The sequence below is a fragment of the Pipra filicauda genome, unplaced genomic scaffold (assembly GCF_003945595.2).
Source record: "Pipra filicauda isolate LSUMZ 115617 unplaced genomic scaffold, ASM394559v2 scaffold101_size5749837_pilon, whole genome shotgun sequence".
NCBI classification, from domain to species: domain Eukaryota; kingdom Metazoa; phylum Chordata; class Aves; order Passeriformes; family Pipridae; genus Pipra; species Pipra filicauda.
In genome coordinates, this window is record NW_024103452.1 from 189,084 (window position 1) to 320,552 (window position 131,469).

The 131,469-nt window shown below is 41.9% G+C and overlaps 2 protein-coding genes across 2 annotated transcripts; one reads left to right on the plus strand and one right to left on the minus strand.

Moving 5' to 3' along the window:
* The first annotated feature begins 6,450 nt into the window (after window positions 1-6,450).
* Window positions 6,451-94,182, plus strand: BMP6 (bone morphogenetic protein 6). Its single transcript, XM_027745051.2, has 7 exons — window positions 6,451-7,378; window positions 68,501-68,693; window positions 81,656-81,804; window positions 82,685-82,882; window positions 90,254-90,330; window positions 92,537-92,647; window positions 92,739-94,182. Exons 1-7 carry the CDS (start codon window positions 6,949-6,951, stop codon window positions 92,886-92,888), a joined length of 1,308 nt encoding a protein of 435 aa, XP_027600852.1. The 5' UTR covers window positions 6,451-6,948; the 3' UTR covers window positions 92,889-94,182.
* A 1,344-nt stretch (window positions 94,183-95,526) lies between these two features.
* TXNDC5 (thioredoxin domain containing 5) lies at window positions 95,527-118,322 on the minus strand. Its single transcript, XM_027745052.2, has 10 exons — window positions 118,072-118,322; window positions 113,640-113,789; window positions 110,829-110,934; window positions 109,436-109,532; window positions 107,430-107,545; window positions 105,152-105,238; window positions 102,083-102,223; window positions 99,225-99,307; window positions 96,264-96,393; window positions 95,527-95,686 (listed from the first exon to the last, which is right to left on the minus strand). The coding sequence occupies exons 1-10, from the start codon at window positions 118,281-118,283 to the stop codon at window positions 95,564-95,566; spliced, it is 1,245 nt and encodes a 414-aa protein (XP_027600853.1). The 5' UTR covers window positions 118,284-118,322; the 3' UTR covers window positions 95,527-95,563.
* Between the last annotated feature and the right edge of the window lie 13,147 nt (window positions 118,323-131,469).

Below are 131,469 nucleotides of genomic sequence, written 5' to 3' on the forward strand. Positions count from 1 at the left end.
GCTGCTGAGAACAGCATTTATATTTTCAAACTTTAATAATCTGGCAGTCCCCACTGTGGCCTTGTGCTATTTGGGTCTATCCCAATTTTACTGAAAAGTGTTGTTCAAAAGACATATTTTGCATGCTAGTAAGAGCGGACCTCATCAGAGTTACTCTAAATAAGATTTCAGAACCTTATTTTTCCTCTCTAGGATATTTTACAGTCCCATTATGCAATATTTTGAACAATCTTAACAGCTATTCTTTCCTTAATCGTTATCATTGGTCTTGTTTCTTTTTTCTTTTTTTCTTTTCTTTTCTATTCTTTTCTCCCTTGATTTTTTTTTTTTTTTAAATATTCCAAAGCACAAGGTGATGCCCAGACCTTTGTATTTCAAATGTACAGTTTCTTTTGTCTGTATAGAAACCTGCACCTCTGCAGGTGAGTGAGCTTGGGTGTTCAGCCCTGGGAAGTGGTTCTGTGTGGTGCTCTTTAGCACACCAGCCACAAAGGGGTGTACGTACTCACAGCAGGATGAGGCTGAAGAGGAAGAGAATTGTTTCAGCAAAGTATGCTGCCCAATCCTCCTCTTCTGTTGACAGGGAGCTGGATAGTCAGCAGGCTGAACAATGAATACCCTAGGCAGCATGGCACAAGAAAGACACCTGAATCCCCTCCTTACCACCTTGGGATAGACATCATGCACTAATTCGGTGTAAGTGGCTAATACAGAGTGCTGCAGAGTGCTACCTGCTAAAACCAGAGTCTTCCAGTTAATCCTCACATCGTGAGCTACCACAAGCAGTGTTCATTTTTTCTACTCAGTACACCAGACAATGCACGTGGAGGGACACTGGCTGATGGCTCACCAGCTAACATCAGCAGAGGATGGAATGAGGACTTCTCCTCCTTCTGTCATCTCTTTTTGCAGCATTCACATACTCACAGTCAGGTACCTCTCCACTTCTCATCGTTCAGAAGAAATTCAGTTCTTTCTCTGACACCCCACTGAAGGACACAAACTCCAGCATGGATCCATGTCCACAGTGAAGCCACCTACACAGGCTGGACATGGTGCTGTGTCTTTTGTATGGGTGTAATTGTTACATAACAGATGAGGCCATATCTGCAGAGTGGCAGAAGGTCCGATGACAACACAGGTACACCTGCAACCCATCTAATATGGATTACAAGTCACAACTTGGCTACTGTTGTTACCTATGACAGCAATAATAACAGACACCTATTCTTACTCAAATAATATCTTCACTGTATGCAGGTGAAAGGTAGACTCTTACCTTGTACTGGCTAATGTATTCCTACATTTACTGACTTCCACTTACATCTCAATTCTGCATATAAAAAGTAACCACCTTTCTAGTTTACTAAATCTAATTTTCAGCCTGCCCAGAGCAGATTTTGCTCTTTCTCTTTTATAGTCGATGGTTTACTTTCCTAATTTTAAACAGAAAAAGATTTACTAACAAAAAATAAAATGAAAAGCAAATATCATGAAAATACTCAGAGAAATTATATCAGCAATACAATATATTAATATTTATTTAATTGCTGCCATTTCAGGTCAGTTTCCCTTAATATTGGATATTGTTGACTTCAAATAAACTTTAAGCTATAATTGTTCACACATAAGTACATCCTTGATAGGGTGGAGATGGTGGCCATGGTTGGAACAGAGTTGGAATTGTTTGTGAACTGCACACTGAGACTTACTTCACTTTTAACTGTTTGCTTTTGCAAGGATAGCAGTCCAGTTGTGTTACTGAATTAATATTTATAACCATTTTTTAAAGTGTTCTGATCTGGGAAATCATCATTGCATATTTTTAGATCAGATTTCTGAGTAAAGAAAGTAGTGGTTTGCTATGTGCAAATAAGATGATGTTACTATTTTTCAACTGCCCCTACTTGCAGTGGAGAAAGTTCGTTCAGCAAGCAAAAGGAAAAATTTGAGCTTTCATAGCAAATGCTGTTTTTAGCCTGCTTCGATCTTTAAACTAAGATTATACTCAACCACTCTTTCTCATTGCACAAGCAGACCTTGGAAACCCGTACACTAAAATTAGGAGGCATGTTTGCATTTTCAACCTCTCCAAGCGCAGCACTGCAAATAGTTCCTTCCAGCTATGTCATTATTGTACAACATAGGGTTTGGGTTTTTTTAGAAAGCAAATGTCGTTACTTACATCTCTTCCACATTGCTTTAAAAAAGTACCTGCTTTGTTTGGCAAAATGAGCGTGAGGACCGAAGCTGCCCTTACTGCAGTGTCCTTGCTGACCCCGCAAGCATAGGAGTCTGGGTTTGTTGCAGGCACTTCGGCAGCCGATGTTTCATCTCAAGGGTAGGTGTGAATGCAAAGTTGTGACTTTTCTGTTTTCAGGAGATGGAGAAGGGGTCACTAGAACAAGTTCTGTGCTCTGTTCAACAGTATATTATTAGTCTAGAAAAAAATGAAATTCGAGGTGTATCGTTCTCTAGAGTCATGTAATCCTGGTACCTGGGAAGCTGTACACCTAAGAGGAATGACAAAGATTTTGCGTAGACCTCCTCATGAGCAAAGATGAGATGGTGTATTTTAAGGCATAGTGATAGAAATTCTGGATTTTTTTTTTTAAATTATTTTGTTGTTTGGTTCTTTTCATTCTGAAGGCTTCTAACTAAAGTTAATTACCTATCTACCATTTCAGTGCTTCATATGCCTGGAATTGCTCCTCACAACTTTTGCACAGAACAACCAAGAAATCTAACTTGCTTAAATAAGAGCAAGGAATGATTTGAGAAATGCAAACAACTGAAAACCCAGCTGCTGCAGTCCGAAATTGGGATACCAACAGAAAAGGAACTGCTAGGATTAAACAGGAAACCTTGGGCCACAGGGGCTGGGGAAAAACCCACCATCTAAAGGACCAGACAAGATCCATTGACATTCATTTCGTGTGGATTGTCCGGATCTCCCCCAGCGGGATGTGGAGAGACTTTGCATGATGCTATCGGTCCCTGCAGATATCCCTTTGTTTTCTCCCCTCCCTGTGTAATCCTTATTTCAGGAAAAGCTGACCACCCTTCCCCAGTGTAATCTTGCTCACTGGAAATATCAAATCCCTTTTCCCCCACGTGTAAATAATGGATCCGAGAAATGTAAATCCCTTTTTTCCCTTATATCATCCCTCCTACTGGAAATGCTAATAGATTGTGGAATCCCCTATTTGGCATAACCCTGCCTCCTTATTAGCATGTTAAGCCCCCAAGACTCTTAAATAAGCGCTTCGAGTGTTCAATAAAGATTCCGATTTTTACCCCCATATCTGGGATCATGTTAGCTTTATTGTACCCTTACACCCAGCGAATCCTTCTTGACTGGAATTAGGCAGTCCAGCCTTTAATTGCATACAACCTAAACTCTGTCACTGCTGAAAAACTTAACTGCTGCAGTTAATCCTTGCAAGCACTACACCACACTTGGAATGGGTGTACTGTGGGGTACAGGCTCTGTTCAGGGTCACGTGTACAAGACATTCTTCACAAAGCACTTAGCAGGTGCGGTGTTTTGAATACAGACTAAAGGTTGGCTTGGGGCAGAAAATGAAACAAGGATTGTTCTGGGTGGGGTAGGAGACCTGTTTGCATTATATAGGGGTTTGTTTATGTTTGGTTTTGGGGTGAGGTTTTTGTTTGTTTTCGTTTGGTTTTTTTTTTAAATTGTTTGTTTGTTTGTTTTGAGAGAGAGAGAGAAAGAAAAAAATGTCTTATTGCTAACTTGCCAATGAGGGAAACTTCTAGGAACAGACCCCAGTTTCTCCACTTTGCCACCAGATGTCCGTCATGAGCAGGGAAAACTGATGACCTGAGCGATATCGAGAAGCCTGTATTCGCAGCATTTTTGAAGATATGACAGTGAAAGAAAGTTCGAGGGAAATTACATGTTACCACTGAGTTTTGGATGGCAGATACGCTACGAAGGCTTCTTGGCAAGCAAAAAATCCTACCAGTAGCGCTATAATATGTGTGTAACTAACTCTTAAAACGTGTCTCAGCCTGCAGCAGTTGTCAAATACACATCCTTTTTTTGCTCTCCTCCAGAGAATTAGGCATGTAGCTCTTATCCCAAGTCTTAAAATCCTTTGGAGAAACTTGTCCTTTCAGATGGCAGAAATATCCGAAAGCTGTCACTGCAGGTGATCTCTGTAAGAAGACTTTAGTTCTTTTCACCCTCAGCGAGCTGCTGAGTTGATGCTATAACTTTCCTAGGTCTGATAGCGCTAGCTGAATCCCACAGTGAAGCATTCACATCTACAGGCAAGAGGTATTTCCAAGCATAAATAAGGTACAACTCTGTAAAGCACTGCTAAAAAAAAATAAATGTGAAAGACTTAAATTAAACTTAACAAAAGGTGCAATGACTTCTTAAGGAGGGTATTAGCTTCCTAGTTACACAAGGGAACTTACCTCAAGAATAAGGTAACTTAACAGGGAAGTACTAGAAGGTTTGCTGTGTGTCCCTGTATGCAGACAGCATCAAAATTAGGTGCCCGAATGCTGCCAACTGTTATCACAGTTGCTGTTTATTGCAGTAATCCCTATGCAAATGGCAATATTTCAAATATTTTTCTTTCAGATTAAAAATGTAAGGGTGATACACACTTGAGCATCAGAGAAGCAGGAACACCCAAGCGCTGCCCTGGAGTTTAACACTGTCTATTGCTAGATGTGCATCATCTCTTCCTGACTTCAAGAGGAGCAGGGGACACTTCAGATGGAAAGCTTCACTCCTCAGCGATAACCGTACAATGGGGCACTTCCCGCTCTTGTTGTCCAAACAGAAAGTGGAGGCTACAAAGCTCTTCTGGAGACAGCAACGTGAACTACAGCCTAATAGGCTCAGAGACCGGGAAGCAAATGGCTGTGGGAAGTGGCTGCTCTCATCTCTCACCACCTGCAGGGTAATTACCTGCCTGGGAAATAACCCTCACTTGTCAGGGCTCCTGCACTTCCTCCCAGCCTCCAAATGTCCCTCCTAAGAGGCTACAAACTGTCCTTCATCCCTCTCGGCCCATCAAGGGGACAGCTTGTGCAACAGGCTCTCCTCCTGGGATCCTGGGTTTTCCCAGCAGGATCCCACACTATCTTGCCGAAGGAGAGGTGTGTTGCTCATCTTCTCTCTGGGAGTGAGCCCTCATCTCCCCATTTAATAAAACCAACCTCATTGCTCTATGCTGAGCAAAGTGGATAAATGAATCACCAGTGTGAAGGTTTCCCTAGACATTGCCTTCCTGAGTCCCTGGTGGGTGACACAGACCTCTTTCATGAAGGTAATGGGATCCACTATAGCAAAAGGATCATGTTGAGTCTGTGCTGTCACATACACTCGCATTTTCAAACTCTGAGTGTCTTCACAAACTGAAAAAAGAACAGTTGCAAAAGTAATTTCCATACTCTTCCCTCCCACTCCATCCCCTTTAAGATGCCTTTTTTCCTTCCAAAACAAGCTTTAAAATACCCAGTATTACAGTGTTCCTTGACTGGTGGAGTTAAAACAAACATCTGTAACCTTGCTTTCACAGAACTGAACACTCAGTGTAACCTCCACTTTTGAAAATAACATATTCTGTCTTGAATATTCTCAGCTGTGTCTCTGGGAAGCTGAATATGAGCTTATTGCCAGATTCTGATTCTAATAAATTTAATGGAAATTTTGCCAGTGACTTCAAATGGTCCAGATATTATTCTCAGGGCCAACTCCTCTGAAATTATCCCAGTTCAAACCTAGAGCAATTGCACTGATTTCAGTGAGACTAGTCTGGATTTAGTCATCCAACCTGAGCAAGATCCATGAAGTCAGAGATTAGGATATGGAAGAGCTGCTTCTCGCTCAACCAAACTGCTCTTATTATAGTGTTGGGTGGCAGGTTTGTTCCTCACCCCCCACCCCTTTGATTGAAGTGATGATATCAGAGTTGCAACCTTACTGTAGGAACGGGTATGTTCTTTTATGGCACTATAACCTGCCCCACAGTATGCAGACAGGTACTCCATCGATCAGGGCTGTCAGGGGGTACCTGTACCTAGCCATTTACCAATATTCCATGATCACACTTCTGCAAGATACTCCAGAAAAAGCTGTGTGGGATACTATAACCTGTTAAAGAGAACCGTAACACTTCTTCAGATTTAGAACAGGTAGCACTCCACCTATTTTCAGGATAAATAGCCAACACCCGCTATATACATATAGCCAACACCCTGGGGCCAGGAGGGGTGGCCCAAATCCTCCCTTTAACAAGAAACGAGCCGCCAGAGTCGCACGGCAGAGGCGGCTGGTGCCGCTGTTCGGCGGAGCGCCGCTCCAGCGCAGCAAACCGATGACAACCGACGGGGCCGGCGCTCCTGAACCTGCTCCGCCGCCGCCCGCCCCGCCCGGCCGCCCCCGCGGGGCCGCGCTACCTGCGCCCGCTCCCCGCCCCGGAGGAGCGGCCGCCCGCCCCGCCGAGAGGCGGGCGCGCTGGTGATTTGCCTTCGCCGCCAGCAGCCGCGCTCCGGCCAGCCCGCGGGGACCGGGGCTGCAGCCGCAGGAGCCGCTCGCTCGCTCTGCTCCCTGGCAGCGGGAAAAGTTTGCAGCTCTTCACCCTGCTCCTTCTCCCCCCACACGCAGCGCCCGCGGCCCGGCGCGGATCCCCCGGGCAGGGGCATGGCGAACTGAGCGCCCGGACCGGGCCGGGGGCGGCCCCGCCGCACCTGAGCGGCGGCAGCGGCGGCAGGGGGGTCCGCACCGCGGTGCTCCGCGGGCGGCCATGCGCGGCGGGGGCGAGCGCTGAGCCCCCTCAGCCTGGCCGCCCCCCGCCGGCCCGGGCGATCCCCGCTGCCGCGGGGGGGCAGGGCTGGAGGGCGCTGGGCAGCCCCCGGGGAGAGCGGGGAGCGGGGACCTTGGCTGCCTGCGCCCGGCCGAGCGCCATGCCGCGGCGGCTGGCCTGGCTGTGCTGCTGCTGGGCGCTGCTGAGCGGCGCCTGCCGCCCCGCCGAGCCCGCGCTGCCTGCGGAGGGCGGGGAGCCACCGCCGCCCGCCGCCGCCTCGGGCTTCCTCTACCGGCGGCTGAAGTCGCACGAGAAGCGGGAGATGCAGCGGGAGATCCTGTCGGTGCTGGGGCTGCCCCACCGCCCCCGGCCGCTGCCGCGGGAGCCGCCGGCCCCGCCGCCGGGACGGCTGACGGCAGCACCGCGCTTCATGCTGGACCTCTACCACTCCTTGGCCGAGGGCGCGGAGGGCAGCACGGGCACCGAGCGGGGCGCCCGTCCGCCGCCCCCCGCCCCGCCGCCGCTGCCCAGCCCGCAGGACAGCGCCTTCCTCAACGACGCCGACATGGTCATGAGCTTCGTCAACTTGGGTGAGTGAGTGAGTGAGTAAGTGCCGGGCTGCGTGGAGCCCACCCAGCCACCCATCCGACCGCCCGTCCCGCCGACACCCCTGTCCCGGCGAGAGGGGGCGGGCGGCTGTTCCCTGGTGGGGCGCGGCGGGGTCGGGGGTTTGCTGGTCGGGCAAACCCACCTTGTGCTGCACGGGTTTCGGCCAGGAGGGCAGCTCACTTCGGGGAAGGGCAAAACCTCTCGCAAACAGTAAAAAAAAAAAAAAAAAAAAAAAAAAAAAAAAAAAAAAAAAAAAAAAAAGCCCCAGCATACAAAACCTTGAAGGGAGGGGGAGGGGGGAATGGAAGCGAAAATAATAATTATTTTTTTAATAGTCTCTTTGGCCCTGTTCTGATTGTAGTGGTCAGAGTACGCCGTTCAGACTTAAACTCACCTTGCTCTGGTTCCTGGGCAGTAGAGCTGGGGTCATGCCAGAGCGCAGGTTGGGCTCGCTCTGCGCAAAGTCCAACAGCGCAGAGATGCCTTTGTGGCTTGAACAAAGTACATGTACCCTACTCCACGATGTCCTCATCTTCTCTTTTTTGTTTTCTTTTTAAGGGGTTCAGAGCTAGTGTGGCGATGAATATGTGACTCGGTGTAGGTTATTCTAGTGAGTGAGCCCAGGAACATGATAAAATTTGTATCATGTGGAAATCTTGAAATAAGTTCTGTTAGACTTCAACCTGCTCTTCAAAACATCCTGTCAGCGAGATACTGATGTGAAGGGCTCCAGGGTGGGCATTTCAGTAGGAAAGCCATTAAGCTTTTTACGTAGAGGAGCCCTTAATACTATGCAATTGTAAGGAAGCAGTGTAATTAGATTCAGCCTAATGTGGAGAATGAAAATATTTCAGTTGGCAAATTGCAGTTCTTTTTTTTTTTTAGGGAATTCCTGTGAAGCTCAAATGTCTTAGCTGGTCAGCTGAAAACCGCCTTTTCACCAGTGCTGCCAGAGCTGTGTGCCAGAATGACACCACCTGTGAACAGCTTGTCTCGTTTTAAAAAAAATACAATTTGTTGTGTGTTTACTCATTTTGAGCAGGGATATGGTACTGTAGCAGGAAATTTCTTTGAGCTCCCAGCATGGGTACATGTGTTCAAAAACTTTGTGAGTGCTGTATGTACCTAGAACGAGCTGGTTGATTTTTTTACCTGATGGAAAGTAGGTCAGAAGTGCTACGAATAGTTGTTGAAGGATTTGTCTACATTGAAACCGAGGTGATTGCAACTCGTGTGGGCACAGCTGAACTGTCTTAGGTGCTCAGCCCTTACAGGAGTGCAAAGCCCTGTTGGCACCAGATAATGTGGGTGTGTACCTGTCAGGGTCTCAGTTGCCTTGTTTAAAGTTAGTTTGGGTATGTTTAGGTGGTGCTGACATCTCAGAGCTTTTGAAAGAGACATCCTGAAATCATCCATCAATGAAGCCAGCGTGGTCTATGCTTAGCTCGGAACCTGAGAATATTGTACAGGTTTCAAGTCCAAAGGACACCTGCCTGTATTCTTTTCCTCTCCCAACTTCATCAAACCTCTCTGTCCTTTAAATACACAGAGCTGTTGCTGCTGTCTCTGTTCTTTGCCTTGGGGACTTTTAGTACCTATACTTGGAGCTGTGAATTTAAGAAGTGTGGTGCTGGCTGTAGCTGTCTAAGCAACCCCCACAGCATGTTTTATTTGAGGGATGTGAAACAAGGTGCTTGCAAGGGGCTAGGCGGTTCCCAGAAGAGCTGATTTCAGGGAGAAGTGTGAGCATGTGGTGTTTCAGAAGGTATTTAGCTGTCTATAAAGTGCCAGGAGAGTAGTATTAGATGGTAGACCTAAAAGTATGTGTTTCTTTTGAAAATACACCCTCCCATATGATTCAAATCAGTTCTGATAGTTTGGATCTAGGCACTTATGTAACAACAAGGAAAATTTTTTGTGTAATGTAGTAAAATAGTGTAATTGAAATGCTAGTTATGAGTCTCAGGAAGCATGAATCAACTGCAGAAATTTCTCATCAAACTTCCAAATTCCAAGTCATAAACCATAATGTCATTTAGTGTGATTGTTTGTTACCAGAGTGTTGGCAAATTGATGGGCTGAGACTGAACAGCTGTTTGTCTGTTTTCTGTAGCTTCTCTGACATGTCAGGGATTTTTTGGGGTCTTTCACTTGTGTATTGACATTTATTCTTCTATTAAACAATAATTCATGTCAGAAAACTAGAGGAAGCCTAAGGTTATATTCCAGTATAGAAACTGAAGTTGTGATGGGAGAAAGCCAGCCTGCAATCTGTCAAAGTAGCTTATTAGATGAAGTCAGAAATGCAGCAAAAGATGGTGGGATCACAGCAGACAGGGAAGACTTCCTGATCTTGAGTACACTGACTATTCCAATGAAGTATAGGTCAAGCAACCCTGAAAACCCACAGCTGAGGTCTGCTTATAAGCAGACCTTCCAGAATTATTTTTGTTGAGGTTTTCTGCACATGGCCATTCCTATAGTTACTTCTGTTCATTTCAAACTGACTTCTGAAGAACTTCTGTTTCCATTACTGTTCTCTCAGGATGAGGAGTGTGTGGTATTACCTGGGTATATCAGGTGCAGGTGTATGAGGCTGTGTAGGTGTTAAGTCAGTGTGGGTGACCTGGCCTTCAGGTACTGATACTGCTTCTGCAGCACAGAATCAGACAAAAGTTTGATCCATCTCGTTGCACTGGAAAGCCATCATCTAGGTCAGCTGTGCGGAGAAGTCCTACTTAGTCATGAAAGTTTGCAGGTGTTGATGTTCTTTAATTTTTCCAGCCCCGTAGCCCAAAAGGAATCACTAGCTTGTAGTCACAGCTGATCTTAAATGCACAGTGCTCCAGCCCTTCCTGACCAACATACATCCTTCAGTCTGGGGATGCAGCAGATGTGTTTTCTACCTGGGGAAGGCTATATTTCGTTATATGCTCAAGGTATGAGTCCTGTTTGTCAAGGTCTTGCAAAGCTGAGGGACTTTAGTGAGGTCTTGAATTATTCAGGCTGTGCAGGCTTGTCTCGGTCTCAAAGGTGATGATGTCCTTGGAGAGAAAAGACAGTCTGTCCTTGGTAACGTGGTCCGTATTTTGGGAAGATGATCCTAGAAGTGTCTGTTTTGTGTATTTTCACTAGGATGAGGCACCTAAGAAGTGCCTGTTCCTTTTCATTTATCACATGGGAAGTCTGGATAGCTAGAACAGATGGAAACATCTGCATGTTAGATCTCCTTAGCTGATATTCATTGACCAAACAGGGTACCAAGCTTCTGTGTCATGGCAATGGCTTTATGGCAGGGTTGTGGGGCTAAGGGCAGGAGGCAGGGGAGTGCATTGTGGGCCAGCAGGTGTTTTTGTGAAACTCTTCAGCTCTCCTTGTAGGAACAGCCTTGGTATCAATGTGTGGCATGTCTTGACACAGTACTATTAGTGTTTCCTGTTTGGATAAGGTACCTTCCTCATGGCACCAGACAGGGTTATCTCCTCTCGGTGAAACAACCCAGGGTCAGTATGGAGATCCCTCTTGAGGCGGTGATGCTGGATTGGCAGATGAATTGTCAAGCATCCCTATATTTTACTACCATTTTAGTGAGAGACGTATCAAATTCCTCACAACCACCACCTTTTCCTCTTTCCAGGGAGGTGAGGAGTCACCGCTTAAACCCAACTGCAGACTAGGGTCAGGGGCTGTGGCAGATCTAAAGTCTCCCTGGTCTTCTTAGGCACATCAGTGCTGATATGAAGGGGATTTGCCCTTCATCCTCTATTTTGCTGGCTGATGTCTTCAGAGTAGTGCATGCCGTGGGTAACAGCAGAAAATAAGACTCTCTAAGACTTTGCTACTTTAACTGTATCCAGAATTATTCTTGTATAATTAAAGGTGCTGTTGAACAATTGTGCGTCGAAACGGGGAAGAACCTGTTCTGGTCCTCAGCCATGCCTTCCTCTCCTGGCATCCACACTGAGGGGGAAAAAAAGCCATGTGCTTCCCACAATCAAAAATGAGGAATTCAATGGCAGTCTTTGTGGGTTTCTGCCATGACTGAAATCTGGGCCTGTTGGCAGCTGGATAGCTGTGCAGGAAAAGTCTGAACCCATCAAACCCTCCAGAGATAAGGATCGTAAAAAGTGTGCTTTTGGGGTGTGGTGCTTGGTTATTCAACCGAGTACCTTTTTGCAGGAGACTAATAGCGTGGATTCACTGTATCTCTGTACTTTTGGAGAGAGAGTATTCCTTTTTATCATAAGACCCACAGGTCTCTTGGGAGGACTTCATGCAAAAGGTTGAGGGGAAGCTCACCTGTTTGCCAGACAGCCCTGTAGTGAGCCCTGAAGCTTTTCCACTTTTGATTTGAGTTGGGACCATGGTGAAAAACCTCTTTTATTTTTGAATTTCCAAACTTCAGGCAATCACTATCTTCTCTGCAAGACTTCAAGTGTCTGCTGGGGCATGGGTGCTCCCTTTCAGTGCAAGGGAGCTGCTTGGAGGTAAATGTAGGACTTGCTGTACAAATACTCTCTCTCCCTTTGCCTGTAAAGGAGCACCTCATGGATATGACGTCTTCCAAACAGGCTTTTCATCTTTTTGGCAGCTGTCACCTACCAGATTTTCCTCTAGGAATGATCTTGCACAAATCCGTAGCACCTTAGGCGCAAGCAATATGCCTTTGTTCTGCATGGCTTTTCACAGGAGGGAAGAAGTGCTTCAGGATCCTGACATGCATTTCTAAAGCAGGTGAATTTTTTCACCTGAAGGATTTGATTGGCCACCTGTCTTTTTCTGGGTACGATGCTTGTTGTTGGAGGATATGAAATTAGGTGACCAAGATGTATCAGGGACGTTGCGTGATTAGATTGATGGGACCGTACCATTCATACTGTCATCCCATCTGTTTATACTCTTGGCCACGTGTTGTAAAGGTCAAGACATCTACTCACAGGGAATAACCAGAGTGTGTGATGCTGCAGATCTGGCTGTGCTGCCAGCTGGCTGTGTACAGCCTCGCTTGCTCGGCATGTGAGCAGCATCCTCCGCGTGTGTCCAGAGCAGGCCAGTATTAGAAATCATGAAGCTGATGATGGGAATGAGTTTTACTGACTTCTGCAAAACCGTGTAGAGTAGGCTTCAATGCCAAGACAGATTCCCAAGTGTCAAAGAGCAGCCTTACTTTTGCTGTTCAGCTGATGCAGCTTGAGGTCTTTGTTTATGTCATCTCCTTGAAGTAGTTGTTGCTTGTGAGCTGCCTGATGACACGATTTAAAAAAAGGGCAAATGGTCTTTTGGAAGTCCTCAGCTCCTCTGGACTTGGAATTTGGGGGACTACAGTCATCCTTCTGCCTTTGGTCAGCAGCCCTGGAAGATTTGTGGCTCCTGGAGAAGCTGCTCTTCAAAACCTGTACTGTTGAAATGAGTGGAAGGTCATGTTTGTGTAAGCAATGTATCCAGGTCTGACTGTCATCTGGACTAAGCTACTGGAACCAGACTGTGTGGCATTAGTAGGAGTATTCTCTGTCTTGTGAAAGCTTTTCAGAGCTTGAAAATTTAGTCTTAAATTTGTGTGAAATGTTCAAGTCTTTCTTACAGCAACAACAAAAATTTATTGTAATTGTAAAAAGCTAGTATTACCAAACTAGTCTTGATTAATTCAAGCCAATTTTTTTATCTGTAAATAACTGAAAAGTTGCATTTTGAATTCGAAACCCAGGTGTGTTGTTTTTTTTTTTTTTAAATATGAGCAGAACTTCCTAGTTCTTTTCCTCAAACAAAATTGAAATTAAGTCACTTCTTTTAAAAAGGTTTTCTTTTGGCAATTTTCTTCCAGCTCAACACAGCTTTAGCAGAAAATCCCTTGGGCAGCTGTCATGGATGTCTTGTGCTGAGCTCCTGCTGGGACTGCTTGCTGCAGGTTTGTACCTCTGCCAAGGAGCTGCGGATCCTTGCTGGGTCTAGCCTGGTGCATTGCAGCGATGACACTCTCTCTCATAGTTTTAAATATAAACTTTTAAGTGGTGTTTGTGATTTAGGAGGAAGGAAGGTGGTGTTTAGACTTTCCATGCCCCAGAGGCATGATTCTTTTTAGGTCATCTTGCCTCATTGCTAACTTGTGGTGGGTTAAAAAGGAAGGTATGAGTTACTTGGGATGTAAACAGTCCCATTGTGTGTTTCTGCTGTATCCCGGCAGATGCTCAGTTATGCAGTGAAATACTGTCCCCCTACTAATCATTTAGCATTTATGTCTGACCATTCACGTAGCAGTGTGAAACAGAGAGAAAACACTATCGCCCCAATGAAAAAATGGCTCATGATTGAGAGATTCCCATTTCTTTTAGCAAGCATCAGACCTCAGAGCCTGGGAGATGGAGGACTGGAAAGTTGTCTTCTGTGCACCTGATTCTTGGAGGCTGGTGTTGGGTCACAACTGTTTGATGAGGCAACAGTTTCAAACTGAAAGAGGGTAGGTTTAGATTGGATATAAGGAAGAAATTTTTTACAACAGGAGTGGTGGGATACTGGAACGTGTTGCCCAGACAAGCTGCGGATGCCCCATTTCTTGGAGGTATTCAAAGTCAGGTTGGATGGGGCTTTGAGTAACCTGGTCTACAGCTCATGGCAGAGTTTCAACTGGATGATTTTTGAAGGTCCCTTTCAGCCCAACCCACCTGTGATTCTAAGTGTAGTTAGGGCACTTGGGACAGGAATTCTGTAGCCATGATATGCTGAGAGTGAGGAGATGTGCCTGAAAACCCTTCAGCAGGTTGTTTCTTTTCTTTTTTTTTCCAGCCATGGTTGTCAGAGGATGAGGAGTGTTGCCTTCTGTGGGGCTGCAGGACATGCAGTAGGGGTGGCTGGCAGCAGCACCTCCAAGAGGCACCTGTGGCCCCGTGCTTTGCACCTGGAGAAGGCTCCCAAGGCAGTGGCTTTGGGAAGGGCATGGGGCTGCAGCTGCCACAGGGCTGTTTGAGGAGAAAAAAAACTTAATTAAAGAAACTGAGTCCCCGTGGGATTGCAGGGGTGTTTAATACCTCGTAATGCACTTTGATTCCTAAAACCTGCTATGGATTGGGGCTGGCATTTCCTGAACTTTCAGTTACTTAAGAAACAGTCTTGTAGTGTTGGGTAGAGTTTTGGAGTGGATTTTCTTGTTTGTTTGTTTTTTGGGTTGGTTGGGGATTTTTTTGGTGATGTAATGAGATTTTTTTTGTTTTGTTGTTAAGGGCACAAAGATTTTGACAGTGCTGCCTTCAGCTCTTTTTATTTTATGTTGCAGTGTTCATCATAGTACAATGACAGAATTGAATCAGTGCTAGCAACAGTGGGAACTTTTGGCAAAAAAAGGATAATGTAGACAGAGCCGAAGTGTTCTGCTAACTAAAATAGTAGCTGTATTTTCAGAGACCTAGACATGACTGTTTTGATCCAATGTGGTGTTAATCACAAGAATACATAACTGCTTTCCTGTGAACTTTCCCCTTAAAAATATCCAATGATATCACCTGATGTTTTGCACGAATGCTCAGTATAACCAGAATTTAGAACAGCTGGCTCCATATAAACTTGGAACATTCATAGGTCAAATATTAGTGTATAAATAAAAACGTTTTGAAAATGAAAACAGAAGCACAGTATTTGAAATATACTCAATGTGCAGATGTACTTCATGGCTTGAATAGCTTTACAAATTAATCAAGACTGTGTTAACACTTGTTCTGAAGAGTCGAATTTCCTGATAGTAAATGAGTCTTTTTCAAACAGTATTCCAAAGATGTGTTATTCTGTGTATTTTAATGGTTGTGTGCAGTATGAGAAATGTATGAATCGGCTATTTGAAGCCCTCTTTTAAAGAATATATATATATATATTTGATCAACCCAAAATCTTGTCAAATAGAGAGCCACAATTTCCTTTATCAAGTGCCGGCTGTAAAATATGCCATGTTGAAAGCATTCACACAGATGTTCATGGTGAGGTACTACTGTATGCAGTGTTCTTATCTTGTCGCTTACTGCGTTGTGTTCATGTGGTGTATGTGGTCAAGGTATTAGACACTCTGTTTGTACAAGGGCTAAGGGGTGACATAATGTCTATTGAAGCACAAGTGTTTAGCTCCACACTAGGCAACAAAGAGCACTTAAAAAATGAGAACTGTTTAGAGTGCATGGGCAGGTTGTGATAGTTGGACCCATAAGCCAAGAGGTATTGGAGGGAGGAAAGAGTCAGCAGCTTTGGTGTGAAACAGATGTGTCTTCTTGCATCCTTGAATCTCCTGGTCTTTCCAAACCATTTGAGAGAGAAAGATTGAAGAGTAAAGCTGTTAGCAGTCAATTCCAGTCCTTTTACAAGGAATAAAATTCTCCAAATAATGTTGAACCTGTAACAAGCACGTACAAGATGCAAAATATTTGTTTGCCTCTGTCTTTGTAAGCCCTATAATAATACAAAGTTGTTCAGACATGAACACTTACTGCAGCCTAACTTCCATATTTTTCAAACTGTGTTAAAAGTGTCTGGATTAGGGCTCTGTATCAGGGAGTAGAGAAGTGGTCAGAGCTTTAATTCCTCGTGTCACAGAGGCTCAAGCTCCCTCCGGCCAAATCCAGATGAGCAGAGGTCGAATCACCAGATGCTCTGCAAGAAAAAAGGAGAAAGCATTTGCTCTATCACTTACCACCATTTCTTTGCATCTTATGCCCACACTGGTGGTGTGGTTCAGATCAGCTGTGATAAACACACTTCTTGATGCAGGAAGAGGCCTTTTAAGTTTTTAATGTACCTGAATCTTCATCACAATGCCTGGCCTGGTTCCTTAAAACATTTACCTGCAAGCAGTGAGAGGCTTCTCTGTGAGCCTTGACTTGTGTGCACGATTTTGATGCAAAAATATTAGGAGCATAGTTCTAAAATTTAAGCCTGGTTTGAAGTTCATATTTTGATATCTGCACAAATATTTGATCCACAAGTACAGACTCCAGGTGCTCATCTTAAATGATGAATCTTGGCAAGAAACCCCTTCATTTTAGAGAAACAGCAGCCTCTCTTGCCCACAAACTGTCATCCTGAGACAGTATTTCAAGCATGCAAACCCTTTTGCTTAATTATTGTAACATCAAACATCTTTGACATGAAAGGGACCAAGCAGTGGCTATGCAAGATAATGACTTGTTTATAAGAATAATTTAAACAGCATATGAAAAGGATAAACATGCATGTCCTGCCAAAATTCACTGTACGTTCTGCAGGCTTTGGTGATTGTGAATCTCTTGGCTTGCTCTTTCTTTTTCTTTTTTTTTTTTTTTTTTTGTAACCCACAAAGGAAAAAAGGCAGAGGGGGAAGGGATTGAAGAGAAAAGAGGGAAGACTTAAAAAAAAAAGTTCTCATATTTTAAGAAAGTTCCAACTTATTATATTATGGAAGATAGCTGGAGAGAAAATACATTTGTTTAACACACTACAATAGATTTTCGCTTTGCAATGTCTGTGTCTTGTCTCTTGCATCTGATAGTTTTTACACTTTAATGATTGTAGCAGCTGTCCTGTCCAAAAATGTTCCATTCTGGAGGATGTGAAATGCTCGTTACTTGCTAGACCACATAAAGATACTACCCTGTCTCTTATTCAGAACCTCAGAACACTTCATAAGTGTTGAAGTCTCCCAGCGTGCTCTGACGAACGTAAAACACTATTATACTCATTTTCCAAATAACTAAGCTGAGGCTCGGAGGGCATGACTGGATCTGAAATTCTTGCTTCCAGTCCTGCAATCTAACCATGAAACTGTGTGCTTTGTTGCTGACCTGGCAGGTCCTCCAGTGGTTTGTGGAGTTGGTGAAACAGGAAGGTCTTATTGGTTGAAACCTGTCTGTTTTCAGGTTGCAGTGTGAATCAGCTGGAGACTATAGGTTCTCACCTTCTGCGACCATGCTCCATTAGGGATTTGGCTCTTCAGACATGCTTGTGAACAGCTGAAAATCAGTAATGCCTCTGTCTCTGTGGGTGCTGTCTGAACACGAATAACCACCAGACATCCATTTCTGTATGATGTCCACTGCATCCTCTAAGTTATGGCTTTTGCAGCTCTTCTTTTTGGGTCTCCGACTGAATGGCACAAGAGACACCCAGGTGCAGTGGATGGTAGTATGAGCATGTGCACAGGCTCTGGTTTTAATATGTGTGTTGAAGTGTGCCTCTTGTACATGCCTGTGAGCTGGCATCCATGAGGACCTGAAAAGGAAAAATGAAAGTGGTCACAGGCTAGCACATTTCACTTGAAACTATGGGACAGCCTAGTAAAGGTTTGTTTGACTTTTGGTAATGTCCGTGCTGCAGGAAAGCTAATAGTAGATGTTCTTTTGAGTTAACTGATAGTTTTGTTGAGAAGCCCCCAATAAAAATGCAGTGTAACGGCTGAAGTTGGTATAATGATTCCTTTATGTTTCATGAGCTATTGGGATTGGGTCTGCCTGATACTTTTGCTATCTCTAGTCTCAGTAAAAACAATTTTATGGGGTCCCAAAACAGTCTGTTGCTTCTGGCAGCCAGAGAGCTGGCAGCTCTGATGCACTGAGGCTTGAAGAGATAGTTCATTAATTCATGGCACTTTCCAGAATAAACATGGCAAACCTCCTCTGAAATAACAAATGGTAAATCCTTCTTGTCACTCAAGACGGCACATTTGTCTTCAGAAAGGGGTCATGAAAGAAGCTGTCCGTCTCCTAACGAATGAGAAAATAAATAGAAGAAGAATTGTGCATTGTGTCGTACTTGACATGGCAAAGCTTTGGGGTGGAATATCAACAAATGATTCCTCCCATCTCAGTCTTGTAAATTGTGGACCTAAACCAAGCAATACCCATCGGGCAGACTATCAGATGCTGTAAAGTATCATACTTCTTTGTTGGGGATCCTTGGTGGGAGTGACAGCCTCCTTTACTCCTTCTTTGACTCTTTTTGGGAACATAAATGTTAACACCTCTCAGCTTCAGATCCTCAGGGGCAGGAGGACCCTCTGGTTTCTCTGTGCTGTGAGGCTTGTGAAGGTTGCTACAAGCTGGGGTTGCTCAGAGCGCACAGATGTTTTGTGCAGCTTGTTATTTTCTATGTTGGAGGTTATGAGTCAGATTACTGTTACCAAAATGTTTATGTGAAATCATTTCTGAGTCATATATTTGCATCATATACAACCTGTCTGACAATCAAAACATTCAGTGCTTTGCTAATGATTATACTAAGTTTTCCAACGCTCTGCTCCAGCATAACATAATTACATGGCAAAGTGCAATATATTACTTTGACAGGGTTCTTCATGCGTCTTGTGATGTCAGAATATCATCATCACTATTATTTTAAATTATCAGAGTTCATTGCTCAAAACAAAGTTAAAAGTAGTGAGAGGCAGTCCCTTGGAACCAAAATGTCCTGTGGATGTTCTCGGGCTTTTTCAATCCCCCATAAAATGTGTATTTTAAGAAGTTCCATAGTACTTTTAACTTGATTTTCTCTAGAGAGGTACTTGATCAGAGCTTATTGGTTTAATTGACAGAATAGTTGTGATATTTGCCTGAAGATATTGTTTGGTGCCCAGGAGACTGTTTGGTAGCTTTTCTATAATACTTTTTTAAAGATAGAACCAGTGTATGTTTAGCAGTGGGGAAGACACAAACAGTCTCTAAACTACAACTTAATGCATGCTGTGTTTATCTCTTGTGTGAGTTCTAGCATAAATAGGGGTCACTTACAAAAGTATTCTGAATAACTAGGGCAAACATTTAAAATTATGCTTACCTTCAGGTGTGTGAGAACTCGGGCAGGAGTGTTTGCTCCCATGTCCTAGTGAATTCAGTAACTTCGCTTTAATTGTTTAGTCTAGATCAAACCAAAGAATGCCCCAATGCTGTGCTAAGGAAACGGTCAAGGAGATGAAAAGTTCATAGGGGCATAGGGCTGCTCTTTTGTTGGTTTTAAATACCTGCCTATGAAAAAGCATATGAATGTTGAAATGGAAAATGATGTTAGGGCTGACTTGCCTGAATTTGGTTTACAGTCTTTTGGAATTGGCTTTGGGAGCTTGATTACAAGTGTGAAGGGCACTGGCAGGTCCCTTAAATATAAAATATCGTTGCATTTCATCACTCTTACTGAACTGGCAGGGTGCAAAGTGCAGGATGGATTATGATGACATTCCTTATGTTCCTAGTGAAAAAAGTATGGACAATACAGTAGTGGACTTTGCTGGCTACAAGCATCTGAACTGTGCTTAGTTATTAGGGAGCCTGTGTTTGGAGCAATAAAAAAGTATCCCTGTGCAGTATTAGTGAGTGCCATCTTTGCTTATGCACTCTCCTTGGTCAGCGTCAGTGGCAAATACATAAGTGGTCTATGAGGACCAATATATTGTCAAATGCAGTGGAAAATGCCAAAATAAAATTTCAGTTGGATGAAGTCCATTTGTCCTGTGCTAATTTCTAGCCCTGTAAACAAACACAGCTGCTGAACATAGAATCAGTGCTCAGAGTGGTTAAAAACAGTGATGCATTGCTGGTGAGATCACGGCAGAAAAAAATATGTAACATATGAGGCTGCAATAAGGATCAAGTCTATCCTCAGCTCTGATTAATTGTTTCTGTTTATATATTTTCATCTATTAATGATGTCGTAGGGTAACTAGAATGTAAAGATTGCTTTTTGATTGCCAGACCGTTCAGCTGAGACAGAGTATTAATGAGCCAGTTGTCATGAACTTTTTCAAAAAGGTCTGAATCAGTGACCAAAGGCTTGATGAATATATATGTATTGCATATATTTTATATTTCTCTTTTTCATACTGATGTGTCATTGATTTGGTCATCTGGGCTTTGTTGTTATGCCTTTATATATATAAGGGATCCATGCAGGCAGGTTTGCCTGTCGCTTCATCTTAATTAAAATGTCTTTAGAAGTACTGCAATACTGAACAAGGAACGTGAGACTGCAAACATTAGAAATTTTGGGGCCAAGCCTGTTAGGTCATTGGCAAAGTAGCAGCACTTATGCTGTAATTTGTCTTGTGGCCCGGTTATGTGTTTTGACATCCCTGAGCTGAGTAATTGCTCTGGGGAAAAAAAGAAGTAAAGAACGATCTTGGTTACTGTAGTAGAAAAGATGGTTTCCAACCTCTTCTGTCCATCGCATCCATTATTTTGTTACTGCTGTGTGGTCATCCCTGGAGCTAGCAGAGCAGGGCTCCTATGGCTTGCCACAACGCAGCTGAGTAATGCACTTGACATCGTACTGTGCATCACCTGTCCAAGGGTTAAAGAGATTTCTTTTTCCTCTTTGGCTCTGACAAAAGAGAAGGCTGAAGGTGCTGGATAGTTCAGGTGGAAGATAGTGGAGAATAGATGAGACAGAATATTAATCACCATGAATGTCTGATCAGAGGAGTTGTTGTTAGGGAACCTTCCAGTGTGACATGCTTGTAACGTATGTAGTGCATTGAGGAGAGCTGAGACAGCGGGGTCTACACGCTCCGTGTGAGGGTTCACTTCTGACAATGCTGTGAAGGCTTTTTGCCAAGCGATTTGCTTGGTCCTTGGCCAGCTTGGTTGCACATGTGTTGCTGGGAGGTTATGACACCAACACAGACAACCTGGCTTCTCTGCAGTTACAAGGCACGTTTCCATGAGCTCCTGGCTCTCTGCCACTCATCCTGTCCCAGGGGCCTTGACAAGCTGCCTAGAAGCTCTGAGAGGTAATCTACATCTGCTGTGTAATATAAAATTTTTCTATGAGATAGAACCAGTTTTTCTACTGGTCTTTTGAACAGCTTCAGCTTGAAAGTTTTGGATGTTTTGTAGCCATCTGGGGCTTTGAGTTGTGGTAGGTGCTTCACTCTGTGCTCTCGGGCAGCTCATGTTTGTGCCACCCTCTTCAGAAGCCTCTTGGGGCTTGAAAAATGATTGGGTGTTCATGTTACCGTGTACTGGACTAGTGCCATCATGGATTTTGTCATGTCTGCAGAGCACAACCAGGGTCCATCAGTGGCCCAGATTCTGGAAACTCTCCTAGTCCCTACCCCAGCTCAACTCTCGCTGGCATGGAGAGTTTAAATCTCAAACTGTCAGTCTGGCATGTTCCATAAACACTAAATTGACTCAGAGTGGCTAGGTCTAGTGCTATAAAACATATCGTTCAGGTATTATTGCCAAGAAAAAAAAGTTACCTGTAAATAGCAGACTTACAGCATAGGGGCTTATTTCTGTGCTTATGCTTTTTACATTTCCATTTTTGCACCAGCTTGGCAAGAAGTTAACTTAAATGTCAAAACTATTTTTATGTAAATATATGCATTATTGAATCTCTTACTCATAATGCAAATAGTACTTTAAACCCACACAAAACAGTTGAAGCTATATATATTTTCTCACTACTGAATTTGGCTTTTAATAACTTGTAGTGAACTGTCCAAAATAAAGTTAGGAATCAAGGGCACTTTATTTTCCAGCTAGCAACATATGTATTCTTGGCTTTGGACTGTACCAATTTGAGATGGAAGAAAACCTGGATTTGTACTACAGATCCTCCCAGCAGTTAAGGAGAGAAATATCATAGTAAAATAAACATATTATTTTGAAATTAACAACTTTTCTAAAACTCTACAAAGCTACCAAAAAAAGAAAAAAGGACTGTTAAGAAACTGTGAAGGCTTTGATATCAAACAGTGGCTTTCTAATGTGTTTCTCCTGCTGGAAGTGCCGCCTTGTGCCAGATTCAGAGGCAACGGTTATCTAGAGAAAAGGCTGTAGTCTGCAGAGTCCCATAGATTTCACTAATGCTATTTGAGGAGTAAGGACAGCAAAACCTGCCCTTAGCATGTATAAAAAAATCCACAGCTGAGTTTAGGGACTGTGTACTGAGCCCGGGTCACAGTGGCCTGGAAGGAGATGCTCAGTCTCTCCTTCCTGGGATTCATGGTTTGTCTCCACGTCACACATTTTCTTGCCCTGCTGCCCTCCTGCCTGTGGGAAGTTACATGAGGTCGGTATCAATTCCCAAAGATAAGGTGGGAAGAGTCACTTCAGAAAATCATGGAAACAAGAGCTTGTTGCTGAAGAATACTTTGCCAGTGCTCTGCCACAATCTTCTGATGGGATTCTCCTTATTGCTGTCTTACCACTATCTGCCGTGTGCTCAGTGCAGGAGCTGTCACAGCAGAGGTGTCCATTGATTTTGCCTTGCCCTCTGCTGCAGGCAGGGCTCCTCTGAGCATGTGGGTGTGTTCAGGCTAATTGAGATGCAAAGAAGCAAGATAAAGAGGGGAATCTGCATCAGAATTGCATGCTTCTGCCATCCCAGGTTTCAGTTCAAGATTTCAAGTCAATTATCCAGCAACTCAGACCATCTTCGGCTGGGTTGCAGGGTGTTTGCCTGCCACTGTATGTAGCATTAAGGGCACACATTGCTGCCACTGTATGTAGCATTAAGGGCACACATTGCTACTTCTGCCCTTTCTGCTTGAATAAACCCAAGCTGTACTTGAGGACAAAAAAACCATGGGAGTGCTTTCTGAGGCAGCTGGGCTGTGGAAGCTGCCTTGATTATGTGAGGCTGAAGTTCATGTGAAGCACAACTGGGGAAGACCCCTGAAAAAAACCAACTCTTAAAATGTTGGATACAATCACAAGCAAAATTTGGAAGACCCCACCAGTGCTGTAGCAAATGCAGCAGTTGGTCACAGGTGGGTCACATCCAGCCAATCCCTAAACACACCTGACTTCATGGGCATGAAGGAGAGGAGAAACACTGGGGAAGGAGGAATGAACTGCACTAGGGAGAGGGTCCTGGCTCTCGCCTGTGCAGGCAAGTGAATTTGAAGGGTGATGACTAAGAGATTCTAGTTTTGTAAAAATAATGCTAACAGCTGACTGAAACCACAGCTCTTGCTGATGCAGCTCTTGATTATTTTACCTCTTATTCCATCTTGCCTAGTTTGCATGATTCAGACTTATGTAAACACTAGTAATGGTGCCTCGTTGCTGTGAGGGTGGAGCTGTGTGGATGTACGTATGCTGTGCTCACACTCTCTTCCCCTCCTGCTCAACAACATCGGCTTTCTATTACGAAAATCTAAAGTTTGCAGAACGAAGATGTTGGAGATAGCTTGTGAGAGATGCAAAACACAGGTACTGTGTATTGGCTGAAAAGGAAGGATCTGCTTGTGTTGAAATTTGTCTTTCTGGTCTGACTTGTGACCTTTATATTGGTATAAAATATGTGCATTAATATTTGTTGAAGCAGTGACTCAATGTTCAGTGAACATCCCAGATGTGACTGTTGGTTTAGATGAAGTTTGACTTTATATCCTTATTATGTATATAATGGAGAACGGACTCAAAGATCTCCAAATCCATGCAAATTATTTCAAGTGGTATGTGACCCTGTGTAAGTGTAACTGGTGTAATTGGGATGTTTTTCAAGAAAATGAGACAGTTTCATGATAGCAGGGAAAAAACCCCTGGAGTTTAACTGAAACAGCATTAACAGATTGTCTCTTGGAATGCAATCAGCAAGCAGTGAGGATTGTTAAATAGATACAAAATTTAAGTGACTCTACTCTTAATAAAGAAACAGCTAAATAAATATTGCAAGAAAACAGTGAATTCAAATTGCAATAAATTTTATTATTTAGTGCACTTTTAAGGCCCCAGGACAGGAATATATCTGCATTCAGGAAAGCGCTTAAACATGTGCTTTCCTGAATAGGGGCAGTCTAAGGCTTATACTTAAGTGCTTTCCTGACTGTGGGCCAAAACCTACTAAGAGTTTATTTTAAAGACACTCTTCCCTTAATTAAAAGACGTGGTTGAATTTAACAGTTAGGTGTCAGCTTGCTTACTGTCACACAGCAGCTTTCTGTAACAGCAGGCGGTAGCCCTATACAATGACTGAGGTCAGGAAGCGAAGACTACTTCATCACTTGACACTATGAGAGGAAACTCAATTTTTATGGGCCTCTCAATAGTTCCCTCTGGCGAGTGCCAGTTGTTTACAATAAATTGAAGAGTTCTGCCAAGAAGTGGCCCAAAACTATTTACAGGGTCTGTATTAGAACCAGCCTGAGCTTGAGGCTTCTCCCCGCTGCAACAGTGCTGAGCAGCACTGGAGCTCTTGCTGGTACCCATCAGTACGTGTGGCCGGACCACAGTCGTTCTGCCAGATGTTCTGTTCTGTTTATTCAGACATTAAATTTTTATTCGATCATTCCTTGTCAGCATCCAGTTGCTCTTTTTTTCACTTTGGTGGCTGGGAGCCAGTTGTGCTAATGGCACTATCAGATGTGCTGGAGAAAATGGAGTCATTGCAATTCTCCTTTTCCCCTGATCCAAGGTCCTGGCTGGTCTCTGTGGCTCTGAAATGTGGAGCAGTGATGGTTCCTCCTGCCCTTCTCTGCATTTAGTGTTTGCTGCTTCCTACCTGGAGGAGCAAGAGTTGCCAAAGCAGTTAGGAAGTTGTTTTGCTGCGAGGCAGAGGTAGGACTCGGTCACACTAGTAATGGTGAAAATGAAGTTGTTCTGGAACGTGTTGCCAAAAAGTCCTTGTTCCCTGAGGAGGTGACCTTCAAACATCTCCTGCCGTGCCAGGAAACATAGAAAAGTGAGGAGTTTATTCCAGCACCACAGGCAGACAAGGAACTTTGATGAGAGGGTTTCTATACAGAGCCCACCTGAGGTCCTAGGCTTTGGGGATGCCTGTCCAGAAGTCATGTTGGTGTAGTGATGGAAGTGGTATTTAATTCCTACCTTGTAGCAGCCTCAGCTGTCCTGTAGAGGAAGAAATTCACTCTTTGGTTTTCCTGAGGAATTGGACTTTAAATGAGGTGTATGTGGTTTGAAAGCCTGTTGCATTTTCTTTCTCTCCTCTTAGGTTTAGTGTACCTGACCTTTGCCTCATAATGAAAGCAATTCAGTGTGTTCCCCACTTCTGCTGCCTGGACTTGGCTCTGTTGTTAGCATGGTTGTCCTGTCTCACTTACTTTTATATTCTTTGCTCCATAAATTGTAATCTGTAATTATAGGATAGCTCACAGCAATCTAAGCCATTGCCTTTTTGTGTGTAGTTCCTCTCAGGGACCCCTGCATAGGATATTCCTCAGATTTCAATAACCTTGATTTTTAAATTAGCATTTAATTTCTGGAGTTCACAGGTGTTAGCTGTGGCCAGGATTTTAAAGGTGAGGTGAGAGCAAGTCCATGCCACATTCAAAACTACTACTAAAAGATTTTGCCATACAAAGCCTTGCATACGGTTGTCTACTCCTTGTCATTTTGGATGTGGTTTCTACTCGAGCTTGGGCGGACCTAAGGTCGCTCTTGGCTTGTCCTGGCAAGGAGGCAAGGAATGAAGGAGGAGGTATTTTTTTTGTGGGAAAAGGTGAAGAAGGATGTAAGGTTTGGTAAGGAACGACTGCAAATTACACCCCTGATAAGTTGAACTTTCCATTTGATGGAGAATGTGCCAAAACACTACAATAAAATACATAATGTGTTTCCTTCGCCTTCCCATTGTAAAACTTGAGAGTCATGGCATATTAACCGAAACCAGATACATCCATTGAGTTTCCATATTCTGAAGCAGTATAGGGTGGGGTAAAGCTGGTATTAATAGGTCTATTCATCACAATAAATGTTCCTGGTAGATGTGGGTGGTTTAGACTCAGTGAAGAAATGGCTCAGAAGTGATCAGTCTCCACCCAGAGAAGCAGGAATTTGTAGGAGGGAGTGTCCTACATACCGGTAATAAAAAAAATGATGGCTAACTAAAGAGTCTTTTCTTGAAGGGTTTTATTTTAAGTTCAGGTGAGCTGAGGTTTCGTTAGCACCAAGACTCATTTTGTTTCCCCAGCTGTTTTCTAAGGTAACATGCTAATTATTGGTCTGTGCTCCATAGGTAAATCTGCATTTGGTTAAGAGCTGGCTTTAAGCTGTCATCTTCTCACTTCTGTCCCAGCGCACCATAAAAAGCCCTATAAAATATGGAGGTTCTCAAGGGAGTTGGTGTCTGTAGTGCTGACTGACATGAAACCAGCATTTTTGTGAATTTGTGTCATTATATAAGTTGTATATTCTCTTCAGAAATTTATCTGTTTATTCGTGGGTTTAATTGCTATTTCTTTTAGAGCAGGGCTGGGAGTTTGTAATGAGAAGTCTGTGTTGGGCGTTGTACCAATACATAGCAGAGAAGGCAGCTCTGCCCTTCAATGCTAAGAGGACATGACAGGATGACAGGAATAACAAAAGGGGTGGAGGACAGAGAAACAAAATGCACAGAGATTACCAGAAAAATATGTGGCTACCCACATTAAGTAAGTAATTTAGAATACAGTGTGTTGTGCTTCAATTATGCAGGAATATGCATTTGACAGAATTTCAGATCGCATTTAGGGATCTGTATGGGTTTTTTTTCCTCTTTTAGGAAAAGAGTTGGACAAAGTTTATTTGTGTATATACGGAATAGTCTTCTGTACCTAATCTTGCTTCCATGTCCCTGGAAGGCATGTGTACATGGAAATAATTTCTAGGTTGGTGAAACTGAAAAGTAAAATGAGACATTGGTGATGTCTGGGTTTAGAACTTGGATATCTGCTCATGAATGGATGTTTTAAACTCTCTGCTCAGTGGAGAACAGAGGGATCGTTTCTGTTGTCAATTGATGGTCTGGTACAGATGGTTGATCTCAGCAGAATACACAGCATGACTCCACATTTTGGAGAGCATGGGGGTAGGGGATCCAGTTGGTCAGCTGAAGGGGAGAAGAGCAAGGAAATCTTATTTCAGTGCAAAGCCCAAACATGGGCAGAAAGGAACCTTTCCCCTTAAAGTTATTTTTTTGGGAGGATGACAAGAGTTCATGTGGGGTTTGTGACATGGAGTCACTGAGGTGAAGGTAACCTGTCATTTCCTGCCCACAGTGTTTACTGTGGCCATCTTCAGAGGCTGTAGGGATGGCTTTGCATTTGGTGGTATATTCTGCAGGGCAGCTTATAGACTCCCTGCAGGTGAAAGGGCACATTCTTCCCTCATCTGCTAGATGGGCTTTCTGTCCGTCCTCCTATGAATAGTCATTTTGATGTCCATACTGTGAAGTCACTGAGACCAGGTGGGTTGAACAATGGACAAAAGTTGCCTGAGAAGCCTGGAAAAGAAAATGCATTTCCATTTCTTAGAGTAATGCTGATGTTTGTCTCAGCTCTGGGTTTCTTTGCTGAGGGCTTTCTGCAGCAATTGAAGACAGTCTGTGCCTTGCTGGAGGAACATTGTCTGTTCAGCAATGCAAGGGCTTGTAATTTGATCAACTAATTCTGCGATGATTGTGTTTTTGGGGACGAGTGTGGGAGGTTGTGTGCCACGTCACATCCTTACTGTCTTGGGTTTTACCATTTAAGCCTCCTGTTTGCTGATTACGTAAATGCTGAGGTTTCATTCTGAGGCTTTGTTTCTGGATCCTCCTGTTCTTAACTTTGAAGAAAGCAGTTCATCTCCACCACAGTCCAGCCAATGTTCACAACGTGCCTTCTCGGTTAGCTTCGTACACACTGTGGTTCGCACTGATGAACTGCTAGCCATCATGGGTGAGAGATGGCAGGTGCCAGGGCAAGCGTGGATGCTTGTAGATTCCTCTGAAATATGTGGCAGTGAGAAGTCAGACAGTAAATCACATTTTTGTTTGGTGGTGATGAGAGTAGACCAGTGGTAAGCCAGGCTGGAGTGGGGAAGGTGGCCAGAGTCTGGGGCCAGGACCCTGGATTGGTCAAGGATGGAGGGAAGAGAAATGTGGGGCTGGTGAAACAGGTGAGTCAGATAACAGTAGATGGGAATGTTTCTGCACAGATTCCTGGGTGGATGGGATGAATTGGGTGCTAGCGTGGTCCCCTCCCCTTCCCAGCACCAGCCTGAGCATCCCTGCCATGGATATAGAATTATCCAGCTGCAGCAGGTGGATGGAGGGCAAGGGCTGGGCTTGACCTTTCCTTGCCTCCTCTTCTCCTGGAAGTGCTGGGAGCCACCAGCTTGGAGTCTGAGTTAGCAGTAGCTACCAGCAGTAAGCAGATGCAATTTGGCTTCAAAATAACCCTCCTCCTTCTAACTTTTAGAGGTGAGAGGTGTCTTTTTGATTAGTTCTGATAAATAACAATTTTGGTATTGCGTGAGTATGACTTGTCATGAGTTGCATTGCTGAGTTTCAGCATTATTGTTTGTCAGTCTTTTTTAAAAAATTAACATTTTAGTTTTTTTTACAAAAGAGCTAAAGTGCTATGGACTTTTTAAGGACATTATTCTTCTTTCTATTGAAATAGAAATGAAAAATGGAAGAGGAAGAAAATTAAAGAATAAAGTGTCTTTTCCATTAAGAAAGATTCTTTTTTCCATCCTTCTACTGGCGTATGTGGTGGATATTTGTAAAAGTTTCTTTCATTTTTTAAGAGCCCCCAGACATTTTTGCTTGAAGAAAATGTTTTAAATGTGGAAAATCTCCTTTTTCTTTAACTTCATTTTGGAGGTGTTTTCTTGCTGTGAGATCAGCTTACCAATTGGAGCTACCTAGTTGGTCTCTCAAATCCATTTTTTGTCAGTGGATTTCTGCATAATCGTTGCCCACTTCTTTTTTTGTGAGAGTAGGATTATAATGAAAGAACCAGAGTGGGCATAAATTAAACTGTTTAGTCCAGATAAATTATGCAGAAAACATGCATCTCATGCACTTTGAATAATATCAGGGGTAAAAAATGTCATCTTTTGAAGGTTAGCTTGTAGAGTGCAAAGGAAATAACCAGACTGTAGTACTTCGGAGCAAATTTTTTGCTTCTCTTTAAAAATAATAGAAAAATCAGTTCTTTTCATACAGTTGTGCATAAGTATTTTATGTTGCTGACCTTGCTGTTTCATAACTTTTTCTTGCACAGTTCTTCAAAAAATTCCTTCACTGTCTTTCTCAGATTTTATCTCAGAACATGTTTTTGTCATTAATTTCATTCTTATGCATTCATTGTTTTACCAACTTTTTGTTGGCTTTCAGTCTATCTGTGTGTGTCTTATTATCAGTCCCCATTCTGTTTGTCCTAGAAGTGTGATTTCTTCCCCCTCCCTTCCTCCCTGTTTTCCCCCCCCAAGACTCCCTCTGTAGTATGTCAGTGTTGTATTATTGAAGCCATTGCCAAAGGATTTTATGGAGGCCAGAGGGATGAATGATTTGAAAGAGGATGGAGGTAATACATCTGTTGGTAACTGATAAATGTGATGTTCTGCATTGCCCAGGAAGCTGCTGTGTTTCTGATGGCTGGATGACTGCATGACAGGGCAGATCCTTCCATGTTGTCTCTCGTCTTTGTTTGTCCCTAAACAATTCTTACTTGCCACCTTTGGAGACAAGATGCTAGGTTGCCTGAGTCTTTGGTCTGGTCTATTAAAGCTGTTTCTGTGGTCTCGTGAATCTGACTCTGTCTGGTTAGGGCTCTCCAGTTTGTGGTGCAAGCAGCATGTATCTGATCAACAATATGATGGTGGAAACCCCTGGGGAAATGCTGCCCATCCCTTGGCTTCGTGACAGCGGGGTTCATACGTTTAAAAGCTGAGGAACAGAGGTAACCACAGGTGAAAGGAATGATGGTTTTCAACCTAGAGTAGTCTCTGAGATTACACCTAAAAGGACATCTGCTTGCGTCCAGGATGAGCTCCTGAGTGAAATCATCATGCAGACGAGCAAAGGATTTAGGTCTTGTGTCCTATCTCTTTTTATGGTGAACCATGTCAGTGATCAACAGAAGTGATTGCTTGTGGCTATACTTTCTCTCCAGAGCACTTTACAGTTCTGTGGAGACCCAGAAGGTCCAAGAGGTGGTTGTTCACTTGACACAGGCTAAGCTGATGCATGTAAGTAAATAAGCATGACTTGCTAAGTGCCACATCACAGACTGAAGGATCAGCCTCAGCCCTGCATCAGCCTTTGTTGACTGTTTTTTGATTAAACAAATGAAAAGGAGGCAGATCCTTCAGTTTTTGAGCTTGTCATAGAGCAGTATTGGGACACTTTACTGAAAATTGTCCTTTTGTTTCCATGTTGCTGGTTTTCTTTTCTGAGAAGCTTTGCTCAAGTATTGCCTTAAAGCTGCCTGCTTCCAGGACAGGAATTGTGAGCGGACCGTCAGGAACCCACAACCAGTTTTTGTGATTTTTTGCCCCCATCAGCCTTTTCCACAGGGAGTGGATTGCCAGCCTTCATTTTTTTTGTGTATTTCTAGAGCAGAAATGAGCAACAAAGATCAAAGTCCCCAGGTTGTTGTCTTGACTGAAAAGAAGAATTGGTTAATATTTTTGTTCTTTGCTTTTGGGTCTTGTTTTTTCTTCTGAGTTTTCCTGTAGAAGCCTTGAAAGATACCTTCATATGTATCATTTAATACCAAGAGGAGTTGCATTTAGTTTAGTGGCTGACTCAAGGATTTGGAATATGTGAAAACAAATATAAGTGTATTATAAGACTCATAAAACTCCTCAATATGAAAATGAGACGAAGTGCAATATTGGTGGTTCAAGGTCATCAGCTGCACTGTGGCTGCAGGAAACCCCTTCCTTTTGGTCTGCTGGACAGATTGTGCACCAGACAAGTTGTATTACTCTGATGAGAAATAGTAGGTACCATTAACTGCTACTTCAGTTGGGCAGATACTCAAGTGGTAAACTACAGACCTGTAATAAAAGTAGACCTGTTATCAATATGGGCTTTTAGTTATGAGAGCACAGACAAGGGGTAACCTTTTGAGGCAAGGTTGTTTGATTTGGACATACCTACAATTGGGGGGGGCGGGGAGTGCAAACATCTGTTTCAAGGTTTTGTTTTGTTTTGAATAAAAGTATCCAGTCCTAGTTCAGGGGTTTTTTTATGCCAAGTTTTGGTTCAAGGCCGGAGGGAGATCTTACGACTGACTTAGAAAGTCCTGAAATGACTCAGAAAGCGACTGCCAGCATAGACTGTAATAATACCCACGGTCATCAGTGACCCATGGATGCAGGGCAGACAGAGGAGCTGAGCACCCGGCTGCACCACGCAGTCCTGACACCTTTGCGAAGCAGTGGTCCTGCAATGGGGCTGCTTTGACTGACACTGGTCCATGCACTGTGCCTTGTATTTTGGGGGGTAATGCTATGTTTCTGTGTGCTTTTTAAATCCTGCAAGAATTTACTTGGTTTGTGGGGGTTTTTTTGTTTGTTTTTCTTTTTTTTTGGGTTTTTGCAGTCAACTGAGTAGACAAATTGGGAATCTACTTACATGAGAGACAGATACTGAAACTGCCATTGCTGGGACCTGGATTCTAAATATTTGGAAAATCTGAATCATGTTGATGCATGCTGTTACTAATAGAAGTGCTTTTTAATTATGTTGACAAATTAAATAGAAGGATGTGGAGTTGATAAAAGGAAAAAAAGTTTCACAGATACTTGTTCTTACAGAATAAATTTGACTGTATTTCTGCCTCCTTCTAAAGTGTTGTCTACAAACAAGTGAGTAAATTGGCAGGATATTGGTGAAAGGGTTAAAACTTGACTGAGTATGGGATAATGAAAGGGAAATTTGAATTAGAAAGTATTTGTATTGGAAAACTGATAGACAAAAACAGAAGAGAGAAACAACCCTATCCATTAGCCTATAAAATGTCCATGTTGCTGATGCTAAGCCTAAGAGGCACAAGATTTTAGTAGAGTTGTATATGTGAATGAAATTGAGCTGCAGATTTAGTGTCCGTTGAACAAATCAATGGGATGGCAGTGAACTGCTGCTGTGAACTGCCTTGGAAATTAATTGCAGAAAAGAGTGGAGTCAATTATTCCAATTAGCACATCCTGGGCATTCACAAGCTACTCATTGACGACTGAAAAATGGAGTAACGTTGGCTGGTTGAATCCTTGAAGGATTACTAACCCTGAGAACCACCAAGCACTTCTTGGGTGGGGGAGTACTTCAGCCTAAATAAAGAGCATTAGTTCAAGAGGTTTTTGTTGTTTTTCTTCCTTTCATTAGTTGAAAATTGGAAAGACACCTTTCATAGCAACTGTCAGGAAAAGAGAGTGTGATATGGATTGCCTTCACTCTCTCTGGTTCACCTTGGAGCTGTCTGCAACATATCATTCCTCTTTACTCACTGGGCAGATGGGATTCCAAGGTAGAGGATTTACTTCTTCCATACACACTTCTCTTAGATACTTCTGACAGTTTATCTTGGACTCTGAGTTTTGTTTTGACTGTTTATTACTTCTGTGTGTTCAAAACATAGATGATACAAGTTTGGTTTGCAGTTTATGGGATGTGAAAGGCACTTTGGAGAGAGCTCAGCAGAGCCCTCTGCTCTATTCAGGACAGCAGGACTTTGTGTATGGATAAATTCTCTGTCAATCAGGTGTATTAGCTCGAGGAAATACTTGCCAGGAGCAAGGAGGACTTGCCAGTTAGCTGACACTAAATTGTTTTACTTGAAATATCTTGGGCTGCTGAGCTGCTGCTAAATCTAGAGTCCAGGCGAAATGTGTTGTATGGGGCAGCTCTCCCCTGTGGCAGGATGTGCTGGGACTGTTGGTGTTCCCAGTTCCAGCACAGGTATTGCTGGAGGATCTTAACCATGAACACCAGCTACAGAAAAAGTACGTCCAATTTAGCCCAAAACCATGCTCAAAAGAAATGAAAATTTCCTGACAACTGGAAATCCTGTTTTTCTGCCAGCTCTGTACCTGGCTCCAATTTCATCTCCTAATGGAAACAACCTGCAAGATCCTAATTACTGGTTGACAGCTTGGGACAGAAGAGGTAATGGCACTGTTAAATGCAGGAAGGAGATTTCATCGAGGCTTTGTGAACTGTCCTGCCTGCTCATTTATGTGAGGCAGTGACTCAGCTGTGGATCTGTGGTCTGACCCCAGGTCCCTGTCTCAGACCGGATCACTCTGCAGTATGGATGTGATCTGGATCAGCTGTGAACAGATGACATGGGACTTAATTCTACCTCGGTGCTTTTATGTTGGCCTTATGTTGCCTGTGGGAGGCATAGACTGACAGATGACTTGGCCAGTTGCCTGCCAGTACAAAGTTGAATAGGTAGCAAGGAGTGGAGCAAGCTTTAAACCGTCAGAGGAAATTTTTTCTGTATCTTGGTTCTTTATCACATTTTTTTTTATATGGTAGTAGGAGTTTTAAAGCTGGATTCACCATACTGGAAATCCACAGCATCAGCATTAATACTGATTTTCAACCTTTTTCCTTCTGTTTTATTAGCTAGATCATTTTGCAGAACTGACCTGGAGCTTGGCTTCACAGACACTTCACTCAGCACAATGAGGGGCCAACAACAGCCACTGAGGATGTGATATCTAGAATGACATACTGGAAGCAGAAAGGCAGACAGCAACTTCTAAATTCTCTTCCACCAAAGGATACAGGTTGTGAGACTCCCTGTCAGAGCTAGGATGGCTTCAGAGGCTCTTCTGGTGCTGCCTGTCATTCCCTTCAAAGTATGGCTTGTCTTTCCTCTTCTGTTTTTTTTTTTTTTGTAATTTTTTTTCCTTTAGGTGCTTAAAAACAGTTTTGTGTGTTTTATTTCTTGGTGGAATTCTTGACAGTTTATCATTAGAGTCACAAATTACGTATTTGGTTTGAAGCCCAGCCTATGGATCCTTTCTTGTTCTAGTGAACTTAAAAGTTAGCAGAAGCAATTTAGTAGTATGATGTAGAACTTTTAAGTGGTTTTTGTAAATGCTAAAATGTGTTCATAAACAGTAGCCCAAAATGTTCTCTATTAAATCTGTGCCCTAGAAAATGGTAGGAGGGGTTTGCCTTGCCCTTGCCAGAACTCTCCATCCCTGCCTGTATGTACACAGGTATACAGTCTACCGATGTGCCTAGTTTGTGTGGCAGACAAACGGTTACATGATTTCATTCCAGCTTGTGTAAGATGACTGTCTCTCTTGCTTTCTGCATTGCCAGAAAACTTTGGGTTTGTATTTTAAGATTAAATGTAGGTAGACCTAATATAGATATTGCACATGAGAATGCATATGAATGCATGTATATATAGAAAAAGGAATGAAGTACAGCTATGCAGAAGGCAGAGCATTGGTTTTTTTCTGTTGAAAGGACCACTACAGTATCGATACATTAAAAAAAAAAGAGAAAGAGAAAAAGAAAAAAATGTCACAACAACAACAAAATCCTAAATCCCCTCAATCTTCTATGCTGTGAAGACCCTCTGGGTTTTGGTCAATTCTCACCTTCAGGTCTGAGTGGGAACTGGCTCAGAGATTTGTTGTCTCTTAACTTCTTTTAAGAGGGTTTCCTTTAAAAATCTGTTTATGGTTGGGGAGGACATGCCTGAAAAAATATTTGCACATAAAACAGCTGTTAAGTGAATCTCCACACACTGAGATCAAGAGAACGTGAAGAAATATGTACTTCCACAGACCTCTCTGCCAACTTGGAGCCTCCTTCAGAAAATAAATACAATCTCCCTACAAGTCTCTGGTAACTTAGTTACTGAAAAATAAATTGAGCTACTTAGACCCTTGAACCTTCTTAGTTTTTTTTCTCCCCCTCCGGCTAAGTCTGAAGCAAATGCATAAAATTGTGTTGGAATGATATGCACCAAAGCCAAATAGATTGATTTTAATGTTTCTTTGGTATGTTGTCAGCTAGTCAAGTGCAGGCAGCGAAGTTCATCTCTGTGTGAACTAACCACTTCCAGTAGTGCAGCTGCCAGCCTTCCAGCAGCAGATTAAAACATTGCAAAGCCCTCTTTAAATCTCCTCTTGATGCCGCTCGCCGAAAAGATCATCACCTGCGAGGGGCTGTTGGAGGTGTAGTACAGTGTTATTAAGGACTTTTCCTTATTTTTATTTGAACTCCTCTTTCCTTCTTTTGCCTAGCCCTGAAAGCAGAGGGCTCACGTGGTGGCACAGCTCTATTTTCCTCTGTTTCTGTTTGTTTGGGGGTGCCATTTGGTGCTGGTGTGCATCTGCTTGGGCTGCCTAGTCCTACTCCTCAGTGCAACTTCATGGCCCTTTAAAACCCTCTGCGGCTAAAGCCAGAAGCGGTCGGTGGTGCACTACAGATGTTTTTACAGTTCGTTTCCAAACAGCTGCTTTTCCCTTCTTTCGTCTGTTTTTCCTTTATTTATCAAGTCCCTGAGGAAGGCTGCCGGCTCACAACCCTGGCAGGGACTCCCTTGGTAACAGCCATTGCACGGAGCCCTGGGCAGACCCCCGGGCAGCACCTGCTACTGCAGAGGGGAGCTCACTTCAACAGGTTGCAGCGAGCCTGGGCATGGGGCCCTGGAGGCTTGGCTATGAGTGGACAAGCCAATGTACCTGCAGCTTCTCCTAAAATGATCTGGGAATAAGATGGAAAAGCACTTGAGACAAGGGTCACTCATGCCAGGGTCCCTCTGTGGTGGCTGGAGCCATGCTCTGCCTTGAGCGCATGCCATCTGAATAGCTTTTGTCCAACTAGAGGTCTTTAAGTGAGCTCCCCAGATTAAAACATCGAGGCACATACCCTGTCTGCCATCCCAGAGAGCAGTGCACACTTGCTGCTGCCATCCACCCCTGGTGTTCCCTGGTGTGCTGAGATTTGTCCTCTACTGAAGTAAAACCTTTTGACTGCAGGTAGTGGGAAGAAGGAAGAATGAAAACAAGCGAAAGTGGCCTATTTGGCCAGCTGACAAAAATCCCCAGGTGTTTGCAACCAATCCTTGGCTCAGAAGCTGGACATTTTCCCATTCATATTCCCTTTCAGCAGACAGATTTCTGTGGATTGTTTCGGGGTGGAAAGTCCGAAGATGAATCCTTTCTCCACTTGCTCTCTAACAAAGTTGTTTGTTTCTTAACTTGTTCACAAAACCATTAATATGTTCCATCTGCTGCTTTGTCTTTTAATTTTTCTTTATGGCAGTTCCTTTCTTTGTAGGAGTGCAGGGCAAGCAAATGCTGCCAGTGGCCTCTAGGGTTGTTACAGCCCTGTTTGCTTCAGTTGTGTGAGGCCAGTAAATGCAGGGCTGCCTGTTTTCTGAATGCTGTTTCAAGTTTTATAACAGCAGGTTTCAGATGGCTCTTGGACTTAGGAATGCTTTGGGAGTTGGTTGGTTGAGGGTCAGGCCTGGCTTCATTAACCTGGGGTCCTGTCAGCTCTTTCGTCATCGTTTTGTCAAGTCTGGGCTGGGTAGATAATTGCTTGTGACAACTTTACAGCTCTGAGAAATAAGGTTAAGTTTTTTCAGTGCAGGCTCTCAGAGCAGCAGCTGGAAGGTTGGATGCCAAACCAAAGGGTTTGCTGGATAAAGAGATAAGTGATAAAACGATTTTGTATTTTGTGCAATTCTTTTGTAAAAGGGCTCAACTGGTTGCCCCTAATGCTGAGTTAAATTAACTGTGTGGTCTTGCAAAGTAAATGCCCACTGTGCTCTGGCTTCTTGTTGAACATGTGGAATGGGGGCAGCTCTGGCATGGAAGTAAAAAGCACTGAGAAACCAAATTTGAATAGAGTGGATTTTATGCAAGCTCACAGGGAGCTCTGTGTCCTGGAGAGAAGTGACAGGGAGCCTGAAGGGTAGTCTTCTGCTTTGGCTTATTTCTGGAAATCCTCACCAGAGGGTGCGGCAGAGGTTGCCTGTGCCTTGTGGCAGAGGAGCAGCAGGGCCAGAGGGCAGCACCACTGCTGGCGGTCCTGCCTGTCTAGGGGCAGGGGAGAAACGAGTGGAGTGGGATGAGTTGGGTTGGGTTGCCATCAAATGTGTGTGTGTACTTGTGCAGCAGGGGAGTTAGAGGATTGCAAGGATCTCTGATAGGAGGGTCGAGGCAGGAATGTGGTGGCACCCACCCTCTGGTCTGGGGTCAGAGTGCCTGTGAAAGAGAATGATGTGTAAGTAGTCATTGTGGAGACATCCACATCTTTCCTCCATGCCTGCTGCCCAGTTTCCTCACACAGTTGGATCAGAGATGGACCCTTCCTCTCTTTCACTTGTTGAGCAGGCTGCTGCTTTGCAAGTGGTTGGGGGTTATTTCTCATTTGAAATATCTTTCCTCTAAGCTGTCAAAAATGAAAGTTGCTTTTTCTTGGCAGTGGAGATGCATCACTTCTGTTAGGGCTCCCCTTTCGATGTCACTGTCAGTGATCTGCATCTCCCATGCAGTATTAAGTGGATTCAAGCTGAACGTGACAGAATTGCATGGTGTCATGCAAAATGAAATGCCATTACTTTGCCTGCTGAGTCTAGAGGGCCAAGAACAGGGATGGCATTTGCTAGTTAACTCATTTCCATACTTTGGATATTTGGCAGTAGCTTTGAGCTCTTTTCTGTTTCTACTGTAGCAGTTGGTTTGTTTCATAGCTTATCTGCTGTTGAAGTAAACTCTTCAGAGTTAGCATGGTGAGAGGCAGTTTGGCAACAACAAATAAGTTATGCAGCATGTTTTTCCTGTAATTTCTTCACTATTACAGCATTTGCAGTAATGTGACAAGAAAAACATTATAAGGCTAGAAAGGTGTGTTTGGCTTTCACATTTGTAAAGATGTTCTTTAGGACAAAACTGCTTTTTAAGGTTTATTAAACACTAAGAGTTGGAATTATTTTATATCCTAAAGTGAGACACCTTTATTCCTAATAAATAAGAGATATGATTTCTTTTTTGAGTTCACGTAGACTTACCAGTCCTGCCCAGATGCTAACTTAGATAGAGAGCTACTCTTTGTCTTGGAAACCTGCTTGCTTCTGATTTAGGTTTGAATTCCATAAAACCTACGTACTTGGAAAAGACTTGTTGAAATTTGAGTGGAATGTATACAACTTGAAAAACCATGCATGTGAATACCATTTTGGAGGATTGACGCATTCATGGACTGATGAAGCATTTAGGTTCAACTGGATGAGAGCGCTGCTCTGTTCTCATTAGCTTGAGAAGCATAACCATGCATCTTCCTGAGAGCCTCTTTCTGCAACCTCTCCTCTAACAGAATTGTTACTGCTGACTTCAGTGAAATATCTGCACTAAGAAACTTTGTCGACCACGATGGTTGTGTTTCAGTGACTATTTAAAAATACTGTATGGAACTTCACCCTTAGAGAAGATGATGGGAAAGCAATTGTTTTCACTTCTGTTTAGGATTATTTTTGGCCAAGGTTTTTTACCAAAAAGGGCTTAGTTTCAGAATACTAAATGTGAAAATCTGTGCTGAATGACTTCGTTATTAACAACAGAAGAACTGTCCCATATGCTTTACTGGCAGAGAAAACATATTTTTACATAATAGAATTAGAGCAGAAAATATTGTTCCCTCTTGGAAACATTATAGCATATTAAATATGAACTTGGAAGCTACATTTCCAAACAGTTTGATTCCAAAAGCTTATTAAAGCTTGATGTGTGCTCTAGTATCTTTCATTTATGTTGGTTGTATGCATCCTAATTAGCTAAGAAAATTATGTGTATCTTGCCACTTCTGCATCATCAAGCAATTCTCAGGGAGTACCTTCGCTTTTATGGGCTTAAAACTGGAAGTGCAGTTTTCCTGGCTAAATAGATGAAAAAAGTGCATACACAACTGACCTTTTACCCCTTAAGAGCTACTCCAAGCATTGACATTTATGAACATATCGTTTTGTTTGGTTTATGTGACATCTGGAAGCCTTGATCTGAATTGGTCCTCTCCTGTTGTGCAGGGCACTCTACATAAGGATCAATCCTTGCCTAGGAGAGTTTACCATCTAATTAAAAGTAGATACAACAAGTAGCTTTACCTAAAAGTCAAGAGGAAATGGGAAGACGGAGATGGTAAAGCGCAGTGGGTTCTGTTGTCTCTGGATTCACATTAAAAAAACCCCAAATTCATAGAAAAACTGTGAAAGCAGTATTTTAAACTATAAAATTTGTTGTTTTGCTGCTACACTTTGTATTTTTTCACGGTTGGATTTGTACAACTATGTTCAGATGAAGGTTACAATGGTAGAAAAATCTCCTGGTGACAGCCTGTACAAGTGCAGAGCTCCTGGAGAGATGTCTGATGGAGTCTTGGACCTAAATGCTGCAGCCTCAACTGTCAGCGGCTCAATCTGCAAAGAAACGTAGGTAGACCACTAATAAAAAAATTTCTGCATTATTAACACTCCCACTAGGCATCTTTGACCAGACTTAATATATATGCTTTGACCTGTTGATGATTCCAGGTTGCTACTGGACCTCCCTCTGCCTTTGATTAAAAGCAAGTTGCAACTTATGTCGCTGGCAGGAGTGAGCCCTGTAGGAAAAATGAAGGTGTTGCGTTGTAATACAGGAGTGTTAAACCACTACCTGGTCCTCTTTAGCAGTCCTGTGAGACAGATTTGGAATGAGCAGCAGAAATGCACACTTTGCTGTGCTGTTCCTGTCTCCACCTGAGAAGATGATGGCTGCACCCCTGCTGTCTATTTAGGAGCCTTTCCACTGGGGCTGGCAAGAAGGGACTCCTTCTGAGATGGCTTCCAGTTATTGATGTTTCTTCCAGAACCTGAACTGGGAACAACCACTTCCCTTCCCATCACTGTCCCTCTTGAGAATGAATAAACTCCTGATGAAATGTTAGTAACCATTCAGGGCATGCTTCAGCACAGCAGTACCAGTAAGGAGAAATCTTTGTGGAAACTGGTGGAAATGCATAGCTGCATCATAATGAAGTTACTGTCATTAAGAAAAGGAAGAAAGTTTTTGCAACTCTGGATGTATGAACTAAATCTTACATTCAGTTTTTGTATTTAAAACCCCACTATTTTTAACATAGAGTATTACTGGAGATGGGGAGGAAAGAACTCTTCAGAGAGATGCCTCCAGGCAGTAATGGGAGATCAGCAAAAATATTTAAAAACTGGCATAAGCACATTTTAACAATGCTAAAAGAAACCAAAGCAAAACTCATGGTGTTTCTTTTCTGACTGCCTTTTTTTATTGGTGTGTTAAGTGAGCTTTTTCTATCATCCTGATTGTCTGGTCAGAGAATGTTTTATATACACATTCATCAGGCAGAGCAAGTTGGAATATTACTTTTTTTACTCTCTGTGTTGCATTGTGTGTGAAATGTGCATGTGCTTTCATGAACATCGAAGACAGTATCTTGGGTCACAAGTAAAGTAGGATTTGAATTACGATTTTTGACATAGAACGTGCACAGGTGAGAACTAATGAGTGCTTTTGTCAACTGGGATTGCAGAGACCTCATTGGAAAGGCTTCAGGTGTTCTTAAAAATCCCACCCATAAATAATCCTGCAAAATACCTCTTCCCTCCACCTGTAACAGAAATCTAGAAAAGTGGTGTGGTTTGTCTTGGAGCTATTTCAGTCACAGGCTCTCTGTGACAGCAGCCAGCTTGCAGGCAGGTGGGTGCTCCTTTGCTTTGCTTCACTTACCCAGACTTCAAATGAGAACCTCTGTAGAGTGAGATTTAAGAGAACCAGAAACTGAGCCCATGTGGCTTGGCTTGGAGGTACTGGGTTCCTGTGATCATCCTTGGTGGCAGGGGTCTTGCAAGTGGCGAGGTAGGGAGACACCCTAGGCATGCATAACTCAGCTCTCGCTAAGGCTGCCATCAGCATCTTTGTCCAGCAAAACTTCTGTTCATTTTCTTGGCCTTTGGGTTAGACCCGGTGTTTTGCAGCCTCTACTTAATCATGCTGTCACTGAAGGACAGCATATTTGTTCTTACCAGTCTTCCCATTACCCATGTTTATGGACTGTCAGCAAGTGCCGTAGGCTGTCAGCTGCCTCTCTGTGCCCACGCTGTCTTCATAACCAGATATTTCCACAACAGAAAAGGGGATTAGTCACAGGAGAAAGCAGGTGTGTCACGTATAGGAAAGAGCATGATTAAACAGTGGTATTTTCTGCTTAGGCTTCTCCAGTGAACCGAAAGAGGCATTCTCGGCACAGCATTCCCCGTGGTTCAGGTGCAAGGCTCGGGGAAAGGAATACCACCAGGCTAACACCCGCCTTTTGTGCAGGAACATGCTGCCTTTAACTAACCTGTAGGAAGTTGTCTCATTTCTGCTTATGAGCCTTTGGAGGAGGAGGAAAATAAAAGACTTCTTCAACTCACAGTAAATATGCTGTAGTATATTTATGTGTTATATTTATTCGTAGTTCTTTGGTCCTTCTTTAGCTAAAGGTTTTTCATGCCTTTCTCAATGAAACTGTTGGTTTTGCTTTTTTTGCTAAGTTTTGCCACCCCCATGATCTGTGGGGATCTGAACACTCTTGTCTGAAGATAGTGGTGTGAGGGGAAGAGGAGAAGTTTGGATTTGCTGCTGTTGGTACCACCAAGAGCAAGTGGAAAGGTGTGCTGCTCCTGCTGCTCTCCTGTGCCTATGCTGTTTGTTCCTTAACTGTCTTGTTGGGACAATAGCCAAATCTGGGGTTCCAGAGAGATGCTGTAGTTAATGGGGTCATTTTTCCTTTGCCTTAACTGTAGCAGGCCCTTTTTTTAGCAATAGTTTTTCTCATAGGTCAAACTGCCCCCACTTGCAGAAGAAAGGTGTGTACCTTGACTAAGACTTCACCTTGTCATCCTTCTTACTTTTACCTATATCAGAATGGCCAGATGTTTGTGCTTTTCAAACCTAGGTTGCAGTTCCTATGGAATGCTTTGTTTTTGTTTTCTTACATCCCTAAAAGCTTTGGTTTTGATTGTTATGTTGCTAGACCTAAGTTGAGCTCTTTGTCATTGGTTTTTGAGATGTTGAAACCTGTTAGGGAGAAACCTGTGACAACTCACACTGTGAAACTGTTTTTTACCTGGTTGGGTCTGAGTGCTTCTTGAGAAGAAGCAAATCTAGATGAAGAGAAAATTGTTTCCCCTTCACCAACATTTTAGGAGTAAATTTCACCTTCAGACGCACCTGCACAACTACCCCCGTGGCAAAGAGGGACAGAATTTGGGCTTTGATGCTCTGATCTACTATGATTAAATACTGAGACAAGGTACAAATGGATTTTGCCCAGCCACAGGTTGCCTACATATTTATTTTTCTAACATACTTGCTGTTAGTTTTAAGAAATGTCTGAAAAGGTCCAGCACAAAGCCAGAATGTAAATTTATTGTTACACTACTGTTGTTCAGGAGATTTAGAGTAAAACATTACATGTATTTTGGAAGAGACAAAATAAATATTAGGACTTTGTACCTCACTTCCCTTCCGCAGCTGCTCTGTATATCAACAACAGTAATGAAGGAATAACACAAAGATAGTCACCTCCCTGGAGTGGCTTCTAGCACGCGAACAGAATTTATGGATGTGCGTTGTTCAGGAAACTTTTTTTCTCTGTGGCAGATACTGGAACCAAGTTATGAAATGGTGATATGTTGCTGAAAAATAATCCCTATGTATTTTGACAGCAGCTTCCGAAAACCCCGATCTAGTTTGAGGATTATCTTAATCTGGATCAAGAGATACTGATGAGAACTTACAGGAGACAAAAGCATTTGGGGGGGACTTTATTTGCTTCAGGCAGCTAAAGAGAGGTCATGGACAAATTTTGCTGATAGCCTAATTACAGAGGGTATCCAAACCGAGTAAGTACAGATGCTGTGTTTGGACAATGTACTGAATTCTCTGACACGCATGGACGTTGCTAATAGGGTCACTCTTCTTTCTGGTGGTCATCCTGGGAGCACTCTGCCATGCACATGAGGAAAGAAAATGGTGATAGAAACAACAGAGAATCACAGAATCACAGAATATGCTGAGTTGGAAGGGATCCACAAGGATCTTCGAGACCAACCCTAAGCCCTGCCACCAATCTCCACTCACAAGATCTGCTCTGTTAACAAGCAGAAGATCAAGGAGGGCATCTTTCCTAGTTGGCTGTCTTAGAACCTGTTCCATCAAGTTGTCATCCAGGTTTTTTAGGAATCTTTTCGCCTGGGAAGCAGCACCTGGGGATGGAATTATGTTGGGAGGTGTCATTCTTGTTTAGAGGAGGTGTGGGAACGTGGTGCGTTCAGAGACCTGCATGTTGCTGCTGTCTCTAACCCCCGTGGTTCAGAGATCGTATCATGAAGATGTGGCCAAAATATTAGGTCATTGGTAAATGAAAGATGATTATGAGGAGCATGGCAAGACACAAACCATATGGGGAGGTTCCGATGTGAGTAGCCTTTCAGATGCTGGTACAAACTGGGGGATTTGGTTCATACACAGGATTTTGTTCATAAAGCATAGTCAGTCAGCAAGTGGGATGGATGACATTCAAGGATGCTCTTGAAGTAATTTTATATTCTTTCTGTCAGGGGCAGAAAGGAGACCTTCTCTGTCAGTAAAATTTTATTCAAGAAAGAAGAGCCTTGTTCCAACTGGTGAAAGGGTCAGCATCATCCCTCAAATAATTGTACCCACCACAAAAGGTTTTTTTGTGTTGAAGGAGCCTAACCTGATTCATCAGGTGGGTGAGGGGCTCCTTTAATTAGCGTGAAATGATGATTTCAGTGATAGACATGGAGAACAATGATGTTAGGCTTGGCTAATTGGAGGCTTTCTGAGCAGCAATTAACATGTCAGAAATGTAGTTATACTTGAAGGAAATGCTGAAACTTTCCTTGCCTCCTATTAAAAAAAAAAAACAAAAGCATCACAAAACCACAAATGGAAGTCTCCTGTAAACTAATGCAAACAATCTGGTATTGCTTCGGGAACCTGTTTGTCAGTGGTTTGTCAGTTGCTGGTCGGGTGATGGCTGTAAAGTGGGGCTGCCAGCAGCTCTAGCTTTGCGTTTGCTGAAAGTGGAGACGATCACGCTGTGTGTATGAGCCTTGTTAATACCCCTGGCAGCTGTAAGAATTGCCAAGTCTATAAAAGCAGCTTATCTCCTGAGGAGGAGAGCCGCCTCACCAACCCCCTCCAAAATTAGACAGATTAACTTCCTAAGACATGGAGAGTTATTCCACCCCAAACCTATGCTGCTCATTCAAACTAATCTCTGGAGAGCTGAAAGGCCTCTTGTCTGTGATTGGAATCATATGATAAAGCCTTACTTGCTTTCTCTTTCATTGTGCCAAAAAGTTTGTCTTGCTTTTGATCTAGCTGAGAGCTGAAGTGGCATTTAGTGTGTTTATGTGTCATGTGGAGCATTTTGAGACAAGAACTTTGGGTCTTGTCTCTGGGCTTCTGGCACGGTATCTCCTCATACCCCATGTGGTGCTCTCTGCAGGCATCAGCTGTACCTTCCCCTTCCTAGTAATGGTTAAGAGCACATCCTGGGGGGGCTTTTCCTCTAATGTGGTAGGATCTTTCAGACCTGGGGCAGAATACAGACTAAACAGGGGATAAAGTTGTCTTCATTTGCCGTTTATATTCTGCAGATTGAGAAGGAGAGAATGCGGCAAGACACCGTGGTCACACCTCCTCTCCTGCGTCCTGGCCCCATGCTGGGGAATGGCACCTGTGTCTTTTGCTGTACCTCAGGCATGACCTCTAAAAATACTATTAATAAACACTGAATTGTACTAGCTGCATAGTAATCAAGAGATGTAATGAATAATCTTTGCCCCACTCTTCCCTATAATCTCCTAATCCTTGACTGATGGACATGGAGTTTACTTCTGAAGAGGTCTAGCTTTGACACAGATGTGTGAAGGCCATAAATGTTGTGGTTTTTTCTCCCAAAAAGACTAACTTTCCACTTTATTAAATGCTCGAGAGTCTTTTACATCAAAAATCTGTTACAGATTTTTTCCTAAGAACAAGCACTCTTTCCTCCTCCCACACAAAAAGTCCCAAGGAAAAAAAGAAGTCTTTCCAATTTTCAATACATCAGGGTTGTAAAAAGGCAACTAGCCCTCAGCACATGGGTCACTTTTATGCTCCCCAGCACTGGTAGTCATTGCTCTGCAGAGCTATAGCACATGCTTTGCTTGGACATGCTAAGATCACATTTCAGAAGGAGGAGGACTTCCTCCACACCATGTTTTCAGTGCTGATGCCAGATGCTGATGTTGAGGTATCCCCTGTACTGCTGTAGCTGTAGGTGTCTGTTACAACCTGTCTTCCCATTTTGGCATGAAGAGCTTAGGTGGTGGGTTTATGGCAGAGCCTGAGTACGCTAATACTAGGCTGGTGCTGGGGGAAGCTTAAGGTCATGATGTGGGCTACAGACTACCCTCATAGCTGGTTACTCTGTACTTTCCCAGGGTGGAATAGATTGGTACCACTCCTGCTTTGTTTATTACTGGCTGGGATTGAGGTTCCTGGAAAAACTTGTCGCTGAAGGGAGGAGGAAAAGAGAAATTGTGGGACATGTGGTTAGTTGAGCACTTTTTAATTTGGGAACATCAAGGCAGACTCCCAAGCTTTCTTCTGATAAGATGAAACACTCTAAACTGTGTCAAAAAAGGAGGCTTCCAGAAAAACATCTGAATTTGGATTGTGGCTAAGACCTTGGCTTCCCTTTTGACCTTAATGTAAATCATATAATCTCCCCTAAGAAACATAGGGGACCTTGCCCTTTGAACCTGTGGTTCTTGGCTCATCCCTCTTCTGGCTTTCCTGTTGAACTCCTAGAAGCCATTTCTGTTTGCTATCAGGTTGGGGAGCTGACTGCTCTGTCTTCTGAGTGTTTCACAGAACAATAGGCAAAGATTCATTAATTCATCTGAAAGATAGTTCTTGTTTCTGTCACAACAAAATTTTTGCCTTCCTCCTTTTTTTGGTCTGCCTTGCTGGTTTAAACTCTGAATGACAATTCTAAGCCTGCTTAGCTAATGTCGTGTGAAGCAGGGAACATTTTGGAGTAATGGAGGGAGGATTGGCAGTGTTTTCCCAAACTCTGGGAAAATGTGTGATTTTCAGGGCAGGGGAGCCTGCTATCACCCACTGAACATCCTGAAACTCCTCTCTGGATCAGGAGAGGAGCAGAACTGCCTCGCTCGCTTCATTTAAAAGAAACAAAAATACAATGGAAACCTTCTTGCGCACAGGCTGTATTATGCTGCATGCACCTATTTGTAACATTCAAAAGCACTATTTTTTAAAAATATTCACTGTTTTCAATTAATTGATCAGAAATCTGTTAACCAGCTTCACTTGCACTGGGTTTTGCTTCCTCCATCACTTCTGTGTAGGCCAACGTGGATACTATAGTGATTGTGTTAGTGAAAGCTGTCACGGAGGGCTTCTTATTTTTTTCTTTCTGTGATGATTATAAAAACGTCACGTTTCTTAAACCGTCCATGGCATTTAGTGCCCTATTATTTTCCTGCTTTGCAAGCAGGAAGGGAGAAATGTATATTTTCCTTTACAACAAACCGACCTTTGTCAGATGCTGACTCGCTTTGCCTTGGTGTGCCGGACTGCTACAAATGAGTTCATTGTAAATGTCTCTAACAATGTGTAGTTCATGCCTCATGTTTTTTGGATTATGAAATCATATACTGATATACAGGTATGAGAAAGGCTCTGGATCCATTCAGCAGATGAGGTAATTATCTATGCAGTAATTAACTTGAAAAGGAGACTGGGCATAACTGTTTCCCTGTGATAACTTTACATAGTTCAGACATTGAGATGCTAATGTTTTTTTGCATTACACAGGTTCCTTCTCTCCTCATAGCTTATCTCTGTTTTAAATGGTTCAAAATAGATGGCATTTTAATTGTGCAGATGCATCAGATGCTCTGGAATGAAACCAGATCTTTCCCACTGAGGGTCATGCTGAAGTTTTCATGTAATGAGAATGACTATGAATCAATTACTTGAGACTTCATTATGACGAAAGAAAACAAACACGACATCAACAGCGAGTTTAGCAGTCTTTGTTTCAAAAAGGAATTTGCAGAACCATTTAAGGCAAAATAAAATCCCAGAGAGAATCATCAAAGGGTTCAAATGAGAGCATAAAATACTGTACAATGAAAAATGTCACAAGAGCTTCAATGCCTAAGATATGTATGTGAAAAATTCCAGGCTGAGCCTTCCCACACTATGGGAGGTCATCAAGTAAAGCAGAGTTAGCTCTGTTTGTCTCCAGTCAAAGCGACACATGACTTCATTTGGGTTTTAGTCTCATTACTGCTGAAGTGTGAAGTGTCAGGTTAAAAAGACTACACGCTTTTCACCCATAGGGATTGCTCTGTTTTACTGGGTCAGGTCAGCGCTATGGCTCAAAACATTGCAAGCCATTAATGTTTAATACTTTTTAAATTGAAGTCCTTGAGAATACAAAATTAACCCTGTGGATGTCTGTAACTGGGACTTCTTGATATTCAGCCATTTCAAGGAATAGTGGGCCATTACTGCTGGTGATGGAGAGCTCAAAAAACCCCCAGAAGAACATATTTTTTTCAAATGCTATTGTTCTTTACAGAGTGGTCCTGGCAGTCTGTGCTCTTGCATCCTCAAAGGTTGCCAAGATGAATTATATTACACAAACATGTCAGTCTTGGACTATGAGAGGAGAGCAAGTGTCCAATTTAAGTCAGGCAAGAAAGTGCTGCTACTTTTCCCCCAAGAACTTCCCATTTCTGACTTTACCTTCTACATTCCTCCTATCCTATACTGAAACTGAAAAAACCCCATCAAACAAAAGCAAAAAAACCCCAACCCAAACAAAAACCCCCCCCAAACCAACAAAAACCTCCAAACCAAACCAAACCCCTCAATAGCCCTTACCCAGAAGGATGGAGATTTCTACCCCATATTATTGCAATTTTAGTGGCAAAAATAGCAGACAGAGTGCACCCCTAATGCCCACAGTTTAAAAACCCTTTGTGAGCTTCTCAACATACCACACAACTTCTCTGGTGACTTTTGGCATTGGTGGATGTCTAAAATGTATCACTAAAAGAAATTGGTGTCTTCTTCTATATTGTCAGCAATGTTACTTTTGTAAGGGTTTATCATGCCTTGTTGACTCTTAATAATTCAGAAAAGACTGGCTAAGTAACTGCTTAATATACTGCCTTTTTTGGAGTGGCATGAGCACAACTTGCCTTAGTCATAATTTTAAAGGAATGCAATAGTCTCTGCAGTATAAAATCTTAAGAGGAACAAATTTTTATGATGGTAACATTCTTCATTTTTTTAACCTGGAGTAGGCACATTTATTTCAGAAAAGCATAGATTATGTCAGCGTTGAGTTTGTGGCTGTATAAAACAGTGGGAAGATGAGTTAAATTGGTGTATACTGCTTTGTGGCTTACTTTTTAAATGGTTTAGTAAAAGGAAGCACAGTTAATTAAATGTCTTAAGATTTAAGATCAGTGTTGTTCTTCTAGATGTATCGTCTGTCCAGGTCCTGTCATGGTTTTTGTTGTTGAATGTCAAAGGAAGTATTCTGATCAGCAAGGCCTAATGGAGGGATGTTTCTAAAACACGATTATGAATCTTGTAAATCTTTATTTTGGATCTTTTCAGTGTCTTGAAGCTTAAGAGAGTGTGTCACAATCTTTTACTCTGAACTCAGTACAACAAATACCTCAGCTGAGACTCTGGGTTTGAATTTTATTTCTTTGTAATTGAACATTGGTTCTTAGGAAACAGAAAGACTAAGAAAGACGATGATGTTTCCCCCTCACCACCTACACTAGAGTTGTCTATTTTTATTTACTTTGAGAGACAGGGGAAATTGGACAATTGGCTGAACCACAATAATCAGTATCACCCGCTTCTCATTATTTCTGATGCTTCCTTAAACTCCTGAAATCTTGAGACAGTAAAGAAAGCACAGTCTTTTTTTGTTGTTGTTTTTTTTTCTTTTTTTTTGAAAACAACTTATAATCTGGCAAAAATTCCAGTGCTTTCAAGCAATGACAGGATATACAGTCGTCTTTGATCCATACATTGGGAAGGGCTTTGCCCCCTACCCCATCCCTACCCTCCTCTTCTTTACAGTTTAACTTGGGCTGTCAGAAGTGGTTTCAGTTATAATTCTTTGCAGATAGAAATAGATCGATGTCCCTTCAAGTGCAAATTTGTCTGTCAGTCCCCCTCAAAAAGGTGGTGGTCCTGATGTTTGCATCCCTCTTGCTTTGTAGCAGATGACCTGTCCTGAGGAAAAGTGGAAGAGTAGCTCTCAATTTGGGAAAAGAATATGCAGCATGGATGTTGGTTTTGATTTGTGGTTAGGTGCAGGCAGAAAAGAATGAAAATGTGGTTCAGAAATCAAATGCAGACAACCACTGTTCTCCTTGGAGGGCTTCACAGAAAGCATGTATGTGCAGGAGACACTGCTGACCACTGACCACAACCCACTCACCACCCATTAGGGATTTTCAGAATCCATAAGCAAGCCAATGGCAAGAGATTTGTATCTTTTTTTTTCCCCCTGAGGAGGAATTTATTGTATCTCTTTTAAGCTTTTGCAGCTGGCGAGCTGGGTTTATATCTGAACTTGAGGCTTCATCTGAGCTGGGAAAAGCTCAGATAAAAAAGAAAAGGTTCAATAGACAGAGAATGGGGAGTTTATGCTGGGCATTTGCAAGTTCTTCCTGGGGATTTGAACTACTCGTAGATCTAAACGTCGGATTCAGCTGCCCTATGGAAGGGGATTTGTCTTCTCTGTTTTCACTTCACCCCCAGCTCTTTGAGTGTAGTAACATAAAGCTTTGAAAATACTACACTGAGCAGTCTCAGTCTTAAATAGCTTTATTTCAAAGCTGGCTAAGTCTAGGCACGTGGCTTAACCCCGTTCAACTCCAACACGTCATATGTGTCTAAGCTTGCTTAAAACTTGCATTCAGAAGTTAAGGATGCCCCCCTGGGATCTGGGCCAATGCTCCCAGCCCATGTCCTGGCACTCATAGCACGCTACGGGATTGCACAGAGTTGGCAGAGTGTGAGCACCTCCCGATCACCCTGAGCTTGTGTGAACACTAGTGTGGCTAGTCAAACTTCTCTATCTAGCATCAGTCCTCTTATTAGCCTTGACCATGTGTAAAGAGGCCAAAACTCACATTTTCACTCTCAGAAGCTTTTCACAGCTCTATTGATTCTGTCTGATGTGCTTTTCAACTGAGTTTGTATATAACTTAAAAAAATTTATATAACATAATAAAAATGTATATAACATAATAAAGAAACCTTTTTCTCCTTGTGCAACTGTTCAAAGCTAAATTGAACATGTAGAAGAAGTTCATTTTTCCAAAACTCTCATTCCTTGCCACTGCTCTCCTGGTGATGCAGGTGGATATGCTGGGGATGACGAGGGAACCCAGTGACTTGTTTCCCTTTCTGACTTTTCAGGGTGCTAGAGAGAGAGCCACAAATCATCTCCTCTCAGAGACCAGTGGTCTCTGACAATGTAGTATGCAAATGTTCTGGTCCATGTAACTAGAAGGAAGGAAGATTTAACTTTATGTGAATTTATTTTTTTAAAAATTGTCTTGATCTCTTATGTGAGAGGCAAGAGACGTGAATGAAGTATGTCTGCCATGGCGATGCTTCTCCCTTCCTGATGGAGTTAGTCTAGCACTGTTTGTGTTGGCTGGATACAAAGCTGTGTCCCTCCCTAGATAATAGCTGGTGGTATGGAGGACCTGAGAGCTTTATGATGTGAATGCAAGCTCGACATACAAGAAAACAGTGAATTCAAACTTCTGTGTAGACATGCCTACTACCAGTCTCTCATCACCAAACTGAATGTGAGCATTTATGCCCTATCCTACTACTTTTGCTTTAGTGAGTGTGTGTGTGAGAGCAAGGGATCATACACTTGTAAGGAAACAACTCAGTTGGAGGGTGCAAAGCCCACATGCACATGACATTTTGAGTCATGGCAAAGATGCAGCCAGTAGGCAGGAGAAAGAAACATAGGAACTGTAGCTCATCTGTGGTTATGCTATTGCATATGCCGATTGAATGAAAGGGAACGTTTCACTCCGTTATTAATTCACCTGCATTGGTACTTGATTATGCTACCTGCTGCAGAGCCCTTTCCTGGTTATAAAACACAGTTACATCTGCAGGAAAAATTAGGAAATGGCCTGAGAACACATTTTTTACACTGTTACATTTGTAACCTAGATAAAAATTTAGCACCTATACTAAATGAACAGTGGAGAGTTGAAATAGATTTTGAGCTAAGTAGATTATGCAGTATTTGATCACGTATTTTCTAGTCTTTCTGAATGCCTGTTGCTGTACCTTGTGAAGTGAATGCTATTTTCTGCAAATGCAAAATTATGTTACAGTTTTCTGCTATCTATAGGAATGCAAAATGAACTCTAAATATATGGAAACTTTCTATTACCTACACAGACCAAAAAGCAGATGTCAGTCGTGAGTTGGTCCAAGTGAACAGCCAAATAAAGTTCAGCCAATGTTATTGGGAAATGAGGAAAATTAAGTAGAATATTTTCCAGCATTAAATTGCCTTGCTTCTCCAGCATGCTACTGGTATTAAAAATATAGATTTGTTACGCATGCCAGCAAAATATTTCATCCTGTAGAGAGAAGAGCATTGTGAGGGAAACTGCAAAATAATTTAGATTCTGGCTTCTCGAGGTCTTTCCAAGGTATTTATTGGGGGGGGAGGAACGCAAGCTGCAGTTGGTAAAACAACTCGGAGAGAAGTCTCTTTGTGGAAAGGGGTTTTCACAAGGCTCTTAACAATGGCTTAAGAATGGAAAGAGGTTTTCGTGAGTCTACCTATTGCAGTTTTATGAAACACGTGGCTATTACATCACTTAAATAACTTGTCCTACAGAGCTTTTAATTTGGGCACTGTTTTGACTGCAGTACTTCAAATAACTCAAGAGTGTCAGGTATGGTTTGATTGAGCCTTCTTGCCCAAACAGAGGCAAAACCTTTTGTGTTTCTGATAACTGTTTCAACTCAGCTGAGTTCTTTGTGAATTACCTGAACTTACTTAAGTGCACTTTTGGATTGTACCTGATAAAGCAGAAACCTTTGATGAAACTAGTCGCGTTTCCCTGACGTGTTTCTCTTAGCTTGCTCTGCCCTCTGTTATGGGCAGTTTTATGCAACATGATGCAAGCGCTGTGATCCACCCTCTTATCATCCACGGTTTTGTGAAGCTGGGCTTAAATTGCTGGAAAAACCCTACCTGTGTCTCTGGAAGGGACTTCTTTTGGGTGTATCCATAGGAAGAAATAAACATGGTGCTCCATGCATCTCAAAGGTCTAGCCTGTCTCAGTGGTGGTGATTAAATTTCTACCTGTTGTGATATCAGTGCCTGGAAACTACAATGGTACCACCACACAGCCCAATGCTGTTAAATTTTTTGGACAAGGGATTGGTGCTGTTTTGGAGGAACTGACCTCTACAGATCTCTGCACCTCTGGTGATCTGCTGACCTGTGGGGGTGGGACTCCCCTAAGGACAACAACCTTACGGAGCACCTAGCACCAGCTAGGGTCACAGATGGGATTGGCTGGGCATTTTGGGATAAAATTTTGTTTTCTGCTGAAAACTACAGTTTTGTTTGAAACAGAAGTATTTCTCAGGAGCAGGCTGATTTAATTAAACAAATAATCAGTTACACAACTTCAGAATAAATGGAGGTGAAATTAGGGCATTCGTATATTTTCATCTACTGTCTTCTGTTTTCTTGGAAGCTTGAGTTTTTATCTACTGTTAGCATGAAAGCTTTTGCTTCAAAAAACCATAACTTCAGTATTTTTGGTTCACTTTGCGATAGTTTGGTTCCAGTCTGATGTTAAACAGCATCCATTTGGAAGTGTTGAGGTTTTGGAAATGGAAGCTCCATTTCTAGCCCTGTCATAATCCCAGGATCCCAAGGTCACTAGGTGTATTCCTGTGACCTTCATATTTTAATGCTTCCCTGTAAGGCATCTAAGCTGTGATGGTATCCATAAAGTTTGTAAAGTATTTCTAATATGAAGGAAAAACAAACAAACAAAAAACCTGCTTATTCAGTAATATTCCCTATTGAAGCTCTGCTTCTAGTAATATGGAATTGAAGCAAGACCATAACATTCTTAGCAAAGGAGGCTGCACTGGAAAGGGGTTCTGAGGGGCAATTTCTTGCTGTTCCTTAATGCCAGTAAGTTTAGACTTGTATGGTCTATGTCCTTGGACATGAAGGAATGAAAGGTAGGGATAAAAGTAATATTTGCTGTATTCTGAATATAATATATATCTGTCCAAGTCTTTTGATTCAGCCCATATTGGTTATTTAAGAGTGTGCAGCCTTTCAGAAACTTTTTTTTTCTTTAAGAAGAAAACTATTCTATGTCAGAAAATGCAACATTAAAGCTCCATGTACAAGAAATAGAAGTTTTTTAGGAAGAATAAAGTGAAAATACATCCCATAGACTTACCTGAGCCATATAGAAATGCAGCTTTAGCCTCCTCTGCAGGCTTCTGCATACAGGACACCATGAATATGGAGCACAGAATGTTAACTTGAGAGTTGGCTATTTGTTTATATCAGCAGATAGTAAGTGCAAAGGCATTTAACTCACATAAATTTTTCTCAGTTTTTTTATTTTGTATCCATTTTCATGTTTTGTTTCTATTTCTGTAGGACTCCTGAGGTCCTGCTGTAATGTGGGTAAAGTTGCTCACACTGAGACATCTATAGATGTATTTTATTTTAAAATAGCAAAACTGTTTTTTATTCAAAGTGAGTCAGCTTGTGCTTGATTCCATCCTTAAATACGTATCAGTTAAGAAACTTTATCAGTGCACATTTTGCTGTTAGCAATGTAACCAAAACTAAAAGCGCCTTAGCAAATCCATCTAAACTTGTATTTATTTATAGATAGACAGGCTCATATTTGTCTTTTCTCCATGCCATCAATTCTGAAAGCAATGTGACTTTTAAAATGGATTTTAAGAGGGAGGAGGAGGCAAAATCTCAGAAATGTTTGGAGATCCCTTGCAAACTTAAATGTAAAACTGCTGTATATAGAATACTAGATAGAAGAGGGAGGTTAAAAGAGACTACCTTCACTCTGTTCCTTTGCATCTTATCCAAAAAAGTGTAGGAGTGGGCTTTACAAGGGACCATGAGATCAGTGACCATAGGCTTTGGCAGACACTGAGATTGGAATAGCATTTGCATGGTCTAGCACTACTGTGGAGTGAAAATTGTGGTGACGGCCTGAAGGACAGCTAGGAGCTGGAACTTACTGTAGGGGCTCAAGGAGCTTTATATTGAATGAGGAAAGCAAAAAGGAGGTTGTTTAATTTGCAGAGCATTCAAATAACCCGACTGCCCATGGGAAGGTTGTTTCCATGGAAGGTGCTGAGCAGCAGCAGTCCGTGTGCTGAGACACTCTTGAAGGCAATCAGAGACAGAGAAGGGGAGCTCTCATGCCAGAAATCACATTTGAATGTCTCTTAAAAGGCTTTCCGTCATAGTTTTTTCTGTGTACAGAGGACAGTTGACTTTTTTAAAAAAGTAAATAATCCTGCTGCTTCAGGTACCTGTCTAAAGACCTTTATGTTTACGCTCAATAATCCCACAGTACTTAAACAGGATTGATTTGCGACACTGAGCCAAATCAACTATATGACTGTAGTAAATCACAGGTGGTAATAACCTTATCTCAGGTCAGTCAAGCTGTCAGTTATCAGACCTCTGCCCATGCCTAGTGGCATTTTGGGTGAAATGCAACTCGGGTAGGTCCTATGACAAGCAATGCATTAGATGCAGGGCAGCTAGCTCCTCTGCTGCTCTGCTGAAGAAACTGCAGAAAGGCAATAGCGGAGGAAAGAAACTTTTCATAAAATTAAGCCAGAAATATGAGGTTAAAATACGTACTCAAAAAGGTTTGTATCATTTTTGCTGTTGTTGAGCATCAGCTTTTTTTTTGTATATAGAATAAAATCTTGTGTTTGAATACAAGTATTTCTTCCCACTAAATAAAAATCTTATTATTCAGTTTTTGTTTTCCCTAATTGGAAAAAAAAAATCAAAAATCCAAAATATTAAGAGCATAAATATGAGAAAAGTGTTTCTAATGGAAATACTTATTAGAAAACGTTTTTTCTTTACTAACATTTTTTTAAGTCCTCAGCCTTATCTCAATTCCCACAGTAGAAGCTGAGAAGTCTGTTTCACCCAGATGCTTTCTGGCTCAGCCTAAAGCAGAGTTGCTCAAGCTATTGATTTTTTCCACATGGTGAAGGCAGAAACTTTTGTCTTCATCCCATAGACAAAGTTTTTTAATGCTAGATGGAAAGATCTTCTAACAGTTTGAATGGATGCTATCCCCAGTAAGATAAACCTTCTATCTAAAATATCTTCCAGCTCAGATTTTCCTCTGATGGAAAGATATCAAGTGATTTTTTCCACGCATTTGAATACCAGGGTGAAAAATAATGTTGCTAGAAATTCTTCAGGATCTTGAAATACAAAGGCATTATTATCCAGGTTGGGTTTTTTTGAATGTCTTCAGATGAAAAGCGTGGGGCAGAAAGAGTCTGCAAGGTTATATACATCAACACCTCACCAAGACATCAAGCATGTGGAATTCTATATTGCAGTGATTATGTTCTAAAGAATGCTCGAAAGAATTTTCTTCAGCTACCCAAACAAGTGCACATATATCAGGTAGTCACAGGTCTTCAGAAAACAAACAGAAAAGTCCACAAAATAATCCCTTCTTTAGGTGGCCTGTTTCCTGTAATTTTCTAGCTAGTGTAAAGTAGCCAAAATCTGTGGTCTAGACTGGTTTGTTCTGCAGGTTTTTTTTTTTTCTTGGGGATTTACAAACCACAGAGAGTTGGAGTGGATCAGAATAAATATTTGCTCATGCACCTACTGATGAGAGCTTTCAAAGTCCCCAGTCTTGTTGCAACACACATGTGAGCATTAACATTCACACAGGTTAGGTAAATACAAAAACCTACATCTCCCCCCCTCAATTTAAGTTTAATGGAGACAACACTTTAAATGTGGTGTGTTTTTCTTTTCGTGTCCTGCAGTGTTTTCTGCCTGGCAATTCTCTAAGAGATTGTTATGTACCAGAGAGCACATTTTTTAGAATATTTTTTATCCCCCTCCCTTAATATCAAGCATATTATTACTCATCTTGGAGCACTTTGTCACTGCTGTTTCTGAGTTGGAGATTTCTCTGAGTATGATAGCAGCTGCAGCTAATAACATCAATTATACAACATCGAAGTTCCTGTTCTCCTGTTTTGACTGGAGGAAGTTCTTCACTAGGACATGCCATATAATTAATTGCCTTTTTTTTTTTTTTTGGCATGCAAACGTTAGATAAAACTTCAGTCTTGCTGTGTCTATGAGAGAACAGCAGTAAAAAGATTCACTTGGGCAAGCCACAACCCCACTTGCTAGGGTGGCTTAGTGTGCAAGTATGAAAAAGATTTAGTAAATGTGCATTAAAAGGGTCTGATGCTTGTCAGATTTCCCTGCTGTCTACATGTTTGTAGAAAGAGTGTTTAGGTGTGCTAACATGATCCAAACTTTCTTATGGTTGATAGTTTTCGTATGAAAACACAAAAAATGACTAGGTATGGCAGCTGTCTCCATGGAGTCTTTTCAATACTGTCAGATCTATAGCATTACCATCCTACAGTAACTTTAAAAAAAGAAAAATATATTTTAAAAGACTTAAGGAAAAAAAAATGTGCATAAAGTCATAAACTAAAACATAAACTGAATCATAAACTTAAATCTCTGTCTGAGCAACTTAGTTGTTGACAACATTAAAAACACTTCAGGCGCAACAAAAGATAAAAGATGTATTTTAAGATGAAAATTTGGAATTTGTTGTAGGTATTTATTTAAATTGATTTCTCTCTATATATTTACCTATCCTTAGAGTCGTAAGAGGTTTGATGTTTTTCTCCAAGGAGTGCATGTGACCAAGGGAAGAGAGGAGGGCATTACTAAGAGAGAAGGAGCGGAAAAATAAAATCAGTGATGACAAGGCTGGATTGGGTGGGGCAGAGAAACACTGGGATGGCCAAACAGCCAGGACATGATTGCAAAGAATGAAGATATAGAAGCCAAATGTCTAAAAGTTAATTCGTGGGCAAACGGCTCTGCTGAGAATTTTAACACAATTCTCTTTGTTCATTTTAAATTCTGTCTCCAGGAACCTGGTAACTTAAGGAAAAGGGTCAAGATAAACTGAAAGCCAGAAATGCCAATATACCAGGTTGTTTTTTTAAACTAATGAGGTTTATTAATTTCCTATTTGTTAACCTGAGGCCTTTTGGAGTCAATTTATATGCTATTACTTTAAGACCGTTTGTATGTAACTTTGATTTTTAAATGCCATAGCCCAAGGATTTTTTTGGGTATTTGGTGAAAGTGGGGGGGGTTGGGGAGAAAGGGGAAAAAAAAAAAAGTAGTACTTGGCAGAGTCTGTCCCTTTTCCTGCTGGATGTTTTTCAGGTGAATTACCCAGCTTTGCTACTGTATTAAAGTCAAGCCAGCTATGTGGAACTAAGGATTATTCCACAAATCCTCTGTTAATAGTTCTTTTAATAGTTCTTTTAATGGTGCTTTTCCTCAAGTCTGACTTTGTTCCCTAAGATTTCCTACCCTGACTGGGAGTCTCCCATCTTTCCCAAAGCATTGCATCTCCCTGGCTTTCGGCCAGGCTGGGTACTGTGCTCTGCAGCCAGGAAGAGGAGCTGTGTCCCCCGCAGGCCTGGTGCAGGGCTGCAGCTGCAGATGGCTTTATCAGATGGACAGAGACATTCCAAGTATGCTTCTGGTCACTGTGGGATATGGGAATATAAAAAATAATGAAAAAGGAAGGCTTGGAGCAAAGCTGTTAGTCAAACTAGGGCTTTTTGTCAAGGTTTTTTTTTCTTAGTTTAATTTTTTTCTTAAAGGGTGAAATTCTTTACTCCTAAGCAGACTGTTAAAGCTGTGTGATGTCATTTTCTTTCCTTTTTAAAGTTGTGTTTTGTGCAGCTGAAAGGCTGAAAGGTAAAACTATTAATGACCATTTTGTGACCTCTGCTCCAACCGCCCACAGCGCCCACAGCGGCTGCAAATTTTTAAATGCCTGATGGCTACTTGGCTCTCTGCAGCATTGTTATGTTGGTCAACAGCAGATGATATTTCAGAGATAAAAATGTCACCTCCCAAATTGCACCCGGCTGGCATGGACAATGGACAGATTAAAGAACGGGATTTCAGTGGTATGGTAGAGCAGGAGAACTCTGTTTTTATGAGCAAGGCCTGCCAGGAGCTCCCTCTGGTTGACTCTGTGCATGGTGAAAACAAAACATGATATAGGGCAAGTGTGGGGAGAGTGCTTTGCAAGATGTTACTGCCTCAGAAAGGAGGACACTTACATTGTTGTAATGGCTGTAAAATATTCTGGGATTTCTGTTTTTTGTTTTTTTCAGTTTTCATGGTTGCTGCTCCTGAGCGCTCCCCAGCTGTGTTGGGATTGCACAGTAAGAGTCCTAAGAGCCTTCACAGCCCATCTGCCTTTGCTGGAGAAGGCCTTTCCTGGAAGTGGCGAGACTTTCCTTTTCCTTCTTCCATCTCTCTTCACTCATCCCTCACTCTCTTTCCCAACTTCTTGGGCCTGAGAGAGTCTTGCCCAAACCATGTCAAGATGGCCAGGACAGAAGGACAGGGAGGAAGGAGAGATAAATAAGAAGAGTGGCAAGAGAAATAGCAGGTTTAGCAGGGGTACTCTGGTATTTCTGTGTAGCTCAATGTCTTCCAAGGCTCTGTTTTTTTCAGTTGGCACAGAGAGTTGTCCTAATGCTCTGATGATGCTCAACCCTAGAGGTGGCTGAGAGTCCCGGTGACATGTTGGAGGCACTTCCTCCAGATCAGTGTGCCAAGCCGTCACTTAGTAACTGGATGCAGTGAAGGGGGTGTTCACTTCCAAACCGTGCTGCTCCTTGAACAAATGTACACGGTCAGGAGTGATAATCTTTAAAACAATTCGTGTTTCTTCAAGCACTTCATGCATTTGCTCTCCTCAGTCTTCAGATCTGTGGCATCTTCTCACCTTGACTGTCCCAAAGAACATTTGCTCTGTAGTCTTGTTAAAGGTTGGGGACTTATGGCATCTCCAGACCATGATTTTACTCTTTTTATCCCTGCTGTCACTTTCTGCCCTCCTTAGGTGCTTCCTCCTTTCTTGTGTCTTCTTTTCTCTGGGTGATACCAAATCTGGTATCTTTCGTGCTCTCTCACAGAGCACCTTGCCAGGTCCCCAAAGCCCGTGCTCTTTGGTGGTCTTTTGGCTGGACACTGCTTAATGCAGTCATTTTAAATTGGAGCCCTGTGTAAAACACTAAACAATAAGTGAGGCAGCAGCATGTCATGGTGTCTGCTGGAGTCACAAGTCCTGTCAGCAATGGCAATACCATTACAGTGGTAGTGTAGGCTCTGGGACAGCGTGGAAAACTTTGAAGCAGGGCTGATTTCTTCTCTGTATTGGTGTCTTGAGTGTGCTGGATTAAACCTTTTCAATAATTTATAAAACCTTAAGCACTCTGGGCAGTATTTTTACAGGGAGTGATTGCATTGTGTTCAGGAGATATCTTTCTCAGCTGGGCTATTAAATGAAAAGCTGAAACCTGCCTGTGATGCCAAGAGATGAGTGCTCAACAAAATGAAAGCATGCAACTTAAATTACAAACATTCTTGTGTTGCCTGCTTTCCTACTTGCTGCTGGTTGTTTCACAGTCATACCAATAAACATAAAACCTCATCTGTGAGAAAAGCAGAGGTAAATGCCCAGAAATTAAAAAAAAAACTTTCCCACTTTGCACAACCTGCATTTTGAAATTTGGCTCAAGCTTGGAAGTGAATTGATTTGTACTGCCTGTAATTCCTGCAGAAGGACAGATAATTTTGAGAGATGATACGAGATATGCTGAGCAACTGATACACCATTTAAAAAATCCTGAAAACATTTCCAGACTGAGTCGGTGCACCCAGGGCAACTGTGCTTCCAGGGAGCTGCTTGCCAGTGGCCATGCCAGCAGGAAATGTAGCGTGACCTGTGGCAAACCTGGAGGGTGAGAAACACTACCAGAAGATTTCCATGGGTGGTTCTAAGTGTCCCAGGCGGTTGCTATGTGAGCAGGACACAGGAGTGAATGTAGAGCCAAGGAAGCAAACAGGAGAGGTAGGAGGACCCTCTTCCCACCACGTGCAGAGATGGCAAAGCACTTCTGATTGTGTGTCCCTGCCGATGGGCCGACAGCATCGCCGCCTTCCTTGCTAGCTGGCTCTGCATGCATGAAACCTGGCTGTGAAATAGAAATGTTTTTTTAGAAAGCATAATATTATTCTAATCATAAATTATTTGGAAACACAATACAGAAATAGTTTTAGATCACTTCTTCCAGAGGGATGTTTTTGCAGTCAGGGTCTTTATCAACTTCTCAGTGGGAACTGCATTAAATATTGCCACAAAAATGCAAACAGTAGTGCCTTTGATAAAGCAATTTGGCATCTCTTAAGCAGAAAGATGTTTTGTTTTCCTAAGATACGACACTGTTTTCAGTGCAAGGACCTGCCATATGTGCCAGCATATGGAAAGAAAATGCTGGTTTTGTTAACATTTGTGTTTGTAAGCTGTGGGGAAGGAGCGAAGGAGGTGGCTGTGGTAGCGGTTGCAAAGTGATCTCTGTTATTGCTTAGGGGACAGCACAGGAAGCCCAAAAGTCAGTGTCGGTGGCAGAGATGCTGGTGGCCTGCAGTCAGCCTCGCGGGCTTAGCTCCCCCCAGAGCACTCTGCCAAGGGCTCTCCTTCTTCTCCTTCTCCTTCTCCTTCTCCTTCTCCTTCTCCTTCTCCTTCTCCTTCTCCTTCTCCTTCTCCTTCTCCTTCTCCTTCTCCTTCTCCTTCGCCTTCTCCTTCTCCTTCTCCTTCTCCTTCTCCTTCTCCTTCTCCTTCTCCTTCTCCTTCTCCTTCTCCTTCTCCTTCTCCTTCTCCTTCTCCTTCTCCGTTTTGCTTTAACTCTTCCCCTCATGCGCCAGAGCAAGGCTGGTCCCACTGCTGCCTCTTCCCACTGCAGAGTGGATAAGCTTTACTGGCCATACAGTAGGCATCTTGAAAATGTGAAAATGCCTTCTTAGTACTTTCTGGTGTCCCATGAGTATTATATATTTGATTAGTGCATTATTTTGATTTTTTGACTGCCTTTGGTTCAAGAATCCTGAAAGGAAGCTGTTGTGCAACTGTTTTAATCTGATTTTACAAGCCGATTCCAGCTTGATTCCCAGCACAAAGAAACAAAGAAGAGCTCAGTTGTATTTTTTGTCCAAAAGTAAAAGCCCCTCCTCCTTTGAAGATTTTCTGTAGAGTGTTATGTTTAGAGAGTGATTTGCTATTGTTTAAATTTAATCTCTGTACTTACATTGGGATTGGATTAATGATGGGTTATTTTTCTGAGTCATTATTTTCTGGCACTCACAGCTATGGAGCATAAAGCCAGGTCTTCATCGGATGTAAACTGGTATCACTCCACTGAAGTTAGTGGAATAATTCCACTTTAAATTATGTTGGGCCAGAGATGATATTATAGCTGTTTTGAAGAAAGCACTCTTTTGGACTTTGTTGGCCTCAAATCTTCTAATTATTTTAGAAGTGTCTAGGCATTAACTACCAACTGTATTAGATTTATGGTAGCATAGCCAGTCCTTGTCTCTAGATCACCTCAGCTGGACCCAGAGGGATCAAGAAAAGGCGCAATGCCAGATTGAACCATAGGTATGACATTTTTTTGTGGTTAAAAACTGTATGTGGGAAACGTTCATCACTAAGGGCTGGCGACCTTTTACATGCTCTTACCCATGAGAACAAACTTTGATCTGTTTGTTGGGGGTGCTGTACTGCAAATCCAGGGGACACATCTGGGAAGCAGAGGGGCTACCCCTTTTTTGGAAGTAGTTATTTTTGCTCATTCTGCTTTTCAGAAGTGGGTGAATCTGGGGAGACCTGGCAAATAGAAGGGCAGCAGCAGGAGCAGTAGGCAATGGACTTGATGTAGGGGATGAATCTGTCGCCACAGCTGGGGTGATGGAAAGAAAGAGGCTTTTCGTGGAGAGTCTGAGAGGCTGTGTAGAGTTGCTGTGATCATAGAAGGTAGTTGAAGTTGCTGGGGTGAGAGCAAGATGGGAAGAAAGGATCTCCCCCACTCTTGTGCATGTTGGGCAGGGAAGGGTTTGCTTTCACACCTTGTATTTTAATGTGTTATCTCTTTAATTCTCTTTTAAAGAATTTCCTTACCCACTACTTGTGAAATGGCTTGTTAGTAAAACTTAGAGAATGGGAAAGTTTTGCTTTTTTTGGGTCTTTACAGTAAGGAGAAAATGGTTAGAGGTGGGACTGTTTGGGAGACTTGTTATCTTTTTTTAGATTGACCTGATGGATTCAGAAAATACAGAGAAACCTTCAGGTATATTGTGGGCATCTCTTCAGAGGATGTGCTGCAGACCCCATTCATGTAAATCCATTGTGAAATAGGAGGCAAATTCTAAGACCTAAATGAAGACTGTGTCTTGCACTGAAGTTGGACATCCCTCAGCTTGGACGTACAAACCCTTACATTCTTAGTGTCTTTTGCTTCTTTTTACAGCAACTTTGACCAAGGTTGGGGGTTTTTTTTTAAGCTTACATAAATTTTGAATTTTGTTCTGTGTGAAGTATTGTCAGCTACTATTGAAGAATTCTGATGATGTAAGGTCACAGCAATAGATCAGTCATATATGTACATGGTCCATTTATTAGAGGCTACTGCTGGAGCTACAGTAATATTTAAAATATTTGAGGCCTAATCCACTGCTTCATTGCTCCAGGTGTGATAAACGCTGTTGACGTAGTGCAGAAATTGGTGACATAATACAGAGAAATTGTCTCTGCGCTGCTTATGTAGCTATTGTGGTGAATCTCCTGTTAACAATTCTAGTTTTCAGGTGCTTTCTCATTTTATTAGAGGGGGGATCAGGTATGAAGGTGGAGAAGAAATGAGTAGGAATGGCTTACATTTGCGCTCAAACTGAATTCATGAACACTTATGCAAAACTCACTTTGCATAAGCAGGGTATGAATCCTGGTTACTTTTTCTGGAGCATGGTAGCAGTGGTCCTGCAAAACCAAGTCACCATTGAAGATCTTGGCATGCAAAAGATTCTTCAGAAGTTTCACCTGTGCTGGGGTCAGGATGGATACAGAATGTACCATTCTAAATATTCATCTCTCATTTATTTGCGACCCTTCTCCTCTGTGCCCTCCAAAGTGGCCAGATTGTTATGGAAATCATAATTATTTATATAGAACATTTATTTTAAAAAATTACTTCTGGAGCCATAGGTTATGAGCCTACCTGTTAATTTTTTTGGCTTTATTACCTAGACTGTGAGCTAGAGACTTTCTTAAGCCACCATTTTGACTCTCATGTGAGCACCTGACTTAACACTTTTCTTAACAGCTGAGAACTGGAGAAAATCACCAAGTATCATGACGGTGCTGCTGTTCTGAGTGAAAATTGTGTTTCCACAGGAAAGGCTGTTGACCTGTTATTTCTGCATACCAATTTACTTTAGATCCTAAAAGAAATGCTGAAAATTCCTATGCAGAAGAAGAGTTTATTTTCATGACTGTCATTAGGCTTACATTTCCTTTGGTCCAAGGTGTGTGCAACATAGTCAAATGGCAGTAGAATGGTATAGTTACCAAAATAGATGTGTTAATTTCTTAATTAATTTTTTTTTCTGTGCAGTGTTTTTAAAGTAACAAGCATTGTAAGCAGCATGTTATTTTTAAACCAAGGACATTTTGTGCTGAAATTGGCTATTGCAACACTGGGTTAGAATTAGAATACACAAAATTCAAAACCACAGTAACCCTAATTTTGCCATTCTTGCATTTTTAACTGCTCAACAATAGTGCTGTGTTTGTATAATATTTAAAAATATTTGTTAAGGAGAATGTAAAGAGCTACTGGCAGGCTTTTCTGTTAACTGTTTCTGCACATTCACCCACTCTGCTCAGAAATAAGCTGTAATGAAAACTCAGGGGTGAGTACTCCTGGTGTCCACAGCTCACACCTCCTTTGCATCGCAAGCAAAGGAGCAGCTGCAGCCCCAGCCAGGATGGGGGCAGAGACCTGCATGGTGGAGTGGACAGTCCCTTTGGCTCAAACCACATACACCCATGATGGGCTAAAATCTGTTTGATATTTCCTTTCTGAACTCCCCCTGATACATGCATACCTGGTTTTGTAGTCTCCAAGGACTTATTCCAGCAAATGAATAGTAATGTTCAGGATAATGTAGTCAAATCATGAACATGAGTTTTATATGGCTATAGTTTGTGTCATGACCCTACAAACCCTTGTTTTGCCTGGCTTGGTCCTGACATTCCAACCAGCGCTGTGGGGAGAGGCTGCTTCCTTCCAACCTGACCCAGCTGTGAGCTGCCTGATTCTCCCTGCAAGAGCTTTGTGCAGTTGGGACATGCATATGTCCACCTTCAGATGGAAATTAGTTTTGGATTTCACATGTCACTGGTCAGATTGACCTGAAAGAATTTATGTGGAAAAAATAATGATTGGAAAGCAGCTTGAGAAATGATTTCTGCTTTTTGCTGTTGCCCTGTATTTTCGTGTATTCTGTCTGTATTTTGAATATCAGGTCATATGATGCATTGTAACGCGATAGCAATACAGACTGGGTAATCCTGGGAACCAGCATCTTGAATCTTGCCTTTCCAAATTTTACTGTTGTAAAACTTGACTTCTTTGTTAAAAATGGACAGTTTCCAGGGAGCAAAACAACTCCCAGAGAAGAACTGTTGGCATTTTATATTTTTAAGCTGTCTTGCTGAATGAAAACAGTTGATTATTAACTTGATGGTGTGACAATGAGTATATAGAACTTAAATATCTCACCACTCCCACAAAGAAAAAAAACCCCACCCTCCATTGTATCATGGGAAGATACATAGCCAGAAAAACTTTCCAACTCGTTAAACTTTTATACTTGCTTCATACATGCTTAATGTAGTCTTTTTTCCATCCTATGATGTTGTTGGGCTGCTGCTGGACGGATCACAGTGGAGGACGACACCATCAGTTTAACAGTATTTCTTTCTGAATGTGCTTTTCTTATTACAGAAAAAGCTGAATTGCTTCATCTGAAGGATTAAAAAAAGGTTTCCTTGTTTGTGCATTTCAGGTTGTTTATTCTGCCAAGCCTGATAACGAAATCAGTCAGAATGTTTCCCCTGTAATCAGTTTAGTCAGCTTCTGTGATTGTGTGGCATATTCGGACAAGGGCAGGGATAAAGGAAGAAAGTTTTAAAAAACAGGAAAATACTATTGTAAATATATCAGGCAAGTTATAAACTGGGAAAGGGCAATTGGAGTCAAGCATCATACCTGCTGCTATTTGTCATGCTCTATGGTAGATGTTTTGGTGGGTTTTTCTTCCTCTGTGGCTTGTGTTTGACTTTTTAGACGAGGAGTATGGGAAAATACTGATTTAAAGGACTAGAGTTCGGTTATATCACTTTTAAACTCTGTATTTTTTAGTGGAGATGAGTGGAAATTAGGTCACTGTAGCTGACTTGAGGTGAGAAAGGAACAAAAAACCAGTGATGTTTGGGCTCCTTTTGAACCTTGTGCTGTGTGGGACGGCTCCAGGCTCTCCCTTCTCTGCACTTGGAGAGGCCACATTGCGTCTTGATGTGGGGCAATAGCTGACAGGAAGCATCGACTATTCCTTTGCTGTCTCTGGTGTAACTTTAGTTTTCTGGCGCCCTGATGGAGTTCGGTTGCTTACTCTGGTTGTGTCCTTCCCCTTGCTCTTCCTGCTACTCCTTTATCATCCTCATCTGCGAGCCTGGGGAAAAGCTGCCTTGCTGCACCTCGCCCGCAGGTCAACTCATCCCCGTGACAGCATGGGAGGGGATGAGGGTTTCAGCTGGTCATTGCACTCGTAAGTGAGGATGTAGCAAGTTCTAAATTGAGAACTGTTGCTTCATATGTGTGCCTCTGCAAACCCGTGGATTTAGACATTCCCTCACCATTAATTACATCCTCTCGTCTTTTAGCAGCAAGTAAACAGGCCAAGTTGGGCATGTCATTCTGCCGCAAGCAGCCAAATGCAGTTTCTCGTTGGTTGGATGCTTGCAAGTTTCTCAAAGTATGTGGCTACTCTCTTTTGGGAGATGCACCCCGTGGGACTCTCCTCAGGATGGGGAATAACCAGGCAGCTCAGGCCCCTTCTTGGAGGATGTACGTGCAAGTGACAACAACCAGTCTGGTGTTGCCAGAGTTGTTCCCTATTAAAAGCAGGGGTGGGTGCTTCAAAGGGAAGCCCAGATCACCCATAACTGATAGGCAGAGGGATAATTCCTAGGTGGCACTGGAATTGAGTGGTGCCATCATTTGCCTCGGTGCAATCTCTGACGAGATGCTGGGTGTCACCACCTCTTTTCTGGAAGCTACAGGGTCCAATCACCTGCATTTGTGAGTTGTTTGGCATCTAAGCTGCTCAGACAGATGCAGTGCAAGACTGGCAAAATTGGCAGAGGCATCTGAGTCTGGCAGCAGTTTGAGGATTTGCCTGTTTGCCTTGTGGGAGCCCTTAACACACCATCTCCAAGTGTGGTGTCCCAGAGAATGCTAAGCAGCAGTCATGCAGAGGTGAAAAGATTTCCAGGCGAGCTTCAAAGAGAAGGATGTGACTAACTGTCTTGCAGGGAGCCAGGATGTGGACCCAGCCAGATGAGGCAGCTCACATGAAAGGGCTGCCAAAAGAAAGGGAGAGGACAGACAAAACAGGGACTGAGGAATGAGGAGGAACAGGCACTTGAGAAAGGTAGAGGAAAGTCTCCACAGGCTCTTTCCAGCAGCTGGGAGATGTCTGCTCTCCAGGGAGGTAACCTGTGGGTAAAGTGATGAACCTCAAGCACATTGGCTGTCGTTCCTGGCTCCGCTGCAAGCCTCTGCCACCTGCCCTTGGACAAGTCACTCTCCTGGTGACTCAGTATCCCAGCTGTAAAACAGAGATTGCTGCTTACCTCATGGGGATGTTGTGAGGGTAGGCTCATGGATGCCTTTGCAATTTGATGTATGAAGTTGGGGGGAACAACAAAAAGTGACCACAAAGACAAACATGAAAAGGGATTTCTTCTTCCCTTGCTGCCTCTGAATGTACTCATGTTCCTATTGATAATATAATGGTGAGTTATTCGTCACTGACATATATGCCTTCAATTGCACTAGTGGGAACAGTTTTTTGGATGCAATTTTGTATGTTTTAATAATATGTTAACGTTTTAAGCAATTTCTAATAGAAAATTAGAAAAAATAACAAACAATTAATCAAAGTCAGAATAACCAAGATGTAATCAAGTAATATGAGAGTGGAACTAGGAGCAGAGTTTTTAAAGGGAACCTCAAAAAGAGAAAACACAAATCCTGAGGCATAAAGAAGGGATTCTGTTTTACGTCCGTCTTAAATCCTATAGCTGAGAATGTACCTGAGGAAGTCTAAGACCAGAAACCAAAAGGGGTCACTCATTAGCTCTCTCATTCTCAAATAAGCTTCTGCAAAAGGAAGGGGAGCTCTGGTTAGCTTTAACCCTTAAAAATAAATGTCATGTTGCTCGTATTCACCCACAAGGTGGTCCAGTGGCTATTTCTGGCTTTTCAGGGAGCCAGAAAACAGCACATTTTAGGGCAGTTAAGGTATTGGTTGACCTGGTGCTATGGTTTAGTCTGTGCCTTTATGTGCTAAAACAAAATGGAAGTACTTACCTCCTCTGTTGGAAGAGGGCTGTGAGACTTACGGAAATGCTGTAAAGAATGTGGAGATCTGCAGGTGGAAAATGCTGGGGGCGGTCACAGCTTCAGAGTTTTACACGGGCAAAATTCACGGTCATATTTCACCTGTCAAAGCTGGCTTTTCTCTAAAAAATAAAAAAACCTAAAGGAATTGGCTAGAGAAGAGGAACATTCATCTTCTCTTAGTACTGTATTTTTAGGGCTTTAATTGCATAAGCTTTCCTGGCACTTGCCAAGGCTATCTTTGGAGAAAAAAATAAGATTCTTGGTGGCAGCATGTGGAAACCTTTTGTTGTTAAATTTTAGTCATGGTTCCTTTTTTTCCTTTCCTTTCCTTTTCCCATCTGCAGTTGAGTACGACAAGGAGTTCACACCTCACCAGCGGCACCACAAGGAATTCAAATTTAATTTGTCTCAGATTCCTGAGGGGGAGGCCGTCACAGCCGCTGAGTTTCGAATCTACAAGGACTGCGTTTTAGGAAGCTTTAAAAACCAAACCTTCCTTATCAGCATCTACCAAGTGCTGCAGGAACATCAGAACAGGTATGCAGGAGGGCCTTGCTCTGTGCCACCAGCTGCTGTCCTGGAGAAGGCTGAGCTTTGCACTAATGTTGAGAGGACTGAAAATAAATATCAGGTTTGTTAATGTTAACAGGGTTATGTTATTGCATGGTCCTTTCCTTATGGGAAATGGGCATGGTAGAGTGCAAACGGACCCCAGCCAGGGAAAGTCCACAGTATTTTAGCCTGGGGTGCGACTTAGCTGCAACCTTTGTGTTGTCTTTAAATAGAGAAAGAATCTGACGAGGAGCAGTAGATTTTTAAACCAATGCTGGCATTGCAGTTGTGTACTGAAATACACATTCCGCCTTTCAACTTAATCCTACCAGCATAAAAAGCATAGCCTGTTTGAAAAATACTGGTAATTAGTTCAAACTTGACCTGCTCGCAGCTGGACTTAAATTAAAGTAAATAAAGCAGAAGAAAATTCAGCATGCATTTTGTATATGCAGGTAGAAAATCACTCCTTGACTTTCAGTGGCGTTGAGAGAGGCAAAAGTGAGAGAGGCACAGTAGAAACTTGGACACAAAAAATCCAAACAAGTGTAAATGGAGTGATTAATTTAAAACCTGTAATGTTTCAGGTGGAGGAATCATGTAAGGCTAAAAGATGGAAATACATGGTCAATTAAATGTCAGATTAATGCAGTGGTACAAAAGGGTTTCATTACTTGTCAGTACTGTAACTGTTCCTCTGCTGCAGGCATAAAAAAAAGAGAAATCAGCAGTGCTAAAAAAAAGCTCCATTTGTTTTCTCTGTGAAGGTTTCATGGATGTTTTCCTTTCTGCTCCTTCTTTCTCCAACCTTTCCATTGGTACCATTTGGGGCACCATGAGCCTTTCATGATTGGCAGTTGTGAAGGCAAGATTAAATAGCTTGTGATTGTTCTATGAGGAGTGTGGCTTCTGGGGAAATGGAGAGAAATACTTGGGTGAATAGGTGATGGGGAAGAAGTTGTGAGTTTTAAAAGATCAGTGTTGTGCTTCCCTTTGTGCTTCGAGTTGCAAATTGCTGGAGTGCCTCCAGGAGTAACGTTCTTGCTGCTTAGGATGTTAACATCAATGCCCACTTGTTACATCAAGAGCTGATGGAACTCCAGACGGTCATGCAGATTTCGTAGATGTTAGCTGTATTGTTCATTTAGAGCCACATTGAATAAAAAATGGCCAGTGTTGGTCTGCTTTAGATTCCATAAACAGAGATCCCACCTCTGGAGCTGGAGGAAAACCTCTGCCAAGTGTCTGTGGAAGCAATTGATACTCTGCTCTGTGGCGGTCACCAAAGCAGGGCACAGAGTAGGAGAACTGTCAACTTTTATGTTTATATAACATTTTTTTCAGAGTAAACTGAGCAAGCAAGTAAGACATTGCAAGAAAGAGAATAAAGTACAGGATACGGCCCCTAATAGACCCCATTCCTAACAAGTTTACAAACTCTGTTCTGAAAATGACTGTGTGCAGCAGTGATGCTGCAACCTTGTGTCTTTGTTTAACATACCATACCAGAAGCATGCCAAAATCAGATTGCTCTGTGAAGCTGTGATGTGCATCCTTTGGCACTGGGCACTTTGGCACCTGCATGTGCTGGACATCACTGGGTGCTAGAGACTTGCCTACGGACAGAGTAGAGGCAGCAGCTTGGGTGGGAACCACCAGGGTGGTCTCTGTCCAAAACTGACAAGTATTTTGGGTCTTTCAATTCCCTTCCGTCATGTTCCTTCTGCCGTTGCTGGCGGCCATGCTGAGGGGATCCCACTGTTGGGACTGGGAATCATAAAGTGGCTTCCTCCAGATCCAGACTGCCAGCAATTCACTGTCCCTCCTGACATGGGCTAGGCGTGAACCACTGACCGAGGGATGAGTGTCTGTAGTTCATTACTAACCTCTGACTCATCCAGTCCCTCAAGGCTCCCTTTTTGTTTCTTTTTCTTCTTTATTTATTTATTTTTACTGGGGGGAAGGAGGGAGATGTTTGGCTAAAGCAACTTGTGCTTCAGATGAGTCTGTGGGAATTGTCACATCATCCGCACAGAGGTGGGCAAGATATGGCTCAGAGAGTTTTGCAGCTGTAAAAAGGACATGCCCTTTTCTACCCTTTTTTCCTTTCAGCTTAAAGGACTCTTTCATTTACAGGTAAAATATAAAAGCACATATGGAAATGTATGTGCTTCTGTATAAATACATGCATAGGTTTGTATTCTCTGTATATATATGCATATATATATATACATATAAATAACCCCTTTTATGTTAAATATATGTAGGTGTTAAAAGACAGTTAAAATGAGATAGTAGAAGCTGCTTATTGCTCAGTGTTATGGTCAGTTGAGGTCTGACTCCATAGGCTACTGCTGCTATAGATTCAGATGTTCACCCTCATTGGTGTCCTGCGTGGACTTTGGCCTGTAAACATTCTTGAAAACAAATACTAAAAAGTGGTATTTAGCTGTTCACTAATATCTCTGCATGGAGAGGAAAAATGCCTCAGATTCTTCTGGTGTGCCTTAAGGAACTATATTCTTCTGAGTCGTTTTGGGTTTTGATCATCAATTCACTTACTTGCTTTTACTGGGGGGGGGGGGGGGGGAAGTCCCAAATGCTTTTTTCTCCCCCTTTTGTCTCAGTGGATTAATTTGGAATGCAATGTTTTCTTTTCCTGTTCAGAACACTGGAAGGTTAAATTATAAGAAAAAGAGTGCACTGGTTTTTGAAGGAACTTGCTAAATATTTGTAAGTCTTCCATTGAATTTTAGCAGACATCTTCTGAGCCAGAAAATAACAGCTGCCTTTAACTTGAAAAAACTCTACTAAAAAAGTTGTGTCATGCTTCCTTTGGGCTAATGGTTTTGAATAAGAGCCTGATATTTCCTGACATTTTATGACATTTTATTGCATAAGGAAGAGTCTGTACGGATCTTGAAGTCTAGCTGGTGAATAGCAGGTGAGACAGAGGAGTTGATGTAGTGCCTTTTTTCATCTTTTTCTGCTTACAAATATTCCTTCTGGTCAGGAAAATTCATCTCTAAAGGCTGCAGAAGGTGCCTGTTCAGTGAACATCTGCAGTCTTCAGAGAAAGTTCAAAGACACCATGTTAATCTTGGATTTTATGAGGTTAACAGTTGTCTGAGGTGGTTATTGGTAGCTACTAAAATACTTTTGGGTGCAAATAATTTTTAATTGGGCAGCTTGCATGTATGGATTTAAACCAGCAGTCTACAAGAGAAAGGCAGCAGGCACCTCTGGGGGAACATATCTGTAAAAAAAAGGAAACCTGCCTGCTTCTCTCGAAGAAAAAAGTTTGGCAGGGCAGGAGATAAGAGAAAGCTTTAGTAAATACAAATCTTCACCAATGCTCAGAGCCTGGAAGTATCCCTTGGCTCCAGTTAAGTGTAATGAAGTGGCTTAATTCAGTATTACTTGAGCAAAGGGGAAAAAAAAGCTCATCTGGACAGTAAAAGCATGAGCGTGTGACTCTAGCCCAGATGTGCGCTGCTGCACGGAATTGTGAGGCTGTTCCTTGATGGCTAAAAACAGAACCAAGCCTGAGGCTAAAATTTCTACCAGTTGCTGAATTATCAAACTGATTTTTGCCACTTGTAGAAAAAGCTAAAAGCAAGGACCATGGGCCCATTCGAGACTGTCTCCTAGACAGGAGTGTAAGCAGAGAGAACATGAACAATCAGAGATCAATGGTGATTGAAATAGCATAAAACCTCTGGGTAGAAATTTGACCCTCTCCTCATTCAAAGACATCAGAAATAAGAAAAAAATACTTGTGAGGACTCCAGGCAGTGAAACTCACATTGAGGACAGTGTGGTCTAAGTACATTCTCTCTTAAAAAAGAAAACATTTTTAATAGTGACTCACTTGTGTCAGTAATATTTTCATCTCCCCATTCCTTCCATGCTTTTGTAAGGTAAGAAAAATAGTGCCTAGAAACTAGGCTTTTGTTCTCTAACCAAACCGCAGTTAACGGCCACATTTTGTCATAACACAAGCTGCTGGAGTTGTCAGTGGGATGATGCAAAGAGATTAATGAAATCCTCAGGATGGGTCAAGCTTGTGGCCAGCCATCAGTGGTGAGCATTTTGGATTGTGTGGAAAAGAGGCTTCACCAAATAGGGCTGAGGTGACATCTGGTTTGCTCTGAGGGGGATGACTCTGGGTTTTGAAACAGGCTGTGGGCTGTAGGGGCTGACGCTGGGAGAGGGAACAGGCGATACATCTGCCGGATGTTGCTGCCCTTCAGCTTCTGACCGCCCAGAGTTTTAAGAGACTAGGCTGTTTGAACACTAGGGTGGGATTTTTTTCTTCTCTCTTTTTTTTTTCTTTTTTTTTTCCCCTTCGAAATATGCAGAAAACAGGGACGTTTGCCAAAGCACCAATTTAGGAGGACAAGTGGTATCAGCTTCCAGGTGCTTGTCCCACCGTGGCCATATCTGACAGACTGTTTAGTTTCATCAGGCAAGAGCTACACAGACAAGAACCTTATGCAGTACCAATGCACAGCTAAGCCCTGCAGCTTGCCTTGATTCTAAAGTGTAGCACGGATTTTGTGGAAGAATCAGCAAAGCCCTCTGTGATTTCTGATACCACTTGGGAGTGGTCTCAGAAGTCTCACTTGCTGTGTAAGTGAGACCTTTACAAGGGAAGGGAAGAAATGAGTTTGTCCCTGAAAACAGCTCATTATTTAAACAGTTTTGTTCTTGAAACTTCCTTGTTCTCACCCAGAGAGGTGTCAGGTCAGGACTAGGGAAGGCAGTTTATGGTTGATCAAAGATGTTAGTCCTTGGTTTGGATCATCAGTATGTTTTCAAGTGTAAATATCCTGCTAATGCAGACCTCAGAACACTCCCACACTGTCCAAACAACTGATCTATGAAAAACACAGTGGCCTATGTTAGTGATCAAAGGAAGATACGGTACCTTAATGGTCAAAGTTTATTAAACAGTTTCGTTTGCACCCAGAATGAAATATGAGGACATGATGGTCAGAAAGATTCCTCCTACATGATAAGACACGTGTGGACAAAAGTGAGCCCTGCAGAGCGACTGCCTGGGGACCATGTTCTTCTACTGAACACAATTCCTAAAGGGTTAAGGCACTCATTGGCTTTTAGCTGCCAGTTATAGTGGTAATAAAGTCTTCCTCTTTGCAACAGGATATTTATACAAATGTGGTCCGAGCTTCTAACCTAAAGGGCAGATTGATTCAACGGCAGTGTTTATAGCTTAGAAAATAAATAACCGTCCTCAACTGGGTTTTGGAATGGGTTGTGTAATACAAATGACAAAGATAGCATCAATCTGTTTCAAGTTGGGGTCAGATTTGTATACAGTGTGTATATATTTGTATATGATAGAGCTGTTTCCATGATGCTATAGAGAAGTGTCTGCCCACATCTCAATTCAGCTTCCACTGTGGGTGTGTGATTTGTTGTGGTTTGGGCTGGTTGGTTTAGAGTAGTTTGAAAGTCAAAGTTATTCTGGATGAAACTCTGAAGTACTGTAGCCTTCAGTACTGCTAAAATACCCCTTTTTCTTACAGAATTGTAGTTAAAAAAAAAGAAATATATCTCCTATCCCTGTGACTTAGGATGATTTTTTCTTTTTTTCACTGCTCCTGTTGGTAAAATGTTCATTCCTCAGACCTGTGGAGCTCAAGACCTTAAGCTGGAAATAGGGGGACACCTTTGCATTCAAATATCTGTATTGGCTTTTCTGGGGATTATCACAGACCCGTAGGGTGAACTTCCCATAGTCTTGGTGTAGGGAGACCACATCCTGTAGGTCTAGGCTCTGATTTTTCCAGTCTTTGCCACATTCAGCCTTAAAACCTATGTTTCACCCTGCTACTCTTCCAGTGAGTCTGGAAGACTTAACCCCCTGCCTTTGCAGATTTTGCAGCCAGGATGAGACATGCAGTGATACAGGGCAGCCTTTTCAGCCCAGGGCAACTCTTTTCAGAGAGAGAAGTGGAGATGTGAGGTTGAGCGTATCTATCCCTTCTTGTGTGTCCCCATGTCTGGATACATCCAGAATGGCTTTCCTCTCTGTGTCCTGAATTGCAGAACCCCCTCCAGAGTGTCTCCCAGCATCTCCATTCTGTGCTTTTTCCTCTGCTGGCTGGCAATCCTTGCAAATTAGTGCCCAGCTGATGGTCTTCTATTCCACCTTGGAAGGAACTTCATTTGTAAGTTGACATTTCTTTGTATTTCCTTCCTGGTTTCTAAGAAGCTCTTATAGGATGTGCATGTCTCTCCTGGTCCTCTGGCCCACAGATGGCATAACTTTTTCAAGATAGTTAAACTGAGCCTTACTTCTCATAAAACAATAGAGACTGCCTTTGTTTTCCAGTAGAGACTGCCTTTGCTTTCCATGGCAGCTCATTCCAGGGGCTGGCATTTCCCTGCCCATGGGTCTCTGTACAAAGGAGCACTGATTAATTAAATTTTGTATGGTACATTTGAATCTTTGGACTACTGGTCATTTAGTTGTTAAGGTTTTGTATTGCATCTCTTGGCAATACCTCATCCTGTGGGAGCTCCACATAAAGTTCATTCTGTAAGTAGTACTTTTAAACTCGAAGTAGGAATTACATCTACTGCAAGATGGTGGATGTAGAGGTTTGAAAAGGCTGCGATTTCAAAGTTTTATCTAAGTGGAGTTCTGTTTAACTCTCTTAAGACTGAGTCAGTTGCGAGTAGATTTATTTGTCCTTCGATAGTGGATAGTGGAATAATTTTGCTAGCTTGCTATACACAGGATAATTTTTACAGAAAGTTGATGTCAGTGCAAACTAAAGATTCTGATCCTGAGGCGGGCAGAGGAGTATTTAGAAAGAGCGTTAATTAAAATGTAGATTCCACACTTCTGTGCAAAATTCCCTTTTGAGAAACTGCTGCTAGGCAGTCTAGACTATTATGTCAACTTGTCTTTGAAGAAAAGTAAACAAAAAGGTTCAGCCGAGGAAAGTTTTAGAGACTTATAGTAATTAATGCTTTGGTAAATGGCTGTTGATGCGTAACAATCCTTTAAACACCTGGGTAATTGCAGGCTTTGAAGTTGGGCCAAAAATGTTGTTCCAAGATATGCAATTAAAATGCGAGACCTTTAACTTAGTCATTTTGAAGGTGAGATTTCTGTTTGTTCTCACTGTCTCCCTGGTAAAACTTCTGCCTGGTCAGGGAAAGAAGGCCAGGGAGGGTGGGAAACTAAAAAAACTAGTTCAACAGATGCTTCTTTAAATTTAGCTTTTTATAGCTTTGGTGTTTTTCCTGTAGCAAAGTTCCATGTTGTAATGTGTATCCAGAACAGAAAAATTATTTTAATGTGAACATTTCACTAAGTATAGTAAGTAAGAGAAACCACTTGACCTGGTTACTAATTTGACTGAATTCTAATCTAATTAGTGTTCAATTAAAGAGAATTAACACCTAGAGACATTTTGTTGAAAGGTTTACACAGAGGTTTCAGTTAACAAAATATTTATTTTAGAGGGGGGAAAAGCACTGAAGTTAAATGCAAGCTTTTTCGCCTATAAATGCCCTGAGTACATGGTTGGGATGCTGGCGTTAAGAATAGTAGCTATATTTGATATTTATATCTGACAAATCGGCTCACTCTCTGAGGACACTGGAGCTAAATCCTGCCTTCTGAATTACACAGGCCATATTTCTCCGGTAAACTGTGTTCTCCTTTCTGTTTATTGCAGCCACTTGTGATTGCTTTGTTGACCTTTGCTTTTCCATCCTTCTCCAGAGTCTTCTGAAGGCCATGGAAGCACTCCCATTTATTTCTTGGTACTTGAGTCCATACTTTAGGGCCTTAATCCAGAACAAAGAACTCCTGTTTCGAGTTGGGAGTTTCTGATTTGCATCTTCGTATTTAATATCCTTTCTTGTATCAGGAAAGTTGTTTAAGCTCACGGCCTCAGTTTCTCCCATTCACTTGTTTCCCTTTAATAATCTGATATTAATACATATTATGCCTGCAGCAGCCTTATTATGGAAATCATTAACTGAATTCATGCAGATGGTTAAGCACACTGAAAAGAAAGATGAGGCTGTTGGGCACCTTAGTGACAATGAGATGGCAGTAACTGTGTAAAAACCCAGAGGCAGGTTTAGGCGGAGAGTGTTAAGAAACTGCCTGTTTTGGTGATGAAATTTATCTTCTGTACACTGAATTTTAAAGACCTATGGAGGTGCTAGAGGTCTTGTGATGTCTCTGACATCTGAGGTTGCTTGGGCATGCAACCTTTGTACTGACTCTGCTTTATTCAGCCTATGCTCCTTCCTGTCTCCTCAGTGATGCTGGCTCAAACATTTCTTCCAGCCTTTCTTTTTCTAGTTTTTCCTGTTCCTCATGTTCCCTTCCTGTTTCCCTCGGGTTCCATCTTGCCTCTGTTTTTCTCAAATGCTGAAGTTTTCAAATATCCTTCCATTAAGATGACCATGTCCTCAGCTGCATGCTTCCTCTTGGAAGGTCACTGCCTGCCTCACTGCACGGGATCAATGTCATCACTTAATGACTAGAAATTCAATACTTTGTTTTATGTGGCTTGCTCAGTATATGATCCGTTTCTCACCTTCTTGTCCACTCTTAGATTTTTCTTTCACTGTGGGCTTACATCTACTTGTGTTGCACTCTTCAGCATGATGTCTGACTGCTTCCTAAACTATTTCTTTTTTGGACATGGCTGTAAGGCCTCATTCTTGTCATGCATATACTGGTGAGGATCAACTTCCTCCAGTAGATTAGTTGCCACTTTCAGATGTTTATTTTTTCCTTTCTCCAGCACTGCCCTTTGGCTTGCAGGAAACCCCTGCTCGTCTGCTGTATGCACTTCAACTTTTGTAATAGGTTGGGCCATAGGGTGTGGACCTGCTAAGCAAACACTGTTGGCAAAAATGGTCACTGCCAAAATCAGCCAATAATCCAGCGTCAGGACTGGTAATAAGGCTGTGCAGCAGCTTTAGCTTTCATGTTTCCTGTCTTTCTTTTGCAGTCCAATTAGGAGAGGAATGGAATAAATGGGTTTTCTATAGTCTTCAGAAAGCAGAACTGGAGGAAGAAAAAAAGTGCAGTTGCGTATGTGTGTTTCCCTCTGAACATTGGGGCAAGAGTGGAAGTGGTAGATTCTCATCACTGACATCTGTCAGCATGGTTGTTGGCAGCTGTGTTGCCACAAATGGCAGCAGTAGCCCTCTGGGAGCCATCAGTGCAGGAAGATGCCAGTAGTTTCCCAACTACTTCTAGAAGCAGAGAGATGCTGAGTTGGGAATAATGGGCCTAATTCACAGAGGTGTGGTGGCCATCTTTCTACTCCCTTTTCTCTGCAGAATGTTTCCTTTTATTCAGGGTCTCTCCATCTATTCCTTGCATGTGATGCAATGATGACTACAAAAAATCCTCCACCTTTCCCCATCTAATGAAATATTCTTTCCCTTTGACTAGAGAGAGAGAGAGATGAGATATTCTTTCCTTTTGACGTCCTTTCCCTTTTCCCTTTGACCAAAGGCTAGCTTGGGAGATCTCCCAGTCTCTGTTCCAAGATCAGACACCATACAGCTTTTTTTGCAGAAGTAGCAGGGATATCTCTTCTCAGACACATGGCTTGTAGGAAAGAGCAGATTCCCCTCAGGTGATGCATGGTATTTGGTTTACCAAGGGGGAAAGAAGGGGAAAGTATGTTCCTTGAATACAAGAAGTCCAGAGAACTTTGTTGTTAAGCTCTGAATCTCTATTAAACCTTTTTGGGCAGGAATTTTCAAGTACTTACTGCTTGGCCAAATTTGAGGTGACTTTCTTAAAAGGGGAGGGATGTACAAGATTTCTATTCTGGAAAAAATAAAGGAAGTACTTAGAGACTCTCAGTTAAATAGTTGGAATTCTTTCTTATGTGAGTAAATTCTTTCTTTCCTCCCTAATTTTGTCTTTGGAAATAGATGGCTGAATATTCTTTTAAAACCTTCATGCCAAAATGAAAACTCGTAAAAAACTACATGCAATTCTGTGCAGCGTGGTGAGGTTTGGGTGACAAATATTAATTAAAAACAGGCTTAAACAGAAAGTATTCAGATGTGTTACCTATACATCTACTATGACCTAAAGTACTTGTGGGGTGAACCTTCAGCATTGGCTTCATCCAGTCAAACAATGCAAAAATCAGTTGAAATTTTTTACAGAGAGATTAATCAGACATTGGAATGGGCTGCCCAGGGAGGTGATGGATTCACTGTCCGTGGAGGTTTATAAGATGAGACTGGATGTGGCACTTAGTGCCATGGTCTAGTAACCACGGTGGTAGTGGATCAAGGATTGAACTTGATGATCTTGGAGGTCTTTTCCAACTCGATTGATTCTATGATTCTATGAATAGCAGAACTGATTGAAAATCAGTCCTGTATGAGACTTTTTGCAAAGAGTTAACTGGACTGGAAAACCCAGTTGTCCATTTTTCTTCATGCTGCAAAGGAATTGAAATCTCTCCAAAGTGAATGTGACAGACTGGGATAAAGTGGATCATTCTTGTTTGGTACGATTGTACTTTGGTTGGGCAGTTTGGTTATTATATTTGTGGAGGACACTAAAATGGGGGACACCGATATAAAGGCAAGTCTGTGTTTTAAGTGATCTAATAATGGTGGAGGTTCAGTCTGGGGCAGGGAAGGGGGAGGTGGGAAGGGAATGTGATTTGGGAGAAAGGACAATTTCATTGGGACATGAAAAATCAGTAATGTAAATACACCCTAGGAAGTGACTGGGTCCTTTGCAGTTCAGCAGCATGAATCTAAGGATTATAGTAGATCACAAGGTGAACGTGAGTTAACAGTGTGAGTTTTGTGAAGAAGCCAAAATCGTATCCTGAGATGTATGAGTAGAGGCACAGTCTGTGAGACACATCAAGATTATCCTTTCACTGTACTCAGCATCAGTGAGATCTTGATCTGAGCTGGGTCGATAAAGAGCAATGAGAATAGTCAAAGTCTGTAAAACATGGCTTGTAAGGAGAGACTGAAGATATTGTTTTAATAAGAAGGGGATATTGTTGTGACATTTAAGTTGGATAATAGAGGGAGAGGAAAAAAAAAAAGGAAAAAAAGAAAAAAAAAGAACATGAAATGTTTCAAGTAAAACCCATTCAATTTCCTGGGAAAATGATGGAGCTCTGGAGGCTGGTGACCTGTAAGATCAGGTGAGGCAAATGCCTTTCGGGAATGATAGGGATGCAGTTGACCCTGCCTGGAGTTCAGGGGAATGGGCTACGTGATGCCATGTGGCCCATTTTGGTTTTACAGCTCCCCCCTGTCCAAGTGCCTTCCCAAAGGGCAAGGCAATGGGAATATAAGCTCCCAGCCTCCTCTTCATGTTTTTGTAGACCTGACTACTCCCATGTGTTTGAGTGTTCAGGAGCATTTACTCTTACAGAGCTCCCTGTAGAGAGGAGTTAGAGTAGCTCTGTCACAGAGTTACCCTGTTACAGAGATCAGAAAGCAATTGGTGTGAGGGGGAAGGTCAGAACAGGTGCTAGGAAAACCCCTTTTCAGATATTGTCCATTGGAGAGGCCTGATGTGTAAGTCATGTTCAGAGGTGGGAATGATCTAGCAGTTCATTCCTCTCATCAAACTGGAGAGGGAATGAGTGGTTGCAGCTGCTGCTTGCAGTTGTCTTTAAGCAACACTTCAGTTTATATACTCTGCCTGGGAAAGCCCAAATCTCTCAACCTTAAGGTTTCCAAAACATGTAGCAGCTGGCCAGCCTTAGCTGCTTGCTGCTGCTGGAGGTGAAGGTCAGAGTTGAGCTTGAACCCTTGTTCCGTTGGAGGAGTGGTGGCAAAGACTCCTGTGGGAAAGGCTCTTGAGTCAACCACAGAGTGTGCAGCTACCAGTGAGGTGGAGGAAAGCCTTCATGCTGTAAAAATAGCTACACTAGGAGCCCTAATATACTTAAGTGCTTATTTTTCCATGTGTGATCTCATGCAAGCCAAGCTGCTGGGCAGCATGACATAGCAATTGGCCAAAAGTAAAATATAACTCAATCAAAATGATTTTTTTCTGAAGTTAACCTTTGATGGGTAGGAGGGACAGGTACTCTGTTTTCTCATTTCCATTGTTCCTGTTAGAAAAAAAGGTGCAGGAGGGAAAGACGGATGAAGATGGGATTGACACCTGGTATCTGTTTTGTAATGATAGCCACAGGTTAAGGATAGGAATTGCAGCTTTATTGACAGGAAACTTGTGCCTGTAATACAACAAGAACATGTACATGGGATTTCTCTGTGTGCTTCTGCAGCTGACTTCACTGAACTGAGTTTGGGTGAGTATTTGACGCTGCAAAAATGGTATAGACCTAAAAGCATTTGAAGCTGAAGTCCATGAAGGAGGTGCAGCACCAGCAACCTTTGAACAAGGCACTCTAATCCTTGTTGATAAGCCTTAGAACAATGTCTTTAGAGCCCTTTAGAGGTTTATTTTCTTTCATTGTTTGATACTTGGCTGTTAGTTGATTTTTAGGGGGTTTTTTGTCAGTTTTGGTAGGCCTGCATGTGGCAGGCTGATACCATGAAACCCCTATGACAAAAGCCATTGAATGCCTGGACATGCTGGTAGTTTGACCACTGTCTTGCCAGGGTTAGCATTACACTCTTCAGGAAGAAGAGAGCCTTACTAATCCCTTGCTGGTGGAGAAGTGGACAGACCTGAGGAGTAGGGTAGCTTTCCTCTTAGAAAATGTAATCCTGAATTTCATATGTGAAAGCATGTGCATCTCATGGCAAAACTCTGGATGCACACTAGCAGATTTGGGGCATTGTGTTTTTTTTTTCTCCTAGCTATTAACATAACTTATAACTACTTCAGGTTTTGTTTCTGTAACGGCAAAAGCCAGGGTAGAAGATCACTGACACCACAGTCTTCTCATTATGCTTCTCCTCTGCAGGGCCTCTGACCTGTTTCTGCTGGACACACGGGCAGTGTGGGCATCAGAGGAGGGCTGGCTGGAGTTTGATGTCACTGCAACCAGTAACATGTGGGTGATGAACCCTCAGCACAACATGGGACTGCAGCTGAGCGTGGTGACCCGGGATGGTAGGTTACGGGCCAGGTAACACTAGTCACCTCTTGAGTCCCTTGGATGTTGTCTAGAAGTGGTGCTAACAGAACCCAGTTGGGATGTGGGGGGGTGGGCACCCTAAGCAGCTATAGCCAACACCACGAGCAGGGCGTCTAAGGGCATAAGTGGTCAGTTATTGGCTGTCCCATGATGGTCATGTCTTTCCACATAAGTGAGGTCAGGTATCTCTAGACAGTACCAGGATGAGCTGGTGGAAGTGGGTTGCGGTAGTCTCCAACTTTGTTTTCTTTCTTTCTTTCTGTCACTTCATGCTGGAGTTTGGTACACCTGTGATGTGAAGTAAGAGTAGAGGGGCTGTCCCCTGTTTTCCCTGAGGAAATGTTAGTGCCAGCCTCTACCTCCCCAGTTGGGCTGAGAGCCCATTCCTCTGCTCCTGACAAAAGCACACCATCCCTTTGCCGTCTGCTTTCCCTAGAGGTCTCCTAATCTCACGTCTGCTTCTTGTGTTTCACAGGCAGCAGAACTAATTTCGTGACACATCTGGGCATTGTGTTGTATATATCTATGTATATAACTCTTTATAACAGAGTAGAGAAAATAGAGAGTTTATTTTTTTAACTTTATAGTTATATAGAGTAAAAAAAGCCTAAACTGGAATAGAGATGCCAAAGGGATACCAAAGAGCCAGATGCTGCAGTGAAGTCTCTTGTCCAGGATGGAGTGCTGTCGTAACAATGCCCATAGGCCGTGGTGGCAGGAAAGGAATGTTTAGTGTTTAAAGAAGAGTATGAGCAAGAAGAAAAGAGACACTGCTTATGGGGATGTTGCGATGCTGAAAGGAGCAGTCCACCTGCACTCTTTTTTCTAACATTCACTTTACTGTTTGGTTTGAAGGTTTCAGTGTAAATCCTAGAGAAGCAGGCCTTGTAGGGCGAGATGGCCCTTATGACAAACAGCCTTTCATGGTGGCCTTCTTCAAAGTGAGCGAAGTTCACCTACGGACCACTAGGTCAGCAACAAGCAGGCGCAGGCAGCAGAGTCGGAACCGCTCCACCCAGACTCAAGACGTTTCCAGGGTGTCAAGTGTCACAGGTAATCATGTAACACAGGTAATCGTGCAGCACAAGCTGGGATGACTTGTAATGTTTTCATTTGCTTTGGAGTTGAAAGAAGCAAGAAGAGGGTTGTAAGGTGGGATGCTCTTCCCTGGGGTAATAGGTTACATCTGCAAGGGGTTGGAAGAGGAGATCTCACGTAATAGACTTACAGGAGTCCTCTTGAATCCAGGGTGGAGTCCAGACCCCCATGTGAAGTTGCACCCATTTATTTCAAGGGGGTGAGATATTTTAGCCACAACTCTTGTGCTTGTAGGTTGTTTGCTATGCAGTATTTGTCTAGGATTATGCCCTAGAAGTGAAGTGCAATATTTGAAAGACTCAATCTCTGTGTACACTGAGATTTATGGTATTGCACATAAGCATTCCCAGCAGAGTCCTCTTTCAGATTTCTTTGGAAAAAACGTGGTAGAACAGCTCGAGATTTTTTTTTTTTTTAACCTTCTGAGAACATCAGTGTATACATGGTGAAGCATATTTCCAGACAGGCAAAGAAGTTTTCCTGTTTACTGTGGAAAGGTTGCATGTTGCAGGTGTTTTACAGCAGCCTTATGAGTGCTGTTGTGGGCTGGTGGGGCAATACAATAACTCTGAAATTTTTATGCAAATTGAGAGAGTCTTCTGTCTTCTAAGTCTTACCTGTTTTCCAGCCACTCTGCCCTCCATCACAGTGCTACAAGTCCTTCTTCGTTTAATACCTTCTTTCCTTTGAAACATTTTAGCTCACTCCAATTTACTTGATTAATTTGCTTATGCTGCCCCCTTCATTTCCAATAGGATCCTTTCCCCTCCCGTCTCTAGAAATGACTATGCCCCAAGGAAGAGAGGCAGTTGTATTTTTTAGTCTATATCCAGACGCAGCACAGGGAGATGAGCCAGCACTGCCAAAACGTAGCTGGTGTGAATCTGTAGGCTTTCACTTGCTCCTGAATGCTTGGGTTGTGGGTGAGCCATGCTGCACCTGAGGTTGCTCCATGTTGGCCATGGTACTGGGAGCCTGCAGGGAGCAGAGCCAGGATGGGAGCCCTTCCAGGGCTGGTGGCCAGGGTCTGTGCATGGCCATGTGTTGACTCAGCCAAATTGCTCCAGCCCATCATGGTGAGGGACTATGGGCTCCCATGCCATGCTGTGCAAGGGCCAGTGTGAGTGTGAAATAAGGCTTCATGGATTTTAAGGGCAGGAGAAAAGACTCAGTCCTGCAGCCTGGCCTCCCCAGGGGAGGCTGGCCACTGCCAGCACGGCATTGCTGGAGGAGTTACCATCTAATCTGGCATGAGAGCCCTCTGCCAGCACCTTCTGTGGGTCCAAATTTCTGAGACCTGCTTTGGTCCTGATTTCTCCTTCAGGTCTCCAAGCTGCAGATTTAAAGCTGGGCATCATGGCTGCTTACTGAGTTACTTTCCTGCGTGATGAGTTTGCTAAAACAAAATTTTTATATTTTTAAATCAGGCAAAGTGACTCAAAGCTCCAGAGGGAGCAGATACATTGGGCAAAAAGGGACATTTTTACATTGCTGCTTTCTTGACTACACCACACATCAGGTCATAAAATTCTAAAATGACAAAAAAGGGAAAAAATAGCTAGCATTCTTTGATCTCAAGGGTTTTTTTTGGCTCTTCTAGCTCAAAGCCAGCTTTAATTTAAAACGTGGAATTTGGCATTTCAGTAGACAATAAGGTATAGTTGAGACTGTTAAGGGTGGGGGAAAGGAGAGGAGTTTAAAGTTAAGATGTATATTTGGTTGGTTTCTGTGTTTAGAAAAGAGAGACTACATCAGCTTGTTTTCCTTTGTAAGTGTATGACTCTCAGACTCTGTTCTCCTTAAGAAGTGGTTATTTGACAGCCCAAGAGGCACCAATGACCAATAAAGGTTTTTAGCATTAAAGAGATCACAGGATTTTTTTATAATTCTTTTTTAAATGTGAGGATGTCTACTTCTATGGCCCTGGGATTACCCTGAAGGCTGCCTAGTTCTTCTGAGGGTGCCCTGATGCATCTGGACCCAAAGCGGGTGCAGAACTGGTTTGCATCTCCCCATGTGTGCATCTTCCTCTCTTGCTGTATCTTAGGTCTTGTCAAATTTTTGGTCTGTGCTCTTCCTCAAGCTAGAATTGCTGCTGCCTACCAGGGCTTGAGAGCAGTTTCTCTCCTTGAGAGCAAGGCAGTGGTTTGGTGTTGATGGTTTTTTTGGTAGATTAAAACTTCCTTTCTCTATGTTAGTGAATGCACAGGGATTTATTTTTTCAGTCCAAAAAGGAACCCCTTTTCCTAAAGATCCTGTGAGTTGTTTTGGGGCAGTATGTTTTAAAAAGCCCCATTTGCTGTCTAAATATGGCAGGAATTTCAAGTCCTGCAGTTTGGAGTGCCTGAAGTGTGCTGCTGGGCTGGTACCGGATCTGGTGAACCGAGGGTTAGGTGAAAGCATGCTGCTGTGTGTGGGAAAGGGACCCCACTATGCTCCCTTTGACATGCAGTTGTTGTCCTGCAGTCAGTACCAAGAGCTCAGATACTAAGGCTATGGCTGTAGCATAAGATTCTCAATGATCTGTATTTTTTTGCCAAGAATAATTATTTCCCTGTATTACAAACACGTAATTATATATTGGCTTGTATAAAGCAGAACTGAATAACCCCCATGGTTATAAACTGCTTTGACATAGAGTCCTGCATCAATACATTCCTGGAGCTAAGCTCAGTTCTTCTGTAGAAGGAGGACGAGCAGGAAGAAGAGGAAGTATTTTCACCTGCTGAGGCAGAAGATCACATGCCAACTCTGGCCCAGGACGTGGAGGAACGAGGTGGGTGGGAGGAGTGTGCAGGTGTTTCTCTGCTGTTGTCTGCAAGATCTGGAGCCCCTCACTCAGCTGAATCTTGCAGTGGATTGAGCTTGTGCTCTCAGACTCCACACTGACCCTCTGGTTAACTGAAGAGATGGGGACTGTCTTCAGCATAACAGATGGTGACCCTCTGCCATACAGCCATCTCCATGATTTACGGTTTCTGCACAGGCCTATCTCTTTGTCTGATGGCAATAATCCTTCTCTTCTGCAAGTCAGCCTTCAGCCTTCAGCTGTCTCTTGCCATCAGCGCTTCCTGATGGAGAACATTGAAACGCCTGACTTTGGGCTGTGCTTGCTGCTCTGAGTGAAACTCAAGCAAAACTCCTTTTCATGTCCTTCTCTTTAGCCATCCTAGGGCCCTTGTGACTGGTGTGAGGTGCTCCATGAGAAATGAAGAGGCCCTCCAAGTGTCCTTTCCTACCAGCAGACATACATAGCACCACACAGATTTCCCCACGTGTACGGGAACCAAATATCACAAAGGGCAGTATGCACAAACACTGTAGTCAAATAAAGCCAAATGCTTTTGTGATGGCAAGGATCTTGTTAACAAACTTCATTATCTGGCAGCCAATCTTCCCTTCAGCACAGTGCTTGGATGCAGACTGGAGCAGTGTGGCCAGCATTGCTGTTTGTGCCTTCACATGGGGGTTCATGTCAGCCCAACATCTCCCCTTCTTCCCACCCAAGCAGATCACTTTCATGTGAAGTGGGCTGTTATTAAGTGTGTGATCAGTTTACACCAGCTTTATCCGGGAAAATCACCAAAGTCAAACACCAAGAAGAAGGGGCTGGCCTTAGAGACCTCTGTCAAAGCTATTTTGAATCACAAAGCAATTAATTACTGTGTGGAATTTGGTAAACCGGCACCTGGGGAGCAGCAAGTGTTCTCATTCGGATCGACCTCAGTAAATATTTATATGTTCTTTGCCAGCACTTAACGTGGGAGAGGTTATAGGAAATCTAGGGTTAGTGCATGAGTATCTGTAGGAGGAAGACTATTAGGGTCAGGCTATTCTCTTGCCCTTTTCAGCAACACACATGCCAGTGTCCAGCCTTAAGAGAAACATCTGTGCTCGCAGAAAGTCAGACTTGGGGCCTGGTGAAAGCAGACAATATTCAGTGCAAACAAGCTGCAGGGACAAGCCATCTTAACTGTGCTGTTTTAGCTGTGCTGGGAGTTATTTTTAAGTGCAGAACTAGGGGTTTGGGTTTTTTTAAATCTCTGCTTTAGACAAAATAGTTTGCAGTATGATTAAATGCAGTGCCTTGTAAATGCCAAGCTAGTATTTCTGAATTGGTATGTTCAGAGGAAAAAATAGAGATGATTTTGCTAAACCCACAATGAGCCTATAGGAACTCCCAAAGCAGCTCTCTAAACTCTCAGAGATTTTAAGGGTTTCTGGCAAACCATCCTCACGAACTGTGCTGTGGCAGTGTAAGCCGGCCCCATGGAAGTTGTTTGCAGCATCCCCCCTGCTGCAAGCTGCCTGCTCTTGGCCCTCCTGGCTCCTTGCTGCAGGGCTGGTAGGAAGAGACATGAACCCTGTTGCCTCTTGCCAGTTGGATCTTGCACTGCTGAACCACCTCAAATGGCAATTTGGGCTAAAACAGCTGAGCATGCTGGCCTGGGGTAGCTGATGCTGCTTTCCAGGCTTTGGAGAAATTGTGTCGTGGAAGCCAACTTCAGTAGCTCAGTGAGCTTTAGCTCACTGCCAAAACCCCTTGACTAGGTGTATTCTTCTTTTTTCAGGCCCATAACTGGATGCACATTCAATGTACGTGGCTCTAGAGCATATGCTGAGCCCCTAACTGTAGGGAGTGGGTCATGACTATGTGCATCTGTTTTGCTGCATTTTTTTCTCCAGTTCAGAAAGCCACTGCTAAGGTTGCTTAAATGTTTGTAAAACCCCTGAAGTTGGGCTAAAGTAGCTTCCATGAAGTAGACATAGTAGGCAAACACATAACAAGAAAAGAGGGCAGGGGATCTTGGGGGTGAGGGAAGAGTGCAAATCCAGGGAGAGGGGATGTTTAGTATGCTGGCGTTTCAGAAAGCAAAGGCTCAGTCTGGGCAAGTGAGAAGATAGAACTGTCTGCATCTGCCTTGGATGGAGAGCAGCCAGCGCTCCATGCAGAGTGTGAATCAGGTGACTCCAACCAGTGAGCTGAGGCGAATTTTTGGGGGCAGTGTGAGAGAGGACATGTTCATAACATGTTCTGCTTCATGTAGCTTGTTAAGCAGCTTTTTTTTCCCACCCTTGTGTTTTCTTAAACTTGTGATTGCTTGCAGCCTTCCTTCCTACTCCTGTTTTCTCTGCCTCCCTTGCCTTCTCCCCTTTCCTGTAGCAGATTTGGGTAAATTGTAGCTGGATTTGGAATGTAGCATCATTCTGCCCACTCAGTTGTGAATAGATCAACTCCACTGTAACTCCCAAATACAGATGGTTTCCTCTAAGCAAACTACATATTTCCCATTGAAGAACAATGAAGTTGTGTTTTCAGGTACTTAAAGGAAAGCCTTTGATCACTAAAAGTATCCTCTGCTCATTTTTTTCCTCTCATTATGACCAGATCATTTCAAAACATCTCATGCTAGAAATTTGCTCCTGGGCTGAGCCAGGGACTGAAAAGCTTCATCTGAAAAAAACCCACCACACCCTGGTTTCTTCTGGGTATGTCTGGTTTGAAAATGAAAAGCTCAAATAGAGAGACTCTCCTCCGTCCTTGCTACCGCGTGCTCCTGAAAGAGTGAATGTTTATACTGCAGCAGCCTGTTAACCAGCTCTGCTCACCTGATTAAATCCGTGATTGAAGCGAAGCTATTGAAAGTCTGAAATGCAATCCTTAGAGTTTAAAACCCAAGCTGCTTCTAAAAACAACTCTCTAATCTTTGGTGGTTGGGAGGCTGGGTTTGAGGTGTAGGGTTTTTTTCAGCCCTCAGTGTTAACTGTACCCAGCTGTACCACTGTGCTGCCCTTAATGTCAGTTGGATGTGCTTTTAGTATTATAGTTTTTCTTTTGAATAAATATTTGCATTTGTAGTTCCCAAACGTAGGGGGGGTGCTGGAGGGAAGCAAAAGAAAGGCTTATTCAGAGCCAAGGAAAAAGTCCCTAAAAATATTTTTCTATCCCAGCTGCTGCATCTGGGGGAAGCTGCACTGGAAGGGTGACCTTTCAAGCCATGTTAGGGGCACCAGGGGGCTGGTAAGCCAAAAGGTCCAGGGCAATGGGAGGCGGGCACATCAGCCTGTGACATCTGCCTGCTGACAGAAGCGCCTTTAATTGCAAATGAGGTGTGTGAGAGAGGAGGAGGCCCCTGTGGAAAGGCATGGGAGAAAAACATGGACAGGGAAAACATGGGCTCCCACACTGCTCGGCTGAATTTGCTGCCATCTCTTCCTCTTGTGCTTCCCATCGAGTGCACAGTACGGGTTCAGCAGCTGTAGCTGGTGGCCAAGCTGCTCTGCTGCAAAGGTGGTTTCTGTGGCTGCTCTGCTGAGGTCCAGCAGCCACCTGAGGTGTGACAAAATCAGCAACCACCCGTCAGGGCTGGATTTGTGCAGCCACATGGAGGTGAAAGGCCCCTCTGTCACGGCTCAGCTCCTCTGTGGTTCCAGGTGTTCACATGTGGAGCTGCCTCTCTTTCCAAATATAAATGGGAAATTCCACTCTCTGTCAAAAGCTGCACTTTGTGGGGTCATCAGGAGCAGCTCCTGCATGGTCGAAACATCTTCATACATTGCGTCATGGCAAGGGAGAAGGTCTCTGGTCAGGGCTTTGCACCCTGCCTTCCCACTCTGGTAAAGTATTGGCACTAAGGAGCAAGTGAATGGTGAGAGCATATCAAGTTCTGTGTCATCTGCAGATAAGCAGCTTATGGAAAGGAGAAACAGGTTTTTCAGAGCATGGTTTGTAAAGGTCCAAGGGTGGAGGTGGGGCATGGGGTGATGTCTGGGGAAGGCTAGGGGTAAGATACAGAGAGAGACGGGGACTTCCCTGCCTATGGGACACCTTAGCTGTTTAAGGACTCCTGCTAACTGTTACAGGGAAGCAAGGTGACGATTAACCTTCCTGGGGCTGTAATTCTCTCAGTAAGTGTGTGCGGTTTGAGCTCACCACCTAGGGCGGCACACGTTGGAAACCGCAGCTCAGGAAGTGGGGTGAGTCTGAGCACCCAGTGGGGATGTCACCTATGCCGGGCTGAAGGAGTAGATTTATTTTAAGAAGTCATTTTACTGGAGGTGTTTTACAAGCACTTTGAAGGCAGCTGAAGTAATTATAACTGAGTCACTGTTACTTGGGTTCCTCCATTCCCAAAGGCATCTTAAAAGCTTCAGCCCTGCTTTGGATGTCCCTCAACACCCTTATCCTTTTGGCTGCTGAGGGAGCTCATCATTTCTTGCTGCTGAGCCCACAGCACGCACACATTTGGCCAGCTGTGCCCTCCAGCAATGCTCTGCCTGTTTTAGTTTCTAAATTCTTGTTTTTGTTCTTTTTTTTTTTAACAGATTACAACAGCAGTGACTTAAAAACAGCGTGCAGAAAGCATGAGCTTTACGTTAGCTTCCAAGACTTGGGATGGCAGGTGTGTGATGTTTCTCCCTGGGTAAACTAGACATTTTGTTATGAAATGTTATCTAAACAGTGTCACGGTAATTCCACTTGAGTCTGCCATTGTGCTTTAAAATGTCCCTTGTGCCTCCTCACTAAAACCAGTGACAGGGCAAGGCAAATAAATATTGATAGTTGTGACATTTGATAAGATCCAGAGGAAGCTTGATACTTTATGAGATTCAAGTATACAGTCTGTCACTCACGGGAGTCACAGTACGGGCAAGGGTTTATATCTATGAACCTCTAATGATAAGAAAAAAAATCTGATGATAAGCAGTGATTTTAATTAAATTTTTTTGTGTGTAGTGTTCAGCCACTGTTTGAAATCCTCCATCCCTGTGCCACCATTAGCACTGCCTATGGTAGGTAGACTGAAGACTGGGTTTAGTTGCAACACCATGAGGCCAGAAAGTTGTTTAGAGTAAGTTATTTAGGACCAGGCCACTGTGTAATCGAACATCACATTTCAAAGAATGCCCTCACCTTCTCTTTTTTAAAATTTTTAAATTTTTCTTTCATTCTTTCATTCAGCCCTTTTGTGAGGGGAGATCCCATTTCTGTCAGCTAATGTTTTTACCTGGTTATAATTCAGAATGCCAGGGCCGCCCCTGGTGCTGCCCCTGGACATGGAAGTCCTCTCAGCTAATGGGACAGTACTTTTTGTAACTTATGTCAACTCCAGCCCATTAGCTGCAACTGTGGGTGCCTGCTGACTCCGTTCTCCATTACTTGTGAGTGGCATTTCTTTTCACTTGTGAACAGTTTTTCCACCTGTTCCTTAGCTTACTTGCCCTGCTTTCAGGCAGGAGGCAGATTCCAGTTGTGAAGTTCCTGATCTTGAAGGCACTGCTTTCATGTTTCTAGGTGTAGAAAGGTACAATGCTGCCAAAGGCAGGCCACAGACCAGCAGGGCTCATTGCAAGAGTTGGAATCCAGGTCCTACTTGTTGCAGGCAGATGATCAAGGCAGGGCAGCAGCCCCCTGCAGTTGTTTGGCACTGCCATCTCCTTTAGAACATCCATTAATTTTTTTTTAGCAGAGCACTTCCCTTATTCTTACAGCCCATTAAACCACAAATTAAATTACACAGTCTGTACTGGCATCTCTAGCAGAAGGGTGATTTTCTTATGAAAAGCAGGTTGGTTTACCAGGAGCAAATTATGGGTGAACTAGTACAGTAAAATGAAGGGGAGTTTTTGTGATGCCCAGGTATCCTCGTGGGAACAAACCTGGCTAGCAAAGCTACAGCAACAGTGTCTGGCTGCTCAGGCCTGCTGTAGCAAAATTCAAGCAAACATAGGTAATTGTTGTCAGGTAAAGGGGAAATTGTTTAAGAATTACATGCACGTGAAGTGTACCAGTATGTTCTTCTACAGGATAACCTGCAGAGCCTGACACCAAAGGAAGCAAAATATCTCCTGCTAATTATTGCTGCTTTTAGTTTTCCTTTGGCTCTTTTGTGTCAGCAGCAGAGAAGCTGTAATTTTTTTATGAGCCCTTTGGTGAAAAGTCACCTTCTTCTTCCCTACCATCATGGGACTCAAGAGTGCCACTGGGGCCACCTGTTTGCACATGCAGCTCAGGCTGGCTGCCCTGCCCCTCCTTTAGGAGTCTGGCAGATGTGCTGAAGCTGTTACACAGCTAAGACTTCCCACAGTGGCCTTAGCAGGCTAGTGTCCCCGTATGAGGGTGTATAAGATAGAGTGTCTTTGAGACACCACACCAGTTTTTTATATTCCTGTTGTGGAGCTCCCTCAGGCTTGAATTGTGCCTGTGTGAATGCATGGATGTTTCCATGAGGGGGCACCAGCTGTGGCTGTGACTCAACCTAGGAAAGGTAGTTCAGCCAGAGGGCCTAACCTGCAGGAAATGTTGGAACATAAAGGCTTCCAAACCACAATCCCCACAAGGCAACCCAGCAAGAGTTTTAGGGATAAAACTCTCTTAGTTCATGGCAATACATATATGTGCACTGTTCTTTGGACATTGAAATCAGTGTGTCCTTGTAAAAGTGATGGCTCAAGAAAAACCAAAACCCAAAACCCCAATCAAAAGCCTAACAGTTTCAGTGAAAACACATTTTCACCCTCAAGAAAAAAGTTAATGGAAAATTTTCAGCTGCTCTTAATTGCATGCAATTGTCTGTTGAATCATGTTCTGTTTGTTTCCCTAAAAAGGACTGGATAATCGCTCCAAAGGGCTACGCAGCCAACTACTGTGATGGGGAGTGCTCATTCCCACTCAATGCCCATATGAACGCAACCAATCATGCCATTGTCCAAACTCTGGTAAGTCTCCAGCCAGCTCGATGCCAAAGCACCAGGTGAATTTGTAAACAGGATACCATTGTCTCAGTTGTGTTTTCTTTCTTGGCAACAGGTTCATCTTATGAATCCTGATTACGTTCCCAAACCATGCTGTGCACCTACCAAACTAAATGCCATATCTGTTCTTTACTTTGATGATAATTCTAATGTAATCTTGAAGAAATACAGGAATATGGTAGTAAGAGCTTGTGGATGTCACTGACAAACAGTCTTCACATGGACTCTGTGATGCTACCATGAACTTTGATACAACCTTCCCTGCTTTCAGGAGCTTGGAGAGAAAAGCATGTGATAAACCACCTTTCAGAACACCACGTATGTGCCTTGTGGGGGGACAGGGTGTGGGGACCACCCCCTGGGGTGTGAACAAACTGCTGGACTTGTTAATAGACTGACCCTACGCCACGGTGGCTGCTCAGCTCAGCGGCAGCAGCAATATGCCCACACATGCTTTATTTGGCTGGGATGGTCTTAATCTCACATAGCAGCTTGGCCTTTAGCAGTTGCTTGGACATCTGCTGATTTTTATCAGATGGGCTAACAACACCCCAAAAAAGTGAGGTCTTTTTCTTGGGGGTGGGAAGGGAAGACGAGGGGGAGAGGCAGAGAAGCTAAAGAAAGTGTTGGCACTTTGGTCGTAGAGCATACGTCTCATGCAAGATGGTTTTGCCCAGAAGGACCAGCTACTATGCCTAGGGTGTTAGTCTCCTCCTGACAGCTGTCATGACAGTAAGCATCCAAAATTGTGCCAAAGTAAATGTTTCAGTTCTCTTATGCTCCAAGCACTGTTTAACTCTGATCCTGCAAGCATAAGATGGCTTGGCTGCACCATGTGTTAGAAACACTACCATGAACTCAGGCCCTGGCTGGTCTTGCCAGTTCACTCTCTGACTGAGCAGTACAACTTTATACACTTGTTCTTATGCAACTTCCTTCCCCTCCCCTCATGAGGTGGCCTCATCTACTACCAGTTGCCCAGGAAGGAAGTCAGGACACTTCTAAAGCTGTAATTCAGATGTAAAAGTTTAGGAGCCATTCATTCTCTAGCTGGACAGTTTGTTTACAGGAAGACAATGTCAACAGCATTTGCAACCTTTTCCATTCAACTCACACAACTAACAAACTGGTTTAAAGGATATGCAGTGTAGCCATGCTTTGTCTAGCAGAAGCTAATAGCAAATTGTTTTGATCAATATTAAACTTGTATTAAATGCACTTACCTCTACTTGCATTTAAAAGGCTTCTTGTAAATACAGGCTATAATTTATTGCACTTGTCACTGTATATTCATTGTTCTGTATCATTTATAGAAAGACTGCTTTTTTAAAAAGTTTTTATTTAGAAAAATCTCAGTGTAAACAATTGTACCACTTTGATTTTATACAAGAAACTCATGAGATTGTGCTTCACTAGAAAGTTGTTAAAAACGTAATAAAGGCTTCCTGTAAGGCAGAAGTATACACATTGTTCTAATACATCTGCCTGTACAACACTTAGCTTTCACTGTGACTTTTTCACCTTCACACATTTTTAGATTGAACAGAATCAAAAGTTCTGGATAGACCGTGAAGTACCAGGAGAAATTCACTGGTTTAAAAGTTCATAGATGTTTTGCCTTTTTTTTTATAAAAAAGAAAAACAACCCAACCTACTCCATATGATGGACAAAACCAGTATCTTGACAGATTAGTCAAATTAGCCTGTAGCTATCCTCATTCCATGAGTTTCTGTGCACGTGAGACAGCAGAATTCAGTCCTTGGTTTGCTGTTGCCTTTGTATCATGACAGTCTCTGCAGTGTAAATTCTCTGGCTTTCATTAAATCTAGCATGGAACATCTTATGCACCAAAGAATAGATTCATATTATAATACAAGATACCACAAAGTGCGTGGCCCTAGCATTCAAACTCATCAATGCTTACTGCTTGGAAAAAGGTTAAGGCTCAAGAAGAGGGGGGGACTATTTTACACTACTATAGACCAGCTGAATGGAAAAAATATTAAATATTGTACTACTTGTTGTTCTCTAAGTACTCTGAATAAGGAGCAGGTCAGCACAAAGTTTGGATTCAGGCGAGGAAACACATTATCAGCTTGGAAGTCTAACTGATCATTTACTATTAACGGAGCAGGTATAACAGCACCTATTATTCACTCTGGCTCTATAGAAGTAGAGCATAGTTGCACCTCTGGAGCTGGATGGCAGCAGCCTATAAAAATCCACCTGACACGTGTACACTGTGGCATCAGTAATGTTCAGGCACATGTTACAGTACCATCACTTTCATTATGGCTAGACCTCCCATGCTGAGAGGATTAACAGGAAACAACCAGCTCACGGGGGCCTGGTATCTTCCAAAGGTGTGTGTGTTTTCAACCTTTCAGCAGCTATATTAACACAAATAGGATTTAAGTGCAGTTGTAGAGGCAAAAGTCAATGCAGCTGTAGCTTTTGCCTTTCTAGTAATGGTGAGCAATTTTTAGGGATTACTTTTTAACCAAATCTAACCTGAAGACAGAAATATTGTACTGCTGCCCTTCAGTTGGTTTTCTTAATGTATTTTAGTCTCAAAGGAAACCATTTACACTTCATTGCAGAAATGCAGAAATGCAGTAATACTATCAATGCTGAAAATATTCCCAATTTGCACAGTAGCTACTTGTTAGTTTTCCTTCACACACAGGGTAGTATGTCTTTAACACACACACAAGGGGAAGATACCAATATTTAATACATTCAATATCCTAGAAACAAAGAAAAAAAAAAGCCCCAATCCGTACCCCCACCCCCCAAATACACTATTTGAAAATTAGCAAAGATAGAAATCCCTCAGCCACTGTACAAAGACAGCCAGGGGCAGAGCATCTAGACTTTTATTACAGTTCATCCCTTGCCTGACGCAAGACAAAGCTATGCAGTGATTCAAGGTCTCTCGTTCCATTGTGTTCACTGACTTTCTTTCCGCCTCGGAAAAGCAGAAGTGTAGGATAACCACGTACCTTCAAAAGACACATACAAAAAGGAAACTTCTTATTAATGTTAAGACTTGTATCCATCACTCATACATACCCGACTATGAAAAGCCACTGAAGCCCTCTGAGACAATAGGCCATTTTAATTTAAAAAAACACAAACCCAAACCAACAGCAGAACTTCCAATGTCAATCTGAAATGTCTGAACGTTTTAGGTGAATAGGATAATACATGTTCCTCTAGGCTCTTGGGATAGCAGCTCCAGCTCTGTCTTCAATTGTCTGCCTACCAGCACCGAAAGACTTTTTTTTTTCTAGGAACAAAACTTTCCATCAGATACCACAAGACTGCCTTGGTGCTTTCACAGAGGGAGGCTTCTTAAAATAGGGACTTCTTCAGCTTTATCCAATAATGAGAATGACCAAGTCTGAACAAACAGTCCAGGAGAGAAATGGTGTCAGCAGGTGCTGTTCTGAACTGCCTCTTTTTGGCTGACAAACAGCACGGTCACCAGGCACCTGGACTGCAGCAGCCAGTTTGGCTGGAGCCTCCAACATTTGGTACACCATACTATCCCATTCATTTCAGATCTTCCACACTTACAGAAAATCTGTTGCAGACGTTACGTTCCACGGTGCAGTCTACTTCTGCTATTTTGACATCAGTCAAACCTGGAAATTGCTCTTTGGCAAGATTCTCCCAAGTTGGAGCCAAGTTCTTACAGTGACCACACCTAGAAACAAAAGAGGGAGATTTGTTTAGCAGATACACTTTCCAGTTTATCTCTACTGTCTTACTGCAATTGCTTTAACTAGCTGCCTTTCCTATCTGCTAATGATTTGGTCCTCCAAGTCCCTTGTACTATTATGTCAGTAAATGAGCTAAGAAAACAAGTGATTTTATTTAAGTTAAGCACTGAAATACTTTCTGGCCTTTGTTAGTCTTGCCTAGAATGGTATTCTAGATGTCGGTGCATTAACATTTTACCCCACAAAGAAATATGAAGCCAAATAAAGACAAGCACAGAGAATATTTAACTGGAACAAAAAAAAAAAAAGGGATCTCTTGGAAACAAACATGCTTTTAGGAAGGCAGAGAATGTCTGTAGTACAAATTAAGTTTTCAGGTAGCATATGCCAGTTATGCTAAAGCTACGTAGCCCGAGTTTAATTATTTAAATGATATTTTAATTTCCCTATTAAATTTCTTCCAGTTTTTAACGGCCTCCTTGACCAATGCATAGTAAAGTATTCATTTTGTTTATATTTTCAACTTGGCTTAGCCAAGTTCCTAACGTGAACTTCTTACTGCCTTCAAGAAGAATTCCCAAAGCACTTTAGATTTTAAAGCTGCATTGCTCATTCTGTTCTAACCCAGCTGCACCTTAATTGGATTATTAAAACAGCCCCATAATTGCCTTGAGGCCAGATCAGGGCATTTACAAAAATAATGAAAGATGTCTCAGCAAAAGTTTTCTTAATGCAAGCCAGTGTATATTTAAACCACCTTGTAAATACACAGTGACAGTATGAAAGCATTTCTGACCACGCACAAAAACTACTAGAACAGGGTGATTTTATGCTTACTATGCAAGTTAACATTAATATTTATCCAAAACTAACTGAAAGACAGAACTAGCAAGCAACATAATAGTGTTTGCTGAGCCCTACATAAGTTAATCCACTTGGAAGAGAATAATTTCATTTATATGGAGAGTACTACAACTGTATACATAAGCCTGACTTTCGGAGTTAAAACTGGGATACCAGCTATATAAATATAGGAAGCATTTTGCTAAACAGTAGCTTTCTGAGCACTGCAGCCAGGGAGCACACACTGGTTTAAGAACTTGACTCTACGTTCTGAACCACCACTGTTTCTTAGCCTGCCATCCAACATTGATCCTATATGGCAGCATCCCACGAAAATCTCATGAGATGCGGAGATGGTATTATTAATAAAAATTAATCAAAAAGGGAGCATTTTTTATCTCAAAATTTTCCAGAAAAAGTTTCTCAGATAATGAACTCCTAGATATGCCAACAAGCCCCAGGTTCAGAAATCAGACTGGAGTTGCTTTGTGCACAGGTGCAAACTGAATTTACTAGCCCGTTCTGCTGGTGGTGCAGTAGCAGCACAGGCACAGATTCAATCCCAGTCCCTCACTGAGCACAGAAGGGATGAAGGGAGTGAGGAGAGAGCAGAAAACATGAAGGGGTGTGTGCACTGTGGGTAGGGTATTTCTTAACCAAGTGGTGGAAAATCCTTGCTCACATCCAAAAGCAGATCTTTCAGATGGAAGAAGGCATAGAAATGGCTCTCAAGCAGCAAACCACACTGTGGTGAAAAGGGTGACAACACTGGAAAAGACTGCATCATTGAGCTTACATAAAATGAAACATTCCTGGGTACTTCTTGCCTACAGTACTTCTTGCCTACATGCATGCCTACTGTCAGAGTTAATATCTTGATAAGCCTGAGCACATTTAAATATGGGTTGCATTTGCTTGTGTTGCTTTGTAATGGGGCCTTTTACCACCCCAAACAAAAGATTTTTTTATATTTTATATACTACATTAATGGGATGGCTAGTGATGAAATCAGAGATGTGTTATCTTCCACACAGTGACATACAGCTTAATTTTAATCTCTTCCCCTACACTAGGCTTCCTTCTGTTGGCTAAGAGACCAGGCAATGGATGAGCAAGATGGCATGCCAGTTTCATTAAATTCAATGGAGGCACAAATAAGATGAATTCTATAAACCAGAAAGAGAACTGTTAAAACTTTCTTTTTCTCTGAGAAAGGGAACAGTAAGAAAAAGGCAGAAATATTTGTACCACAAGTTTGTAATACTGAGGTCTTACCCCAGCTGGAGTCCCAGGCTCTGCTGTATATAGCAGTAATGGCAGATGTCAGATAGGACATTACTTAATTTCCCCCTCCAGTGCCTTCCATTGGGTGTCTACACCTACGCCATCTGTATTGGACACTTCTACCTTGGGTCACTATAAGAACATACTACATGAACCTACACTCTTAAGAACATATTAAAATTGTCACATGTGCAAATTAGTTTTTTGGCAGTTGTTTGAAGAGTAACAGGTAATTATCCATAGCTCAACAGCCTGTATCAAAACTCAGGTGCTTAAAGGAGGCTTCCAAGAGAGGCTGGTTGTGGCAGGAGAGGGCCCAAAAGCCAGCACGCTTTCCTTTTTCAACACTGGAGATACACTCCCCTCACCTTATCCTAATCAAGGGATAGGAGCATGCTGAGCCTGCACAGAAAGCTTCACTCTCCTTGTTCCCCAGAATTACCTTGAAGCTGACACAGTAAAGCATCTCTGTAAGCCTTTCCACAGAGAGGCATCCCAAGAGAGCTAAAACCAGATTGAGCTTTTCTGCTGTAACTCTTGCCAACACACACATTCTTCAGTTAATTCACAGTTTAGATTCCAACAACAAATACCGTACTACACACAACTCCCAAGACCTACAGAGACTAATGCCTTCACAGCTTAGACCAACAATAATCCTGAACAACAACAGGTGCAAACTTCTTACCATGGAGCATAGAATTTAATAAAGGTGATCCCTCTAGCAATGGTTGCATCAAAGTCTTTTTCAGAGAGAGACAGCACTGCAGCCTGCTCCAAAAAAAAAAAAAAAAAAAAAAGAGAGAAAAAGAGGTCAAAACTTCTTATGTATACAACATCAGCCAATTTAGCTTTTACCTACCTAAAAGGGAAACTGAAATTGGAAAAGATAATATTATTAGTAATATAAACAAGAGTAGCAGCAGCAGACCTCACTTTTACCTCTCAGCTACTTTCCTACCCCAGAGAAATGTAGAGAAAACTGTATTTCACACTGAATCTCAACCATAACTGGAGAAACAGAACTTCCCTATTTTCAGGGGATTTGCCTGTATCCAAATTTTCAGTTGTTGTAAAAAATCACCTTCATTTGAATACACTGTGTTTCAGGGAACAGCCCTCAGAGAAGTTGGCTTCAGGCACTTAATAGCCATCTGAGATTTTAATGAGGTATTCAAGGCACATTAGTGATGTCTCAACAGCTGTTCTCCCTGTCCACTACATCTCTGCATTGCATACACAGAAAAAACTGTTACCAGAAACACAGATTTGCCTGTCAAGAGGATGTCATAATATCACACTTCTATGGATGCCAGGAACAATTTTTTCTCCTGATAACATCAGGAGCAAGGGAATGTTGGGAAGACAGCACATTGCTTACAGTCTCATATGAGAGCACAGAACCGAAACTTCATTTTTTGTGTGAAACCCTTAAGGGTGGGAGGGATTAAAAACAAGTAAATAAATGTCATGCCTATAAAAGTTTCAAGTTCAAATGAAAGGAGAAGAAAAAACAAGATCGCATCACCCAGTAAGTTTTATGAAGCCACAATGAAATTTGACATTACAAATTATCCAGCACCTTTAAACATTTCTCCAAATAACTGTTAGTTCATGAAATTATCTCATTAAGTTGAAGTGTTATTACCTCTAAAGAATTATTTAGAAATTAGAAATTATACTTTCTAATTATTTAATAATTACAAATAATTAAATGAAGCAAAAAGTGAGCAGTAAATAAATATTCTTCCAGTCTGAATTTCCTAAATGGATATCTAAAACTGATGTTCCAAACTTAATTTACAATATAAGATATGAAATCCAAAAACCCCATAGGTAACATCTTCCCCATGATTCACACAGTAAAACAAATTTTAAAAATCTGTAGATTATTAGCAGAATATTGATGTGAACTATATAACCACAAAAATAAATTTAATATCAGAAAGCTCAATTTTAGCTTGGTTTCTTCAAAGAAGACATCTTATGCAATCACATAATTTGAGCATCTGCTGGTCACACTACCTTAACCCACCTGGATCATTTTTGAATGATTTTAGCAACGTCTGGAAGAGAATTCTCATGGACATAAAAGTACAGCTTCCATAAAACAGCTGGCAAGTACTTGGCCTATGTAAGACATGGGGGAATCTACGTAGGGGCTCAAGACTGGGACACAAATTTGGAGTTGGAACTCATTGCTTTTGCTGCCTGTGGTACCAGCTCTGTTCAGCTGATAGCAAATGCAGTCAGTGTTTGCTGGCTACATGGGCTGGCCCCTTGTTTCAAAATTCATGAAAACAAAACCAGTATCAAGGAGTCTGAAAATGAGCGACCAGACAGCTGTGGCATCCAAAGCTGCAATGTGAAGTTGTAAGGACAAGCTGAGTCCTACACTGTGTCTGTCTACTATTATTTGGCAGAAAAATCCCTCCACAATCCTTTCCTGTTTGTGTGTGTGCTGGTGAATGCAAGGCATAAGTGGGAATTTGCGTCACATGTGGTTTGTGTTATTTCTATAAAAATAGACGACTAATTACTTTCTGCATTGTACTAACACCAGCTTGTTAGGATCTTCCAACTATGAGGTCAACTAAAAAAAAAACAACAAAAACTGAAGGGTACAAAAATTACAAATCTACGTGGTCTGTAATGTTTGGTAAGCCACTTTATGCAAGATGGGTAATGCTGCTGGAAAAATCAACTGGGAAAGGTAATATTCTCCTGTAAGAAGCTACATATAAACGGTATTTATATTAATATTATTGATGCTTAATTACTTAAGTTCATTCTACATCAGAAGGGGGTGTAAATCCCCGTCCCTTATTTTCTAGGCAGAAAGTACGTTTTTCATACTTCATGAAAAATTACGCTTGAAAATCAGCCTCACCAATTTTTCATTCATCTCACAAAATGGCAGATGAAATGCCAAAGGGATTACAAAAGACAGAAAATTACAAGAAGTACAACTGCGCAAAGGTTATTCCTGCAATGTCTTGGCAACTTTTATAAGCCTGTAGCTCCTACAACCAAGATTAGAATAAGTCTCCAACCTCAAGGACTTTTCTTATCACAGGACACATTACCTTACCAGATCTAGACTGGTCTTCATAATCTTTGTTTGTTCATTGTTTTTGCAGATAGTCACTAAGTATAGGACCCTGTCTTCTTTTAGGGGCTTAGCAGCATGCACCATATCCCTGGTTCAAGAGAGAATCTTGCAAGAAATGTTCATCTCTATAGTGATGAAATATGCTGTCATAGAGACCAGCAGTTCCATGGACCAAAAAGACCACATTTATGCCACTCTATCTAAACAATTTATTGCAACCATAAAAAAGGAGCCAGATTTTTTTTCCTTCTCCACTCACTAACTGATCTGATTCCACTCACTAACAACTAAAAAAATAACCAAGAAAATATTTGGTACAGTTTACATCCAGAAATCGTCAATCTATCAGAGAGAGAAAAACGCATGGAAGACTTGGACAGGTTGCTAAAACAGTCTGAACACTTAACATCACTGCAAAGTACTGGAGCACTTACCTCAACATGGGTGGGTTCTGCAGGTGGCTGTGGAGCTTCAGCAGGTTTATCTGCTGGTGGCTCTTTACCAGGGCTCTGTAGTTGGGAATCCACATATTCTTTTAAGGAATCGAAGTCCCTCTTCCCTTTGTACTGGTCACCCTACAATTATCAAATAGTTTGTGCAACTGTGTATATGCAATTAATCTAGCAAATAAATAATTACCAGAAAAACATAAGATTGCCAAGTATAAGCACATTAATAACATGATTATCTAGTTCTTAAACCTCTCCATGACATTCCATTCACTCCATGTCTTTAGGTTTTACCTTAGATTCTTCTGTAGCAAAAGGGAACAATCTAAAATTTCCTTGAAGTGAAAGGTATTTTAGAAATGTAGAAGCAAATTTTTGACACTTTTCCACTTTGACCTTCTTCTCTCACTGTAGTCAGCTTTTTCAAGTTTTTATTTTTTTGAACCTAAAGCTACTGCAATGAACAATAACACATCCATCCCTGTTTGGTGGTGGTCTCTGTTACCACATGAGCTCTGCCCGGTGCTTTGACAGGGCTGAAAACCTTAACTTGCATGTTGCCAGACTGCAGTTACTCCTCTGGCCTACACACCTGTCACACAGAAAACCCAAATAGTAAGGCAGTACACTCTGGGCACCTAAGTTCACCTGGAAGCAAGAGACAACAGGTGCCTGCTGCTGGCAAACATTTCCAACACCACCACTCTCAGGAAAGTTAAGTCCCATTTTTTAACCTGCACATAAAGCAGCCAATCATAAAGCCAGATCTCTGAGAGGCCACAGTTTGCTTTAGATGCTTCCCCATATTTCAGGTACTTTCACAACTCTAGAGAACAAGAAATCAGAGCACTTGTGAGCAGCTTCTAGTCTCAAATCCACTGCTGGCCCTCTCCAACCTGGCTCTTGTGTGATTGCCCTCAGGGCTCTCTGTGACAATTAATACTTATTTCTTTGTTCAAGATCTATCTGTGAGGTACTACATATCCATTTTGGATAGAACTCTTGAGATGCGGTCCCAGGAGGCATGGGCGACAAGATGTATCTCCACTTGCAGATGAGGAAGACTCAAGAAACAACATACAAGCTTCCATACACTTGTATGGAAGGAAGAACAGACATCTCAACTTTCCTATACCTTTGGAGCTCCTTCTACACATTTTTCTTTTTTTGTCATTGATAATGTTACTTGTAACTATGGCCTCTTTCCTTGCACTGGCTCTAAGTGACTAAGGAAATAATATAAGCTGATGCAAGAAGCCTGTACCTTCTGGTTTGTATCCATTTCAGCAGGGCAGGGTCAGCGCCCATTGATTCCTCCCAGGGTTCTTGCGCCATCTAACCAAAAGGGATGGTGTCATACCAGACTTCAATTATGACAAAGGGGATGATGGTATCATGGACAACAAGGCTGGATGACTGAAGCAGTTCTCCCCCTTACTTAACAGTATCACAGCAGCCAGAGATTTTTGGGAATTTCTGGGCCAGACTGTTGGAAAGTTGTTGGGGTTGTTTTGTGTTTTTTAAAATGTATTGTATCAGGCCATGGAGGAACATGTGATTGCTGTGGCAGTATGTCACCAGGGAATACCACACTGCCAATGGAGAAAAGACAGTTTGATGTGAACTGAAATACATTGCTTAGACTAATGGCTAAGCTTCAGTTTTACCAAACACAACAGCAGTGATTTTTTTCTTTCACTGCATTCTTGATTCAAATAACTCTGAGGAACTCAAACGTCAATTATTAGAAAGGGTCAGAAAATTGATCTGGCTTGTCAAGGAAAAACTAACTTTTCTATATCAAGAGAGTATTGTTCTGGCAAAGTATCTTGCCATCTGTAGCTGTCTGAAAAATAAAAATAAAGCAGGTGGAAAACCATTCTGAAAAAAACAGCAGAACACTTTACATTCTTCCAACTCACATCATACAAAGACAAAAGTTTAATTAACTGAAAACCTCTTGCCTTGGACATGCCACCATGCTTGATTTGAGCACTCCCTCAGCTTCCAGTTCTGCTTCTGACATCTGCCAGGCACTGCTGCTCGAGAGGTAACAAGGCCACATACTTCTTATGTGAATCAGGTTGGGATTCAAAATTGCAGGTGCTGCTTCATTTAAATTCCCTAGAATGCCTCATTTTGCAGGGATGCTCATAGCAAACCTCACATGCACTGTTATGTACTTGCGGCCAGTTTCTCTTTAGAGTACCAGAAAACTGCCACAAGCAACAGCCACTAAACTGGATTAAGCAGCAAAACTTATATCTCCAATACTGTAAATGTTCAAAAATGAATGCAAGATGAATGGGACAAAAAAACAACCCCCCCCAACTTAGCAGGTAAGAGCTAGTAATGTCCTGGGCTCTCTTGTGGACCTGTTTTTAATATCCATTGAATACATTTAATTAATCTTGAAACTGTGAAATACATTATAAATAACACTACGATTTATATTTAGCTTATTGACTGCTGTTCATGTACATGGTATTTATAAATATTTTATTTCCCCATAACTTCAGAATATTGTAATTCTTTGAACTGCTGCAAGGAAAAACGTCAAGTGGGCCCACAGGATTCTCACTCACAGTGTCATATGAAGTGTTCAGATTTATAAGAGGGAAAATTTGCATCTCTAGACATCACTCAGCAAATGGGCAACATTTACAGAGGGCAACCTTCTGATACACATTGTGAAAATGACATACTTTATTATTATTTCTATTTCAGTTATGTTTTTTATGTTCCACAGGAAATAAAGTATTAGAATAAAGTAAACCCAGAATTCTCTCACACAGTAGCGTAACTGGAGATACTGCTTTCAGATTTATGAACATTATACCAGTCGATTGCAAAACACAAGGAGCAAAAATCTCTAACTTTTACCTGCAGACAAAGTCTACCTCTTCTAGTATCCAACTGAACCTCCAACATTATTTCTCTCACAAGCAGACTTTTGTATATGCCCACTTGATCTTTTTTTTCCAGAATGCAAGTACAGTCTAAGTATTATTCAGAAAAAAATGGTGTGATCTTTTGCTGAACTTGCAGACTCACCTTTTCACCATTCCTAAACCAGAGGAGTGTGGGATAACCACGAACTTGGGTTTCAGAGCAGACTTCATAATGCTGAGTACAGTCGACCTACATTTTGGGAAAAAAACCCCAAAACTATTCAGTGCCTAAAATAAACATACAACAAGCATCACAGCCTCCCTTGTTTAAAATCTCAGAAAAATACAGGAACAAGCAATACATGGCTTGGCAAAACTCAGTACCAAGTACTGTCTTGAGAATGATTATGTCTGCCTTCCAAACAGTGGCTTGGTTGTATAATTGAGAGGCTCTGTGTGAGTGTGATTTTTTTTTTTTTAAGGAGAGATTAGGAGAGAGGTATGGCTAGAAGGAAGTAATAGCAGTTACAAAGAACAATGAAGACATAATTAAAGATTTCAATTAAAAAGTACTTGGTATTCTCAGCTAATAAAATCAGTGCATGGACAATGAGACACAAAACACTAATGTGAGAGAGCTTTAAAGCAAAGATATATTGGCTCACCCATTTTTTGAAAGACTACTCTTTAAAGACTTCAGAAGACATGTCAACTACTAGAAAGTTAACTTTACTCCAAGGGAAGCTCCAAGTGCATAGCAACATTCAATTCTAATACGTCATAAACCAATCTGTAAAGTTATTAGTTTATAATCTTTTTTGAAGAAGAAAAAAAAGATAACTTAAGCATTGCAGCCTTTGCTCAACACAGCACTTGTATTTTGAATTTTACATACATTAGAAACACTTTGCTCCAGATCACTGAAGATCAATTCTAAAGATTAAACAGTGTTAAGACACTATTCCTGCAGATTAGATGAAGGTCATGGTTCAACCTTCTTAGAAACAGCTGTGTTTCCTGTTTACTTACAGACTTACAATCTTAGCCAAGACATGTTTCAAATATTTTCACAAGGTATACAGTTACATAAAATTGCCTAGGCATCAAGACAAATCTTGGTGGCTGCATTACATAACAACTCTCCATAATATGAACTGTGAACACGACAGACAACTAAATAAAAAAGAAATTTTGAAAATTCTTTGTTTATTTTTCTCCAGATACCAGAGAATGGTAACTTCAAAAAGATACTTAAGCTGAGCACAGATTTCTTAGGACAGCAAACAAAGGTCTCAAATAAGGGAGAAATAGCTTCTGATACCTTATTCTTTAATTTTATATCCACCAGGTCTCAAAATTATATATATATACATATATATATGTATATATAGAGAGATGTATGTATGTATGTATGTCTTCTCTGAAGATTAACTGTGCTTATATATATATGTCTCCTTTAAAGTTCAACTGTGTGGACCTGCTCTGTACATCTACAGCATACCTGAATTGACAGATTTTCAAAAGTATTAAAAATAAAGAATAAAAAAAAAAGTCAAGCTCATCACCCCTAATACAGCTGAAAGTGCTGTGAGGGCAGAGGCAGGGGAGACAGCAAAGGGGAGTCCCTCTGCAGTACTGACAACACTGCTATTATGCCGTCTTTCTGATTAGTGGAACAACTGTGAAAGCTTAAGGACATGGAAGTTGAGCACAGTCAGATTTCCACTGTGGGCAGAGGGATTCCCATCATGAGCCACCTGGACTTAGGTATGGGTCAGCAAATAAAGCCAGTAACTACAATTGCCAGACCACCTCCATACCTCAGCACAGAAGTCACTCCACGTACAAGTAACAAGCTCCCATGGTAAATACACCACAGAACCTGGTTATCAACCCTAAGAGAAATAGTAAAGCAGGACAAGATATCAATTTTTAAGGTGTAGGACCTTCTGAAACCTTTAAAAAATTTATGGGTGTAAAGAGTTAAAAAACCCCAAACCAACAAAGAAGTAAGTCATCCTAAGGAGCCCTGTAGGGCTAAAGCTTGCTAAGGAACCCAGTGCTGTAAAGAACAAATTAAAAGTCACTTTCTCAAAATAAATACTGAAGTCTATCAAATTCTGACAAAGCAGACACATAATAAAAAGCAAGTCTCAAAATATTATTCCTTGCATCTGAAGTATTAGCCTCATTCCAAGCTCTCTGAAATACAGAGAGCAAGCTGTGTTTGTAACAAGTCCTTGCTGAAAATGAGGGAGTCCTGTCAACTGTAGATGTGCAAGAAAAAACCCCTCAAAATTAAAATAGAAACTATGAGTATAAAAGGATTTAAAGGTTGACAAAACAGTTGCTATTTGCAAATCATAGCACAAAAAGCATGATCCTAGGCTGAAACATTCATTGACACAAACCACGTTTTCAACTAAGAGCACATCACCTACCTTGCCAATCTTGACAGCTTCTGAATGCTCAAAGGCTTGAGCCAGCTGTTCCCAGGTAGGGGCCAAAGCCTTGCAGTGACCACACCAAGGGGCAAAGAATTTGATGAAGTGATTACCTTTTAAGTTAAAAAAAAAAAAAAGAAATATTTAACTCATGTGGAATGAACTTGGCTGCAATTAAAGACTAGCTACTAATCTCAGCCTGCAAATTTATCATGGTATTTCCTGAGTTAAAGATAGGAAACACTGTGAATCAAAGGCCAAGACAAAATACTTCAGCAATTAGGTTTTCAATACTGTATGCAGTCCCACAGCATTGCCAAATTTCCCGAAAATCCAAACAGCTTCACAATCTCAACCCAACAAATGAGATATTAAAACTGATATTTTTAGCCTAACCATTTACCTCAATGTTTAATTCTACCATGTCAATCAGTTGCCCTGTAACAGCATAGAAAGAACTACCAAGGAATATATAACAGCATAAATGAAAGTATAAACTTCAACTTAATAAAATGGTGTTTCCTAAGAAATGCTTCAGTCTATGATTTACCTAAAAAATTTTGTTCAGTTTTCTGCTCTCCTTTTTCTGTCCTGCTCTTTCTGTTTTCACGTCAACTATTCAGAATTTGCTGCCTTTAGTAGGTTTTTGTGGTGTTTTACACAGAGGAAAGTCTCGGTGCTATCTCCTACTAACGTTTAGTTTAAATTAGTACAATATTAATTGCAAAGTACCGGAATACGTCATTTCCTTCAATTAAAATTAATTAATTCAAAATGCTGCACATTTTTGCACCCATCAAGACGAGGCTCTGTTAAAACAAATTAAAAGAGCAAAAGTCAACCTTGCAGGTGTAACTGCTAAGCCTCCCATGAAATTTAGGCACTGAACTTTTTGTAACTGAAGTGAAGAGAGAACAACAGATTTATAGATTATCCTAAACCTCCTCAACCATCAGATATGACCATGAGAATGTCTCCTCTATGAAGGCCAATGGATACATAATAAAAATATTACAATAAAAATATTAAAACATTTATATATACACTGAACTTTACAATCTGAAAAGATATTAAAGTTGATAAATGCCTAGCATCTCCCTGATGGCTTAGAGGAAAACCCATTAAGAATTTTGATTTCATTCTGTGTTAAGCCCCACAGGCTGGGAAATTTTAAGTTAGATGCACAAAATGCTCTTTTACACTTGAAAATATTTCTGATCAGTTCATGGTTACTTTAAGAAGCTCTAGTATCTACCTCACTAGTGGTATCAGATGGGCACAGACATTTAATTTAATCCAGCCTTTGCTTTTGGATAACAGACAGAGATAGTAAGATCATCTGGTGGTATGCCAGCTCAAAGCTTGAATTGTAAGATTTTGCTCATTCTCTAAAAAACCCACCACGTGGGGGTTAAAATTTCCCATATTAGGTATCCCTCCTGGAATTAATTTTAAGGTTTCCAGACAAAATATTTTTTAAAATGGCCAAACAGGTGAAGTGTTTTGCCCATATTAAATTCTGGAGAAAGGAAGCTAAACAATATCAAATAAAGGGCCAGACTGGAGTGGGATGGGGGCTGTAAGGAGGAAGTGGGTGGATTATACTTATCCAGAATAACAGTCTGGGAGGAAGAAAAGCCAACTCCTAGGGAAGGAGGAAATGGGACTTGCAAAAACGCAAAGTAAGTGGCAAGGCTGTGATTGAATAAGGAACTTGGGAAAACAGACAGTTTCATTGAGCAAGCCCCACTAGCTTCTTCCCCGTGATTAGGGCCGTGATTTTACTGCCTTCTGAGTGCCATACTTGAAACTTTCTCATGGTCTGCAATATGTAATTAAGCTACTGCATTTTTACACAGTTTGTAGTTTCATCCTCTTTCACTTGGTATTATGGGAAAACAATGGTGTGAAGGAGGTCCCCTGAAAACTAACATTCCTGGTACAGACTTTTCACTACTAATGTCTCTGTAAGCAAGTTTCTCTTATAAAAAAATCCCAGTTACCTTCTGCTGTGTGCATCTTGAAATTGTCTGCTGAGAGTTCATACATTCCCTGCTTCGGTTCAGGGGCTTTAGGTGGTTCCACATCAGATTCTGTACCCTATTCATGAAAAAAATTAACTTTTATTTCTCTTGTACAGTAAATACACAACATTTGATTACTGTATCACACTGTCCTGTGACAGTCTTGTAGACTCTGTACCCTGAAATTTTAAATTCCTAAGGCAATGTCCTTATTTAGCTTGATTTAGGTATCTAATGTTTCCTAGCAAACAACTATTTGAAAGCAAAATGTGAAAAAGATTGCCACACAGAAAAGAGCTATCACAGTCAGTGGAATAACAGTCTTTCACTGTGCTGTAGTACAGTCACAGAGCACATGCTATGGCAGTCATCACATCACCACACAGCAATACACTTAAATTACATAACAGTCCCTCCATAGCATCTCACATCAGCCACATCTGCCATGGCACCAGTTTCAGTGGTCTTTGGGTTATTTAAAAATAGCTACTGCAAAAGCTATTTTCTGCTCCCCTAATGCCAGAAGGAATGCTATCTACCTAACGGCTCCATGAAGACAGCAACAATGGGAATAGAGCAAACATTTCATATGTATAACTTACAGCAAACTCATTGGCACTTCAGCAATATCAAGTGAATACTTTGTAGACACTAGGGTTAGAGCTGGAAAGGATTTTTTAAGAACCTCAAAGTACATTTCTTAAAATAGTTTAGCATTTAATGTTTAATTATTAAAAACACAATGTTTGTTTAAATATAATCACATTCTAACTGTGGTTCAGCAATCCGTAAAGCTTTATCTTGATTAGAAAGAGCAATCACAAATTTCATTTTAGGCAAGGCTTGGCTACTACATGTGAATGCTACCCCTAAACTCAAGGGTTTTCCTAGTGATGGTATTAGCTTATCTTACTTAACCAATTATTTTAAACCTTTTCTTTAGGCTACAACATTAACAGGTAGTAACTGAGCTGAAGAGGGCATCCATGTTTGAAGAGGTAAGTAAGCCCAATACAAATGCAGTTTATAATGCGTTACAGGTAAATTGCTTTTCTTATTCTAGAAACATTATGGCCTACAGATGTCAACTGAATTGACACCAAGAACTGTATCTTAAAATGTTAAAATTATAAACATTAAAACTGCATTATGTACTGTAGTTTTAAATACAGGAAACAGAGGTCAGGTCACAGGATGACAGTTTTAATTACTACTCTGACTATTGTGTAAGCTGTTTCATATTGATTTTGTGACCTGACTTCTATTCTCTGGAGTAATTTCCTCCTGGAAAATGAAACCTAACTTAAAGAAGTGATAGATAAGCAAGTCTGCAGAAAAGAGTATTTCCATTTCTTATTTCCTTTTCACTTACAGATGGTTCCTCATTTAGTTTCTCCAACATCCAGTTTTCCAGTGCCTGGAAGTCCCTAGGGCCTTGGTATTTCAGAGGTTCTTGTCCTGGTTTAAGCAGCTTTAGGCTAAAGGATCAAAATGTGAGAAAAGAGTGAGGCGAAAATTTTCACACAGGAAACATTCTCAGAAAGCCAACGTGCTTTGCTAATCCATAGCAATGCAGCTCAGGCTGCAGTAACAGATCTCCTGACTATTAACATCAGCATCAGACATCTCCCTCAGCTTAAAGGGTCATGGGTAGAATTTTTTCATTCCCATGTAAAGGAGATTTTTAAAACAGCAAAAAATAAATACCATGTTAAAAATCAACATAGCTCAATATTACTTTGATCAATAACCAAGAGCAAATTAAAAATTGTAGCATTTAGTTCTGTGAATCCTATTTCAGTTTGTAAAAAAGCATCCCTTTTGTTTTGTTCACCTCTCTTCATCACCAAAGGAAAAATATCTAGCACTTATTTTCCCACACATTTCTTTCTCACCTTTTGTTCCCCAACTGCTCTTGGAATGTAGGACTTTTCATGTGGTATTAAACTGATTAAAAACACACTGAAGCAAGTCAATAGGACAAGGAGATAAGTGACTGCCTGCAGGGATTCAGACTTCATGATTATAACATTTAATAATTGCTATCAAAACTTTTCCATAAACTACATAAAGCTTCTACTATTAAATATTTAAATTAAAATTTGAACTATATTTGATAAAGGGGTAATATTGAATTCTGACCTAGTCTTATTTTTTATAGAAAATCAGAGTTTCAATTACAAGGGGAACCTCAGTTCCCCTTGCCAAGCTGTCATTTTGTACAGCTTCTTTTGTTTATTGAAATGTTTTTCTCTCTCTTCTTGTTCCAGTCGGAAAAAATGAACATATGAAAGTGCTGAAAAACCACATAATGCAAATATATGCAAAAGAGATAGGAACTCCCACTGTCATTTCTATTTAAGGTATTCTTGAATGTTCCTTGTGATGACAGAAAGTCAAAATAATAAGCAAACAACAAAAGTTAAACAAAAGAACATCTAAAACACACCTCATGGAAATACTTTTCAAAATTAACAAAAAAAAAAGGGTAACAGCATAAAAAACTATCTGCACTTTTATTTTCTTCAAACAAGGTTAAGTTTTCCCTGGTTCGGTTGACAGTATTTATTTTGCAGCACGAAATAATCCTGAAACAACTGTACTAACAAGTGAGGGACCTGCTCAGCCACTTTGATTCTCAGGGGATGAAAAGGGGATGCAGCCTTTCCTTTGACAGGTGTTTGGAAAAGCAGTGTAGGGATCAGCACATCCTGGACTTGAGACAATACCTCTCTGCCTGAGGAAGCTGTGAAATTTCCCTTGCTGGACATTTTTAAAAACAGACTAGTTTAAAACTGACTCAGACAGGAAGAGAATTGATATCATGAATTCCCCTTCATCTCTATGTTTCTATGACTAGCAGATGACTGCCTTGTTATTTATACTTTTCAAGTAGGTGAAAGCAAGCACTAACTATTCATAAATATTCAATGACCTTAAAAAGAGAGAGAGGAAAAAAAATGCAGCAATTACACATCCATTGATTTTTTCCTTATTAAAAATCTCTGCCACTCTTTCTGTTTTACAAGGAGCAGCACCACAATCTAATCTATTCAAATATGCCAAGACAACAAATGCTCGCTTTTGGAGATATTAAAATAGAGCTGCAATGTGCACTATTTCTTGGTAAAAAGTTATTTCTTGTGGAACTCAGCCACACACTGCCCTTAAGGACAATTCCTATCTCAACAAGGACTATGCTATTAATAACTCTAAACTTCTACTCAGTCACACTCATCTGCATCCAAGTGGGTGCAGCCAGGAGCGCATGAAAAGTTCAGGCTGTAGCTGGAGTCGGCAAAAACACTGGACAAAGTGAGCAAAGGGAAGAAAACTGAAAAATACAGGCTGTGCAAGGGCTAGAAATTATTACATTCTCCACTCATCCCCACTAAGATGAGTACTTAATAAAGCAGTTGAAAGGATCCCATCCATTTTTGCAAGAAGCTTTAAAGAAGACACAAGTGAAAAAAAATATATTTTTTTTCTCCTTCCTGGCAGTTAGAAAGGTAACACACGTTACCTTTCTAACCCCAAAGCACCAACCTCTTATAGATACTCTAGATCATGTTCTGCCTACCAAAGTTGAGGTAGTAAGGCACACATCCCTTATAACAGGATAAGCATAACAACCTTAAAATACAAATTAATTTCTTCTAGACCAATGTAAGAAAACTTACCTAGAAAAAAGTCTGTACAACATCACCACTGCTTTGCTAAGTAATACTATTTATCATTTTATGAGTACTAAGTTCACTAAAAATCTAACAGAACACCTGCAATTATGAATGTTGCAGAGTCTTGACAAACTGGTGACAAATTATTTTTAAAAGTACCATTACCGGAAACCAGCTCTATCATGCATATCACAGATGTATAATGTACTGCTGCTTGAGAAAGAGGTACTCCCAGAGAAAACAAAAGGACAATTCTGGACTTCATTTAAACATAGACATTGTCCAAGACGTAAAAGAGTTTCTTGAAAAAAATGAAAGAGTAACAGTAGTATGTATCACATGATACTTGGCAACATGGTAAAAAGGCTTAAAATGAACATATCAGATCCAAGGGGCTACAAAGAAATCCACCAAAAATATAGCTTAGAAGTTAGCTTCAAGAAATTGGCAGAGGATCATGGAAAACTGAAAAAGAAAAATAGGAGCAGACATCCTTTTATACTTACGTAGGGTATCCTCGTACGCCAAATTCAGAGCACAGTGGAATATCTACAGTACAATCCACTTTAACAACGTAGACTTGTGGTTTTTCCATGTTGTTGTATTTATCTCCCAAATCGTTCCAAGTTGGCTGGAGACGCTGACAGTGTCCACACCTGTGACAGAAGGAATGAGATACTGTTTAATAGCTGCTCACGTTTAGAGCTAAATGAATCTATGGAAAAGTCATATGCAGAACAGTAATTCTGATAAATTTAAAAATAAATTTTTAAATCAGAAGTTAAATCAGTTAAATCAGAAGTCTTCCATTCTCAAGCCCTGTTACATAAGCAACAGCAAATACTATTAAGAACTGTAGCATGCTGCAAACACAGCTCAAGTGAAAATCAGGAAGATCCGGTAACTTCTTGCTACTACCCTTTTACACTACAAATCCTATGAATACTCCCTGAACTTAGTGAGGCTGTTAATAAAAGCACTGTCATTCTCCCAGCTTTCTAGAAAAATCCTGCGAGGCTGTCCAGTTTTGTTTGTTTTTTTTTTTTAAGTTGCTCCCACTTGAAACAGTTTCACTTATACAAATGGTTTTGAATACACTTGTAGAAAAGTTGCATGGATTCACACCTTTCCAGGTATCCTGATACCATTAAGAGAAAAAAAAAACAAAATCTTGAGATTTACTTTAAGACAAAGAATGTCAGTCAGGCACAGTGGGTCACACATGCTCCCACTACGTGGAGGAATACGACCTCCCATGGCATCTTATTCTGAATTGTTATTATGAAGGGATACAATGTATTATTACTAAAATCAAATATTTCTTAAACATTTAACTTCTGAATAAAGTCCCTCCCTAGTCAGTTCTTTCATGGAGCTTGAATTAAGAGGAGGATTTTACATTCCTTGGTTCTTTCCCTGAGCAGATGCAGTGATTCTATACACCGAATGAATACTGTCTGGTGTTACAGAACAGAGCATGGAAAACTAGGTAAGGCAATCTCAAGTAATTAACCCACTGTGTTTTAAGTGCAACAGAGCTGCCTTGTCCATACATAGCACTGTGATCTCTGATATACACACTCCTTTCCTTTCCTTCTTTGGATTAGAAATTAGAAATTAGAAATAAAGCAGGAAAAATGTTCATATCTGAATCAGTAATTGACTAGTTAGTCATTCCCAGTTTGAAGAAAAAAAATAAAATCAATATTACACAGAAGGAAATACAAGACATTTCCCCAAAATACTTTTTCTGAAATTTGTAAGCTGAAAAATATATAAAACCAAGGAGATCAAAACGAAAAAGAGCAAGACCATGCAACATTACACGCCTGTGTGATGGATGCAGCCCCAGGTACATACACAGTCTTTCACTGCTACTACTCTACATTACATCAGTGGGGTTGGAGGAGCTGCCAGTTCCACATCTGGGGCTGGTCCCCACAAGGGGGACGATGGAGAGCTGGGCATCAGCGATGAGTCCTGCTCTTCCCTCCATGCATGGGCTAGAAAGTTGCAAGCATTCATAATCTCTGTTTACAAACACAAATGAAGATTCAAAAGAGACTAACAAGGCCATAGGAAAGACCCATCAAAAAAAGAAAAAAAAAAAGAACCAAAAAACTAACCCCAAACCCTGCTTCTTGTACACCACTAAGGTCAAGAGGTATGGGTGGAAGAACATTATTTGTAAGAGTTTGCAGGACAGACCACCCATTTTAATTCTGAGCAACTGTGTGCCACAAGTGCTCGTGCTCAGAGATTATTCTGCTGTAGCGGCACCTACAGAGTACCAGGCTGTTCTGCCTCATACAGGTCAGCGTTCCTCCCACAGTATCAGCATTTCTCATCTGCAACACTGGATGGCAGAGTTCCTGGGCCAGGACAAGAAGGGATGTACAGGTACACAAGGAGCGTATGTATCAAACTTGCAGATACTGATAAGCCCTCTGCAGTCAGTGGGGAGGACAGACATTTCTGGAAGCCACCAGTAGAGCTTCAGCTCTGCACTCAACAGGGCAGCTCCACAGCAAGGTATAGCACAAATCCTTATCCAATTAAAAATGTATAACGGTATAAAAAGCACAGGACCAGTCTCGTTCTGGACAAAAGAATCCAGCTAAGGTAAAATCCAGTCAACAGAGTTCAATTCAACAGCAATGAACTCTGGTGATTACGTCTGCTGCAGCTCTGCAGACTTCCAGTGGTTTACCAAGAAAGAATGTATGTTGAAATGATCTGTATGAGTCAAAATAATGTAGTGAAACTACTCATTTCAGATTCCTTCCAACTAAGGAACCAGGAACCTTCTCGCTCCTCTGTAGAGACGCAACTGGCATGGCGAAAAACTCAATATCTTGTGCCACCAAGATAGTAACCTGCTCATCGTTCTGTCTCCAAGGGTAGCTACCAAGTGGGGCAGCCTTATGAATAAAAACCTTATGACATCTGATGGCAAATGACTCAGAATGCTCTCTTCTTGGAGTATCCTGCAATATTTGGCACAAATGTAGGACCACATGTGTAGTGCCACCATTTGGGAGTGAGGTCCTCAGCAACATTTCTTCCAAGAATCTGGAAAAGAAGGGCTTCTCCCCTGTAATTACAGAGGGCAGTCTTTGAGAAGCATTAGGAGATTTGCACATCACCCTGGGGCAAGAGCTCCAGGTCTGTCAGGCTGCCCCCTGATCCCACTGACAATAAAACTACTGGTGTGTATAAGCACCTCTCTCAGGCACTTGGATGTTCCCTTTGTCCTTCTCTTCCCCTTGGACCTGAAATCTGGCCCTGTTGCTGCCTATCAGCAGCCAGGAGTCTAGACCAAGGGCCCTGAAGCCAAGACACAGAGATTTGGAGGACATTTGCTAAGGATGAAAAGAACATCCAGAGAAGGCTCAACAAGTCTGGGAAACGACACAGGTCTCTCACACTTAAGCTGGGCAGAGATCCTTAGCCCTCCCAAAGGCACAGCATGATCCAAGTCTGCAAGGCCAGCACTCCCTTTGATCCATACAGAGGATGTGCAGCATACACTGGACTCTGCAACAGCTCTTTTGGCACAGGGTCTCACAGTGTGGCAGGATAAAAAAAAAACTCATCTGGTTTTAGGGGTGCCCATGAAACACTCAAAGTGTGGACAACCACAGATATCATCACCTGAAAGCAGAAGCACTCCTGCTCTGCATGGGCATTTCTCAGGCCTTACAGCACTCTCAGGCACTTCACCAGCAAGTCAGGCATCCCTCCACTTTTGTGATCTTCTCAGAACAAAGGCTCTTTGAAGCTTTCACTTAACATTTTCACATGGCATAAATAAGTCAATGTTAATAACAACAACAAAAATAGTTCCTCAGTTTTGAAAGAAAATGCTTTTCTGCTGTTGATTTCAAAAGACTCTGATATGCCTAAACAGCACTGTGTAGCAACAGATAACTTTGGACCAAAACATAACTTTTGCACGTTTTTCTCTTATTTTAGCTAAATTAAAGAAAACTTGGGAGAAAAAAAAATAAACCAACAAAAAGACCCAACCAAACAACCCTAACAACAAAACTCTCCATAACCTCTACCGGATATCAGTAAGTCAGGTAAAAAAAGGTGGGGGAAGAGGCGAAGAAAAGAGACTATGAACAATCATTAGAAAGACCCGGAGATGAGAAGTAGTGTCCTCTTAACCAGGAATATCCAGCAAAGCCTTGTTCCCTCATTCCTCTCAACCATTCTTGTGCCAAATGTACCAGTCCAGGACAGAAGTCCAGCAGGTCTCTTGCAAACCTGAGAATTCCCCAGCTCTCCTTCGGATACCTGGCGGCCTTGGGGACACAGCACTATAGTTACAGCTCTCACTTGCAAACTCGCTTTTAAATTTCATGACTGCACAGAGAACATAAAGTCTGCAATGAAAGCATCTGGGGGGCACAGGCTAAGTAAGTGACGGTCGCCAAACAGCAGCTGCTCTCGGTCTCTTTGAGGAACGGCGTGAAACAGAGCCCGGGGAGGGACCGGGGCTGACCCAGCCTCACCGACCGGCGCAGCGGCTCCCACCGCGGGCCCCACGCGGGGGGCACTGCCGGCTGCCACGGGGCGGCTCCGGGCGCCGATCGGTTGCGCTCGATGACCTCAGAGATCTTTTCCAACCCAATTGACTCTGTGACTCTGTGCAGGGGGGCGGTCAGCGCGGCCGCGGAGGCCCGGCCCGGGCACACGCGAGGCTGCAGCTCCCCGTCCCCCAGCCGGCCCCGCAGCCCCCGGCTGCCATTCCCCGCCTGTTTCCCCGCCGCCCCCGGCCGCGGGGCTCGGGGCGGCGCGACCCCGCCGCCTCCCCCGCCGCCGCCCGCCCGGCCCCGCCGCCTCCCGCCGCCACGTCAACGGGGGAAGAGGCGGGCGGGAGAGCGCCGCGCCGGCCGGGCCGCGCCGGGCTCCGCCGCCCCGGGTACCCACCACGGGGCGAAGAACATGACGAAGTGTGGGGCGGCGGCGGCGCCGTGCCGCAGCATCTCCGCGCTGTAGAGGTGCCGCCCGTGCGGGTCCGCCGCCGCCGCCGGCGGGCCTGGCTCCGGCTCTGCCCGCCCCGGGCGGCCGCAGAGCACGGGGCCGATCACGGCCAGGGAGAGGACGCGCCACCACGCCGGGCTGGAGCGGAGCGGAGCCATGGCAGCGCCGTGAGAGCAAGCGGGCAGATCCGCGGGCGGCCGCCCCCGCCTCCCGCCCCGCCCCGCCCGCGGCCCCCGCCCCGCCCCGCCCGCCCTCCTCCTTCCTACCGGCACCCCCTGCACACGCACCCGCACCCCTCCTCTCTGGAAATAAAGAATATTCTGAAAGCCCTAAGATGTTGTTTACATAACACATGATGTCTATTTTTATATTACATATGTTTTAGACTGATGTACGGATTTATATAAAAATTTTAAATGGTAACAAATTTTTTTGCATACACACGCATACGCTCCTTTCTGGAAATAAAGAATTTTATAAAGGCTTTAAAATATTGTTTTATTTATATAACATATCTATTTTATATCATTTATTAATTGGATTGATCTATCAATTTATATTGAATTTTTAAATCATAACAAATTTTATGTTTTTTAATATACGTACTCATTTCTGGGAAAAAATAATTGTGTAAAGGCCTTAAAATATTATTTATATAACATATCTATTTTTAGATCATTTTTAATTAGTTTGATCTATAAATTTATATTAAATTTTTAAATCATAACAAATTTTATATTTCAATATGCATACACACCCCTTTGTGGAAATAAATAATTTTATAAAGGCCTTATAAAATTATTTCTATAACATATAATATTTATTTTATATAATATATTGATTAGGTTGATCGATAGGTTTATATTAAAGCTTAAAATAATTTTTTTAAAAAATTGTTGTATGTACACATGCACATATACTGTGATGAAGCCTTTTTACAATAAATCAGTGATAAAAAGACAGGCATGGGGTCACCGGCCCAATCAGTAGTCGTGCTGTGCCTCTGGGAGAAAGCCCGGCCAATGAGGTCCTCAGTCCCAGCTCCATGCCCAGCTGGGAAGAGGTCTCCATCCCTTGTTTCTCCTGCCCTGCACTTCTTGCCTGCTTCTGGAGGAAGGGTGCTCACGCTGCTGAGAGTGTTCAAGGTGTAACAGTTTAACAATAATCAGTAAATAATAATATTAATAATAGTAGTAGCAAATAATACTAAAAGATAATCAATATGAGATAGCTGCAAGCTGATATAACGCAGGAGAGGGGGCTATATTTCATAGAATCACAAAATGGTTTGGCTTTGAAGAGACCCTGAAGAACATCTGGTTGCAACCCCCCTGCCATGGGCAGGGACACCTTCCACTAGACCAGGTTGCTCCAAGCTGACCTTGGGCCCTTGCGGGGGTGGGACATCCAACTTACCTTTTGAGCAAACAGACCTCTTCCTCTGCTGTGTGTTCGGGTCCCAACCAGAAGGTTTTGCTTAACTCAAAGCACAACAAGCTCAGGCCAAACCTGAAATGTAGGAGTAGCATACGTTGAAATGAGTGATGTCACATACAGAGAATTGAAGGCACTAAACAAAAAGCCACTCGGTGAGGTGGGTTATTGCCAAGCTTGTGTGCCTGTGGTTCTGGACAGCTGGAATACGGTGTGGAATGGAAGGAAGCCCCATTCAATCTGGCCTTGAACACTTTCAGGGACAGGACATTTACAGTTTCTCTTGGCAACCTTTTCCAGTGCTTCACCAACCTTACAGTAAATAATTTCTTTCCAATATCTAACTTAAACCTACCCTCCTTCACTGTAAAGCCATTACCCCTTATCACTCCATGCCCCTGTCCAGCTTTCTTGAGGGCACCCTCTAGGTACTGGAAGGCTGCTTCAAGGTCTCCCTGGGGCCTCCTCTTCTACAGGCTCAACAACCCCAGCTCTCCCAGCCTGTCTTCATAGGAGAGGTGCTCCAGCCCTTTGATCATCTTTGTGGCCCTCCTCTGGGCTCGTTCCAACAGGTCCTTGACTTTCTTGTGTTGGAAGTTCCAGAGAACTCCTATAATTCCTTCAACTTTAGTTATTTTCAGTTTAGATTTTAACTTCAAGTCCTTGAGTTTGGAGGTAGTGAAGTGGATAATAGAGACTCGCCTTACTTAACAGGAAAGTACATTTTTATGAAAAAGTCAGGAGACTAAATAATTCGTCATGCATACATACACACAGACACAAGGCTGACCTTTATGCCTGCAGAGATCTGTGCTGGTGTAATATCAAGACTTACAACCAGCAAGACACTGGCACTGTTCTGCTCACTGACAAGTTGCTGCTTGCAGCATTTATGTGCCCAGACAGGTAGTGTTCATGTCAAACTGCGTCCTCCAAACTCCTTCCCCACATCATCTCTCTGAATGCTTCACTCTAACATCACCTGTTCCACAGGATTAACACAAGGAAGGACCTGGGTGTGCTGCCAATGTACTCATCGTGCAACACCCACCTCGTTTCCTGGACCGGTTTCTGCTTAGAGCCTATGCTGACTCTGGTCGCTCAGCTCACTTCTATGCTACCATATCTTTTCACAGGCCATTCCTAGAGCCAACAAGAATCACTTATTAAAAAAAACCCAACATAACAATTAAAACTAGAGATCTCTTTTCTTCAAAAACTTTACACTACTTTCAGAAGCTATCTGCCTCAAAACTAGTCTTCCAAAACTCCTTATTATGTATATGTGAAACAACTGCAAAAAACTAAAACTACATTTATTGCCAAGTTAAAAAAAAAAGACAAACCTAGAGAGTTCAGAAGAGTAGCTAATCATCAGAATTTAAATACATATTGATAACCTTAAGTACAAAGCAGTAAGATCTTCGAACTAAGTGATTGACTAATCATGAATTAAAAAATAAAAAAAAAAAAGACAAGTGCAGATTACTTCCTCTCTTCAGCATATTAAAAAAAAAAAAATCCAACAAAAGCCCTAAATAAAAAGGCAGTATCAGAGAGAGCGAGAATAACTGATTCTCAGATCTGGGAGAACAGTGACCTGACACAACCAGGTGAGCCATCTAACCACAGAAAGAACCTCCTCTCATTAAGCAAGCTGGTTTCTTTTCCCTGAGTGTATTTTTGGTCTGCTTTTTTTCTCTGTACATTTCACACATTTAAAAATAGACTTTTAAATTAAAGATCCCTTTGCCTTAATTAAAAATAGACTAATTAAAAGCTATTTTGAAATATTTTTTAATGAATATATGAATTTAAGTCTTCCATCTAAGATACATACTACATAAAAAGGACAGAAATACAGCATCACTCTCAGTAGAAACATGAGTATAATAGTTCAACATTCCTCAGATGAACAGGTACAGGTTACAGTTAAGCTCTTGTCAATTAGCAAAAAGTACTGCTAGATCAACACTGCCAATAAGAATAAATCTTTCTCTGGGAATACCTCTTTCCTCTCCATAAAGTGTTAATAAGATTAATACTGCCTATGTAAGTTACTGTTTCTTGCTTGCTGATTAGCATCTTGATTAAAATTCAATTAGTTTGTCCACCACCTCACTCCAGCTCCCTACTTCCTCTGCCTTTGGAGCTGATAAACTTTCTCTTTAGCTCTCCTCCTCCTATTTCTATTACCTGCGTTGGAAATACGGCAAGAATGGGGAGAAGAACAGCTGAAGAAGCTTTGCAGTAGCCTGGTGGCAATTGCTGTCTCTCCAAGGCCACTTGGAAGAACATCCACAAAAGGTTTCACACAACCCAAGCCATACCCATGTCCCATCACACAAGGTGAAGGCACATCAGATATAGGGTGATATGCAGAAGACTTCAGCCAGTCACAAAGACCCTATTCCCTCGCTCTTGTTATGATTTTCCACCTTGTAATCCTCCTTATCCTTATTTTGCAGCCATACTATACCCCAGTACAACACCCCAACATCACCTGTCCTCTTGCTTCTCCAGCCAAGCAACCTCTGCCTCCTGTGCCCCACGTATGTTCCCAAGGATAGTCAATTCTGGCTCATCAGCCACGGTTTCTGCCCAGATGAAAACGACTGACACTCAGGAACTGAACTTTCCAGATGCCTGTCCCACTATGGAGCAGCTGAGAAAGCAGGAGAGAGTCACTAACAGCAACTGCTTATGCTTGCTGCAATTGCTCCTCACTGATCAGAGTTCACAGCAGCTCATTCTGAGTGACAACATACATCTAGGGGAAAAAGCGTCAGAAAAAAAAAAAAAGCTGCAGGTGGTAGCTGATGTTTGCAACAAGTGATCTAAACTAACCTCCTAATTGAGAGAAAATTGCCAATCCACAGCAAGTAGCCTGCACTGTTTATGAGCAAGAGAGGCTGATCCTTGGGTGTCAGCTGTCCCAGCTGATTATGATTCCCAGTGAATCCTACAGCCTCTGTACATATATAGCATCTCCCAAGGTCCTCCATGTTCTCAACCTCAGTTTTGGAAGCACAATCTATCTCAAAATCTTTGCAGAAAAATAATCCCGATCCCCCAAACCTTGCCCACCTCCTCTTAACTCCCTATGCAACCACCTCCTGGTTAAGAAGCACCAACTTATTCCTAGTGGATGCTTTGGCTAGCAGAGGTGAAACAGGACAAACAAGTTATTTATTCACATGTGCTTGGCCACAGAAAGTCCTTGGTGGGCAGTATGTACTCAGGGAGGTTGGGCATTGCATAGGTCTGATGTAAATGTTTTGTAGGACGAAGGGAGCCTAGGACTAGAAAAGACCTCAGAGTGGATGGATTTTAGTCCTTATTCTGCCAGATAATAGTATTGTATAATCCTATCTGTAAACTGCCTTAGCTCTATTTTAAAACATGTGACAGTTTGGGTTTTTTTGCCTACATCATTATGAAAGTTAGTTCCTCTCCTAGGATTATGAACTTTTTCATAGTCAGACTATATTTATTTATAGTTCATTCATACCACGACAATACTGTGCCAGCATTGTCCTTTCAATGAAATACTCTTTTCTCCTCTGACAGTATTTAGAGGTAGCAGTGGCATCCTTTCTCGGCCTTTGTTCTGCTAGACTAAACAAGCCAACAGCTCCCATTCATGCCTGAGTACCATCCCACAAATCCCCTGCACAAACCAGACTGGCAAATAAAAACAACCATTCATCTTCTCATCCATTCCCACACAGCCAAGCAGCAAAAATGTTCTAGCACTTTTACATCTCAGTGGTCTTTAACCCCAACATTAAATGCAACTCTAAAACAGGACTAACATCTAATCTAAGAGTTTGACTATTTTGCAGATGTTTCCTTTTCCATTCATGTCACAGAAATAACTTCCCTTCTGTGACTCTGACCTGAAAAGGTGATATTATGCATGCATTCAATTTGTCTAGGGTTTTATAAATGTGATTTTCTTGCTGGAAACCAAAGCAATCTACAACAAGAGACTGCCCTGCTTGATAGAGTTCAGAAACAGGTGCACTGACTTGCACAGAACTCTGTGCCACACTTTTTTTCTCTTCTATACTATCAAGTAACAGAGGACTATTTGCAGACAGGGAAAAATGACCCTCAGAAGCATCTCTGTTGCTCAATTTTTCTCAGCTTTCCATTTCTCCCTCATATTTTCCCCTGTTTCAAGGACTTTGCTACAGCCAGATGAAGGGCCAACAAAGACCTTATGCATCAGGATTAAAGGGAAGGCAGGGACAGGTGACATTATAGTGGGGGTCTGCTACAGGCCACCCAACCAGGAGAATGGAGTGGATGAGGCCCTCTATGGACAGGCAGGAGCAGCCTCATATTCAGAAGTCCTGGCCCTCATGGGAACTTCAACAAACCCAACATCTGTTGGAGGGACAACACAAGAGGGCAGAGACAATCTGGGGGGTTCCTGGAATGTATTGATAACAGAGGTGCCAGCGAGGAGTGGTGCTATGCTGGACCTTGTTCTCACCAGCAAGGAGGGGTTGGTGGGGAATGTGAAGCTCAAGGGCAGCCTGGGCTGCAGAGACCATGAAATGACGGAGTTCCTTAGAGCAGCAAGGAGGGTGCACAGCAAGCTCACTACCTTATCCTTCAGGACGGCAGATTTTGGCCTCTCCAGGGTCTGCCTGCAAGTGGTCCAGTCACACCACCCAAGTCACAGGGACTGGGAGAATGTAGAACTGCCTGCTCTAGGAGGTCAGGTTCAGTCAGCTGACCTCAACTGACCAGAGGGATATAACAATGCCACGTGATGTGCTTGTCAATAAAAGTCATCAATAAGGTAGAAGGGAGGAGAAGAGGGAAGTTCAGAGCTAATGGCATTTGTCTTCCCAAGTCACCATTACACAAGATGGAGCCCAACTTGTTTAGGATAGCTGAATGTTTTCCTGCCAATTGTAAGTAGTGAATTAATGCCTTATTTTACTTTGCTTGTGCATATATATTTTGCTTTACACATTAAACTGTCTTTATCTCAACCCATGAGTTTTCTGACTTTTGAGCCTTCTGATTTTCTCTCCCATCCCATTCAGGGAGAGTGGACAAGAAGCTGTGTGGGGGCAGCAACCCACCAGGGCTAAACCAGAACAATTAGCCAAAACAAGATGCTTTTCCCAATCTATTTCCTTCCTCCCCCCCCCCCCCCCCCCCCCCCCCCCCCCCCCCCCCCCCCCCCCCCCCCTTTTTTTTTCTTCTTGTTTGGTGAAATTTTTTTTAAATCTTCTAAAACTACATGGGTTTTCCCCTCCAATCACATTCCAAGACTGTACTGAGAATGTTTAATTTAATGCTTGTTCATAATAATTTGCAGGCACTCAGTGTACACCAGTGAATGGTATTAGAGCACAGCTGACTTCAAGATACCAGACAAAACCTGGAAAAACAGAGCAGATTTTATTATATATTGTATGATGTGATAGCATACAAAAGAAAGGAAAGCCTGTTTTACTGTAGGCTGCCAAAATCCACTGGGTGGGTGCTGCCATTTGCATAAGCCCTGATTTTGGTTTCCATAATTTACAGAAAACACTAGTTATTTTAGTGTGTCATTTGTATCTTCTGTGTATCATTTAAGTTACCTTGTAAATGTAGTTGTCTCATTTACATCTAGTTGTTAACTCTACCTATAATCCACAAAAAAATAGACAAAAAAAAAAAGACAAACACATATGTACAACCCCCTAAGAGACTTTTAAAACTCAGAATAGAGCATGTTGTATTTTGACAGCTGTCCTTTGAATCCCAAACTATAACCCCTCAGGGGACATAGCATTATGTAATTTTAGTGACAGCCCAATTGTCATTCAGCTAGAAAGAAGGATATTGTGATCTCAATGGAAAAGAAAAGCGATACTGCCATCTGTAAGCTTATAGCCCTTTTTCTTTGGCAATTTGTACCTCTCATGAAGGGTTAGGAGTGGAAATTACTACAAGCTGTTGAGTAAAATGACATCATTTTGCCACCCACAAAATGTTACGAGTTTGTCAGCCTAGCAAATGGCACAGCAGTAAGGAAAGAGCAGTCTCATGGCAAGTGAGTGGTCTTTTTTCTGGAGGAAATGTATGCTCATTGTGTCAGCCGACCACTATCTCTGTGGGATTCTGACCACCATAGCCACAAACTCTGGTTTCAATAGTTGTTCTCTCCACTGTTTGCAGTAAAGGAATATATAATTGCTGGGAATGCTACTCAGTCCATGGTCCTCTGATTCTTATGGTTCAGTCAAATGAAACAGAATTTTGTTTTCAGGCAATTTACTCTGAATTGTAAGTCACTATGTGGCAAAATTAATAAGTGGGGAAATTCACTTGTGCAATTAGAAGTTGTTAGGAAGAATAGGATAATATAGATTGAAGACTTCATGGATCATAAAGAAAGAATTTCCTGCTATTAATTCTGCAGCTGCTTTAATGTATTCCTCTTAATGATGGAACACTGGAGGCTATTTTTTTCCATGGTCGAATTCTCTTCCATTACACTGCACACACCCTCTTAAGTAACCTGCAGCTGCTTTTATCTGCCATAACGAATGCTGGTCCATTGTGATATTTGACACATTACAGAGTCCCTGTGATTTCTCCACATACCATAAATAAAACCAACCTGAAGCTCAAGAAATGGGCTGCAGGGATGAGGAGAATTTTAAAATATCCTGAGATACCCAAAAGGTGAATGAAAATTAGGGAAAAAGAAACCAAAAAATTCTGTAGACAGAGTTACTCACTCATAGTTTTTGGCCCGCTCCACATGCTGTAGAGCAAGAAAACTGGTTTTAATTACTTTTTAATCAGCACTTGCTCCCTGATCTGCCCTGCACCCTTCTGGTGTCTCATGACCAGCATAGTCCAATATCCACCCAAAGAAATGCTGGGCTCTGATGTTACTCTTTCAAAGCCAGATGAAGTTGAGGGGACCAAATAAGAGCAATTTTTCCCCCCTTCATTTTTCTCTTATGAAATGCGACATCACCTCTCTTTAGTAAAGAAGACCCAAAACTATGAAGGGCTGTAATTCTAACTGACAGGGCTGCCATTACTTAATGTTTGTTTTATAATTCCAGTGTGTCACATACTCTAATTTGGATTTTTGGAGCACTAATGAACTTCTTTTCCCTGTAACAGCTGATGTCAAATGCAGGACTTATGGTTTCATGGAAGAAAAGAGGAATGTAGAAAGATTAAAAAATAAAACAAATAGCCAACCTTTTAAATGGGGGTTAGCTGATTAGGATTTAAACAAAAATGCCTTCCTTGTGTGCACTTCACTCTCTTCAAGCTTGCTCTTCTTAAGAGCATGAGAGCAGCTGTAAACTACTGTGGCTGGGAGATCCCACCTCAGTCTCCTGTGTGAACCAGGGACCGCAGAGCACACCAGGCTCTGCACTGCAAAATGTTACATACCAGGGAGCAATCAGTCTGCAGTGAGAGGAGCTCTCAGAAGGGGCTGTCAATGCTTACACCTTTTTGTTGGTATAGTTTTATTCATGGCAAGTAAGGCAAAGGTTATCAAAGTGGCATATATTTTAGAGGATACTAATTTCTTGGTAAGGTGGATAAGTCTTGGGTTTTAAAACAAGTGATCATGCCATAACCTAGAGAGTAAAGAGTGGTTTTCAGGAGCTTCATAAAGTACTCAGGAAATGTTTGGCTACACACACTGAGAAGGCCAAAGAGAGAACATGGTGGGACTTTTCCCTAGAAATCAAGGAAAGGGAAGGGAAAGCACTCATGGACAAAGAAGATGGGAAAAGAGAGAGGGAATGGGAAATAATAAGGTCACAAATCTTAAGAAAAAACAATTCTTCAAACAAGATGAAGTCATCAAGGAGTCCAAATCTAGCAAAGAAACATTCCATCATTACCCTGAATACAGAGAGATGTCTACAAACTCTTTGGAAATGGGTATAAGTGTATTTCTGAAGAAAAAGAAATCATGAGAGGACTACAGAAAACAGTGATTAGATATAACTAATTTGGCTAGACAATGCTTTAGCCAAATTAGGTTTTTCTAGCTCACCCTGAATGATCTGTTCAACTCCTGCTTAGCAGAGAAAGACTTCAAAACATGATGCATGTTAAGCACTGTCTTCAACAAATTTATTACTACTACTCCTTCACAAGATGGGAAGAGGCTCTGTGGTAGTATCTTTGGAGGATTTTTTGGAGGCCTGTAACCAGGGCAGTTTCATCAGCTTTTCTGTCATTCTCCTTATGTGTCCAAATTGTTCCTAATCAGAGACTTCTGTTTTGGGAACGTTAGCCATGTCCTTGCCATTTCAGTTTGCTCTAAACTGCTTTAGCTATCAGAGATTTTGAAATCATCATTCTTAATGAGAAAAGTTGCTCTTTTTGGGGACAGAATTTAATCTTATCTCATCTCATGAAACATGATCATGTTTCTAGTGTGTTTAGTTTGCTAGAAAAGTATTAGGTCCCTATATTTCTGATCTAATCCTTGGGTAAATACAACTAAATCAGTGACTGTAGCTTTAGGCATTCAGCCAGGGAGAAATTAATTTTCCGTGCCTATGGTCTCAATGAAAAGCTGAGGTACCTCAAGCAGTTTAACAAAACTAAACATGCTAGTTTTTCTGTGAAAGCTCAGTCTATGTGATAAAAACCAAACCCTTCCTTGATTGCCATCTTGTCAAGATACATAGACTGTATGTGTGCCTACTACTAGAAAGTATTAAATAAATATTTTCCCTTGGTGTGTGCTTGTACACAATTAGGTAAAGCTCTGCAAGTAGAAATATTAAAATATTACACACTACAATATACAATAATATATGACACAGTTACAGTTCTATAAGTTTTGAACAACTTAGATTTTATATAAACTCCAATGCAGCATCCTGCAGGAAAACAGTAGTAGTTTGCAAAGAGGCTGGAGCACTAGAAGTTACTAATGGCTAAGAATATCTTATCACCAACCTTTGAACAGTTTAATCTATTTTCTTCTTCCTTCTCATGCAGAACAACATGCCATTTGATCAGGAAACAAGGAGGTATCAAGAATAGCTTGGGAACATTCAGCCAGTGGCATAACCCACCAAAATGCCTATGAATTTCTATAAAGCCCAGTCTCAATTGAAAACCCTTCACCAGGGGCTACTGTCAGTTCTTCATGCTCTGTTGAAGGTCGTAAGATTCCTCTCCAAGGCAGCCAGTCACCAGCAAACACCTCTCTGAAGCTTCATTCTCTACAAACCTTCCGGGTAAATACCTTTTTTCCCACCTATTCTGCTACGCGACTTTCTGCTTGAAAAGGGGAAAGGGGAGAATTTTGCCCTATTTTTATAAAATTAAAAATTAATTGATCCTCACATATTGCTTACTGAACTTGCATTATTTATACCGATCAATGATTTCATGTATTCAAAACCAGGGTCTGACTTTTACACCACAGAACCCTCAGCCTCTTCAAACAACAGAAACTGAGCCATAACTACTTGCTTTTCATGTGGAGTCCTCGATGGCAAACAGATCATATCACTAAACTAACACAACGTAGGCATTTCACAGCAATTCCTGCTGGCATGGGGCACATGGGGAAGCACAAACCAGGTGTATGTCTTGCCCGATGGAAAAAAGGAAAGCACCTTTACTCTCACATCAGTAAGATTCCCTGTGAAATGGGTATATTTTTTATCCAAATTACAAAGTTATCTTCAAGAAATATTAAATTCTTTTGGAAAGACAGACTTTGAGTCACTACCTCAGAGTTTTACACTATACTCTACAAATATAAGGACAATAACAGACAAGGGTTAAACATGTTTTGGATAGCAGCATGAGAGAGAAGAAACCTGGGGTTAAAATGCAGCACTTGTTCTCTTAACATTTAGTCAGTGTGACACTGAGTTCAGATATAATGAATTCATTCTACATATGTTTTATATGAATTCTAGTGTAAACTTGAAATAACTAAAGCAAAAGACAGAACTGCATCTCCTACCTACAGAGCATCCAATGTACTTCAATGTGTTGCAGCAAAAACTGTGAAATGATAAACATTTGCCATTAAGGCTTATGTGCCAAAGAGTATTTCTACTTAGAGATTCATGTGATGGACTTTCTTTGCTTGGAACTATACACCTGGTTCTAGGGCCTGAAGAAGCTTTCATCAGAAAAAAGAATCTCAGACTTTGAATTAACTACATTAAAATGACAGGGTATAAAAGAATCCATGAAATCACTTTTTTCTTCCATGTGTGAATGAGATGGATCTGGATGAAGGCTGCCTGGAAAAATCATTCTGACCACAGTATCGGAAGAGAAGGACATTTCTTCTGTACCTCAAGGCATGCACAAGCCATCTACCCCATGTGTTTACAGGCTCTGGATCCTGTTCAATGCAGAGCAGATCCTCCTTGAGCGGGCAGCACCTATGACACGGGAGTTTGTTTCATCCGCCGAGATGTGGCCCTGGCTAAGGTTTCTTTGTCTGTTACCTCAAAGTGGGGGCAATCTGGAGTTCTTTAGATAAGGCTGTGTACATAAAGCTTGTTTGGAAATGGGAGTTATTTTTTTAATGGAAGATCCTGCTTTTAAAGTGGATCTTTTACTGGCGGCGTATGACTGACAGACAGCTGGCTCAAGCCTCTGGCACTCTCAGAGGATAGGCACTGTCTGTGCAAGCCTACCTCAGTCACCATCAGCTAAAGTATCCAAACCACTCCAGTGCTACCAGCTTTGGTGGGACACAATAAACTCAAGACCTTTCTGATGAGCCACCACACAGTGACAAGTCTGCACTTTTGCTTCTCTGAAATTTATACTCAATCCACGAGTGATACGAGGATTAATTTTTGAATACTTGCAAATTACTTCAGAAAAGAGATATAAATAGCAAATATGTTTTATTGAGCACTCCAGCATATGATTAACTTTTGCTTTATTCTTCTTTTAAATTTGTTGTTTCCTGTTCCTTATGCTCATTCAAACTACTGTGAGATTATGGCTATTAAACAACTCTGCTTGGACATCCCTACCATGTAGGGAAAGATGAAAATGTGGATTTTTACGACGTAATTATGAGAAATCATGCTAAAAAATAATCTTGGTAATATCTGCAATTACTATTAACATCTCTGTCACAATGACATCTGGCTTGGGACCTCTGTTTGTGGATAAAGTTCAGGTAGCAGAAGAAGGAAGTGCAGTTCTTTAATAGAACTCCATAAGTCAACACACGTTATCGGCTTTATTGCAGTGAGTCACTCTTCCAAGCCTTTGCATGCTTCACATCTGACGGTGAAAGGAGACTTACCATTTCAGATATTCTAACATAGCAACTACTGCTCCTAGACTGCAATTACAATTACTACTGATGGGAAACCGAGTCATAAATTTGAGATGCATGTTCAAGCTTCTACAAGGTTGGAGGGCACACCAAGGGCTTTGTGTCACTCCCGTCTTTAGAGGGACTGCAATGTCTTTAGCTGCTTACACCTTCAGCCATTGTCCAAAATGAGACACTGCAAAGAAGGCGGTGGGGATTTTACATGCCACATTGCATGTCACGTTTGTCATACTGACATGCCTGGAGTCCCACTGAAGCAGGTAAACTGTTTGTTTTACATGGTAGTATTGTGCAACATTGCATGTTTATAACCATTCTTACAAGGCACCTGTCTGATGTGCCTCATACCTTAAGGCATTGGACTTTCTAACTTTGTCAAAGAAATAGAGAGGAAAAGGAGAAAGGAATCGGTTCATAAAATACACTAAAATTCTGAAAAAGACTTTGACAGAATGTGCTCTCAGTGGTCTATGGAAGGACTAGCACTGACAGAAGAAGACAAAAAATGTTGTTGTCTTGAATCAGAAACCAAAGAAGATCCGAGAAAAAAACTCAAAGCCATGACAGTTAGTAAA

What these genes read in the sequence shown, in the direction of transcription:
- TXNDC5 (XM_027745052.2), bottom strand. Translation starts at nt 118,283, where the DNA reads ATGGCTCCGCTCCGCTCCAGCCCGGCGTGGTGGCGCGTCCTCTCCCTG. An exon ending in GGTTTAGGAATGGTGAAAAG is followed by an intron (nt 102,224 to 105,151) that starts GTGAGTCTGCAA and finishes TGATAATTGTAG; the next exon opens with GGTGACCAGTACAAAGGGAA. An exon ending in CAGAACCCACCCATGTTGAG is followed by an intron (nt 99,308 to 102,082) that starts GTAAGTGCTCCA and finishes TTTTTGGAGCAG; the next exon opens with GCTGCAGTGCTGTCTCTCTC.
- BMP6 (XM_027745051.2), top strand. Translation starts at nt 6,949, where the DNA reads ATGCCGCGGCGGCTGGCCTGGCTGTGCTGCTGCTGGGCGCTGCTGAGC. An exon ending in CAGGGTGTCAAGTGTCACAG is followed by an intron (nt 82,883 to 90,253) that starts GTAATCATGTAA and finishes TTTTTTTAACAG; the next exon opens with ATTACAACAGCAGTGACTTA. An exon ending in TCCAAGACTTGGGATGGCAG is followed by an intron (nt 90,331 to 92,536) that starts GTGTGTGATGTT and finishes TTCCCTAAAAAG; the next exon opens with GACTGGATAATCGCTCCAAA.